The 140,547-nt window shown below is 53.2% G+C and overlaps 3 protein-coding genes across 7 annotated transcripts; 1 reads left to right on the top strand and 2 right to left on the bottom strand.

Annotated features, from left to right (window-relative positions):
- Positions 1–2,232: 2,232 nt before the first annotated feature.
- On the bottom strand, positions 2,233–15,869 carry LOC104055043 (D-threo-3-hydroxyaspartate dehydratase). 2 transcript variants are annotated; one of them, XM_054060605.1, is made up of 8 exons: positions 15,665–15,869; positions 9,760–9,918; positions 6,806–7,086; positions 5,432–5,618; positions 4,228–4,349; positions 3,950–4,139; positions 3,779–3,884; positions 2,233–2,534 (listed from the first exon to the last, which is right to left on the bottom strand). In XM_054060605.1, exons 1-8 carry the CDS (start codon positions 15,682–15,684, stop codon positions 2,445–2,447), a joined length of 1,155 nt encoding a protein of 384 aa, XP_053916580.1. In that variant the 5' UTR covers positions 15,685–15,869; the 3' UTR covers positions 2,233–2,444. The 2 variants fall into 2 exon arrangements, with proteins under 2 accessions (XP_053916580.1, XP_053916582.1); XM_054060607.1 differs by having other exon boundaries at positions 9,760–9,915.
- Positions 15,870–26,359: 10,490 nt separating this feature from the next.
- Positions 26,360–62,007, bottom strand: NBEAL2 (neurobeachin like 2). 3 transcript variants are annotated; one of them, XM_054059296.1, is made up of 55 exons: positions 61,923–62,007; positions 54,307–54,395; positions 53,096–53,260; positions 51,593–51,674; positions 51,389–51,510; positions 51,227–51,309; positions 49,803–49,888; positions 48,369–48,654; positions 48,192–48,298; positions 47,902–47,985; positions 47,720–47,803; positions 47,482–47,580; positions 45,834–46,405; positions 45,622–45,754; positions 45,423–45,542; positions 45,020–45,347; positions 44,835–44,917; positions 44,637–44,729; positions 44,129–44,300; positions 43,502–43,635; positions 43,247–43,406; positions 43,059–43,161; positions 42,203–42,356; positions 41,902–42,060; positions 41,651–41,810; positions 41,419–41,504; positions 39,869–40,528; positions 39,610–39,788; positions 39,376–39,535; positions 35,612–35,749; positions 35,223–35,528; positions 34,857–35,006; positions 33,911–34,068; positions 33,706–33,830; positions 33,377–33,497; positions 33,131–33,288; positions 32,776–32,909; positions 32,590–32,697; positions 31,108–31,203; positions 30,902–31,026; positions 30,685–30,825; positions 30,473–30,603; positions 30,281–30,390; positions 30,053–30,170; positions 29,886–29,983; positions 29,690–29,806; positions 29,513–29,602; positions 29,325–29,434; positions 29,060–29,232; positions 28,722–28,816; positions 28,507–28,623; positions 28,259–28,420; positions 28,033–28,181; positions 27,802–27,937; positions 26,360–26,800 (listed from the first exon to the last, which is right to left on the bottom strand). In XM_054059296.1, exons 1-55 carry the CDS (start codon positions 61,971–61,973, stop codon positions 26,696–26,698), a joined length of 8,265 nt encoding a protein of 2,754 aa, XP_053915271.1. In that variant the 5' UTR covers positions 61,974–62,007; the 3' UTR covers positions 26,360–26,695. The 3 variants fall into 3 exon arrangements, 2 of the variants coding, with proteins under 2 accessions (XP_053915271.1, XP_053915270.1); XM_054059295.1 differs by lacking the exon at positions 61,923–62,007 and adding an exon at positions 60,055–60,111 and having other exon boundaries at positions 54,307–54,398; XR_008448643.1 differs by lacking the exons at positions 26,360–26,800; positions 27,802–27,937; positions 28,033–28,181; ... (2 more) ...; positions 28,722–28,816; positions 61,923–62,007 and adding an exon at positions 60,055–60,111 and having other exon boundaries at positions 29,194–29,232; positions 29,513–29,619; positions 54,307–54,398.
- A 547-nt stretch (positions 62,008–62,554) lies between these two features.
- Positions 62,555–129,090, top strand: CCDC12 (coiled-coil domain containing 12). 2 transcript variants are annotated; one of them, XM_054059885.1, is made up of 7 exons: positions 62,555–62,718; positions 106,216–106,286; positions 125,941–126,020; positions 128,018–128,104; positions 128,204–128,238; positions 128,595–128,671; positions 128,956–129,090. In XM_054059885.1, the coding sequence occupies exons 1-7, from the start codon at positions 62,596–62,598 to the stop codon at positions 128,999–129,001; spliced, it is 519 nt and encodes a 172-aa protein (XP_053915860.1). In that variant the 5' UTR covers positions 62,555–62,595; the 3' UTR covers positions 129,002–129,090. The 2 variants fall into 2 exon arrangements, with proteins under 2 accessions (XP_053915860.1, XP_053915859.1); XM_054059884.1 differs by having other exon boundaries at positions 62,558–62,718; positions 128,043–128,104.
- Positions 129,091–140,547: the final 11,457 nt, after the last annotated feature.

The raw sequence follows: 140,547 nt of genomic DNA, 5'->3' as shown, positions 1-140,547 counted from the left end.
GGTTCGGCTCCGCTCGGGTTCGGCTCCGCTCGGCTCCGTCCGTGTGGGTTCGGCTCCGTCCGCTCGGGTTCGGCTCCGTCCGCTCGGGTTCGGCTCCGCTGGGGTTCGGCTCCTCTCTGCTCCGTCCGTGTGGGTTCGGCTCCGCTCGGTTTCGGCTCCGTCCGTGTGGGTTCGGCTCCACTCGGGTTCGGCTCCGCTCTGCTCCGCCCGTGTGGGTTCGGCTCCTCTCGGGTTCGGCTCCGCTCTGCTCCGCCCGTGTGGGTTCGGCTCCTCTCGGGTTCGGCTCCGCTCGGCTCCGTCCGTGTGGGTTCGGCTCCTCTCGGTTTCGGCTCCTCTCGGTTTCGGCTCCGCTCGGGTTCGGCTCCACCCGGCTCCGTCCGTCTGAGTTCGGCTCCGCTCGGGTTCGGCTCCGCTCAGGTTCGGCTCCACTGGGGTTCGGCTCCGCTCGGCTCCGTCCGTCTGAGTTCGGCTCCGCTCAGGTTCGGCTCCACTGGGGTTCGGCTCCGCTCGGCTCCGTCCGTCTGAGTTCGGCTCCGCTCAGGTTCGGCTCCACTGGGGTTCGGCTCCGCTCGGCTCCGTCCGAGCGGGTTCGGCCCCTCTCGGCTCCCCCCCACCTCGGGCCGGGCAGAGGGCGGGGCGCTCGGCCATTGGCTGCGCTTGGCGAGGCCCCGCCCTCCCCCAGTGGCGCGGGTGGGTTCGCGGCCGGTTCGGGCGGGACTCGGCTCGGAAATCCGCGGGTTCGAGTCCCGCTCGCGGTGGGTTCGATGGGAATGAACTGGTGCAAACTGGGATTGGGCATTGATGGGACTGGGGGGAACGGTGTCCACCTCCCACCGCTTCCCCAGGGGTGTTCAGGGACAAAAGGGTCTGGAAACGGGAGAAGCATCTTTATTGATCCAAGAATCATACAATGACTTGATTGGAAAAGACCTTTGAGATCATCTTGGTTGGAAAATAGACCTTCGAGATCCTCTTGGTTGGGAAAAAGACCTTCAAGATCCTCTTGGTTGGGAAAGACCTTTGAGATCGTCAGGTCCATCAAAGTCCAACCATACGTGTCCACTTCTAAAACCCGAGTTCTCTCAGTCTTACTTCATACGGAAGGTTCCCCAGTCTTTATGAGCATCTTGGTGGCCCTTCTCTGGACCTTCTCCAGCCTGGTCACACCTTTGGTAGAGAAGGGACCAAAACTGGGCTCCACGTGCAGCCTGACAAGCGCAAAGCGGAGTGGGACAATGCCTTCATCTCTGCTGGTGATGACCTTCTTGAGGCACCCCAGCAGTCTGGTGGCCTTCTTTAGTCATATCGAGTCTGTTGTCCACCAAGAACCTCCAGGTCCTTCTCCACAGAGCTGCTCTCCAGCCAGGTGGAACCCAGTCTGAGCTGCACACCAAGGTTAGAGATTCCCAGGTAGAAGACCTTATGCTTGTCCTTCTGGAACTTCATAAGGTTCCTGCTGGGCCACTCTTCCAGCCTGTCCAGGTCCTCCTGGAGGTTAACTCTTCCCTCTGGAGTGTCAACCTCTTTACTCAGCTCGGTGTCATCTTCAGACTTCATGAGGCTGCTCTTGATCCCAACGCTCAGGTCACTTATGAAGACATTCAACAGCGTTGGGCCCAGTTGGAAGATCTGGTGATTGGTTTCCAGTTGGAGAAAGACCTATTTCCCACCACCTCTGGATATGGGTGGGAATTCAAGACCTGGTGGGAATGCAGGACCTCGGTTTGAGTGGTGGACACCGGTACGGGGGAAGGTCCTCAATGTAGGTGCGGGGTTTTGGCATGGGCGCAGCACCCTGGCATGGGTTCAAGACCTCAATGTGGGTGATGGACACCAGTATGGGTGAAGGTCTTCAATGTGGGTGAAGGTCTTTGATGTAGGTGTGAGGTTTTGGCATGGGAGTAGGACCTCATGATGGGAGTAGAACCTCATGATGGGTGCAGAACCTCATGATGGGCGCAGAACCTCATGATGGGAGTAGGACCTCATGATGGGAGTAAGACCTCATGATGGGCGCAGAACCTCATGATGGGAGTAGGACCTCATGATGGGCGCAGAACCTCCTGATGGGAGTAGTACCTCATCATTGGAGTAGAACCTCATGATGGGTGTAGAACCTCATGATGGGAGTAGGACCTCATGATGGGCACAGAACCTCATGATGGGAGAAGGACTTCATGATGGGAGTAGGACCTCATGATGGGCGCAGAACCTCCTGATGGGAGTAGGACCTCATGATGGACACAGAACCTCATGATGGGAGTAGGACCTCTGGCCTTGTTAGGGTGCAGAACCTCGGTGCGGATGTAGAACCTCGTCATGGAAGCACAGTCTTGACGTTGACGTGGGGTCTTGGCATGGGTGCAGGGTCTTGGTCTTGGCCTTGGCATGGGTGCAGCACCCCAAGGTGGGTGCAGAGCTCCAGGAGCTCCATGTTCTCCTCTCTACCAGCCACGGACGGGGTGCCAGAGCTCCACCACCTTCCCCTCGGCGTGGACGTAGTAGACGGGGTGCATGGCGGCCGTGGCGCAGGCCTGTGGTGGGGAGGGGTGCTGAGCTGCGGGGGGTGGGACGCGGTGGGACGTGGTGGGACGTGATGGGACTTGGTGAGATGTGGTGAGACATAGTGGGATGTGGTGGGACGTGATGGGACGTGGTGAGATATAGTGGGATGTGATGGGACGTGGTTGGACTTGGTGGAACATGATGGGACGTGACGGGACTTGGCGAGATGTGGTGGGACATAGTGGGACATGGTGGGATGTGGTGGGAGGATGTGGTGAGACATAGTGGGACGTGGTGGGATGTGATGGGACGTGATGGGACTTGTTGAGATGTGGTGGGACATAGTGAGATGTGGTGGGACATGATGGGACTTGGTGAGATGTGGTGAGGCATAGTGGGATGTGGTGGGACATGACGGGAGGGACTTGGTGAGACGTGGTGAGATATAGTGGAATGTGGTGGGACGTGGTGGGATGTGGTGGGACATAGTGGGACGTGGTGGGACGTGATGGGATGTGATGGGACTTGGTGAGACATAGTGGGATGTGATGGGACGTGGTGGGACATACTGGGATGTGGTGGGACGTGATGGGATGTGATGGGACTTGGTGAGATGTGATGAGACGTGGGATGTGATGGGATGTGGTGAGACATAGTTGGATGTGGTGGGACAGTGGAATGTGGTGGGACGTGATGGGATGTGGTGGGACTTGGTGAGATGTGGTGAGACATAGTGGGATGTGGTGGGACGTGATGGGACGTGATGGGACTTGGTGAGATGTGATGAGACATAGTGGGATGTGGTGGGACGTGGTGGGACTTGATGAGATGTGGTGGGACGTGAAATGTGATGAGACATAGCGGGACATGGTGGGATGTGGTGGGACGTGATGGGACCTGGTGAGATGTGGTGGGAGGTGATGGGATGTGGTGGGACTTGGTGAGATGTGGTGAGACATGGATGTGGTGGGACATGGTGGGACGTGATGGGACTTGGTGAGATGTGATGAGACATAGTGGGATGCGGTGGGACATAGTGGGATGTGGTGGGACGTGATGGGACCTGGTGAGATGTGGTGGGACGTGATGGGATGTGATGGGACCTGGTGAGATGTGATGAGACATAGTGGGATGTGGTGGGATGTGATGGGACCTGGTGAGATGTGATGGGACGTGATGGGATGTGGTGGGACTTGGTGAGATGTGGTGAGACATAGTGGGACATGGTGGCACATAGTGGGACGTGGTGGGACATGGTGGGGTTGGTACTCACATGGTAAGGGATGAGAGCCAGGATGGTGCCCAACGGAAAGCGCCCAAAGTCTATCTGACCATCAACGGCTTCCAGCTGCCCGTGCTCCTGCGTCAGCCCCACCAACCTGTTGGGGACACAGCGTCACATCGCCACCCGTGTCCCCGTCCCCGTGTCCCTCCCGGTCCTCACCTGAGCTGTGGGTACCCTTCGATGGTGGCACAACCCATGGGACCTTGGTTCTGGCCGTGGAGGCTGAGGGCGGCCCACCCGCAGTCCACCAGGAGTTGGTTGCGGTGAGGGTAGTGCCCGATGACCCTGGTGAGGACACGGATGGCCACCTCCTCGGGTTGACAGGAACCCACTTGGGTCTGCTGAAGATCTAGGAGAAGAGGTTGCCCAACCCAGGTTGAGGTGAGGCCCATCCTGGTGGTATCACAGCAGGGTTGGTGGGATCCCAACTTGCTCACCGTAGAAGATGTAGTTGCCCGGGTGGAGCTCGGTGAGTTGGGCCATCTCCGGCACGGGGTGGCTGCAGGACGGTGTGGAGCCGATGGTGGCCTGGGGACACGGGACACCCGCCTGCCGCAGCCTGTCAGCACATGGGACCATCTGAGTATGGCCTGGTGGACATCAGCTCCAGGAAGCACAGGAGTGGGACCACAGGTGGGTCCGTCACACCTGGAGGCCACAGGAGCAGGACTTGAGGTGGGTCCATCACCTCTGGGACCGTGAGGAGCAGGACCTGAGGTGGGTCCATCACCTCTGGAACCATGAGGTGCAGGACCTGAGGCGGGTCCATCACTCCTGGGAACCATGAGGAGCAGGTTTCCCTGCGTGCCTCAGTTTCCCCACCGCAAACTGATGACACCACCAGCTGTGGTGGGACCGGAGACCTCCCAGGAGGGGTTCCTGGAGGACCCCATCTCTTTGTGCAGGGGATGGAGGTCCTGGGGGTCCATCAGATCATGGAGGAAGCAGAGAAGCCCCCCAACTTGTAGTGTGGAGCTGGTGGGACATCAGGTTTCCTTGCGTGCCTCAGTTTCCCCACCACAAACTGATGACACCACCAGCTGTGGTGGGACCGGAGACCCCTCAGGATGGGTTCCTGGAGGACTCCATCCCTTTGTGCAGGGGATGGAGGTCCTGGGGGTCCATCAGGTCATGGAGGAAACAGAGAAGATCCCCATCTTGTAGTGTGGGGCTGGTCAGACACCAGGTTTCGCTGCGTGCCTCAGTTTCCCCACGGCAAACTGATGACACCACCAGCTGTGGTGGGACCCGAGACCCCTCAGGACGGGTTCCTGGAGGACCCCATCCCTGTGCGAAGGGATGTGGAGGACCCAGAAGACCCCCTTGACCTCCACCCCAGCAGGATCCATCCATCCATCCGGCAGCAATTCCCTCCAGGATGTAAAACCTCCGCTGGGACAAAAGGGTGACAAAGTGATGGCGGTGGTGGAACAATGACACCAAAGCCACATCAAAGGCCACTGGAACTTCCAAGGTCCTCATCCACCTCCCCAGGGGGCCTTTGTGGGGCCTCTTTTTATGGAGGACGATTTGCATTTACAACCACTTCCAGGGTTTTATGGGGTGGGTGGAGGACATCTGACTTGGACACCACCTCCCAGATGCCATTAACCCTGTCCATCCCAGGTTGGGGACACTCACGTGGTGACAAAGTCCAGCACGGCAGCAGTGGTGGCCCTGGCGATGGCTTGGATGGTCGGGACATCACGGCAGCTGTAGGTGTTCCCACAATGAGCGTAGACTCCCACCAGTGTCACCTTCTCCGGTGTCTCCTCGGCGATGGCCCGGGCTAAGGCGAAGGTGTTGGGGTCCGTGGGGCGCACGCCGGCTGGGAGGAGAAGACAGCTTGGTTTGGAGTCTGGGGGGAGTGGGACTTGATGGTCCATGTTGGGTGAGATGGTGGGGATTGGAGATTGAGATTGGGGAGATGTGGGACATCAACCCCATGGAGCATCCTGAGGGTGAGTGGGTGGAAATAGGGGTTGGGAGGGCTGAAATGTCCCATCACGGGGGCTTTGGGCCACCTCTGCCCCATGGCACATTGTTCAATAATGAGGTTTTGGAAGGTCCTGAAGGTCCCGTCCTGAAGGTCTCATCCTGGGTGAGATGGTGGGGATTGGAGATTGAGATTGGGGTGATGTGGGACATCACCCCATGGAACAGCCTAAGGGTGAGTGGGTGGAAACAGGGGTTGGGGAGGATGTGGGACATCACCCCATGGAGCATCCTGGGGGTGAAAATAGGGGTAAGGTGGCTTAGATGTCCCATCATGGAGGCTTTGGGCCACCTCTGCCCCATGGCACGTCGTTGAATAATGAGGTTTTGGAGGGTCTTGAAGGTCCCATCCTGGGTGAGATGTTGGGGACTGGAGATTGAGGTTGGGGAGATGTGGGACATCACCCCATGGAACAGCCTAAGGGTGAATGGGTGGAAATCGGGGTTGGGAGAGCTGAAATGTCCCATCACGGGGGCTTTGGGCCACCTCTGCCCCATGGCACATTGTTGAATAATGAGGTTTTGGAGGGTCTTGAAGGTCCCATCGTGGGTGAGATGGTGGGGATTGGAGATTGAGGTCGTGGAGATGTGGGACATCACCCCATGGAACAGCCTAAGGGTGAATGGGTGGAAATAGGGGTTGAGGAGGATGTGGGACATCACCCCATGGAGCATCCTGGGGGTGAAAATAGGGGTAAGGTGGCTTAGATGTCCCATCATGGAGGTTTTGGTTGAGATGGTGGGACTGGGCCATGGAGCATCCTACCCCATGGAGCATCATGGTGATGGTTGAGATGGTGAGACTGGGCCATGGAGCATCCTAACCCATGGAGCATCGTAAGGATGGATGGGTGGATGGATTGATGGATGGATGGATGAGTGGATGGATGGATGAATGGATGGGTGAAGACCTTCATGGAGGAGATGTGTGATGCCCCATCTCTGCATCCCCTCACCCTGCAGCACCCCAGGAGCTGGTGGGATTTATAGGAGATCCTTTCATGGAGAGGTACCACCTACCTCGGCCGTTCCCGCAGTCCAGCTTGAGCCAGACGAGCCACCGCTTGCCACCGGACAACGGGCGCTGGCGCAGGAGGTCCAAGGTCTGGGGGTTGTCCAGGAGGACCTGGAAGGCTTGGAGGCGCTGGGCCAAGGTGGCGCACTCCTCCAGGCGTGACGCCGGCAGCGGGTACGCGTAGAGGATGTCATCGAAGCCACCCGCCGCGAAGAACCGAGCTTCAGCCAAGGTGGACACCACGATTCCACGGCGGGTGCCACCCGTCGCCAGCTCAGCACCTTCTCTGGAGGTGACCGGAAGGGAAGAATGGGGATACTGGGAAAGATACTGGGAGGAGGGGGAGGGATACTGGGAGGGATGATGGGGAGATGCTGGTGGGGAAGGTGGGGATGATGGGCAGATGGTGGGGAGGGAGATGTTGGTGGGAAAGGTGAGGAGATACTGGTGGGATGGTGGGCAGGGAAGTGGGGGCTGATGAAAGGGAGGGTGGGGGATACTGGGAGGTTGCTCCGTGCGGTACTGGGGGGATACTGGAGGGCTGATGGGCAAATGCTGGTGGGGATGATGGGCAGATGCTGGTGGGGAAGGTGGGGAGATGCTGGTGGGGAAGGTGGGGAGATGCTGGTGGGATGGTGGGCAGATGCTGGTGGGCACGATGGGAAGATACTGGTGGGATGGTGGGCAGGAAAGTGGGAGCTGCTGAAGGGGAGGATGGGAGATGCTGGGAGGATACTGGGAGGGTACTGGAGGGGTGATGGGGAGATGCTGGTGGGGAAGGTGGGGATGATGGGGAGATGCTGGGGAGATGTTGGTGAGAAAGGTGGGGAGATGCTGGTGGGATGGTGGGCGGGAAAGTGGGAGCTGCTGAAGGGGAGGATGGAAATGCTGGGAGGATACTGGGAGAGAGGATGGAAGGATGCTGTGTGGGATACTGGGAGGATACTGGAGGGATGATGGGTAGATGCTGGTGGGGATGATGGGAAAATGCTGGGGAGATGGTGGGGAGGTGGGTAGATGCTGGTGGGATGGTGGGCAGAAAAGTGGGGGCTGCTGAAGGGGAGGATGGAAATGCTGGGAGGATACTGGGAGGATACTGGACAGTTGATAGGGAGATGCTGGTGGGGAAGGTGGGGATGCTGGTGGGATGCTGGGGAGATGTTGGTGGGATAGGTGGGGAGATACTGGTGGGATGGTGGACAGGGAAGTGGGAGCTGCTGGAGGGGAGGATGGGGGATGCTGATGGGGATACTGGGAGGGAGGATGGGAGGATGCTGTATGGGATACTGGGAGGATACTGGAGGGATGGTGGGCAGATGCTGGTGGGGAAGGTGAGGATGATGAGGAGATGGTGGGGAGATGTTGGTGGGAAAGGTGGGGAGATGCTGGTGGGATGGTGGCCAGGAAAGTGGGAGCTGCTGAAAGGGAGGATGGAAATGCTGAGAGGATACTGGGAGGATGCTGTGTGGGATACTGGGAGGATACTGGAGGGATGATGGGGAGATGCTGGTGGGGAAGGTGGGGATGATGGGGAGAGACTGGGGAGATGTTTGTGGGAAAGGTGGGGAGATACTGGTGGGATGGTGGCCAGGAAAGTGGGGGCTGCTGAAAGGGAGGATGGGGGATACTGGGAGGATACTAAGCTGGGAGGAAGTGTGGATCTGCTGGAGGGTACGGAGGCTCCAAAGGGATCTGAACAGGCTGAACTGCTGGGCCGAGACCAATGGCATGAGGTTCAACAAGGCCAAATGCTGGGTCCTGCACTTGGGGCACAACAACCCTATGCAGTGCTACAGACTGGGGGAAGAGTGGCTGGAGAGCTGCACGGAAGAGAAGGACCTGGGGGTGCTGGTTGACAACCGACTGACCATGAGCCAGCAGTGTGCCCAGGGGGCCAAGAAGGCCAACGGCGTCTTGGCTTGGATCAGAAATGGGGTCACCAGCAGGTCCAGGGAGGGGATTCTCCCTCTGTACTCGGCACTGGTGAGACCGCACCTCGAATACTGTGTTCAGTTCTGGGCCCCTCACCACAAGAAGGATGTTGAGGCTCTGGAGAGTGTCCAGAGAAGAGCAACGAAGCTGGTGAGGAGCTGGAGAACATCTGATGAGGAGCGGCTGAGAGAGCTGGGGGTGTTCAGCCTGGAGAAGAGGAGGCTGAGGGGAGACCTTATTGCTCTCTACAACTGCCTGAAAGGAGGTTGTGAAGAGGAGGGAGCTGGGCTCTTCTCCCAAGTGACAGAGGACAGGACAAGAGGGAATGGCCTGAAGCTCCGTCAGGGGAGGTTCAGGTTGGATATCAGAAAAAAATTCTTCACAGTAAGAGTCATTGGGCACTGGAACAGCTGCCCAGGGAGGGGGTGGAGTCGCCTTCCCTGGAGGTGTTTAAGGAACGGGTGGATGAAGTGCTGAGGGCCATGGTTTAGGGAGTGTTAGGAATGGTTGGACTCGATGATCCAATGGGTCCTTTCCAACCTTGGGATTCTGTGTGTGTGTGATACTGGGAGGATGCTGTGTGGGATACTGGGAGCATACTGGAGGGATGATGGGGAGGTGCTGGGGGGCTGCTGGGGAGAAGGGGGGTTGCTGGGGAGAAGATGGGAGGATAGTGGGTACGCTGGGAGGATTCTGAGGGAGGAGGATGAGAAGATGCTGGGGTGGTGGTGGGGGATACTGGGAGGATGCTGGTGTAGAAGGTGGAGGAGGTGCTGGCAGGAAAGTTGGGGGGCACTGAGGAGAGGGAGATGGTGGCAAGGATACTGGGAAGTCACTGGAGGGATATTGGGGAGACACTGGTGGAAAGTGGGAGGAACACTGGGGGTGTTGGGGGATGCTGAGGAGGAGAAAGACTTGGTGGAAGGATGGGGAGGCACTGTGGGGTTGCTGGGGAGGAGGGAGAGGATACTGGGAGGAAGATGGGAGGCTGCTGGGGGCACTGGGAGGATTCTGGGGCCACACTCACAAGGTCTTGTGGGTTTTGACGTGGGGACGCAAGCGGACGCCGAGGCTCCGGCATCGCTCCTGCATGCGCTCGGCGTTGCGTCGCATCTTCACCTGGTCCAGGGTCAGCGCTGGGGTGGGCAGCTGCTCCAGGGGGGCTCCCAGCCACAAACTGGTGCTGCTGGGAGAGGGCGGAGGGAGGAGAATCCTGTCCTGCACTCACCTGGCATCCACTCTGGATTCATCCTGCACCCCTCGTGCCCCATGGACCCAGCACCGAGGGGTGGTTTGGGTGGAGGTGGTGATGGGACAATCTGGGACCTCCCCATGGGGTACAAATGTGGGGGTTCCATGGGTCTCAGCTGGACACTGGGACACCTTGGAGTGGGATGCCTGGGACTGGGATGCATGGGAGATGCACACATGGGACTGGGACAGCTGAGACACGGACACACGGGCCTAAGACGCCTGGGACTGGGATGACTGGGAGACCTGGGATGGGGACATATGGGACTGGGACCCCTGGGACAAATATATATGGGGCTGGGACACCTGGGACTGGGCCACCTGGAACTGGACCACGTGGGACATGGACACATTGGATTGAGACACCTGGGACACATGGGATGACTGGGAGACCTGGGATGGGGACATATGGGACTGGGATACCTGGGACACATACATATGGGGCTGGGACACCTGGGACTGAGACATATGGAACTGGGCCACCTGGGACATGGACACACTGGACTGAGACACTTGGGACTGGGATGACTGGGAGACCTGGATGGGAACATATGGGACTGGGACAACTGGGACACCTGGGACTGAGACATATGGAACTGGGACACCTGGGACTGGGACACACTGGACTGAGACACTTGGGACTGGGATGACTGGGACACCTGGGATGGGTATATATGGGACTGGGATGACTGGGACACCTGGGATGGGTACATATGGGACTGGGATGACTGGGAGACATGGGATGGGGACATATGGGACTGGGATGCCTGGGACTGAGGCGTAAGGAACTGGGCCACCTGGGACTGGGACACCTGGAATTGGGACACACTGGACTGAGATACCTGGGACTGGGATGACTGGGACACCTGGGATGGGTACCTATGGGACTGGGATGACTGGGACACCTGGGATGACTGGGACACCTGGGATGGGGACACCTGGGACTGGGATGACTGGGACACCTGGAACTGGGACGCCTGGGACCGACACACCTGGGTCGCCTTGGACTGGGATATATGGGACTGGGAAACTGGGGAGGGGGACACCTGGGTCATCTCAGAGAGGGACATTGGGAACAGGGACACCTGGGACTGGGAAACCTGGAACTGAGACATCTGGGACAAAGACACCCACATCATCTGGGATGGGGACACTGGGAAGAGGGACACCTGGGACTGGAGCATATGGGACAGGGACACATGGACTGGAAAATCTGGAATTGGGACACATGAGGCAGGAACATCAGGAATAAAGACATATGGGACTGGACCACCTGGGCCACGGACAATGGAATCTGGGTCACCTGGACCACCCGGCTCCAGGACACGGAGACAGGGACACCTGGGACCAGGACATGGGAATAGAGAAAACCTGGGATGGGGACACTTGGACTGGGAATCCTGAGTCACCTGGGATGGGGACACTGGGAAGAGGGACACCTGGGGCTGGAGCTTATGGGGCAGGGACACCGGGAACAGGGACCTATGGGACACGAACATCATGAACAAAGACACATGGGACTGGGCCACGTGGGACATGAACATTGGAATCTGGGTCACCTGTGCCACCTGGCTCCAGGAGACGGAGACAGGGACACCTGGGACCAGGACAATGGGACTGGCACACCTGGGACTGGAATATAAGGAGCACAGACACATGGGACTGGGACACCAGGACATGGACACCTGGGACTGGGACACCAGAATCTGTGCCACCTGGACCATCTGGCTCCAGGACATGGAGACAGGGACACCTGGGACCAGGACAATGGGACTGGGACACATGGGACTGGGAAACCTGGAACTGGGTCACCTGAGACTGTGCCACCTGGGTCACCTGGGATGGGAACAATGGGAAGAGGGACACCTGGGGCTGGAGCTTCTGGGACAGGGACACTGGGAACAGGGACACATGGGAACAGGGACACCTGGGACCAGGACACTGAGACTGGGACACCTGGGACGTGAACATTGGAATCTGGGTCACCTGGGCCACCTGGCTCCAGGACATGGAGACAGCGACACCTGGGATGGGACCACCTGGCTCCAGGACATGGTAACAGGGACACCTGGGACTGGGACATTGGAATCTGGGCCACCTGGCTCAGGACATGGAGACAGGGACACCTGGGACCAGGACACTTAGACTGGGACACCTGGGACTGGGACACCTGGGTCTCCTGGGATGGGGACACAGGGAAGAGGGGCACTTGGGGCTGGAGCCTATGGGACAGGGACACTTGGGACTGGAAAACCTGGAACTGGGACATAAGGAACACAGACATATGGGACTGGGATACCTGGGACTGGGACACATGGGACTGGGACACCAGAATCTGTGCCACCTGGACCACCTGGCTCAGGACATGGGGAGAGGGACACGTGGGACAAGGACACTGGGACTGGGACACCTGGGACTGGAAACCTGGGACTGGGACCTAGGGGACTGGGACATCTGGCTCCAGGACATGGGAACAGGGACACCTGAGACTGGGACATCAGGAACACAGACACCTGGGACTGGGACACCTGAGACATGGATATGTGGGACTGGGACACTGGAATCTGGGCCACCTGGGCCACCCGGCTCCAGGACGTGGGAATAGGGACACCTGGGACCAGGACACTGGGGCACATGGGACAGCAATACCAGGGACACAGACACGTGGGACTGGGCCACCTGGGATGGGGACACTGGGAAGGGGGACACCTGGGGCTGGAGCTTATGGGGCAGGGACACCGGGAACAGGGACCTATGGGACACGAACATCATGAACAAAGACACGTGGGACATGAACATTGGAATCTGGGTCACCTGTGCCACCTGGCTCCAGGAGACAGGGACACCTGGGACCAGGACAATGGGACAGGGACACCTGGGACTGGAATATAAGGAGCACAGACACATGGGACTGGGACACCAGGACATGGACACCTGGGACTGGGACACCAGAATCTGTGCCGCCTGGACCATCTGGCTCCAGGACATGGAGACAGGGACACCTGGGACCAGGACAATGGGACTGGGACACCTGGGTCACCTGGGATGGGGACAATGGGAAGAGGGACACCTGGGGCTGGAGCTTCTGGGACAGGGACGCTGGGAACAGGGACACATGGGAACAGGGACACCTGGGACCAGGACACTGAGACTGGGACACCTGGGACTGGGACATTGGAATCTGGGTCACCTGGGCCACCTGGCTCCAGGACATGGAGACAGCGACACCTGGGATGGGACCACCTGGCTCCAGGACATGGTAACAGGGACACCTGGGACTGGGACATTGGAATCTGGGCCACCTGGCTCAGGACATGGAGACAGGGACACCTGGGACCAGGACACTTAGACTGGGACACCTGAGACCGGGACACCTGGGTCTCCTGGGATGGGGACACAGGGAAGAGGGGCACTTGGGGCTGGAGCCTATGGGACAGGGACACTTGGGACTGGAAAACCTGGAACTGGGACATAAGGAACACAGACATACGGGACTGGGATACCTGGGACTGGGACACCTGGGACTGGGACACCAGAATCTGTGCCACCTGGACCATCTGGCTCCAGGACATGGAGACAGGGACACCTGGGACCAGGACAATGGGACTGGGACACCTGGGTCACCTGGGATGGGGACAATGGGAAGAGGGACACCTGGGGCTGGAGCTTCTGGGACAGGGACGCTGGGAACAGGGACACATGGGACTGGGACATCGGAATCTGTGCCACCTGGGCCACTTGGCCTCAGGACATGGGAACAGGGACACCTGGGAGCAGGACACTGGGACTGGGACACATGGGACAGCAAACACCAGGAACACAGACACCTGGGACTGGGACATTGGAATCTGGGTCACCTGGCTCAGGACATGGAGACAGGGACACCTGGGACCAGGACACTTAGACTGGGACACCTGGGACTGGGACACCTGGGTCTCCTGGGATGGGGACACAGGGAAGAGGGGCACTTGGGGCTGGAGCCTATGGGACAGGGACACTTGGGACTGGAAAACCTGGAACTGGGACATAAGGAACACAGACATATGGGACTGGGATACCTGGGACTGGGACACATGGGACTGGGACACCAGAATCTGTGCCACCTGGACCACCTGGCTCAGGACATGGGGAGAGGGACACGTGGGACAAGGACACTGGGACTGGGACACCTGGGACTGGAAACCTGGGACTGGGACCTAGGGGACTGGGACATCTGGCTCCAGGACATGGGAACAGGGACACCTGAGACTGGGACATCAGGAACACAGACGCCTGGGACTGGGACACCTGAGACATGGATATGTAGGACTGGGACACTGGAATCTGGGCCACCTGGGCCACCCGGCTCCAGGACGTGGGAATAGGGACACCTGGGACCAGGACACTGGGACACATGGGACAGCAACACCAGGGGCACAGACACGTGGGACTGGGCCACCTGGGATGGGGACACTGGGAAGGGGGACACCTGGGGCTGGAGCTTATGGGGCAGGGACACCGGGAACAGGGACCTATGGGACACGAACATCATGAACAAAGACACGTGGGACGTGAACATTGGAATCTGAGTCACCTGTGCCACCTGGCTCCAGGAGACGGAGACAGGGACACCTGGGACTGGAATATAAGGAGCACAGACACATGGGACTGGGACACCAGGACATGGACACCTGGGACTGGGACACCAGAATCTGTGCCACCTGGACCATCTGGCTCCAGGACATGGAGACAGGGACAATGGGACCAGGACAATGGGACTGGGACACATGGGACTGGGTCACGTGAGACTGTGCCACCTGTGTCACCTGGGATGGGGAGACTGGGAAGAGGGACACCTGGGGCTGGAGCTTATGGGGCAGGGACACTGGGAACAGGGACACATGGGACTGGAGAACCTGAGACTGGGACATGGGAACAGGGACACCTGAGATTGGGACATCAGGAACACAGACAGACACCTGGGATTGGGACACCTGAGACATGGATATGTGGGACTGGGACACTGGAATCTGGGTCACCTGGGGCCATCCGGCTCTAGGACGTGGGAATAGGGACAACTGGGACCGGGACACATGGGACTGGGTCACCTGGGATGGGGACAATGGGTAGAGGGACACCTGGGGCTGGAGCTTATGGGACAGGGACACTGGGAACAGGGACACATGGGACTGAAACCTGGGACTGGGACATGGGAACAGGGACACCTGAGACTGGGACATCAGGAACACAGACACATGGGACTGGGACACCTGGGACTGGGAGATGTGGGACTGGGACACTGGAATCTGGGTCACCTGGGCCACCCGGCTCCAGGACATGGGAATAGGGACACCTGGGACCAGGACACTGGGACTGGGACACCTGTGTCACCTGGGATGGGGACAATGGGAAGAGGGACACCTGGGGCTGGAGCTTATGGGACAGGGACACGCGGGACTGGGTCACCTGGGACTGGGACACTGGGATTGGGAAACCTGCAACAGGGACACCTGGAACCGGGCCACCGGAATCTGGGTCACCTGCCTCCAGGACACGGGGACAGGGACTCTCAGCCGTGCCCAGGTGCCACCGTGCTGCGGAGATCTTGGTGTCCCACCACCACCACCACCACCACCTGAGGTCCCACCACAAGGGGGAAGGTCCTGGTGTCCCCCTGAGCCCCAGCCCTCCCCAGCGCCCACCTGTCCGTCTGGCTGTCCATGTGTCCGTCCGGCGCGGCGATGGCTCCGGCAGCTCCGGTGGCTTCTGGTGGCTCTGGTGGCTCTGGTGGCAGCTCCACGTGATGCCACCAGCGTGGCTGCCAGCCTTTGGCTGGGGACAGAGGTCACAAGCGGCCGTGGGGCCTCCTTGGGGATGGCCGGGACAGCGGAGGACACGGACGCCGTGGCCGGAAACGTTGGGGACAGCTCGGGGACAACTGCCAACTCCTTGGGGACAATGGCGGGATGGGGTCGTGGTGGGACACGGGCTGAGAACTTGCAGGGTGGTGCCAGGAGGACACTGGGTGGCCGAGGAGCCGTGGGTCGGGACACGTGCGGGAATGACTGAGGAGAAGGGACACGTGGGGACAAGGGGGGGGGGGGACACCACACGTGGTTGTGGAGCGTGTGACCATGGCCGAGCCCCAAAACTGGTGACACGGGGAGCTGAGACCAAAACACTCGTGACACGTGTGAGCTGAGACCCAAAACGCATGACACATGTGAGCTGAGACCCAAAACTTGTGACGTATGTGAGTTGAGACTCAAAACACTCGTGACATGCGTGAGCAGAGACCCAAAAACGTGTGACACTCATGGTCCGAGACCCAAAACTCATGACACACATGAGCTAAAACCCAAAACAAATGACAGGTGTGAGCTGAGACCCTAAAGCTCATGACACTTCTGAGGTGAGACCCAAAACTTGTGACACACATGAGCTGAGACCCTAAAACTCATGACATATGTGAGTTGAAACCCAGAAGTCAGGACATGTGGAGCTGAGACCGAAACACTCATGACATGCGTGAGCTGAAATCCTAAAAACTCATGACACCTTTGAGCTGATACCCAAAACACTCGTGACACGTGTGAGTTGAGACCCAAAACTCATGACAGGTGTGAGCTCAGACTAAAATATTTGTGACATGTCTGAGCTGAGACCCTAAAACTCATGACACGTCTAAGCTGACACCAAAACACTCGTGACACACATGAGCTGAGACGCAAAACTCATGACATGTGGAGCTGAGACTGAAACATTCGTGACACACATGAGCTGAGACCCTAAAACTCGTGACACATGTGAGCTGAGACCCTGAAATTTGTGATACGTGAGCTGAGACCAAAACACTCGTGACACACATGAGCTGAGACCCTAAACTCATGACAGGTGTGAGCTGAGACCCTAAAACTCGTGACACTCGTGAGACCCAAATCTCATGACACCATTGAGCTGAGATCCAAAACTCGTGACACACACGAGCTGAGACCAAAACACTCATGACACATGGAGTTGAGACCCTAAAACTCATGATACATGTGAGCTGAGACCCAAAACTCGTGACATACATGACCTGAGACCCCAAACTCATGACATGTGGAGCTGAGACTGAAACATTCGTGACACGTGTGAGCTGAGACCGAAACACTCATGACGCGCTGAGACCCAAAACTCATGACGTGTGTGCTGAGAACCCAAACTCGTGACACATCTGAGCTGAGACCAAAATACTCATGAAACACATGAGTTGAGACCCAAAACTCGTGACACCTTTAAGCTGAGACCCTAAAACTCATGACACGTGAGCTGAGACCATAAAACTTGTGACATGTGTGAGCTGAGATCGAAAAAACTCATAACACCTTTGAGCTGAGACCCAAAACTCTTGTGACGTGTGTGAGCAGAGACCGAAAAACGTGTGACACGCATGATCCGAGACCCAAAACTCATGACACACATGAGCTGAAACCCAAAACACATGACAGGTGTTGGGCTGAGGCCCTAAAACTCGTGACACTCATGAGACCCAAATCTCAAGACACCATTGAGCTGAGACCCAAAACTCACGACACACAGGAGCTGAGACCATAAATCTTGTGACACGTGTGAGCTGAGACACAAAACTCATGACACATGTGAGCTGAGACCAAAACTCGTGACACGTAAGCTGAGGTCCTAGAACTCATGACACATTTGAACTGAGACCCAAACACTCGTGACACACATGAGCTGAGACCCAAAACTCGTGACACGTGTGAGCTGACACCAAAACACTCGTGACATGAGTGAGCTGAGACCCTAAAACTAATGATAGGTGTCAGCTGAGACCGAAACACTGGTGATACATAGAGTTGAGACCCTAAAACTCGTTACATGTGTGAACAGAAACCCAAAACTCATGACACCCATGAACTGAGACCAAAACACTCATGACATGTGTGTGCTGAGAACCAAAACTCATGACAGGTGTGAGCTGAGACCAAAGCTCATGACACATGGAGATGAGACCAAAACACTCGTCACACGTGTGAGCTGAGACCCTAAAGCTCATGACACGTTTGTGCTGAGACCATAAAAGTTGTGACATGTGTGAGCTGAGATCAAAACACCCATGGCACCATTGAGCTAAGAACCAAAACTCGTGACACGTTTGTGCTGAGACCCAAAACACGCGTGACACGTGTGAGGTGAGACCCAAAAACATGTGACACGCATGGTCCGAGACCCAAAACTCATGACACACATGAGCTGAAACCCAAAACACATGACACATGTTGGGCTGAGGCCCTAAAACTCATGACACTCCTGAGCTGAGACCGAAACACTCGTAACACACATGAGCTCAGACCCAAACTTCATGACACGTGGAGCTGAGACCGTAAAACTTGTGACATGTGTGAGCTGAGACCCAAAATTTTTGACATGTGGAGCTGAGACCCTAAAAATCATGACAGATATGAACTGAGACCAAAATACTCGTGACACACATGATTTGAGACCCCAAACTCATAACAGCTTTGAGCTGAGACCCAAAACTCATGACACGTGTGAGCTGAGACCGAAACACTCGTGACACTTATGAACTGAGACCCAAAACTCATGACACGCATGAGCTGAGAGCCAAAACTCGTGACACGTGTGAGCTGAGAACAAAACTTATGACAGTTGGAGCCAAGACCCTAAAACTCATGACACACATGAGCTGAGACCCTAAAACTCCTGACACATGTGAGCTGAGCCCAAAACACTCGTGACACACATGAGCTGAGACCCATGACACTCATGAGACCCAAATCTCATGACACCATTGAGCTGAGATCCAAAACTTGTGACACACATGAGCTGAGACCAAAACACTCGTGACACATGGAGTTGAGACCCTAAAACTCATGATACATGTGAGCTGAGACCCAAAACTCGTGACATACATGAGCTGAGACCCTAAACTCATGATATGTGGAGCTGAGACTGAAACATTCGTGACACGTGTGAGCTGAGACCGTAAAACTCATGACACGCTGAGACCCAAAACTCATGACATGTGTGAGCTGAGACCCAAAATTTGTGACATGTGGAGCAGAGAACATAAAAGTCGTGACACACCTGAGCTGAGACCAAAACACTGCTGACATGTGTGTGCTGAGAACCAAAACTCATGACACGTGGAGCCGAGACCATAAAACTCGTGTCACGTGTAAGCTGAGACCGAAAAAACTCATAACACCTTTGAGCTGAGACCCAAAACATTTGTGACGTGTGTGAGCAGAGACTCAAAAACGTGTGACACTCATGGTCCGAGACCCAAAGCTCATGACACACATGAACTGAAACCCAAAACACATGACAGGTGTTGGGCTGAGGCCCTAAAACTCATGACACTCATGAGACCCAAATCTCAAGACACCATTGAGCTGAGACCCAAAACTCATGACACACATGAGCTGAGACCATAAAACTCGTGACACATGGAGTTGAGACCCTAAAACTCATGATACATGTGAGCTGAGACCCAGACACTCGTGACACACATGAGCTGAGACCCTAAAACTCATGACATATGTGAGCTGAGACCCAAAACTCGTGACAAGTAAGCTGAGGCCCTAGAACTCATGGCACATTTGAACTGAGACCCAAACACTCGTGACACACATGAGCTGAGACCAAAACACTCGTGACACGTGTGTGCTGAGAACCAAAACTCATGACAGGTGTGAGCTGACACCAAAACTCGTGACACACATGAGCTGAGACAAAACCACTCAGGTCACACATGAGCTGAGACCCTAAAACTCGTGACAGGTGGAGCTGAGACTGAAACATTCGTGACACACATGAGCTCAGACCCAAACTTCATGACACGTGGAGCTGAGACTGTAAAACTTGTGACATGTGTGAGCTGACACCCAAAATTTGTGACATGTGGAGCTGAGACCCTAAAAATCATGACACATATGAACTGAGACCAAAACACTTGTGACACACATGATTTGAGACCCAAAACTCATAACAGCTTTGAGCTGAGACCCCAAAACTCATGACAGATGAGCTGAGACCCAAAACTCATGACATGTGTGAGCTGAGACCCAAACTTCATGACACGTGTGAGCTGAGACCGAAACACTCGTGACACGAGTGAGCTGAGACCCTAAAACTCATGACAGGTGTGAGCTGAGACCCAAACACTCATGACACGTGTGAGGTGAGACCCAAAAACGTGTGACACGCATGGTCCGAGACCCAAAACTCATGACACACATGAGCTGAAACCCAAAACACATGACACATGTTGGGCTGAGGCCCTAAAACTCATGACACTCCTGAGCTGAGACTGAAACACTCGTAACACACATGAGCTCAGACCCAAACTTCATGACACGTGGAGCTGAGACCGTAAAACTTGTGACATGTGTGAGCTGAGACCCAAAATTTTTGACATGTGGAGCTGAGACCCTAAAAATCATGACATGTGTGAGCTGAGATCAAAACACTCGTGACACGTGTGAGCTGAGAACAAAACTTATGACAGGTGGAGCCGAGACCCTAAAACTCATGACACACATGAGCTGAGACCCTAAAACTCCTGACACATGTGAGCTGAGCCCAAAACACTCGTGACACACATGAGCTGAGACCCATGACACTCATGAGACCCAAATCTCACGACACCATTGAGCTGAGATCCAAAACTTGTGACACACACGAGCTGAGACCAAAACACTCGTGACACATGGAGTTGAGACCCTAAAACTCATGATACATGTGAGCTGAGACCCAAAACTTGTGACATGTGGAGCTGAGATTGAAACATTCGTTAACCATGTTAGCTGAGACTGTAAAACTCATGACACTTCTGAGCTGAGACCAAACACTCGTGACACACATGAGCTGAGACCCTAAAACTCATGAGACCCAAATCTCATGACACCATTGAGCTGAGATCCAAAACTTGTGACACACATGACCTGAGACCAAAACACTCGTGACATATGGAGTTGAGACCCTACAACTCATGATACATGTGAGCTGAGACCCAAAACTTGTGACATGTGTGAGCTGAGACCCAAAACTCATGACAGGTGTGAGCTGAAACCCTAAAGCTCACGACACTTGTGAGGTGAGACCAAAGCACTCATGACATGTGGAGCTGAGACTGAAACATTTGTGACACGTGTGAGCTGAGACCCTAAAACTTGTGACATGTGTAAGCTGAGACCCAAAACTCGTGACATGTGTGAGCTGAGACCCAAAATTTGTGAGACGTGAGCTGAGACCCTAAAACTCGTGACACATGTGAGCTGAGACCTAGAAATTTGTGATACATGAGCTGAGACCAAAACACTCGTGACACGTGGAGCTGAGACCATAAAACTTGTGACATGTGTGAGCAGAGACACTAAAACTCGTGACACACATGAGCTGAGACCCTTAAGCTCATGACACATGTGAGCTGAGACCCAAAACTCATGACATATCTGAGCTGAGACCCAGACACTCGTGACACACATGAGCTGAGACCGCTGAGACCCTAAAGCTCATCACTTACGAGAGCTGAGACCAAAACACTCGTGACATGCATGAGCTGAGACCCAAACTCATGACACGTGTGAGCTGAGACCAAAGTACTCATGAAACATGAGTTGAGACCCTAAAACTCATGACACGTGTGAGTTGAGACCCAAAACTCGTGACATCTGCGAGCTAAGACCAAAATATTTTTGACACGTGAGCTGAGACCCTAAAACTCATGACACACATAAGCTGACAGCAAAACACTCGTGATATTCATGAGCTGAGACACAAAACCCATAACGTGTGGAGCTGAGACCGAAACATTCGTGACACGTGTGAGCTGACACTGTAAAACACATGACACACCCGAGCTGAGACCGAAACACTCGTTACACACATGAGCTGAGACCCTAAAACTCATGACACGTGAGCTGAGACCGAAAAACTCATGACATACATGAACTGAGACCCAAAACTCATGACACATGTGAGCTGAGACCCAAAACTCCTGACAAGCGTGAGCTGAGACCGAAACACTTGTGACACGAGGGAGCTGAGACCCTAAAACTCATGACAGGTGTGAGCTGAGACTCAAACACTCGTGACACCTGGAGTTGAGACCCTAAAACTCGTTACATGTGTGAACAGAGACCCAAAACTCATGACACGCGTGAGCTGAGACCAAAACATTCGTGACATGTGTGTGCTGAGAACCAAAACTCATGACAGGTGTGAGCTGAGACCAAAGCTCATGACACATGGAGACGAGACCCAAAACTCGTGGCACACATGAGCTGAGACCCAAAACTTATGACATGTGTGAGCTGAGACCAAAACTTACGACATGTGTGAGCTGAGACCCTAAAACTCGTGACATATGTGAGCTGAGACCAAAACACTTATGAAACACACATGATTTGAGACCCAAAACTCATAACAGCTTTGAGCTGAGACCCAAAACTCATGACCGATGAGCTGAGACCCTAAAATTCATGACACGTGTGAGCTGAGACCCAAAACTTGTGACACGTGCGCTGAGACTGAAACACTCGTGAAACGAGTGAGCTGAGACCCAAAACTCATGGCATGTGTAAACTGAGACCATAAAACTTGTGACATATGTGAGCTGAGACTCTAAATCTCGTGATATGTATGAGCTGAGATCCAAAATTCGTCACACATGTGAGCTGAGACCCAAAACTCATGACATGTGTGAGTTGAGACCCAAAACTCGTGACACGTGAGCTGAGACCCCAAAATCATGACACGTGTGAGCTGAGACCCTAAAACTTACGACAGGTGGAGCTGAGACCGTAAAACTCATGACAGGTGGAGCTGAGACCCTAAAAACTTGTGACACCTTTGAGCTGAGAACCAAAACACTCGTGACGTATGTGAGCAGAGACCCAAAAATGTGTGACACGCATGATCCGAGACCCAAAACTCATGACACACATGAGCTGAAACCCAAAACTCATGACAGGTGTGAGCTGAGACCCTAAAGCCCATGACACTTGTGAGCTGAGACCAAAGCACTCATGACATGTGTGAGCAGAGACCAAAATATTTGTGACATGTGTGAGCTGAGACACTAAAACTCATGACACACCTGAGCTGAGACTCAAAACTCATGACACGTGGAGCTGAGACCATAAAACTTGTGACATGTGTAAGCAGAGACACTAAAACTCGTGACACACATGAGCTGAGACCCTTAAGCTCATGACACATGTGAGCTGAGACCCAAAACTCATGACATATCTGAGCTGAGACCCAGACACTCGTGACACACGAGCTGAGACCCTAAAACTCGTGACACGTGAGCTGAGACAAAACCACTCATGACATGTGTGAGCTGAGACCCTAAAGCTCATGACTTACGAGAGCTGAGACCAAAACACTCGTGACATGCATGAGCTGAGACCCAAACTCATGACACGTGTGAGCTGAGACCAAAGTACTCATGAAACACGAGTTGAGACCCAAAATTCATGACATCTTTGAGCTGAGACCCTAAAACTCATGATATGTGTGAGTTGAGACCCAAAACTCGTGACACGTGTGAGTTGAGACCCAAAACTCATGACATCTGCGAGCTAAGATCAAAATATTTTTGACACGTGAGCTGAGACCCTAAAACTCATGACACACATAAGCTGACAGCAAAACACTTGTGATATCCATGAGCTGAGATCCAAAACTCATAACGTGTGGAGCTGAGACCGAAACATTCGTGACACGTGTGAGCTGACACTGTAAAACACATGACACACCCAAGCTGAGACCGAAACACTCGTTACACACATGAGCTGAGACCCAAAACTCATGACATGTGTGAGCTGAGACCATAAAACTTGTGACATGCATGAACTGAGACCCAAAACTCATGACAAGCGTGAGCTGAGACCGAAACACTTGTGACACGAGGGAGCTGAGACCCTAAAACTCATGACAGGTGTGAGCTGAGACTCAAACACTCATGACACCTGGAGTTGAGACCCTAAAACTCGTTACATGTGTGAACAGAGACCCAAAACTCATGACACGCATGAGCTGAGACCAAAACATTTGTGACATGTGTGTGCTGAGAACCAAAAACTCATGACACATGTGAGCTGAGACCAAAGCTCATGACACATGGAGATGAGACCAAAACACTCGTCACATGTGTGAGCTGAGACCCTAAAACTCATGACATGTGTGAGCTGAGACCCCAAACTTATGACAAGTCTGAGCTGAGACCAAAATACTCGTGATGTGTGTGAGCTGAGACCCTGAAATTCGTGACATATGTGAGCTGAGACCGAAACACTCGTGACAAACATGAGTTGAGACCCAAAACTCATGACACCTTTGAGCTGAGACCCTAAAACTCATGACACACGTGAGCTGAGACCGAAACGCTTGTAACACCTGTGAGCTGAGACCCTAAAACTCATGACATGTGTGAGCTGAGACCAAAACACTCGTGACACGAGTGAGCTGAGACCCTAAAACTCATGACACCTGGAGTTGAGACCCTAAAACTCGTTACATATGTGAACAGAGATCCGAAACTCATGACACTTGTGAGCTGAGACCAAAATATTCATGACATGTGTTTGCTGAGAACCAAAACTTACGGCAGGTGTGAGCTGAGACCAAAGCTCATGACACATGGAGATGAGACCAGAACACTCGTCACATGTGTGAGCTGAGACCCTAAAGCTCATGACTTATGAGAGCTGAGACCAAAACACTCGTGACACGTGTGAGCTGAGACCCCAAACTCATGACACATCTGAGCTGAGACCAAAGTACTCATGATATGTGTGAGCTGAGACCCTGAAATTCGTGACACATGTGAGCAGAGACCAAAACACTCGTGACACACCTGAGCTGAGACCCAAAACTCATGACACCTTTGAGCTGAGACCCGAAAACTCGTGACATGTGTGAGCTGAGACGCAAAACTCCCCGGTACAGTCCCAGTTTGGCCCCAGTACCAGTTACAGCCCCAGTGCAGCGGCTGCTCCTGCTCCAGTGACCAGTATGGTACCAGTATGGCATCAGTACAATACCAGTACAGCACCAGTACAGTACCAGTATGGCACCCACACCCAGTAGAACTCCAGTACAGCACCAGTACAGCACCAGCTCCCAGTATAACTCCAGTACAGCACCAGTACAGCACCAGCTCCCAGTATAACTCCAGTACAACACCGGTACTGCACCTGCACCCAGTATAACTCCAGTACAACACCAGTACAGCCCTGGGATGGCCCCAGTATGGCACCAGTGCTGCACCAGCACAGCTCCCAGTATGGCACCAGTACAGCACCAGCACAGCCCCAGTATAACCCCAGCACAGCACTAGGACAGTACCAGTATGACACCAGTACAGCATTGGCACCAAACAGCTCCAGCACAGCTCCCAGTATAAACCAGTACAGCACCAATGCGGCACCCAGTAAAGCACCAGTTCCCAGTACTGCATTGGCACAACCCCAGCACCCAGTATGGCACCAGTACAGCCCCAGTACAGAACCAGAACAGAACCAGTCTGGTACATCAGCCCCAGTACAGCCCCGTACAGAACCAGTCCGGTACCAGTCAGCCCCAGTACAGACGCAATAAAGCCCCCAGTCCAGAACCAGTCCAGTACCAGTCAGCCCCATTAAAGCCTCCAGTACAGCCCAGTCCAGAACCAGTCCAGTACCAGTCAGCCCCAGTACAGCCCCATTAAAGCCCACAGTACAGCACCTGCACCCAGTATAACTCCAGTACAGCACCAGTACAGAACCTGCACCCAGTGTAACTCCAGTACAGCACCAGTAAAGCACCAGCTCCCAGTACAGCCCCAGTACTGCATTGGCACCACCCCAGCACCCAGTATGGCACCAGTACAGCCCCAGTATAGAACCAGTACAGAACCAGTTTGGTACATCAGCCCCAGTACAGCCCCATTAAAGCTCCCAGTACAGCCCAGTACAGAACCAGTCCGATCGCAGTCAGCCCCAGTACAGATGCATTAAAGCCCCCAGTACAGCCCAGTACAGAACTAGTCCAGTACCAGTCAGCCCCAGTACAGAACCAGTTTGGTACATTAGCCTCAATACAGCCCCATTAAAGCCCCCAGTACAGCCCAGTACAGAACCAGTCCAGTACCAGTCAGCCCCAGTACAGACCCAATAAAGCCCCCAGTACAGCCCCAGTACAGAATCAGTCCACTACCAGTCAGCCCCAGTACAGCCCCATTAAAGCCCCCAGTACAGCTTCAGTACAGGACCAGTCCGATCCCAGTACAGCCCAGTACAGAACCAGTCCGGTCCCACTGGTGGCTTTGTCCCCTTGAAGGACACTCAAGGATCTCCTCGTGGGTTTTTTTTTCACTCATATATTAATTTTAATCAATTTTTTTTCTGTAAAAGACCTAAAAATGGGTAAAAAAAACCACGGTTGGGCCTCGGCACCGGCTCCTGGCCAGCGGGCGGACGGGCACCCCCCTTCCCAGCGAGGGGTCCCCACCTTCTCCTCATCTCCTGTCCCACCACAAGAAGAAGAAGGTGTCCCCCACGTTGAAGGTGGGACATTCCGTGTCCCCACTCCAGCAGGAGTTGGAGAAGCACATGGGTGGAGCTCGGGGAGTCCCTCTCCCCTCCTGGTCCGGCTCTTGGTGGTGGGTGAGGACATCAGACCCCCCCAGTTGGGTGGTGGGTACGTGGGTGGTGGGTTCCAGCCTAGGACTTGCTCTCGGCGGGGTTGTATTCCGTCTCGCCGGACGAGACCTGGGAGATGCGCCTTGTAGAGCGCCAAAGCCGCCGGTGGAACTGGCCTGGTCGCACCTTGGGGAGGAGGTGGTGGTGAGGGGAGCAATCATCTACCATCCCCGTCCCCAGGTCCATCAGCCCATTCCCCATCCCTTTCCAAACCCCCATTCCCTTCCAGAAGCCCATGTTCTCATCCATCTCATCTCCTTCTCCATCCTGTTCTCCATCTCATCCCCTTCTCCACCTCCATCCTCCTTCCAAACTTCCATCTCTTCTCCATCCCCATCCCACTCTTCAACCCCAGCCCATTCCACACCCACTTCCCTGTCCCCATCTCCATCCCCATCTCCACTTCCATTCCCATCTCCACCTCCATCTCCAACTATATCTCCACCTCCATCCCCACCTTCACCTCCACCCCCATCTCCACCTCCATCTCCAACTATATCTCCACCTCCATCTCCAAGTATACCTCCACCTCCATCCCCACCTCCACCTCCATCCCCACCTCCACCTCCATCCCCACCTCCACCCCCATCCCCACCCTCACCTCCACCTCCATCCTCACCTCGACCCCCATCTCCACCTCCATTCTCACCTCCATCCCCATCTCCACCTCCATATCTATCCCCATCTCCATCCCCACCTCCAGCTCCATCCCCACCTCCACCTCCATCCTCACCTCCACCTCCATCCTCACCTCCACCTCCATCCCCAGCTCCATCCCCATCTCCATCTCCACCTCCATCCCCATCTCCACCTCCATCCCCATTTCCATCCCCACCTCCACCTCCATCCCCATTTCCATCCCCACCTCCACCTCCATCCCCATCCCCATCTCCATCCCCACTTCCATCCCCACCTCCACCTCCATCCCCATCCCCATCTCCATCCCCACTTTCATCCTCATTTCCACCTCCATCCCCACCTCCACCCCCTCCCTTTCCCATACCCCCTCCCGCATCCCTTCCCATCTGCTGAGCGAGGAGGACACGCTGATGTCCCCAACCCAGCAGACACCAAACCCCACCACCCGCAGCCCCACCACCACCCGGGCGGCGAATGTCCATGCTCACCTCAGTGGGCTGCCCAGCGCCCACCACGATGAGCTTCCCATCCTCCAAGCCCACCAAGATGTGACTCTTCTCCTTGGTGACGGACACGCTGTGGACGGGGACCCTCATGGGCACTGGGGACACGGTTGCCTGGAGACTGTGAGAAGATGAGTGGTGGGATGGGACCCCTCAACCCTTCTGGGTGCTCCAAAGGGTCGGTTGGAGTGGGACAAGGTGGGTGGTAGCTCTTACCTCTGGAGGTCCCGGATCTCCAGCCCGCACTGCATGGTCCCCAGCACCACGAAGTCCTCCGTCAAGCACATGGCCGTCACCTCCTGGTCCAGGGGGACGGTGGAGAGGTGTTTCCCGTTGACCGAGTAGAGGTGCAACGCAAACCTGTCCTAGAAGACAAGAGCAAAGAGAGTGGAGCACGCGCTGATGGTGCCAAGGAGGAGGACACAAGGACACTTGGCCATACCTTCAAGCATGTTCGTTGACCCACAGCAGTTTGGGCGACCACCTGCCCCTCTGGTCCCACCGCCAGGTGGGAGAGGACAGCGGGTGGCGAGCTCTCACCCGGTGGCCGCAAGGACCGGATGAAGAGACCTCGGCGGATGGTGTGGATGATGATGGTACCGTCCTACGGGAGGAAAGGGGACACAGGGAGGATGATGGTGGCATCATCTACCCCACCAGCTGCCACCACCACCAACCAGCCCAGCTCACCTTGGAGCCCGACACCGCCATGTCCAGCTCGGTGCTGATGGCCACGCACGTCACCTCAGCGTCGTGACCATAAAGGACTTGGACGGGTTTGGGAGCCAAACCACTGGAAAACCCACCCTGGTGGGTTGGGGACACGAGGACCTTAGTGACCTGGTGGCAATGTCCACCATGAGCTCCTCCTGGTTGGAGCACGGGGGGAAGGGTCAACCTCCTACCTGCTGTAGGACCTGCCAGACCATGCAGGTGGTGTCCCGGGATCCAGAGATGAGGTAGATACCACAGAGGTCAAGTGCGAGGCAGGTGACAACATCTGTGACACCCAGAGAGGTCCTGTCTCAGCACCCCAACTCCTTAGGAGGCCACCGAGACGTGTTGTGGGGTGTGGAGATGCTGCTACCTCTAATCCCACCCTGGCTCCCAGATGAAGCCTGGAGTGTCCTCAGAAGATGGGAGACACAAGGAGATGTCCTCTGCCTGCCCACATGTCCCCTGCCACCCCCTTGGCTCTACAAACCCACAGGACCATCATCAGACCTTCCTCATCAGGACGGACCTATGTGCCGGGTGATGTGACCAACCACCTTCCCTTTGGCCAGCAAAGTGACACGGAGGCTGTTGTCCCAATGTCCCCCACTGAAGAGCAGCTTCCCATCGGGGGACACGGCCAAGGTCCGGGAGCAGAGGTCCACTCCGGGGGCGAAGGGGCCCTGCAGGAACCGCTGGGTCCTGGTGGAGAGGGACATGGGATGATGCCAAAGCCATGGGTGGGCTGGTGGCATCTCCAAGGACTATCCCTGAAAGCCACGTGCCCGACTCACTTGGCGTTGGAGATGGTGGGGTCTTTGGTGAAGCTGAAGTAGTTGGAGATGTTCTTGTCGTAGGGTAACCAGTTATGGGTTCCCAACAAGCCGTTAGCACTCACGGTGACCTAGGAAGAGATGGAGGTGACACAGTTCCCACCGCGGGAGCCAGCGTTGGGTTTGGGGTCTGGTGGCCCCACACTCACCAGGACATCAGGGGATCCCTGAGTGATGAAGGAGTGCGCTTGGTTCTTGGGGACCACAGCTTGCACCAGGGCCACCCCATCGCTGATACCCTACGAGGAGACAGCAACTGGTGGGCACCTCCCTGGTCACCTCCATCCCTTGAGTCCTGACCGAGGACCTCCCAGGGTTGTCCTCACCTCCACAAAGAAGGATTTGAGTTGGTCCAGGTTCTCGAAGATGTTGGGGGAGCGTGTGTCGAGGCGAGCCAACCTCCGGGCCGCGCTCTCTGCTGAGAGCCGAGCGGGATGGGGCTCCTGGTGGAGACAAGAGAACCTGTGAGAAGATGGGTTGTCCCCTCAAAAGGGGCTATTTGGGGGTAGAGGGAGGAGCTACCTTGAGGAGCTGGCAAGGTGTCTGCCCAAAGTTGCTGATGATGCCCTCCAGAGCTTTCCTCTGTGTCTCGTCGGCAATGGCGTCCAGGTCCACAGCCCCTGCAGAGGAGGATGGTCATGGCGGGCCACCTGCCAGGTGTCCCCACACCTCCTTGTCCCATGGCTCACCTTCATAGGTGCAGTAGTAGAAGACATTGAGGGCCTCCACGGCAGCTGGACCTCGTTGCTTGTACCCAAAAATGAGGTCGATCCACTCGTGGAGGTGGGCTGAGACGTACTCGGACTCCTGTCCAAGAACGGAGCATCAAGGTGGGCTAAAATGTCCACCAGCCCTCCATAACGGCCCCCCAGGGGTGGGAGTGGAGGAAAGGTTGGGGTGAAGCTCCACCATCTCACCAGGGCTTTACGGTGCTGGTAGATGAAGTCTTCTCGAGAGCGCGCCCACCGCGGCAGCACCACGTCACCCACCTTCTCGTTGGAGAGCTGCAGGCAGCCCAGGTCGAAGCCTGCAGAGATTGAGGGACGCTGAAGCCCACCATCCTCCCAGGGGTGGTTGTCCTCATGGTGAGGACAACGGGTGCTCCTTACCATTCTGGTTCTCCAGGAACTCAGGGAAGTAGAAGAACTCAGGGATGAGCTCCTTGACGTCCACAGGGTTCTCCATGCGGGCTTGCCACGCCGCCGGCACCGAGTGGAATTGCCGGTCCGAGCAGTCAAACCTGGTGGTAGAGGACACCTAGTTGGAGTCTCCTCATCCTCTTCCACGTCCCCTCCTTGAGGTCCTCCCGTTGGGTGCCCACCTGCCGCTCTGCAGTTGGATGTGGAGGGTGGTGAAGGGCTCGGTGCGGATCAGGTAGTGCATGACGCCCGCTGCGTTGGAGTAGTGTGTCCCGTAGTGGAACTTGTCCACTGTGCCCGTGGGGTCCTCAAAGCTCTCATACCTGGAGGTGAGGTGGGATGGGTTCCACCAGGAGCCAACGCGATGTTCTCTACATGCCCCATCTTTGGAGTACTCACTTCTCCTTGACGTCCCGGGCGTGTCGCTCGTTGGCAACTCCGATGGGTTTGGAGAGGTCCCGAAACACGGCTGGGTTGGTGAGGTCAAGGGTCTCGGAGACGTAATCCCGCAGGATCCAGGGGAACTGGGTGGGGACGGGACGTGGGTGAGGCTGGAGAGGGCCTGAGCTCACTGGGAGGACGGCGGAGGTGGACATGGGACTCACCACAGGGTACTGGGAGAGATCGTTGTAGGTGCGTCCTGCGATGGTGTTGAGCTGCATGAGGTACTCGAAGTTGGAGATCTCCCGCAGGACCCATTTCTGGAGAGAAGCGAAGGTGCTGAGATGGGGCAGGAGACGGGCAGACACCTTCACCCCATAGCTGTGACCGCCCCTGGGCCATCCTTGGTCCCAGACCATCTCTGCTCCCTCAGTTGTCCTTGGCCCTACAGCTGTGTGTGGGCCCATTGCTGTCCCCATTCCAGTCCTGGTCCCACAGCCATTGTGTCCCATGGCCATCCCTGGTCCTTTGCCCACACCCTGTCCCATGGCCACCATGTCCCATGACCATCTCCATTTCATGGTCATCTCCGGTTCCACAGCATTCCCATTCCATGGCCATCCCTGGTCCCATGGCCATCTCCTGTCCCACAGCCATCTCCATTCCATGCCCACTCTTGGTCCCATGGCCATCTCCTGTCCTGTCACCATCTCCTGTCCCGTCACAATCTCCTGTCCCATGGCCATTCCTGCTCCCATGGCCATCTCTGGTCCCATCACCATCTCCTGTCCCATGGCCATTCCTGATCCCGTGGCCATCGTGCCCCACAGCCATCTCCATTCCATGGCTATCCCTGGTTCCACACCCACCCCTGATCTCATTGTGTCCCATGGCCTCTCTGGTCCCACGGCCATCCTCATTTCATGGTCATCTCCAGTCCTACGGCATCTCCATTCCATGGCCATCACTAGTCTCATGGTCATCCCTGGTCCCACTGCCATCTCCATTCCATGCCCACCCCTGGTCCCATGGCCATCTCCTGTCCCATGGCCACCCCTGGTCCCATCACCACCCCCTGTCCCATGGCCATCCCATGTTCTGTGGCCATCCCTGTCCCATGGCCATCTCCATTCCATGCCCACTCTTGGTCCCACGGCCATCTCCTGCCCCATAGCCATCTCTGGTCCCATCACCATCTCCTGTCCCATGGCCATTCCTATCTCATGGCCTCCCTTGGTCCCATTGCCATCTCCTCTCCCATGGCCACCTCCATTCTACAGCCACCCGTGGTCCTGAGGCCACCCCCTGTCCCACGGCCATCCCCATTCCATGGCCATCCCTGGTCCCACGACCATCCCTTGTCCCATGGCCACCTCTGGTCCTACAGCCATCCCTGCTGGTCATCTCCTGTCCTACGACCCCTGTGGTCCCACAGCCATCTCCATTCCATGGCCATCAGTGGTCCCATGGCCATCTCTGGTCCCACGACCATCCCTTGTCCCATGGCCACCTCTGGTCCTACAGCCATCCCTGCTGGTCATCTCCTGTCCTATGACCCCTGTGATCCCACAGCCATCTCCATTCCATGGCCATCCCTGGTTCCACGCCCACTTTTGGTCCTACGGCCATTCCTGGTCCCACACTGGTGCCCTCCCCTTTGCCATCCAGGAGATGTGGGGTGGGAGTGGGCAAGGAGAAGTCGGTACCTGGGTGAGCCCCGAGGCTTTCAGCAGTTCCTGAGGTGACCGACTGCCGAAGTAGATCTGGTTGGGTGGTCGCAAGCCAAGGATGCAGGAGTACACCTTGTTCCTCACCTAGGGGGACACGGAGAGGTTGGACACTACGCCATGGCCTTTGGTGAGGTTCTAGGGTGAAGAGAAGGTTGCCACCACCTTCTTCTTGAAGTTGAGGAAGTAGTTGGCCTGGTCGATGAAGAAGAGCTCCAGCGCAGAGCGGCGGAGGTTGTAACGGCGGAGGTGGACCTCACGGAGGTGGGACAAGGGGCGCTTGAAGTCATAGCCGATCCCTGCCGAGAGAAGGGGACACAGAACCCTGTAGGAGTCATTGTCCACCTGAATTCTCCTTCCTGAGATAGGGATGGAGACCACCATCGCCCTGGGGCTGGGAGGAGACCTCCCCAACCCAACCAGCACCTGGTGTGATGGGTTCATGGGGGGAGATGGGTTGGGTGGGGGGTTCCTCACCCCACCTTGCTGCAAGGAACCCCTGAGGAGCACACGCCGTTACCTCCCTCTGTCTCCTCCTTCTCACTGCTGCCATCGTAGAAGTAGACGTGCTGGGTTGTCACCTCCAGGCGACCGGGGACAACAGCCACCGTCGTGATCAGCTCACAGTCCTCCGAGACCACCAGCTTCTCCCGCTGGTTCTGCTCCTTGGGCTCAGCCCTGGGTGATACAGAAGGGTGAGAAGACACCTCGGGGACAACCCCAGCCTGGGTGAACCAATGCCACAGTAGGGGATGGGGACACTCACTGGTTGTCCAGGACAGGGAGGTCCTCCTCAGCCAGTTGGTCATCCTCCAGCTCACTCACCTTGGCCTCCTTGGCCATGGCGAGGGGGAGGGACTCAGCGGGGTTGTGGAGATGCTCAGCTCCTGAAAGGAGGAGAGGATCAACGGTTGGACTCGGATGATCTTAGAAGGTCTTCTCCAACTAAAACCATTCTATGATTCACAGCAGGGAAACAAGTCCTTTGAAGGTTCCCTGTCCCACTCAATCTCCAGGAGATCTCCCAGTTGAACCCCACCATGTACATCCAACTGGTGGTATCCAGTTGGAGATGGGAGACCTCATCAACCTCACCTAGATTGTCCCGCAGGGCGCTGGCCTCCAAGTGTTGGTCAAAATTCAGGTTGGGCACCAGCTTCAGCCTCATCCTGGAGTAGGTCTCGGCGCTTGACAGCTTCCACCGAACCTCTGGTGGGTTCCTGAGGGACAGGTAGAAGTGAGGAACCCTGAGGACCTCCAGCCGTGCCACCAGTTCCCAGGAATCGAGGTGGGGCCTCACCGGTCAGCCCAGGCGGAGCGAGGGGAGGTGAGGAGACGGCACAAGGACCTCCACTGCTTCAGCACGGTGCTGTGGTGGTTGTTGGTCTGCTTGAGGACGTTGGCGTGACGGATGTTCTCCGCTTTGGCGCGTTTCGCCACGGGTTCCAGCACCAGTTCCTGCCAAGGGAGGGGGAAAGTGAAGTGACAGCAGGGTTGGATCTTGGGGACATCCCTGAGGTGAGGAGAGTGTCCATGGGTTGATGTCCACAGGGCAAGGAGAACATCCCCAGGATGTTATTCTTGAGGTGAGGAGCACATTCATGGTAGGAAGCCCCAGGATGATGAATACATCGCTGGGATGATGTTTCTGGGATGAGGAGGACGTCCCCAGAACAACGTCGCCAGGATGAGGAACGCTTCCTGAGGGCAATATCCCCAGGGTAAGGAGAACATCCCTAGGATGATATTCCTGGGATGAAGAACATGTCCCCAGGGCAAGAACCATGTCTCTGGGCTGAGGAACACATCCTTAGGATGAAAGCCCCAGAGCAAGGTGCACACCCTTGGGAAGACTTGCCCTGGGGTGAGGAGCATGTCCCTACGGCAAGGAGGACATCCCCAAAACCACATCCCCTGGTTGATGAGCACATCCCCGGGACCATGTCCGCAGGCTGAGAAGGATGTCACTCCTGGAGGACATCCTGAAGACCATTTCCCTAAGCTGAGAAGGCCATCTCCTGGATGCCATCCTCAGGATGAGGAGGAGCACATCCTGAAGACCATGTCCCTAAGCTGAGAAGGATGTCTCCTGGATACCATCCTCAGGATGAGGAGCCCATCCCTACGATGACATCCCCAGAGCGAGGAGCACATCTGCTAAATGATCTCCTTGGGTGAAGAGCACGTGCCCAGGATGAGGAGAATATCCCCAGGATGACATCCCAGGAGCGAGGAGCAAGCACTACCTGGAACATCTTGCGGCTGGTTGTCTTCTCCTGCTCCCGTCGCTGGGAGCTGCTCATCATGGCATCGTAGCAGGCATTCCAGAAATTGGACATGTGGTCATGGCTCTTGGCGAAGGTGTCCATCTCAAACTGGGCCATGGTGGGCTGCACCTATAAGTGAATCAGGATGAGATGGGAGGTGTTTGCAGGGCTTGGAACCCACCAACCATCATCCAAGCTATGAGCAACCTTTCCCTGAAGGTCAACCCTACAGGTTGTCCCAACCTGGAGGTGACACGAGGACCCAATTGCAGCATGGATCCACCTCTAATCCTGGAAAAGGGTTCCCCCTGTGGTGATGCCACCCCATGCCCACGTGGCACCCACGTGCTTCTCGATGAAGCTTCTCCACTCCGGGGTGGTGCAGAAGAGCTGGAAGTCCTCATAGAAGGTTGGGCTGCCGTTGGTTGGGGGTAGGGAGGGCAGGAAGATCTGCAGCTGCAGGGTCTCATAGCATTGGTCCATGAGTGTCCGGACAACGGGCACCAACCAGGAGAAGGTCTCCGATTTGGCGTCTAACGAGCGGCGCAGTGGAGTCTCCAGCTTGCCCAGAAGGTAGCAAGCCTCATCCTTTTTGGGGGCCGAGGAGGTCTGCAGAAGGCTGTGAAGCTTCACGTATGCCAGCGAGTGCAGCTAGGGAGGGACGTAGGACATCAGATGGGGCCACCAGCCCCACCCCAAGGGCTGGGGTCTCATTTCAGGAAGGGTTGACCCACCTGGGGGTCCTGCAGCATGATGTAGCCTACAAGGATGCGTAGACCCGTTTGGGCCATCTCCTTGAGGTCGGAGGTGCCGTTGGCCAGGTGGTACCAGACGCCCAGCTTGTCCAGCAAACTGCTGACGCCCTCGTAGATCTGGGGGGGACACACAGTGAGACCCCACTTGGCTGTGTACCTTCTAACTGCTCCAGCTGGTGGGGTGGAAAGCCACCAGGTGGTCTGTTCCCACCACCCAGCCACCCCCAGCTTCCTTCAATGGGTTATGGGTAGGGGTTAGAGCTTAGAGATGGAGTGGAGCTCCAACTCAAGCTTAAAGCCAAACTATGAGGGTGGGGAGGTCCTGGCTCAGGTTGCCCAGAGAAGATGTGGCTGCTCCATCCCTAAAGGTGTTCCAGGCCAGGTTGGATGAGGCTTGGAGCAACCTGATCCAGTGGGAGGTGTTCCCCTCGTGGTAGCGGGTGGAACTGGACGGGCTTTGAGGTCCCTTCCAACCCAAACCACTCCATAGTTCCATACTTCTAACTTGCCATCAACCAGAACCTCCAGATGCTATCCCTGGAGGTGTTGAAGACCAGGTTGGATGGGGCTTGGAGCAACCTGGTCCGGTGGGAGGTGTCCATGGGAGGTAGTTGAAACTAGATGGGCTTTGAGGCTCCTTCCAATCCAACCCATTCCATGGTTCTATTGACCCCTGGAGTTGCTGAAGACCAGGTTGGATAGGGTTTGGAGCAACCTGGTCCAGTAGGAGGTGTCCCCACCCATGGAGGGGGTTGGAACTGGATGGGCTTTGAGGTCCCTTCTAACCCAACTCATTCCATGAGCCTATGAAACTAGTTAGGGTTCGACAGGAGGGTTACGGGTTGGGGTTGAGGTCATGGTTTATGGGAAGGGTTAAGGGTTAGGACTGGGTTTAGGGTTGAGGTTTACAGCAAGGATGGAGGGTTAGGGTTTAGGCTTAGGATTTAGGAAGCACAGTTACCAGTTACGGTTGTGGTTTAGGGTTTACGGTAAGGATTTAGGTTAAGGTTAAAGTACAGGTTTAGGGGATTAGGATTAGGGTTAGGATTAGGGTTTACAGGTTAGGATTGGGGTTTATGACAAGAATTTAGGGTTAGGATTTGGATTTAGGAGCTACGCTTAGGTTACAGGTCCCGAGTTAAGACAGAGTTTGGTTTACAGTAAAGGAGTAGGGTTAGGGTTAAGCGTTAAGATTAGGGTTAAGGGTTGGGGTTTACACCAAGGATGGAGGGTTAAAGGTTTAGGATTTGGGTTTAGGTACGGTTACATTAGGGTTATGAGTTAGGGTTATGGGTTAGGGAGAAGGGGTTAGGGAGAAGGGGTTAGGGTTAGGGAGAAGGGTTTAAGGTTAGGGAGAAGGGTTTAGGGTTAGGGAGTTGGGTTAAGGTTAAAGTATAGGATTAGGGGTCAGGGTTTAGGATCAGGACTAGAGTTTACAGCTGAGTTAGGTTTAAAGTATAGGATTAGGGGTCAGGGTTTAGGATCAGGATTAGAGTTTACAGCTGAGTTAGGGTTAAAGTATAGGATTAGGGATTAGGATTTAGGATCAGGATTAGGGATTAGGTTTTAGGATCAGGATTAGAGTTTACAGCTGAGTTAGGGTTAAAGTATAGGATTAGGGATGAGGGTTTAGGATCAGGGTTACGATTTACAGCATGAGTTAGGATTAAGGTATAGGATTAGGGATTAGGGTTTAGGATCAGGGTTAGGATTTACAGCACAGGTCAGGGTCAGATTTACTGGTTATCAGTTAGGCTTTAGGGTTAGTTCTTAGCATATAAGGTTAGAAGACACAGGTTTACAGAAAGGGTGTTGGCTTAGGGCTAAGGTTTACACCAAGGATGGAGGGTTAAAGGTTTAGGATTTGGGTTTAGGAGGTACGGTTAGATTAGGGTTATGAGTTAGGGTTATGGGTTAGGGAGAAGGGTTTAGGGTTAGGGAGAAGGGTTTAGGGTTAGGGAGTTGGGTTTATGGCAAGGACGTAGGGCTAAGGTTAAAGTATAGGATTAGGGGTCAGGGTTTAGGATCAGGATTAGATTTTACAGCATGAGTTACGGTTAAAATATAGGATTAGGGATTAGGGTTTAGGATCAGGGTTGGGATTTACAGCATGAGTTAGGGTTAAAGTATAGGATTTGGGATTAGGGTTTAGGATCAGGGTTAGAGTTTACAGCGTGAGTTAGGGTTAAAGTATAGGATTAGATTTAGGGTTTAGGATCAGGGTTGGGATTTACAGCACAGGTCAGGGTTAGATTTACTGGTTGTGTGTTAGGGTTTAGGGTTAAATCTTAGCATATAGGGTTAGAGGACATGGTTAAGTTTAGGGAAAGGTGGTAGATTTAGAGCTAAGGATTAGAATTAGAGTCAAGGTTTACGACAAGGATTGAGGGTTAAGGTTTAGGATTTGATTTAGGAGGTACAGTTAGATTAGGGTTATGAGTTAGGGTTCAGGTTTAGGGTTCAGGGGCTGGGTTTCTGACAAGGATTTAGAGTCAAGGTTAAAGCATAGGTTTAGGGGTTAGAGTTTAGGATTAAGGACAGGGTTTTCAACACAGATTATACAGGTTATGAGTTAAGGATAGGTTTTAGGATCAGCTCTTAGCTATGCTAACCAGGTTAGAGCACAGGATTATGTTTATGGTAAGAGTTTATGGATAGGATCAAGGGTTAAGATTAGTGGTTAGTGCTAAGGTTAGTTTTAAGGGGTTAGGGGTCGATTTACTGGTTATGAGTTAAGATTAGGGTTAGGGCTAGAGTTTAAGGTTTAGGTTTAAGGGTTAGGATTGGATTTACTGGTTATGGGTTTGGATTAGGGTTAGGGTTTAAGATTAGGTTTAGGTTTAAGGGTTAGGGTTGGATTTACTGGTTATGGTTAGGATTAGGTTTAAGGGTTAGGGTTGGATTTACTGGTTATGGGTTAAGATTAATTTTAAAGGTTAAGGTTGGATTTACTGGTTATGGGTTAGGATTAGGGTTAGGGTTTAGGGTTAGATTTAAGGGTTAGGATTGGATTTACCAGTTATGGGTTAGGATTAGGGTTGGGGCTAGGGCTTAGGGTTAGGTTTAAGGGTAGGGTTGGATTTACTGGTTATGTGTTAGGATTAGGGTTAGGGTTTAGGGTTAGATTTAAGGGTTAGGGTTGGATCTATTGGTTATAGTCAGGATTAGTTTTAAGGGCTAGGGTTTAGTGTTAGGTTTAAATCTTAGGGTTGGATTTAATAGCTATGGGTTGGGATTAGGGTTAGGGTTTAAGATTAGGTTTAGGTCTAAGGGTTAGGGTGGGATTTACTGGTTATGGGTTAGGATTAGGCTTACAGGTTAGGACTGATGGTTAGGTTTAAGGGTAGGATTTACCGGTTATGGGTCAGGATTAGGTTTAAGGGTTAGGGTTGGATTTAATGGTTATGGGTTAGGATTAGGGTTAGGTTTAGGTTTAAGGGTTAGGGTCGGATTTACTGGTTACGGGTTAGGATTAGGGCTTAGGGTTAGGTTTAAGGGTTAGGGTTGGATTCACTGGTTGTGGGTTAGGATTAGGGTTTAGGGTTAGGTTTAAGGGTTAAGGTTGGATTTACTGGTTATGGGTTAGGATTAGGGTTAGGATTAGGTTTAAGGGTTAGGGTTTAGGGTTTGGGCTCAGTTCCGTTTCCCAGGCTGCTGGGGAGGCTCAGGGCTTTGGCTCAGGGCTGGGGGTTGGCCTTGGGCTTCAAAGCTCAGCTTTGGGATTAGGACCTCCTGCCCTTCACCTTCTCGCTCCACAAAGCCTGGTTGTTGTGTCCCTCAGAGAACAAGAAGTCCTGGAGCAGCCGCAGCAGTTTGAGGGTGTTGTGGGTGAGACCAGGGAGGGTGGTGGGTCCCGACTCCTTTAGGTCCGTCAGGGCTGACTCCAGCATCATCTCCAGGAGGCTGTGGGACAGCAGGAAGCTCCATAAGATGGTCCTCCTTTGGGATGGACCCACTTGGATGTGGGCAAGACTCACCTACGCTTGATCTCATCAGGTGGCCGCACCAACTCGCACGCCGTCCCCAGTTTGGTGAGGACGGAGAAGACCTGCCCACGTTCCCTCCACGCTGCGTCGTCCCAGCCTTCCACCCCACGCCAGGTGACTGAGAAGATGATGTTGGTCAAGAGGTTGCACAGTTCCTCCTCAGGTGTTTGCTGTCAACGGAGAAGAAGAGTGAGAGGTTTGATGGCCAACGTAGCTCAAGGGTGGTGGGTACGACGGTTTGGGGGCTCACCTGGGGGTTGCTGGTGTTGGAGATGTTATCGCTGGGCAATGCGTCCTGGTAGCTGCTCTCATCCAGGACGTTGGAGAGGCTGGAGCTCTTCCGGGCTCGCATCCCTGGGAAGGGTTTGAAGCTCTCCAGCGGGGACGGGGTGCCAGGTCCGCTGGTGGGGGTCTGCGCACCACTCTCAGCCGTGGTCATGGAGCTGGTGCTGGCCAGGTCAAGCCCAAGATCGAAGGGAGAGGTGGAGAAGGGGGAGAGAGGGTGGTAGACACCTTCAAAGGGAGGACCATCACCAGGGTTAGAAGATGACCGACTGGCCCGGTCAGAAGAGTCAAAAGATTTGAAGTTGTAGGAGTGGAAGGATTTGGTGCGGCCGCTCGGGGAGATGGAGTGGTCAGAGAAGCCCTCCGAGAGCTCCTGGTCCGAGGTCTCGTAGCCCAGGGGCAAGAAGACATCCAGCTCCTGGAGTTCGGCCGGTGGTGGGCTTGTCCCCTCTTTGCTCGGCGTGTCCGAGAGGTGGAAGAGCTCCAAGCAGCCCCCATTGTCCAGGTTGTGCTGGCGGGACTCATAGGACTCCTTGACGTAGAGCTTGGTGAGTGTGTCCTGCCAGCCGGCCAACCTCGCCAGCTGCCTCACCATGTCCTGCTGCGCGTAGATCAAGTGGAAGAGCTGGAAGAGACACCAGAGAGGAGATTTGGTGACACTGTCCCAACTCCTGGCTGCCTCTCAGGGGTTTGGTTGCATCAAAGGACATGATCTTCAGGTTGGGTGATGATGGTCTTGAGATCTTGGATCTCCCATCAAGGGACATGATCTTTGGGCTGGGTGACGATGGCCTTGAGATCTTGGATGTCCTATCAAAAGACATTATCTTTGGGCTGCGTGATGATGGTCTTGAGATCTTGGATGTCCTTCTATTGAGGGACATGATCTTTGGGCTGGGAGATGATGGCCTTGAGATCTTGGATCTCCTCCTATCAAGGGACATGATCTTTGGGCTGGGAGATGATGGCCTTGAGATCTCGGATCTCCTCTTATCAAGGGACACAATCTTTGGGCTGGGAGATGATGGCCTTCAGATCTTGGATCTCCCATCAAGGGACATGATCTTTGGGCTGGGTGATGATGGCCTTGAGATCTTGGATCTCCTCTTATCAAGGGACATGATCTTTGGGCTGCGTGATGATGGCCTTGAGATCTTGGATCTCCTATCAAGGAACATGATCTTTGGGCTGCGTGATGATGGCCTTGAGATCTTGGATCTCCCATCAAGAGACATGATCTTTGGGCTGCGTGATGATGGCCTTGAGATCTTGGATCTCCTCCCATCAAGAGACATGATCTTTGGGCTGGGTGATGATGGTCTTGAGATCTTGGATCTCCCACAACCATCAGTAGGTGCTGCACCACCTCTATCCTACCATGTTCTTGTGCGTGGGGTGCACCATCCCCATGGACCCCGTGTCCTGGCACAGTTGGGTGACCATTGGTGGCTCCAAGGAGCTCAGTCTCAAGGTGACCACTTGGTCACAGCCCCTTTCACCCCTGGTCCTACTCACCTTGCGGCAGATATCGAGCCGGACGGTCAATTCAGCCCGATGGGACAGGTAAACCAGAGCCACCAGGTCCTTGTAGTTGGGAGGATCTATGGACAAAGAGAGACAATATGGTAGTGGGACATCTCTTTCTGTCCCCAAAAGCCACCAAAGACCCCCAACCCCAAGACCAGCTGAACCTTGCGGGAAGCCACCAGTGATGGGATGTGTTTGGGATGGGTGGTCAGGGCGATACCTGCCCCGAGGACCTGCTCCGAGAGGCAGCGGAAGAGCAGCACGGAGCTGGGGACCTCGTTGAGGAAGGCAATCAGCCCCTGGTAGCCAATGTCCTTCAGCTTCAGGCGGTTCTTGGTACGCTCGGGGACCTTCTCATACTTCAACATCTTGTAGAGGACCTGGCAAGGTGGAAAGTGGTGGCCACCTTCCTGCAGGAAAGCTTTTGGCCACTGGGGATGACAAGAACTTGGTGTTGAGGACCCATCTTACCTTGAAGACCCTCTCCCGCACTTCATCTGAGAACTTCTTCTGTACCAGCAGTGAAAACAGGACCTCCACGTGGCCTGGCTCAAAGAGGAAGGCAAAGAGCTGCTCCTGGGCAGGTGAGGCCTTCAGCAGGCTGTGGATCACCTCCAGCGCTCCACAGACCTGTGGGACACGGAGATAAGTTGTCTACTGGTCTCCATGTGCCTCCTCAGGACCTTAGTGGCTTCTTCCCAGGACCTCAGTGGCTTCTCCCCACCTGCTGCCAAGCGTTGGGCCAACCCATGGTGTTTGGGTGACTCCGTACCTGCTGCTCATCCTGGACTCCGGCCACGTAGCTCAGCAAGCTCTGCATCTCCTCCCCGGAGAAGTTCCTGCAGAAGAACTCCTTCACCAGGCTGAAGAGGGATGTCTGCACCGTCTTGATGTCATCGGTGGCTGTGGTCTTCTCCCTGGAGGTACTGAGGGATAGAGGTGCGTGGGTATTCCTGGTGAGGACAAGCATAGCATGATCCCAAATCCCACCATGGAACCTGAGGAGCTCCAAGGCACCGTGGTGTGGACATCCCTGTTGTGTCCATTGGGACTGTGTCCATTGTGAAATGTCCACCCAATGCACTTGGGTCTCTGCAGGGTTCCAGCACCCTCAAAGTCATGGGAGATGACAAGGAAAGGGCACCAACTCCTTGTAGGAACCACCATGATCTTGGATGCTGCTGGAGATGTTGGGGGTGGACTTTAGGACGGAGTGGTCAGAGTTCTAGGTGGAAGCTTGGGGCTGGGATATGGCCATGGAAGGTCCTACACCCACCACCGTGCTCCTACCCTGGAAGATTATCCCATGAGATGCTCACGGGTGGGACATTTGCTTATGCTTTGGTCATTGACCAAGCTTTGGTCCAGCATTGGAACAAGCTGCTCAGGGCAGAGTGGAGTCTCCATCTCTGGAGGTGTCCAAAAAGTGGCCAGACCACTTGGTGACACGGGTTAGTAGCCATGATGGGGTTGGATGGTTGAACCGGATGAGCTTCGAGGTCTTCTCCAACCTTGAGGAACCTATATTGCCTCAAGCAGAAGGTGTCTACTCCCATTGGTAACTCCAAAGGGTCAAAGCCCACCACCATGTCACTGTTTGGAGGTCCAAGCTCCAAGTGGCAGCTCACCTGTAGAAGGTCCTGATGGAATCCAGGATGTACTGCACTCCATACTTCTTGCGGATGCGCTGCTTGTGGTCCTTGACGACGTTGGCCAGGTACTGGATGTGCCCTGCGGGGAGAAGGTGGAGGAGGTCCTGGATCTCCAGCCCATCTGCTTGAGATGGAGAAAACCTCAACCCACCCAAAGTTCCCACCTAAGCGGACGGCGAAGTCACTGTTGCTCCAGATGCGGAAGTCAAAGAGGAGATGTTGGTAGAGAAGGTGCAGCAGAAGCCCACTGCCCTCAGAGGCCACCTGGTCCATGAGGATCTGGGAGGCCATCAACGTGCTCATGTCCAGCAGTGGCCCAGAGACCTGTTGTGGGCGAGAGGTGAGGCTTGCAGGTCTGGTGGTGCCCTTGGGGGACGGTCCTGTGGACCACGGGATGGAACTTTTGGTTGCCCCCACACCTTCTGCAGCAGCGCCCCGATGATGGCCGGCCCGTGGCACTGCACCAAGCTCTCCTGGTTGACCGAGTGGTTCTGGATGAAGTTCTTCACCAGCAGTAAGAAGGCGGCCACACTGTTCCTCTCCAACCTGCTCTCTGCAAGACACGGGGCAGAGCCCTGCCGGTAGCTGCGAGAACCTTCAAAGGGTTTCTTGGAGACCCCACCATGAACTTCTCTCTCTCTCTCCAAACTTTTCAGTCCATTCCACCCAAATTTAAGCAAGTGGAGACCTCTGGTGCTCCAAGCTTCTTAGATATAAGAAGGTGGGTATCAGGAGAAAGGCTGTTTCACCCCGGCAGGAGAAGGCTCCTGCAGGACCGCAGCCCAACTATAAGCCACCAGAGACTCTACATAAAGGCAAGCCAGGTTGAAGCCACCTCATCATCCCAGAACTGCATGTTCATGACTAATGGGGTCCCAACAACATCAAAAGACATCAACGGTTTCTCCATAACCTCCTAACTCTTGATGCCCCAGGGAAGACTTCTCACACTCATGGTTGCTCCTTCCAAGCAGCACCAGGCAGTGGCGTCACCTCCAGCCACCCAAGCAGGATGGCTCCAACTCCATGTCCCCTCAGGTCCTCACCTGAGGACTTGCCCAACGGGATGAGCATGCCCTGTGCGTTCCTGGAGGACGTCAGCTCCGGTCCTACCAGGTCGTTGGTCTCCTGCTCATCCTCAGGCTCTTCCTTCTTGGACACCACTTGCTCGAGGAGAGGCAGCAGCACTCCCATCCCACCCACGCAGTTGACCACGTCCTGCCAGAAGGAGACAAGAGGCTTTGCCAAGTGTTGGGTGGTGGTGGCAGTGACGAGGAGGTGTACTCTGCCCCAACCCGTGGCAGAAACCTAGAAGAGGTCCCCAGAAAGCACCTGCTCCCCTGCTCCACTCCAGGTGATGAAGACCTATGGGGCACGCAGGTCCTTGGTGGACCCCATACCACGTAGCAGAGTCCCTGTAGGGTCCAGAGGAACCATCGGAGCCATCTAACACCCCTTGGAGGTCCTCTCTCTAGCCCATAACCCAGGAGGGGCCCAGCTGCCTCCACACCACGCAGCAGATGTACCAGGATGGATGACGTGTACCCAACACACCTTGATGTCCCAGTTGACCACCCTGTGCCCCGTCAGCCTCCCGTCCAAGCCGTGGCTGGGAGAGAGGTCCAGGCAGATATTATTCCTGCAGGCCTAGAAGAAAGCACCATGAGAGCATTTTCATGCTCCTGGAGATGTTACCTACAGCAGAAGGTCTACCAGGGTTGTCTCCATCCCCAGAGGTGTGGTCCTCCTCACCTGGGGGTTGTAGTAGAGCAAGAGTTTGCTGCTGAGCTCCACCAGGTCACCTTCCAGTGTAAACGGTGATGTGATGTTCGGCCCTAGGAGAAGAAGACTGGGGTGAGCTGGAGCATGGTGGGAGAGACCTTGGTTGCCACCAGCACTCCTGCAGATGTCCCACCAGGTCCCACAGCCCAACGTACCCGCGCAGAAGAGTGCCTTGACCTGGGCTTGCTGCAGAGCCTCGCAGAAGATGGCAACGGAGCCCAGGTGACCCTCCAGGGAGGTGGGGCTGCCCCACTCGGTGTCCTGGCTGCCCGCCGCGGTGGTGGCCACCACCCCCTCGGTGGGAGGTTGAGTTGGGATCCAGGCGTGAGGACCCAGAGCGGCGGGGACGGATTGGGAGCGGCCGAGTGAGGGGCGTGGAGGGAAAACCAGCTCCACTCCATGGGATGCTGGTGGGTGGCTGGTGGTGATGGTGGTGGTGGTGGTCCGGTGGCCAGCGGAGCCGATGCAGCACGAGGTGAAGGACTGGAAGGGAGAAGGAGTCTTGCTTGGCCCTCAGCTCCAGACCATGGAGAAGGGGCTGGTTGGGTTGTCCCTCACCTCATGGAGGGAGGGGAAGCGGAGCTGCGCCGTCTTCCGCAGGTGCCCATCGGTGTAGATGCTGACCACGTTCTGGCCAAAGGGTCGTCGCCCAGCGACGTGGACAACGTCAACGCAGTGCTGAGGGGACAAGGAGGAGGCGTCAGGCATCCTGGTTGCCCTCGTTGCCTCTTCTGATGGGGCTGGAGATGATGCTCACCCAAGCCGAGTCGTTGAAGGCAACCTCTGGCAACGCCACTGTCATGTAGTCCTTCTTGGTGCAGACGGCCACCACCAGCACCCCACCAGTGGTGAAGAAAGCCTCAAAGCCTGTCCCGCCGGCTGTGAAGAAGCTGGTGGAGAAGAACCACGGTGGTGTCACCTCTCCTCATCCTCCCCTCAGCCCTCCCAGGTCCCTCCATTGAGCATCACCTGTAGAGCTGTCTCCTCTTGGGTCTCGCCGGTGGCTCGAGCTCCTCCTCGCTGAGACACAACCAGGCGTGGAAGGCAAAGGCACCACCAGGCCACTTCTGGATGGTGGGCACCATGATCCCCGCCATCCCAGGTGTTAAGTCGAAGCTCTGCAAAGCTCGAGGAGGTCCTTCAACCCGAGCCATCCCCGAGAGCGCCCGGATGACCAGTGCCGTGTAGGGATGAGGTCCTCGACTTTGGTCCTGCCGAAGCAGCCGCAGCAGCTGCCGCAGTTCACCAGGACGGATGGAGACGCTGCCCAACGCCTGCAGGAGCTCCAGCAAGTTCTCGGAGCAGGAAACCGGCAGCGCTGGCTCGGTGGCCAGGGCACCCAGAAGACAACCCACCATCCCTGCTTTGACGCAGGTGAGGCGGCTGGGCAAGGAGGCTTCGCAGAGTCGCCGTAGCCGGTTGGAGAGGAAGATTTGGAGCTCCCGGCACGTCAATGCCGGCAACCAAGACAGGAGGATGAGCAGAGGTTGCTCGTTGCGGATGGGACGTACCGGGAAGGAGCTGTGGTCGCCCTCCACTGCCTGAAAAAAGACGAGAGTTGAGTGGGGAGGGTTCAACCCTCTGGAGAGGGATGGATCCTTCCTGGGGACACCCTGGGCTGGCAGCAGAGACGTCGGGTATCAACGCCTCTGGAGACTTGTGTGCATCAAGGGACCCTCATCCACCACAGGTCTTGGAGAACCCCATGGATCAAGTATCTTGGAGACTCCCATGGATCAAGGCCCTTGGAGACCCCCATGGACCAAGCATCTTGGAGACCCCCATGGATCAAGGACCTTGGAGACCTCCATTGATCAAGGGCCTTGGAGACCCCATGCATCAAGCATATCAGAGACCCTCATCCATCAAGGGCCATGGAGACCCTCATCCATCAAGGCTCTTGGAGACCCCCATGGATCAAGCACCTTGGAGACCCTCACTGATCAAGGGTCTTGGAGACCCCCGCACATCAAACACTTTGGAGACTCCATGAATCAAGCATATCAAAGACCCTCATCCACTAAAAGTCTTGGAGACCCTTGTGCATCAAGCATATCAGAGACCCTCATCCATCAAGGCTCTTGGAGACCCTCATCCATCAAGGCTCTTGGAGATCACCATTGATCAAGGGTCTTGTAGACCCTTGTGCATCAACCATACCAGAGAGCCTCATCTATCAAGGGTCTTGGAGACCCTCATCCATCAAGGGCCTTGGAGACTCCCATGGATCAAGCATCTTGGAGATTCCCATGGATCAAGCGTCTTGGAGACCCTCACCAGAGAGTCTCATCTATCAAGGGTCTTGGAGACCCTGATCAATCAAGGGCCTTGGAGACCCTCACCCATCAAGGCTCTTGGAGATACCCATGGATCAAGCACCTTGGATGTGCACCTCCAGCAGTACCAGAGCAAGCAGTACCACATCAGAAAGGTCTCAAAGGTGACCGTGACTCCAACCCATAGATGGCTTCAGCCTCCCTTGGGAAGAAGCTGATGGGACCTAGCAGGGTGGAGAGGACTAGGAGGCCAGGAATGAGTCTGCTGGGGACCAAGTTTCACCATGAAAGACCAGCACTGAGGGCTTCACTTGGTGTGGAGGAGAAACGGGTGTGCTCACCATGTTGAGGAGCTCCTGCAGCAGGCGCTGGGTGGGCTGGCCTTGGCTCCTCAAGACCTCGTAGAGGTGGGCATAGCCGATGCGTTCCTTGAAGACCTCCTGAAAGCACCCAGACAATGTAGGACCCTGCACGGAGCCCCACCACGCGCTGCTTCCACCTCAGCGCACCTCACGGTGTGAAAACCCTCCCAACTCAACCACTTTTGAGGTGTCCTCCCCATCCTGGTCCACTGCCCACCTTTGCTGAAGGAGAGTTGCTCATGATGGCGGTGAGCACGCCAACGGCATGGACTGCGATGGCATCGGAGCTGCTGCCCAAGACCTACAGGGACATGAGGGTGGTGGGTCCACCAAGCCAGGCTGGTGGGACACAGCCCACCACACCCAGAGGTCTGGTTATGGGGTGGCCCCACACGATACCTGCTGGAGACCTTCTCCATCTGGTGGTTGTGTGAGAACCTCATCCCGGGCTTTGGGCACCTCCCGCGAGCTGCCGAGGTAGAGCTGTGGGACACGGGATGGACATCAGCCCCGGAGAACGGCACCAAGGATGGGGTGGTTGGAAGAGGAAAGGGGATTACAGAAGGTCTCCAGCCCAGGGATGGTTTTGCACCTTGGCTGCCCCATCATGGCATTGTTCAGAGCCAGGAAAGGGTGAGGATGGACATGAAGGTGTCCAAGAGGGGACACCAAGGTGACCACCACGGTACCTTGCTGTTTTGGAGGAGTCGGATGATGTGCTCGAAGCAGTTGTTGCTGAGAAAGACGGCTTGGAGGACCGGCCGATCCTCACAGTTCAGCATGGCCGGGATGGCATCTACAGGGAGGTGGAGAAGCTCGGTACCCATCCCACGTCCCCAACTCCATCCCCAACCCCACCCACCTACCCAGCATGAGCACACGGAGAGCGATGAGGCCACCAGCTGCCTCCGGTGCCAAGGAAGTGACGGGAAGGTCCGAATTGAGCACCCTGAAGTAACCATCCAGGAGGACACGCAACGGCATGGGGCCAACACCGGGACTGCTGCCGTGCAGCACATGGACCACGGCCACCACGCTGCGTAGCACCAGCTCCAGCAACCCGGGGACTGGTGGAGTCTCTCCACCTCCTCGTCGCAGCAGCTCCAGCAGCACCTCCACTGCCGGCGGCGTGACGGCCCGAAGAGCGTTGGGCTGACGGAGAGAGATGAGATTTGATAGAATCATGGAATCCATTGAGGTTGGAGAAGACATCTAAGATCATCCAGGTTAACCATCAGCTCAACATCACAGTGCCTACCAAACCATGTCCCCAAGCGCCATGTTGTCTACACACTTTTTGAAGTCCTCCAGGGATGGAGATTCCACCACTGCCTTGGGCAGCCTCTGCCAGGGCTTGACAGTTCTTTCCATGAAGAACTTTTTCCTGATGGCACACCTAAATCTGCCCTGGTGCAACCTGAGGCCATCTCCTCTCATCCCATCTCTTGTTCCTTGGGAGAAGAGCCCAACACACACCTCACCACAACCTCCTTCCAGGGGCTGCAGAGAGCCATGAGGTCTCCCCTCAGTGTCCCCTTCTCCAGGATAAACACCCCCAGGACTGCTGCTCCTCACAACCCTTGTTCTCCAGCCTCTTCTCCACCACTGGTCCCTTCTCCAGATGTTCTCCAGCCCCTCAAGGTCTTGCTTGGAGTGAGTGGCCCAAAACTGAACCAGGATTCGAGGTATGGCCTCACCAGCATCGAGTCCAGGTGGACCATCCCTTCCCTGCTCCTGTGGCCACCCCAGGGCTGATCCAAGCCAGGATGGTGGTGGCCTTCTTGGCCACCTGAGCCACCGCTGGCTCATGTTCAGCCGCTGTCAACCAACACCCCCAGGTTCTTCTCCATGCAGCTTTCCAGCCGCTCTTCCCCACGCCTGGAGCTGCACAGGGTTGGTGTGTCCCAAGTGCAGCTCCAGCACTGAACCTGGTGGAACCCCATTCCGTTGGTCACAACCATTGGATCCAACCTGTCCAGATCCCTCTGCAGATCCTTCCTGCCCTCCAGCAGATCAACACTCCCACCCAACACGGTGTCACCTACAAACCGACTGAGGGAACCCTCCATCTCTTCATCTAGAGCAGAACCATCTCACCACGAGCTTCAGCTCAACCCCTTCCTTAATTTCATTCTTTCTTTTAAGGTGAAATCCACCGAATTTAGGGCTGAAATTTTCAATACGCTTTTAATGAAGTTTCATTCCAGCGTTTCTCTCGCTTGGAATAAATAAAGCTTTGAGGTTTCTCTCTTGGATGATGATGATGACCCAAGTCCTCCCCATCCAATTCCCAACTCTACCTTAGATCCGGAGAGGATGGCACCAAAAAGATGGACAAGTCGAAGCTGGAGCCTTTCGGGGAGCTGCTCTCCGGCTTGGAAACTCTCTATGAGGATGAGGAGGGAGAGACATACTTTAGGGAGGAAGCGGTAAAAAAATAGGCTAAAAAATGCCTTTTTCTACCCAAAACTCAGCCCCCATGGACATGGGACCTGTTGATGATGGAAGAGATGAAGATGCTCAATTTTTTTGCCCCTTGTTGCAACAGGGAAGGATTTTCTGTCTAAAAAAAATGGGGGGTTGATCAAAAATAGAATTGGGGATTTACGAGCCGTTGGGTTCGTTGGGAGTTTTAGGTGGTTTCTCGCAACGCTTTCGCCTCAGAGAGGGGATTTTTGGGGCTTCCCCAGAAAAAAAATCCCCTTTGCATTGGTTTTTGTAGGGTCTTCAGGTCATGAAGGACTTCATCCTTGCTTCAGGATCCTCTGTTTGACCTGGAATCACACGGTGATCCTAGGGCAGGGCGAGGATCCAAGGGTTGCCTTCAAACCACATACTTGGCCCCGAGTCCTATAAGTCCCCACGGATCCTACAGGAGCTCCCAGATCCCATCCCCACACCACGGCATCTTCTGCTCGCCTTTGGATGCTCTATGGATCCCATAGAATCATAAAGGCTGGAAAAGACCTCCAGGATCATCCAGTCCAACCATCAGCCCAATATCACCGTGTCTACCAAACCATGTCCCAAAGTGTCACATCTACACATTTATTGAACCCCTCCAGGGATGGAGACTCCACCACCTCTCTGGGAAGCCTCTGCCAGAGCTTCACCACTCTTGCAGTGAAGAAATTCTTCTTAATATCTAATCTAAACCTGCCCTGGTGCAACTTGAGGCCATTTCTTCTCGTCCTTTCCCTCGTTCCTTGGAAGAAGAGCCCAACACCCACCTCACCACAACCTCCTCTCCAGGAGCTGCAGAGAGCCATGAGGTCTCCCCTCAGCCTCCTCTTCTCCAGGATAAACACCCCCAGGGCCCTCAGCTGCTCCCACAACCCTTGTTCTCCAGCCCCTTCCCCACCTCCGGTCCCTTCTCCGGACGTTCTCCAGCTCCTCAAGATCTTTCTTGGAGTGAGGGACCCAAAACTGACCCCAGGATTCGAGGTATGGCCTCACCAGCGCCAAGTCCAGGGGGACGATCCCTTCCCTGCTCCTGTGGCCACCCCAGGGCTGATCCAAGCCAGGATGCTGGTGGCCTTCTTGGCCACCTGGGCCACTTCTGGCTCATATTCAGCCACTGTCAAACAACACCTCCACGTTCTTCTCCTCCAGGCAGCTCTCCAGCTGCTCTTCTCTAACCCTGATGTCCTACCTGACCCCAGATCCTGTTGCCGCAGCCCAAGCCCAGCAACAACGGTGATGGTGGAGCAGGACATCCCTTTACCTTGGAAGAAGGCACCAAACTCCGGTGGCAAAGGCGCTGGAGCAAACTTGTATTTACTCTTCTCCTTGGCGCTGATGACTTCCCTGGATGAAAGAGGAGTGAAGTGAGGAGGACAAGAGGAAGGTGGGAGGTTTCGGGGTGCAAAGTGAGGTCCTCACTCACCCACTCAGCTGCCGCCGCCACGTCTGGTAGGGGTCAAAGAGGCACTCGCAGAGATGCAGGGCATGGAGCATCGTGCTCTCCAGCTGCGCCCTGCTCCGTTCATCCTCCTGGATCCTCTTCAGCTGTTGAAGAAATGGAGTAGATCAACCTCCCACCCAAAGAAAAACCACTCTCATCCTTTGGCTGAGCACCTCCAAAACTCACCTGGCTGGCACAGACCCTCAGTAGCTTCAGAACCTCCAGGATGAAGCCGGGGGTTTTGTCCTCTTGGATGTTCTCCAGGTTCCTGCAAGAAGTTGGAGGTGATGATGCATCAACTGATGCATTTTAGGGGGTGTTGATGCATTGTGGGGTGTCATCACATCACGGGGGTGGTTCTTGTGCCTTGGTGGTTCTTATTGGCAGATGACACCAAGCTGGGTGGGAGCGTTGATATGCTGGAGGGCAGGACAGGAAGGATCTGCAGAGGGATCTGGACAGGGTGGATCCATTGGTTGTGACCAACGGGATGGGGTTCCACCAGGCTCAGTGCTGGAGCTGCACTTGGGACACACCAACCTCGTGCAGCTCCAGGCGTGGGGAAGAGCAGCTGGAAAGCTGCCTGGAGGAGAAGGACCTGGAGGTGTTGGTTGACAGCGGCTGAATATGAGCCAGTGGTGGCCCAGGTGGCCAAGAAGGCCACCAGCATCCTGGCTCGGATCAGCCCTGGGGTGGCCACAGGAGCAGGGAAGCGATCGTCCCCATGGACTTGGCGCTGGTGAGGCCACATCTTGAATCCCGGATTCAGTTTTGGGCCCCCTCACTCCAAGAAAGACCTTGAGGGGCTGGAGAACGTCCGGAGAAGGGACCAGAGCTGGGGAAGGGGCTGGAGAACAAGGGTTGTGAGGAGCAGCTGAGGAACCTGGGGGTGTTTATCCTGGAGAAGAGGAGGCTGAGGGGAGACCTCATGGCTCTCTGCAGCTCCTGGAAAGGAGGTTGTGGTGAGGTGGGTGTTGGGCTCTTCTCCCAAGTGACAGACGATAGGACAAGAGGAGATGGCCTCAAGTTGCACCAGGGGAGGGTTAGATTGGACATTATGGAACATTTGTTCCTGGAAAGGGTTTTCAGGCCGTGGCAGAGGCTGCCCAGGGAGGTGGTGGAGTCCCCATCCCTGGAGGGGTTTCAAAGTCGGGCAGATGAGGTGCTCAGGGAGTTGGTTTAGTAGTGGACAGGGACGGTTGGACTCGATGATCTCAAAGATCTTTTCCAACCCAACAATTCCATGATTCTGGGATGTTATTGCATCATGAGAGGGTTGTGATGGACTGGGGTGACAACCCAGCAGGTGGCACGTGCCAGGCCACGTCCTCAGCTGAACCTCATCAGTGGCTGGGAAGAAGGACGGACACCTCCCACCCCAAGGACGTGGTGGCTTTGAGAAGATGCTGCTGCCAGGGATCACCTCATGATGATGGGATTGAGAGCAGCCTGAGGAGAAGGACTTGGGGTGCTGGGGGAGGAGAAGCTCAACATGAACCGGCAAAGGGCACTCCAAGCTCAGAAACCAAACTTGTAGGGGCACAGGACCTCAGAGATGGGGAGGTCACCTCAGTGCCCAGTGCCACCACCTCAGGGCAGAGCTGGGGCTGATCCTGCAGTGCCAGGAGGACCCAAACCGGTGGAGAAGATGGAAAGATGCTGGGATGGTGGTGATGGGGTGTCACCCACCTGCAGATGATGATGAAGAACTTGAGGAGGAGCAGCGCCTGTCCCAAGCTGCCTCCACCACCTTCTTCCCGCGGGAGTTGGGCCACGCATTGTCCCAGCCGTTGGCTCAACACCTGCAGCACCTCCCGCGGCAGCACCGGGATCTCGGACACCGACTCTTCTGGCCTGTGATGGGGAAAACAGAGGGGACAGGATGTGACGATCCATCGTGTGACACAAGAAGGATGAGATGGCATCCATAGGGACGTGGACAGGCTGGAGAAGTGGGGCTGTGGGAACCTCATGAGGTTCAACAAGGTCAAGGTCCTACCCCTGGGTCGGGGCAATCCGTGGTTTTAATACAGACTGAGGGATGATGGGATTGGGAGAAGCTCTGAGGAGAAGGACTTGGGGTGTTGGAGGTGAGAAGCTCAACGTGAGCCAGGAAGGTGAGCAGCTCCCAGCCCAGAAACCAACCGTGTCCTGGGCTGCATCCAAAGCTGTGGGACCAGCAGGGAGGGAGGGGATTCTGCCCCTCTGCTCCACTCTGGGGAGACCCCACCTGGAGTCCTGAGTTCAGCTCTGGAGTCCTCAACATAAGAAGGAGATGGAACTGTTGGAACAGGACCAGAGGAGGCCATGGAGATGATCTGAGGGCTGAAGCACCTCTGCTATAGGGACAGGCTGAGAGAGTTGGGGTTGTTCAACCTGGAGAAGAGAAGGCTCTGAGGAGACCTTAGAGCAGCTTCCAGGACTGAAAGAGGCTCCAGGAGAGCTGAGGAAGGACTTCTCCCAAGAGCCTGGAGTGATGGGACGAGGGGGAACGGCTTTAAATTGGAAGGGGAGGATTGAGATGAGACATTAGGAAGAAATTCTTCACCGTGAGGGTGGGGAAGCCCTGGAAGAGGTTGCCCAGAGAAGTGGTGGCTGCTCCATCCCTGGAGGTGTTGAAGGCCACGTTGGATGAGGCTTGGATCACCCTGATCTAGTGGGAGGTGTCCCTGCCCATGGCAGGGGGATGGAACTGGATGTTCTTTAAGCTCCTTTCCAACCCAACCCATTCCATGATTCCATGATTTCTCCCACTACCAAAGCCCACCTCAAGCTTAGGACCAGATGGTTTAAAACCATGGAGAATGGATGAGCCACCAGCATGGTGACGCCCAGATTTAACTGTGGGTGTCACCCCACCCCATGGTGTGTCACCCCAAGGGTGCTGGGCTGCTCCTCACCTTCTGGGTTCCAGCGAGGGCAAAGCGATGATCTTCTCAAAGTTCATAACAAAGGCTTCCAGCCACTGCTGCAGGTAGGAGAGGTCCTTCTGCTAGAGTGAGAAGAGGGCTGGAGCTGCTGGCCAATCAGATCCCTCAGCGACCACCACCCCAGAGGGATGAGCCAGTCAGCGTCCAGACTGGTCAAACCTTGTCCATCCCAGGAGCCATTGGTCAATTGGCACCAGAGGTATGAGGACACCTCTGGGAGCCACTGAGAGAAGCACAACCTGTAGAACTTCTTGCCCAAACGGTACAACATGTGGACTTCTTGACCAATCAGTACCAAGAGGAGCACAACCTGTAGACTCCATGACCAATCAGAACCTGGAGAAGAACAAACTATGGAGTCCATAACCAATCAGAACCCAGAGCAGAACAACCTGTAGACTCCATGACCAATCAGAGCCCAGAGAAGAACAACCTGTAGACTCCATGACCAATCAGAACCTGGAGAAGAACAACCTATGGACTCCATGACCAATCAGAACCTGGAGAAGAACAACCTGTGGACTCCATGACCAATCAGAACCCAGAGCAGAACAACCTGTAGACTCCATGATATGGAACAACAGAACCTGTTGACTCCTCCTTGACCATTCAGAACACAGAAAGGTACAACCTATGAACTTCTTGGCCAACCAGAAACCAGAGAAGCAGAACCTGTGGACTCCATCACCAATCAGCACCTCCTGGCATCGTTCCCACCTGGTGGTTGGCCACCCATGGCCCCAAGCACCCAGCGCAGCACCTTGAGGTGACTTGTTGTCCTGAACACCCCATGTGGCACCTTGGGGTGACCCACATCTCTGAGAATCTCATGTAGCACCTTGGGGTGATCTACGTGCCCCAATGTGGCACCTTGGGGTGACCCACATCTCTGAGAACCTCATGTAGCACTTTGGGGTGATCCACGTACCCCAATGTGGCACCTTGGGGTGACCCACATCTCTGAGAACCTCATGTAGCACCTTGGGGTGATCCATGTGCCCCAATGTGGCTCCTTGGGGTGACGCACACCCCTGAGCAGTCCAAAGCTGCACCTTGGGGTGACCAACGTCCCTGAGCACCCAGTACAGCCCCTTGGTGTCACCCCTGACCCTTTGAACCCCAACACTGCACTTTTGGGTCATCTATATTCCCATACACCCAATGCAGCAACTTGGGGTGACCCTTGACCCTGAGCACCCCATGTGGCACCTTGGGGTGACCAACATCCCCGAGAACCTTATGCAGCACCTTGGGGTCACCCATGTCCCTCAGCAGCCCAATGTGGCCCTGTGGTGTCACCCACATCTTCATGTACCCCAAAGCAGCATCTTGAGATGACCCACATCCCTGTGAACCCCAACACAGTACTGTGGGGTCATCATGTTCCTCCACACTTCAATGTGTCACCATGGGGTGACCAATGACCCTGAGAACCTCACGCAGCACCTTGGGGTCACCCATGTCCTTCAGCACCACATGGGGCACCTTGGGGTAACCAACAGCCCTGAGCACCCCAAGATAGAACCTGGGGTGACCCATGTCCCCATGAAGCACCTTGAGGTCACCCATCTCCTCATGTACCCCAGGTGGCACTGTGGTGTCACCTACATCCTCGCATACCTCCATGCAGCATCTGGAGGTGACCCACGTCCCCGTGCACCCCAATACAGCACTGTGGGGTCACCCATGTTCCTTCATACTTCAATGTGTCACCATGGGGTGACCAATGACCCTGAGAACCTCACGCAGCACCTTGGGGTCACCCATGTCTCTCAGCAACAAATGGGGCACCTTGAGGTCACCCACAGCCCTGAGCACCCCAAGGTAGAACCCTGGGGTGACCCATGCACCCCATGAAGCACCTTGGGGGCACCCTCTCCTCATGCACCCCAATGTGGTACCGTGGTGTCACCCACATCTTCATGCACCCCAATAAAGCACCGTGGGGTCACCATGTTCCTCCACACTTCAAGATGTCACCATGGGGTGACCAATGACCCTGAGAACCTCACGCAGCACCTTGGGGTCACCCATGTCCCTCAGCACCAAATGGGGCACCTTGGGGTCACCCACAGCCCTGAGCACCCCAAGGTAGAACCCTGGGGTGACCCATGTACCCCATGAAGCACCTTGGGGTCACCCATCTCCTCATGCACCCCAGGTGGCACTGTGGTGTCACCTACATCTTTAAGCACCTCCATGCAGCATCTTGGGGTGACCCACGTCCCCGTGCACCCCAATACAGCACCGCAGGGTCACCACGTTCCTCCACACTTCAACGTGTCACCATGGGGTGACCAATGACCCTGAGAATCTCACGCAGCACCTTGGGGTCACCCATGTCCCTCAGCACCAAATGGGGCACCTTGAGGTCACCCACAGCCCTGAGCACCCCAAGGTAGAACCCTGGGGTGACCCATGCACCCCATGAAGCACCTTGGGGTCACCCATCTCCTCATGCACCCCAGGTGGCACTGTGGTGTCACCTACATCTTTAAGCACCTCCATGCAGCATCTTGGGGTGACCCACGTCCCCGTGCACCCCAATACAGCACCGCAGGGTCACCATGTTCCTTCATACTTCAATGTGTCACCATGTGGTGACCAATGACCCTGAGAACCTCACGCACCTTGGGGTCACCCATGTCCCTCAGCAACAAATGGGGCACCTTGGGGTCACCCACAGCCCTGAGCACCCCAATGTCGAACCTTGGAGTGACCCATGTCTCCATGAAGCACCTTGGGGTCACCCATCTCCTCATGCACCCCAGGTGGCACTGTGGTGTCACCTACATCCTCGCACACCTCCATGCAGCATCTTGAGGTGACCCATGTCCCTGTGCACCCCAATACAGCACTGTGGGGTCACCCATGTTCCTCCACACTTCAATGTGTCACCATGGGGTGACCAATGACCCTGAGAACCTCACGCAGCACCTTGGGGTCACCGATGTCCCTCAACACCAAATGGGGCACCTTGGGGTCACCCACAGCCCTGAGCACCCCAAGATAGAACCTTGGAGTGACCCATTCACCCCATGAAGCACCTTGGGTGCACCCATCTCCTCATGCACCCCAGGTGGCACTGTGGTGTCACCTACATCTTTAAGCACCTCCAAGCAGCATCTTGAGGTGACCCATGTCCCTGTGCACCCCAATACAGCACTGTGGGGTCACCATGTTCCTTCATACTTCAATGTGTCACCATGTGGTGACCAATGACCCTGAGAACCTCACGCAGCACCTTGGGGTCACCCATGTCCCTCAGCAACAAATGGGGCACCTGTGGGTCACCCACAGCCCTGAGCACCTCAATGTCGAACCTTGGAGTGACCCATGTCCCCATGAAGCACCTTGGGGTCATCCATCTCCTCATGCACCCCAGGTGGCACTGTGGTGTCACCTACATCCTCGCATACCTCCACGCAGCATCTGGAGGTGACCCACGTCCCCGTGCACCCCAATACAGCACTGTGGGGTCACCCATGTTCCTTCATACTTCAATGTGTCACCATGGGGTGACCAATGACCCTGAGAATCTCATGCACCTTGGGGTCACCCATGTCCCTCAGCACCAAACGGGGCACCTTGGGGTCACCCACAGCCCCGAACAACCCAAGGTAGGACCTTGGGGTGACCGCTGTCCCCAAACCCCCCACTGCACCCCCAGGGGGTGTCCCCAGTCCAGGCAGGGTCCATCTTCCCTTGGGGACATCCCGTTCCCCATGGTGATCCCCATCCCCAACTCCTTGGGGACACGAGGAGCCCCACGTCCTCCTCGACACCAGCACAACGGAGGGGACCTCCAAAGGTTCTCTTGGCCCCTCCATCCCCTCCAAACCAACCCCCATCAGGACCTCCAGATCCCACCACCCCAACCCACCACCTCCCCCCCCACCACCCATTCCTCCCCAAAAGCCACCACCACCCCCAACCATGGCATCCGGCAGGGTGCGTCGAGGAGGTGACAACTTGATGTCCCCCCAACAATCCAGTTCCCCTCCCACCCCTCCGATACCTCCTCGGTGGGGTCACCACCTCCATCCATGACCCCGGTGGGCCACGAGCTGGGACAGCTTGGGGACTGTTGGTATTTTCTGTCCCCTCCCCCTGGTCCCCCCTCAACTTCTCACCGCCTCCTCGCTCTGCTCTTGTGCAAAGCCACCAGAGAAACCACCCTGAACATCAGGAAATGCCAAGTCACTCGCGCCCCAACGGCGCTTCCTCCCACCGCGCCCGCTCGTCCGGCACGGTTTTGGGGGTGCTGGGGTGTCCTCAGTTGTCCTCCAGCCCTCTGCGCCCACCCCACCGCTCTAGGACATGCCAAAGCTGTAGGCAAGGTCATGGTGGTGGTGATGGAGCACATGGGGTGATGGGCATCCAACCTACGTGCTTCCAAACACCAGGAGAACCGGATTGTGCCCAACTCCGTTCCTAAGGGGGAACCAGTTTGATGGTTCTCAACGACCTTTCTCCCCACCCAAGGTCCCCCTCACACCCACCCGGAGCCGGTGTCCCATTCGGGTGTGGAGATCTCCAAGCTGCTGCTGGTGGCCGCCTCCACCGGTGCCCATCCCAGCCGGTTGCCGGCTGGCAGAGCCTGTTTGGTGGCTTCTGGGCTGGCGCGGTGCTGCCTGGGAAGGTTGTGAAGGCACCTCCATCCCTTTGCCGGCGTAGTGGAGAACTTCAGATCCTCCATAAAGTGATGGTGGCAAAGCCACCAGGTTGTATTCTCAGGGCCATTGGAGTGACACCAAGAGTTCTGGTGGTGGGACATCACCTGGATTCCTACCACCTTGCCACCTCCCCCATGACAACATGACTGGTGTCCTCCCCATCATGGCATGGTCACCTCATGGGACATCCTTGGGGACCGGCAGAGCGGTGACATGAGCTCTGTCCTATTTGGAAGCCACCAGAGATGATGCATCGCTCCAGCGCTCGTCTGATCCCACCAGGGGTGAAGATGATGGTGGGGACAGTGCCACCAAGGTGTCACTCAAGCAGGTGGCATCACTTGGGTTCAAGGCCCAGAATGAGCCTGGTAGTGGGACCATTAAAGGTTGACGCATCCTAGTAACCGTGTCCTCACCAGGTCCTCGGGGACATCACTGCGGTGAAGGCCATTGTGGTTTTGGCAGTGGGACCTGGCAGAGGAGGTGACACTGAGGTCCTCCCTATGACCACGTCTACCTCACAGCATGGCACACGTCCTCCATATGACCACGTCTCCTCCATGGCAGGATGTCACATATGACCATGTACACGTGGTCCATGTCCCTCATGCCCACCAAACAACATGGAACCTGTCTTGGTGCCACCACGCGCACCCTGATGACCCAGCAGCCATCCCTTGGCCAAGTGAACATCTCAACGGCTTGACACATGTCCACGGAGGACCACACACACCTGATGGCACGGCTCATGTCCACTGTATGACCATGAAGAACCTGATGGCACGGCACATCTCCTCCTACAACCATGGACGTCCCATGGTGCACTACAATATGACCATGCCCACCCCACAGCATGGCCCAAACCCCTTGAGGAAGCCCCCCAAGACCTGTTCCACCAAAACACGGCACGACACGTGTCCCCATATGACCATGTCCACCTCACAGCATGCTCCAAGCCCCTTGAGGAAGCCCCTCAAGACCTGTTCCACCAAAGCCGTTTCTCCCCAGCATCCCGTAGCGGGAATTTAAGGTCATGTCCCACCTGTCTCCATCCGTGGCACCTCATAACTTCAACTCCAACCATCGCCGCCGGCGCTGCCGAGCGCCGCCGGCACAGCCGGTTCCCATCCTCCCATCTCCAGCACCTGCTTCCACTATTTAATGATTGATTGGGGCCGGAACGACCTGGGCTCATTCCAAGGTGGCCACATCCATCACCAAAGAGACCCCAAAGATGCTCCAAGCCCTGTTCCCACCACAGAGCAAACTGAGGGGGTGTGTGTGGGGACTTTGTTTTGGGGGGCAGAAGGGTTGGTGGGTCCCATGGGGACATTACGGCGATGGACAATGGGGGGAGCACAGACTTTGGGGTGCGGTGGGAGGGTCCAAGGGGGATATGGTGTCCTCAAAGGTGGGAATACGGGGGGTGGGTCATGGATTTTGGGGTGCAGTGGGGGAGTTTGGGGGAGAGGTGGTGTCTTCTAAGGTGGGAATATGGGGGGGGTCATGGATTTTGGGGTGCAGCAGGGGGGTCAAAGGGGGGTGTGGTGCCCCCAAGGTAGGAATATAGGGGGGTCATTAACTTTGGGGTGCAGTGGGGAGGATGTAGTGACCCCCAAGTAGGGACCATGTGCGGGTCATGGATTTTGGGGTGCAGTGGGAGCATCCAGGGGGGATGTGGTGTCCTCAAAGGTGGGAATATGGGGGGTCAAGGATTTTGAGGTGCAGTAGAGAGGGTCCAGGTGGATATGGTGACCCCAAAAGCGGGAATATAAGGGGTGGTCACAGATTTTGGGGTGCAGTGGGAGCATCCGGGGGATATGTGGTGTCCTCTAAGGTGGGAATAAGGGGGGGGGTCACAGATTTTGGGGCGCAGTGGGGGGGTCCAGGGGGGATGTGGCGCCCCCAAGGTGGGAATATGAGGAGGGTCAAAGATTTTGAGGTGTAGCAGGGGGTCTGGGGGCATATGATGACCCCTAAAGTGGGAATGTGGGGGGGCACGGATTTTAGGGTGCAGCAGGGTGGTCCGGGGGGGATGTGGTGCACCCAAGGTGGGAATATAGGGGGGGGTGTCACAGATTTTGGGGTGCAGTGGGAGCATCCAGGGAGGATGTGGTGTCCTCTAAAGTGGGAATATAGGGGGGTCAAGGATTTTGAGGTGCAGTGGAGGGCGTCCAGGTGGATATGGTAACCCCAAAAGTGGGAATATGGGGGGGGGGTCAAGGATTTTGAGGTGCAGCAGGGTGGTCTGAGGGCATATGATGACCCCCAAAGTGGGAATGTGGGGGGGGTCACAGATTTTGGGGTGCAGTGGGAGCATCCACGGGGGATGTGTTGTCCTCTAAGGTGGGAATATAGGGGGGTCAAGGATTTTGAGGTGCAGCAGGGGGTCTCGGGCCATATGATGACCCCCAAAGTGGGAATATGGGGGGGGGTCAAGGATTTTGAGGTGCAGCAGGGGATCTGAGGGCATATGATGACCCCCAAAGTGGGAATATGGGAGGGGGGTAACGGATTTTAGGGTGCAGCAGGGTGGTCCGGGGGGGATGTGGCGCTCCTCCAGGTGGGAATATGGGGGGAGGCGATCATGGATTTTGGGGTGCAGTGGGAGCATCCAGGGGGGATGTGGTGTCCTCTAAGGTGGGAATATGGGGGGGGTTAAGGATTTTAGGGTGCAGCAGAGTGGTCCGGGGGGGATGTGGCGCCCCCAAGGTGGGAATATGGGGTGGGGGGGTCACGGATTTTGGGGTGAGGGGTGGGGGGGGGGGTTTGCTTTGCCTCTAAGGGTGGGGACCACCCCAGGCTGGGATGCAGCAGGGGAGGGAGGTTTGGTGGTTCAAGTGATGCTCTCTCCTTCCAGGGGGGGGATGAAAGGGGGGGGAAAGGGGGGGGCTCCGGTGCCAACCTCACCTTAGCAAAGTACAGCATCCAAAGCTCGTAGAGCCGCTCCCGGGAAGCCATGCCGGGCCGGCACGGCTCGGTACGACCGGCAGCTCCGCCCCCCCCCCCCCCCCATCACGGTCCCTCCCCCAGGTACGGGGGGGGGGGGGGGGGGCAGTGTTAGGGCCCCTCCCCCTGTACCTGCTGTGGAGTAGAGGTGCCCTTTCCCACCCCTCTTTTTTCCTTCCCATCCTTTCCTTTCCCATGGAAAGGTAAAAAGAGGAGTGGGAAAGGTAAAATACCCCCCCCCCCAAATTAATGAGACACCCCCCCCCCTAATTTAACAAGCAGAGCCTTGCGCGCCTTGGGAAAGGAAGGGAATAAGCGTAGCTGTGCGAAGGATGAGGATATGGCGTTATTTTGCCTTTTTACTCTTGATTTCCCATGCATTTGGAAGTCTTTCCATGCGCCCCCCCTCCCAGCCTGGCTTTGACCCCCCCTCGCCCCCCCTCCCCCCCCGCGATGCGCTTTGCCGAGCGATGCGCTCGGCGCTGGATGCGTTGCGCCTGCCCGCCCCCCCCCCCCCCCCCCCCCCCCCCCAATAGGTTTGAGTAGGGGTTTGTTGCCGAGCGATGCGCTCGGCGCTCGAAGTGTTGAGCCTGGTCTCGGTAGGGAATGAAGGGAGAGAGGAAGGAAGGCAAAGATGGCGGCGCCCGGGGCTGAGGTGGAGGCGGAGGAGACGGACGGGCCGGACTTGGGGAGGCTGGAGGAGGAGGCGAAGCGGCGGAAGGAGAGGCTGCGGGCTCTGAGGCAGCGCACGCTGCAGGTGGGAAAGGGTTTGGGCGGCTGAGGTGGGAGGGAGAGGGGTTAAAGCGTCGCTGGAGGCGCTGAGGGACCCGCAGAGAGCGCCGAGCGCGACACGGTGAATCAAGCGCCGAGCGTATCGATGGGCAACGAGCGGCATGGAAGGGGTTGGGAGGGGGAAGGGACATCAAAGCCATCCAGGTCCAACCCGTGCATGGGCAGGGACACCTCCCACTGGATCAGGGGGATCCAAGGCCCATCCAGCCTGGCCTTCAACACCTCCAGGGATGGGGCAGCCACAACTTCCGTGCACAATCTGGGCCTCCACACTCTCATGGTGAAGAAATTCCTCCTTATGTCCAGTCTAACTCTGCCCCTCTCCAGTCTGTCCCCATTGTCCCTCGTCCTGTCACCACAAGCCTTTGTCAACAGATCCTCTTCAGCTTTATGAGGGCTTTTCTGTAGGACTGCAAGGTCTTACCCCTGGGTCGGGGCAATCCCTGGGTTCATTACAGGCTGAGGGATGATGGGATGGAGAGCAGCCCTGAGGAGAAGGACTTGGGGTGTTGGGGAGGAGAAGCTCGACAGGAGCCACAATGTGCGCTTCCAGCCCAGAAACCACCCGTGTCCTGGGCTGCATCCAGAGCAGCGTGGCCAGCAGGGACGGAGGGGATTCTGCCCCTCTGCTCCTCTCCGGGGAGACCTCAGCTGGAGGATTGGGGCCAGTTCTGGAATCCTCAACAGAAGAAGGAGATGGAGGTGTTGGAACGGATCCAGAGGAGGCTCCAAGGATGATGTTCGGTGGGCTGGAGAACCTCCTGTATGAGGACAGGCTGAGAGAGTTGGGGTTGTTCAGCCTGGAGAAGAGAAGGCTCCGAGGAGACCTTAGAGCAACTTTCCAGAACCTGAAGGGTCTACAAGAAAGCTGGAGAGGGGCTGTTCCCAAAGGCTTGGAGTGACAGGACGAGGGACAATGGGGATAAACTGGAGAGGGGCAGATTTAGACTGGACATGAGGAAGAATTTCTTCACTACGAGGGTGGGGGTGCCCTGGAAGAGGTTGCTCAAGGAAGGTGTGGCTGCCCCATCCGTGGAGATGTTGAAGGCCAGGTTGGATGGGGCTTGGAGCAACCTGATCCAGTGGGAGGTGTCCCTGCCCATGGCAGGGGGTTGGAATTGGATGATCTTTAAGTTCCCTTCCAACCCGAAGTATTCTATGACTCTGTGAGGTCTCACAAGAGGAGAATAGAGGTGCCCAATCACCTCCGTCTTGGGCAGCCACCTAACCCTGATGAAAAGCCTCTCCCCAGCTTTCCCGGAGACCCTTTCAGTCCTGGAAGCTGCTCTAAATTCTCCTTGGAGCCTTCTCTTCTCCAGGCTGAACAACCCCAACTCTCTCAGACTGTCCGTATGAATCATAGAATGGTTTGGGTCTGAAGGAACCTCAGAGTCCATCTATTTCCAACCCCCTGCCATGAGCAGGGTCACCTCCCACTAGGTCAGGTTGCTCAAAGCTCCATCCAACCTGGCTTTGAACATCTGCAGGGATGTGACATCCAGGACTCTGCTGGGCAATCTGTTCTAGTTGATCCATCTGAAAAGATTTGTGATGAGTTGAATCCTCACCTCCCAAATAAAATAGATTAGTGTTTTTTTTTTAGCGGTGGTGAAAGAAGGATGGAGTGAACTGGAGAAATGTGGCAATTGATACCTTGGCAGAACCTTCTGAGGAAGGTGGCCACGCTCCAGCGTGTCTGGGCACGTCCTGGCATTGCTTAATTCTCCTCTTTTGGGCTGGTGAGGTGGTGCTCGCTCCGCTTCCCTTCTACCACGTCACCCAGAATTTGTTGAGCCATGTTAGTACGGTCCAGTAACGTGGGAAGATGTCCTGTCCCTCCCCTGATGGACCTTCTCTTGGGGTTATTAATGGGCACCAGGACTTTTGATGGGCAGGTCAAGCATGTTCTGCTGTTTCTTTCGTCTTGAGTTGCTTGTTATTATCAGAAAGCTGAGCTTTCTGAAAGGGGAAAGTGGGATACAGCCCCTTTCCTCACCTTCCTGAGAAAAAAGCTGTTGAGAAGAAGAGCTTCCTGCAAAAGAAAAGCTTCTTCCTTTTTTTTTTCCGACCGGCAAATTTAGCCGGAGCGAGACAGAGTGGTTTTGGAGGATGTAGCACGTAGAGTGGTGTTCTTGTCTGCTTTGTTGCTGTGTTCTTTTAAATCTTGAGTACTTGATAAGGCTAAAGCTTTCTTCTCTTCCATAAATAACATCTCGAGCACAGTGCTGGCATATTTGTGGTGAATGGAGTTAATTCCAGTTGGTCACAGGTGGTGTCCCCAGAGCTCATTGCTGGGGGAAATCTTTTTGATCTCTTGATCCATGAGCTGGACAAGGGGATCGAGTGCTGCCTCAGTCTGTTTGGAGACAACACCATGTTGGGTGGGAGTGTTGATGTGCTGGAGGGCAGGAAGGATCTGCAGAGGGATCTGAACAGGTTGGATCCATTGGTTGCGACCAACGGGATGAGGTTCCACCAGGCTCAGTGCTGGAGCTGCACTTGGGACACACCAACCCTGTGCAGCTCCAGGCTTGGGGAAGAGCGACTGGAAAGCTGCGTGATGGAAAAGGCATTGGGCATGCTGGTTGATAGTGGCTGAACGTGAGCCAGAAGTGGCCCAGGTGGCCAAGAAGGCCACCAGCATCCTGGCTTGGATCAGCCCTGGGGTGGCCACAGGAGCAGGGAAGGGATCATCCCCCTGGACTCGGTGCTGGTGAGGCCACACCTCGAATCCTGGGGTCAGTTTTGGGTCCCTCATTCCAAGAGAGACCTTGAGGGGCTGGAGAACCTCAGGAGAAGGGAATGGAGCTGGGTAAGGGTCTGGAGAACGAGGGTTAGAAGAGGTGACTGAGGGCCCTGGGGTTGTTTAACCTGGAGAAGAGGACGCTGAGAGGAGACCTCATGGCCCTCTGCAGCTCGTGGAAGGAGGTTGTGGTGAGGTGGGTGTTGGGCTCTTCTCCCAGATAACAAGTGACAGGACGAGAGGAAACGGCCTCAAAGTTGCACCAGGGAGATTCAGATTGGATATTAGGGAACATTTCTTTACCGGAAGAGCGGTGAAGCTACTGGAAGAGTGGTGGAGTCTCCATCCATGGAGGGGTTCAAAAAGCATGTGGCCATGGCACTTTGGGACATGGTTTAATAGGCACGGTTGGGTTGGGCTGGTGGTTGGACTGGATGAGCTTAGAGATGTTATCCAAACCTCAGTGTTGCAGTGACACTGCACCTCTGAGAGGAACACCTCACAGTCCATGATGGTCCTGGTGAGTTTGTCTGAACCTTCCTCAATCAATTTTACCTCTTGGCTTTCAAGGCATCCTGAGAGTTCCACCGTTTAGGTGGAACAAAGCTACCTCCTTTGGTTTGAAACCCGTTAGATGGATGTTGCCTTGGGTGTTCTCTCACTGAGCCCTTGTGGGAACCACAAAATAATTGTCCTAGGTTTGTGTTTATGATTTCACAGCGCTTGGCCTCTCGTCTTGGTCCCAACTGTGGCTTTGGAAGCCTCTCCTTGTTATAAAACCCTTTCTGAATCATCTCAGTGACTTTCCCTGGAGGTTGGGATGCCCTTTGGCTGAGAGAGGATCTCGGCTGTGTTCCTCACTCGGAACGTGGGATGCTTATGGCCTTACAGATTTCCTATTGGGTTATTTTTGTCTCTAGTTTCACTTTGGTCACACCAGCCTGGCTTCGAACATCAAAGCTTGTCTCCTTTGCCCAGTCAGTGTCCACCAAGACCTCTCCCCAGCAGCCGAGCTCCTCAGGAGCTCTGTCCCTTGGTACGTGTAGTCAGAATGATTTCCACACCCCATGGGCGTTGCTTTACATCTGAATTCCACCTGATGTCTCATTGCTCAGCGAGGTGTGATTGCACGGCCCTTGGGAGTGATCTCACCTGCAAACGCTGTCATCCAACCAGTCAGGTCTTTCTCAAGTCTTTTGTGGTGCTTGCGACAACCCAAACCTGGTAGAGGGGAGGGGGTGGGGGATGAAATCACAACACGGTCAAGGTTGGAAGGGACCTCTGGAGCTCACCCAGTCCAACCCCCCTTCTAAAGCAGGGTCACCTCCAGGAGCACGTCAAGGTGGGTTTGAAAGCGTCCAGAGAAGGAGACTCCACACCCTCCTTGTTCCAGTGCTCCATCACCTTCCCAGTGAAGAAGCTTTACTGGGAACTTCCTAAGCTCCAGTTTCTGCCCATTGCTCCTTGTCCCGTCCCGTCCTTTCTGCCGGTGTATGATGTTTAAACCAAGGTCTCTGTGGAGCTAGTTGTTTCCGTAACCGCCTCTGAGCTCATGTTTTTGATGCCGTGCTCAATGGACAGGAAAACCCCACCAAGCTTTTGCAGGGAGCCTCACGAAAGGTCACGCAGTGACGTGGGGCTTTTCATGTTGAAGGGTTTTGTTTGAGGTAGTGGATGGTGCCAAGTCCCGAGATCCTGCAGAAAGGGAAGCAAAGAGAGCCTTTTCCTTCGTAGTCTGCACCGAGTGTTGCAGAACTCTCCTCAAGGAAGGCGTTTATGGGGTTAAGGGTTGGAAAATGGGACTCTTTGTATGGCTTTTGTTTTCCAAATGACTGGATATAGAGTCATCCAATAGTTCTTTGAAGAAGGGAGCTGCTGTGCACTCGTGCATGTTGTGTGGGGGCAAAAGGTAGCTGAGATCATAGAATCACAGAATAGAAGCATAGAATAGTTCGGGTTGGAAGGGAACTTAAAGGTCATCCAGTTCCAACCCTCTGCCGTTGGTAGGGACACCTCTCACTGGATCAGGCTGCCCAAGGCCCATCCAACGTGGCCTTCAACACCTCCAGGGATGGGACAGCCACCACCTCCCTGGGCAACCTCTTCCAGGGCATCACCACTCTCATGGTGAAGAAATTCTTCCTCATGTCCAGTCTAAATCTGCCCCTCTCCAGTTTATCCCCATTGCCCCTCGTCCTATCACTCCAATCCTTTGTGGACAGCCCCTCTCCAGCTTTCTTGGAGCCCCTTCAGGTACTGGAAGCTGCTCTAAGGTCTCATTGGAGCCTTCTCTTCTCCAGGCTGAACAACCCCAACTCTCTCAGCCTGTCCTCGGATGGGAGGTGCTCCAGTCCTTGGATCGTCCTTGTAGCCTCCTCTGGACCCGTTCCAACAGCTCCTTCTCCTTCTTCTGGTGAGGATTCCAGAACTGGCTCCAATCCTCCAGCTGAGGTCTCCCCGGAGAGGAGCAGAGGGGCAGAATCCCCTCCCTCCCTGCTGGCCACGTTGCTTTGGATGCAGCCCAGGACACGGGTGGTTTCTGGGCTGGGAGCGCACGTTGCCGGCTCATGTCAAGCTGCTCATTAACCAGGACCCCAAGTCCTTCTCAGCACCCACAAGTCCTTGTCGATATGGGCAGGAAAGCTGCTGAGTATTGAGTGTGGTGATGCTAACGTGGCACTGAGGCATCTGGAGATGGGAAACGGAGCTGGAGAACAAGGGTTGTGACAGAGGGTTGTGAGGAGCAGCTGAGGGCGCTGGGGCTGTTTAGCCTGGAGAAAAGGAGGCTGAGGGGAGACCTCATGACTCTCTGCAGCTCCTGGAAAGGAGGTTGTGGTGAGGTGGGTGTTGAGCTCTTCTCTGAAGTGACAGGTGATGGGATGAGAGGAAATGGCTTCAAGTTGCACCTGGGGAGGTTTAGATTGGACATCAGGAAAAAGTTCTTCCCAAAAGGGGTTCTGAGGCTGTGGCAGAGGCTGCCCAGGGAGGTGATGGAGTCCCCATCCCTGGAGGTGTTTCAAAGCCGGGCAGATGAGGTGCTCAGGGATGTGGTTTAGTAGTGGACAGGGATGGTCAGACTCGTTTTCAAAGGTCTTTTCCAACCAAATGATTCTATGATTGTGTGATTCAGCCTTGCAGCACCCTGTGGTAAAGCCCCGATTATCTGCTCTATCTTGTTTTTTTCTTGCCTAATGGCTGAAAATCAGATTAAAATGTTCTGTTTGCCTTTCTCAGGAAGACTTTTTTTTTTAGCTGTACAAAACTTCTGCCCTGTTTAATCTTTAGCTTAGCACAATTCGATTTAGTGCCTTCAGTTTAGATGTTTCTGACTGTCTCGTAGCTACACGTTTTGAAGCAAAATAAGAGAGCAAGATCTCCTGGATCTGTTTAAAGTCACCTGGCTGGGGGTGACCCTGTGTTTGCACACACCGATCCTGCAATCGCTTGCTGGGGCAAGCTGGAGCGGGCTGACCAGCAATGAGATATGCAAAGCGATGGGTGTTTGGCTGGAGAAGTGGAGCTGTGAGAACCTCATGAGGGTCAACAAGGCCAAGGGCAAGGTCCTAGTCCTGGGTTGGGGCAATCCCCGGTTTCAGTACACGATGGGGGATGAGGTGATTCAGAGCAGCCCTGAGGAGAAGGACTTGGGGTGCTGGGGAGGAGAAGCTCGACATGAGCCACAAACAGTGGCCAGCAGGGAGGGAGGGGATTCTGCCCCTCTGCTCCTCTCTTGGGAGACCTCATCTGGAGGATTGGGGCCAGTTCTGGAGTCCTCAGCAGAAGGAGGAGATGGAGCTGTTGGAATGGGTTGAGGAGGCTCCAAGGATGATGCTCAGTGGGCTGGAGCACCTCCCGTATGAGGACAGGCTGAGAGAGTTGGGGTTGTTCAGTCTGGAGAAGAGAAGGCTCTGAGGAGACCTTAGAGCGACCTTCCAGTACCTGAAGGGTCTACAAGAAAGCTGAGGAGGGACTGTTCACAAAGGCTTGGAGTGACAGGACGATTGACAGTGTGGATAAACTGGAGAGGGGCAGATTTAGACTGGACATGAGGAAGAATTTCTTCACCATGAGGGTGGTGATGCCCTGGAAGAGGTTGCCCAGGGAGGTGATGGCTGTCCCATCCCTGGAGGTGTTGAAGGCCAGGTTGGATGGGCCTTGGGCAGCCTGATCCAGTGGGAGGTGTCCCTGCCCATGGCAGGGGGTTGGAACTGGATGATCTTTAAGTTCCCTTCCAACCCAAACTATTCTATGATTTTCAGGATGGAGGCCTCACACGCTGAGTTTCAATACAGCTTTGCAATTCTTCAGATTAAAAGAGGAGCGTGGCAGCCTGGTGCTTGCCATGAAACTCTTAAAGCATTTGTGCCACCTCGGTTATAAAGTTGTGTTACAGATGGGACTGTAGCTTTTGGGAGCTTTGTCTGCTTAGTGGAAGGTTCAGTCTGGAGCATAAAGTGGCTCCTAGATAACTCCTAGCGAGTTCTCCTAGGACAGAAGTCATAGAATCATCAAATCATAAAGTAGTTTGGGTTGGAAGGGACCTTAAAGGTCATCCAGTTCCAACCCCCCTGCCATGGGCAGGGACACTTCCCAGTAGATCAGGCTGCCAAAGGCCCATCCAACGTGGCCTTCAACACCTCCAGGGATGGGGCAGCCACAGCTTCTCTGGGCGTTCTGAGCCAGGTTCTCACCACTGTCATGGTGAAGAAGTTCTTCCTTATATCAAGCCTAAATCTGCTCCTTTCCAGTATATTCCCGTTGTCTCTCATCCTTTCACCACAAGCCTTTGGGAACAGTCCCTCCCCAGCTTTCTTGTAGCCTCTTCAGGTACTGGGAGGTCACTCTAAGGTCTCCTCAGAGTCTTCTCTTCTCCAAGCTGAACAAGTCACAAGATATCTCTCTTGATCGCCGCTGGCCCCTGTAAGGGGTGTCCCTGCCTATCGGAGCACTTGGTTTTTGTTGCAAGTCCTCACTTATATGAGTCATAGAATCATAGTTGAGTTGGAAGGAACCCCAAAACCCATCCAATTCCAACTGCCTGCCATGGGCAGGGACACCTCCAACTGGATCAGGCTGCTCAAAGCTCCATCTAACCTGGCCTTCGACACTTCCAGGGATGGGACAGCCACAGCTTCTTTAGGGAACTTGGGCCAGGGCCTCCCCACCCTCACAGGAGAACATTTTGTCTTAAGGTCTCATCTCAGACTCCCCACTGTCAGCTTAAGAAGGTTCCCCCTTGTCCTATCCGTGCACTCCCTGACAAAGAGGCCCTCTCTGTCTTTCCCTTAGGCCCCCTTGAAGCGCTGCTGGATTCACCTTAGTGCCACAACCCCAGCTTTCTGCTGAGCCAGTTGATAATTAACTCGAGTTACTTGTATTTATGAAATGCTTGTCTTCAGGTTGCCCTTGAAACCGGTTCTCCGATGCATTCACATCTACCTGGTTTGGAGCTGGATGAAGGCTATGCTCCAGAGCAGCGTGTGTTGAAGTTTATCCTGCTTCCAATCCCAATAAAATCCCCCTGTAGTGGCAGTTCTTTCAGCCAGTGCCTCCTGCTTTGTGTCCTCAAGCACTTTGAACATCAAAGCTTGCATCTTAACCATATTGTGGTCTCTGGGAAAGCTCATTTAGAATTGTAGAATAGTTTGGGTTAGGTTTGACCTTAAAGATCATCCAGTTCCAACTCCCTGCCATGGGCAGGGACATCCCACTGGATCAGGCTGCCCAAGGCCCCATCCAACCTGGTCTTCCACACCTCTGGGATGGGACAGCCACAGCTTCCCTGGGCAACCTGTGCCAATGCCTCACCACTCTCATGATGAAGAAATTCTTCCTAATTTCTAGTCTAAATCTGCCCCTCTCCCGTTTATACCCGTTCCCCCTCGTCCTATCACCACAAGTCTTTATGAGTAGTCCCTCCTCAGCTTTCTTGGAGCCCCTTCAGGTACTAGAAGGTGCTCTAAGTTCTCCTAGGAGCCTTCTCTTCTCCAGACTGAACAACCCAAACTCTCTCAGCCTATCCTCCTACGGGACGTGCTCCGATCATCCTTGTAGCCTCCTCTGGACCCATTCCAACAGCTCCATCTCCTTCTTCTGTTGAGGATTCCAGAACTGGACTCAATCCTCCAGATGAGGTCTCCCAAGAGAGGAGCAGAGAGGCAGAATCATCTCCCTCGCCCTGCTGGCCACGCTGCTTTTCTTTCAGCCAATGTATAGATTTAGTAAAGGATTTGATGGACTTTTCCTCTCCAGAGAAGCAAAGTCACAGTGAAATGGAGAAATACGACGTTATCTTTCTTGCGAGGGCCTAAGTACTTTTCCCACAGCTACTTATTTTTAGCAGGAGATATCTGAGTAGAGGAGCTGTTGTCTCGGTTGCTGCTTTGTAACCTGGGTCTCCTCCTTTGATCCAGCTGTTGAAATAATCTCGTGCTACTGAAACGAGAGGAAATACTTCATCGCTGCCGGTGGTGTGACAGGTTTAGACCTTGAGGGTTGGAGTGCATCCAGAGAAAGGAACGTAACTGGGGAAGAGGCTGGAGAACAAGGGTTATGAGGAGCAGCTGAGGGACTTGGGGTTCTTTAGTCTGGAAGAGGTTGAGGGGAGACCTCATCACTCTCTGCTCTCTTTCAGTCAGTTTGTAGATGATACCAAATTGGGTGGGATTGTTGATGTCTTGGTGGGAAGGAAGGTTCTGCAGAGGGATCTGGACAAGCTGGATCCATGGGCTGAGGCCAACGGGATGGGGTTCATCCAGGCTCAGTGCTGGGTCCTGCACTTGGGCCACGACAGCCCCATGCAGCTCCAGGTGTGGGGAAGAGTGGCTGGAAAGCTGCCTGGAGGAAAAGGACCTGGGGGTGCAGGATGACAGCGGCTGAATGAGAACCAGTAGTGGCCTAGGTGGCCAAGAAGGCCACCAGCATCCTGGCTTGGATCAGCCCTGGGTGGCCACAGGAGCAGGGAAGGGATCATCCCCCTGGACTCGGCGCTGGTGAGGCCACACCTCAAATCCTGGGGTCAGTTTTGGGTCCCTCACTCCAAGAAAGAACTTGAGGAGCTGGAGAACATCTGGAGAAGGGAACGGAGGTGGAGAAGGGTCTGGAGAACAAGGGTTGTGGGAGCAGCTGAAGGCCCTGGGGGTGTTTATCGTGGAGAAGAGGAGGCTGAGGGGAGACCTTATCATTCTCTGCAGCTCCTGGAAAGGAGATTCTGGTGAGGTGGGCATCAAGCTCTTCTCCCAAGGAAGAAGGAGTAGGGTGAAAGGAAATAGCTTCAAGCTGTGCCGGGGGAGGGTTAGATTGGATATGAGGAAAAATGTATTCACTGACCGAGTGGTGAAGCCCTGGCGGAGTGTGCCCAGGGCAGTGATGGAGTCTTCATCCCTAGTGGTGTTCAAAAACATGTAGATGTGGCACTTCAGGACATGGTTTAATAGGCAAGGTGGTGTTGGGCTGACGGCTGGACTCGATGATCTTAGAGGTCTTTTCCAACCTTAAAGGTTCCATGAGTCTATTCTGTGATTCTATTAAAGTGTTGAGAGGAGCTTTGGATCCACCTCTGCCCATTCCCTACCAGTTTCTGGGAAAGGTGTCCATGCCCATGACAGGTGGGGTGGGACTGGATGGGCTTTAAGGTCCCTTCCAACTCAAACCATTCTATGATTCTGTGATTCCAGCAGCAAGTTGATGAGATCTGATTGTCCTGATGCTCATTAATCTTGGCAGATTTTTCCATCGCCATGGTAATGGGCGTGAAATAATTTCTCGCTTTTCATCTCTGCACACACAAAACGATTAAGTGCCGCTTTTCAACCTGAACTAGACGGTGCTCAAACCTTGGTTGCTTTAATCTCCTGCTTAGTAGTCCCAGCTGTGCCGTCTGGGTTTCCTTTTTACTGCAGCTTTTGACTATCCTCTGTGGAAATAACAACTGCCACGGAGCTTCTTTTCATCTATTGTGCTTGTGCTGAATGAGTAGGAGCTCCAAAGGGTAGCACAAAGCCAGAGGGGATGAGTCGTGGCGACAACAGGAGAGACGAATGTTGTGTAAGCTCTGCGTTGAGGAAATCTCATTTAACCTTCAAATTGATAAGCTTGTCTCTGTAACTACTTGTTATTTAAATTCATAGAGTCGTAGAATCATAGAATAGTTTGGGTTGGTGGAGGTGGTGGAGTCCCCATCCTTGGAGGGGTTTAAAAGACTGGTAGATGTTGTACTTGAAGACGTAGTCTGGTGGCAGACTTAGCAGGGCTGGATCAACGGTTGGACTCGAATTTAAAGGTCTTTTCCAATCAAAACCATTCTGTGAAGGCAAGTTGTGGTTTTTTCATTCCTGGAGGTGTTCAAGGCAAGGTTGGATGGGCCCTTGGGCAGCCTGATCCGGTGGGAGGTGTCCCTGCCCATGGCAGGGGGTTGGAACGGGATGATCTTTAAGGTCCCTTCTAACCCAAACTATTCGATGATTCCATAATCACCGCAGTCTTGAGCTCTTCGGCTTTGTCAGTTGTGGTTAAACTCAAGCTGAAGTTTGCTGAACAAAAGCAATGTAGTTAAAGGTTGGTTTGAAGCTTTTCCACCCATATACGTGTTTAATTCCCTTTCAGATTCTATTTTTGAGGCTTTCAGTAGCTCTTCCTTTATTCAGATTTGGCTTTTTTTTTAATTAGGGCTCAACATTTCTTTTCCCGATGCTCTAAAGTTCTGTAAAACCAGCAAATGCAAATCATCCCATTCCTCAGATCGTCTAGCGTCGAGCAGGAACATTTCAAGGGCGATGTATTTTTCCTCGGGAAGAAAGGAATTTGCAAAACAAATGCCGACAGGGACAAGCAGCGTCTGTGTGAACTTTGAGACGTGCTCCTTAAGCTGCAGAAAGGGGGATCCAAAGCTGATCTAAGCAGCAAACGCATTCCTGGGTGGATTTAGGACAGCTACAAAGGATGTTGTTAATGAGCAAAAACGGAGTGACCTTTAGCGGCATCATGGGAAGCAGCGAAGGGCAGTAGAGTGCCTTAAATCATAGAATCACCAGGTTGGAAAAGACCTCTTGGATCATTGAATCCAACCATTCCTATCTGCCCCTAAACCATGTCCCTGAGCACCTCGTCTACCCATCTGTTAAACCCCTCCAGGGATGGGGACTCCATCACCTCTCTGCGCAGCCTCTGCTGGTGCCCAATGACCCTTTCTGGGAAAAACTTTTTCTTGATGTCCAATCTAAACCTCCTCTGGTGCAGCTTGAGGCCATTCCCCCTTGTCCTATCACCTGTGTCTTGGGAGAAGAGCCCAGCACCCTCCTCTCTACAAACCTCCTTTCAGGTAGTTGTAGAGAGCAATGAGGTCTCCCCTCAGCCTCCTCTTCTCCAGGCTAAACAGCCCCAGGGCCCTCAGCTGCTCCTCATAGCCCTTGTTCTCCAGACCCTTCCCCAGCTGCGTTGCTCTTTTCTGGACACGTTCCAGCTCCTCGAGGTCTTTCTTGGAGTGAGGGGCCCAAAACTGAACCCAAGATTCGAGGTGTGGTCTCACCAGTGCCGAGTCCAGGGGCAGAATCACCTCCCTGGACCTGCTGGTCACGCCATTTCAGATCCAAGCCAAGATGCTGTTGGCTTTCTTGGCCACCTGGGCCACTGCTGGCTCATGTTCAGTTGCTGTCAATCAACACCACCAGGTCCTTCTCCTCCAGGCAGCTTTCCAGCCACTATTCCCCTAGTCTGGAGCTGCACAGGGTTGTGCCCCAAGTAGAGCACCCGGCATTTGGCCTTGTTAAACCTCATCCCGTTGGTCTCAGCCCATCGGTTCAGCCTGTTCAGATCCCTTTGGAGCCTCCCTACCCTCCAGCAGATCAACACTTCCTCCCAGCTTAGTGTCATGTCCAAACATGCTGAGGGTGCACTCAATGCCTTCATCCAGGTTGTTGATAAAGACATTGAATAGGACTGTATATCTGTGAAGGAACAGTCCAGGTGGGTGGTGAAGATGAATAGAGCTAAATCCAGTTGGCAACTGGTCCCAAGCGGTGTCCCCAGGGTCAGTGTTGGGGCCAGTTCTGGTCAATATCTTTATCCACGATCTGAATGAGGGGATTGTGTGTTCCGTCAGTCACTTTGTAGATGACACCAAATTGGGTGGGATTGTTGATCTGGTGAAGGGCAGGGATCTGCAGAGGGACCTGGACAGGCTGGATCCATGGGCTGAGAGCAACGGGATGGGGTTGATCCAGGCTCAGTGCTGGGTCCTGCACTTGGGCCACGACAGCTCCGTGCAGCTCCAGGCTTGGAGAAGAGTGGCTGGAAAGCTGCCCTACAGAAAAGGCACTGGGGGTGTTGGTTGACAGTGGCTGACCATGAGCCAGCAGTGGCCCAGGTGGCCAAGAAGGCCACCAGCATCCTGGCTTGGATCAGCCCTGAGGTGGCCAGCAGGAGTAAGGAAGGGATTGTCCCCCTGGACTCAGGGCTGGTGAGGCCAAACCTCAAATCCAGGGGTCAGTTTTGGGTCCCTCACTCCAAGAAAGACCTTGAGGGGCTGGAGCGTGTCTGGAGAAGGGACCGGAGCTGGGGAAGGGTCTGGAGAACAAGGGTTAGAAAAGGTGGCTGAGGGCCCTGGGGGTGTTTATCGTGGAGAAGAGGAGGCTGAGGGGAGACCTCATCGCTCTCTGCAGCTCCTGAAAAGGAGATTGTGATAAGGAGGATGCAGGAGACATCACTGGTGAGGCTGCACCTTGAATCATGGGTTCTGCTTTGGGCCCTTCACTCCAAGAAGGACCTTGAGGGGCTGGTCAACGGCAGCTGAACATGGGCCAGCAGTGGCCCGATTGGTTCTTGCAGCTAGTGGAGGTCGTTTGAGCTTCTGCAGCTCAGGTCATACTGCTCTTCTCTTATTTTGCTCTTGTTCCCGTGTCTCTTGGGATGCAGGTGGCTTTGTGCTGAAAATGGGGCAGCTTCAGGTTATTCCCATGGCTTGGTGTGAAACAAAGCACAGATGTAAACAACAGGAATGCCCGTGGGGTCCATGGAGAAAGTGCTCTGCGTTGTATCCTGATGGTGGACATGGGGTCTGGGGTGATGGGACTGGGGCATAGCATCACAGAATGGTTTTGGTTGGGAAAGACCTTTAAGATCATTGAGTCCAACCATCGATCCAGCCCTACTGAGTCCACCAGCAGACCATAGCTCCGAGTATGACATCTACTTGTCTTTTAAACCCCTCCAGGGATGGGGATTAAACTACCTCCCTGGGCAGCCTCTGCCAGGGCCTAAGAACCCTTTGACTGCAGAAATTCCTCCTACTGTCCAACCTAAATCTCCCCTGGTGCATCTTGAGGCCATTTCTCCTTGTCCTGTCAGTGGCTACCAGGGAGAAGAGACAAGCACCCACCTCACTACAATCATCTTTCAGGTGGTTGTAGAGAGCGATGAGGTTTCCCCTTAGTCTCCTTTTCTCCAGACTAAACAACCCCAGGTTCCTCAGCTGCTCCTCATAACCCTTGTTCTCCAGCCCCTTCTCCAGCTCTGTTCCCTTCTCTGGACACACTCCAGCATCTCAACGTCCTTCTTGTAGTGAGGGGCCCACAACTGAACCCAGGATTTCTGGTGCAGTCTCACCAGTGCTGAGTGCAGGGGAAGGATCATTTCCCTGGTCCTGCTGGTGACACTATTCCTGGTGCATCTCAGGGTTGATGAGGGGGATTGAGTGAAAGATTGAGACCCTATCTGGAGTCCTGTGTCCAGTTCTGGAATCCTCAATATGAGAAGGAGATGGAGCTGTTGGAACGGTCCAGAGGAGGCTACAAAGATGATCCCAGGGCTGGAGCACCTCCCGTATGAGGACAGGCTGAGAGAGTTGGGGTTGTTCAGCCTGGAGAAGAGAAGGCTGCAGGGAGACCTTAGAGCAACTTCCAGGACTAAAAGGGGCTCCAAGAAAGCTGGGAGGGGGGGAGGTCTTTTACTGAGGGCTTGGAGTAATGGGACGAGGGGAACAGCTTTAAATTGGAAGAGGGAAGATTTAAATTAGACATTAGAAGGAAATTCTTCACGATGAGGATGGGGAGGCCCTGGCCAAGATGGCCCAGAGAAGTGGTGGCTGCCCCATTCCTGGAGGTGTTGAAGGCCAGGTTGAATGAGGCTTGGAGCAACCTGATCCAGTGGGAGGTGTCCCCTGCCCATGGCAGGGGGTTGGAACTGGATGGGCTTTGAGGTCCCTTCTAACCCAAACCGTTCTATGATTCTATGAAAAAATGAGATCTCTGCTTTGAAATACAACAAAACCAGCACAGCAAAGCATAAAGCAGCTTAATCAGCATCCTTCGGAGTGTTTGAATTCCCAGCAGAGTAGAGCAGATGGTTGTGCTGTTGCCTTCTGTGCAAATGCTTGTTGTAGTCATGTATTTCAGTATTGTCTGTATAATTCAAGTGCACATTTATAGCGATACAAATTCCTGCGTTCAGATTCCACCTTCCTTGCAGCCTTCCCTCCCGTTAGAATCATACAATAGTTTGGGTTGGAAGGGACCTTGAAGATCATCCAGTTCCAACCTGCTGCCATGGGCAGGGACACCTCCCACTGGATCAGGCTGCCCAAGGCCCATCCAATGTGGCCTTCAACACCTCCACGGATGGGACAGCCACACCTTCCCTGAGCAACCTGTTCCAGGGCCTCAACGCTCTCATGGTGAAGAAATTCTTCCTTATGTCCAGTCTAACTCTGCCCCTCTCCAGTTTATCCCCACTGTCCCTCATCCTATCCCCACAAGCCTTTGGGAACAGTCCCTCTCCAGCTTTCTTGTAGCCCCTTCAGGTACTGGAAAGTTGCTCTACGGTCTCCTCAGAGCCTTCTCTTCTCCAGGCTGAACAACCCCAACTCTTTCAGCCTGTTGTCGTATGGGAGGTGCTTCAGCCCTGGCATCATCCTTGGAGCCTCCTCTGGACCTGTTCCAACAGCTCCATCTCCTTCTGTTGAGGATTCCAGAACTGGCCCCAATCCTCCAGATGAGGTGTCCCAAGAGAGGAACAGAGGGGCAGAATCCCTTCCCTCGCCCTGCTGGCCACGCTGCTTTGCTCACTTATAAATTGGATGCTGTAGTATTTTTCTTCTAACACAGGGGCTTATATGGAGAAGAAATCCATGCCGTGAAAGCAATATTTAGCATTTACAGTCATAGGCAGAGCTTAGCATGCCGGTGTTTTCTGGATGTACAGGCTTTCTTTGTCCTTCTGCACTTGGCTTTACTGCTATTAAGTTGAGGGATGGCGTTTGATCGCTGTAGCTAAATAACAGGCTCTGCTAGGTAATTTTCCAGCAGAAGACCTGGGTGGTCCTCTCTTTTTAAACCTGACTATCTTATGAATCAAGGGGATGCCGCTTATTTTCCGTTAGTGTCCGTCAGCAAAACGGCAGTGGAGGTCATAGAAGTGGTTGGTTGGAAAAGGCATTTGAGATCGACTCCAACCATACCCGTCCACTACTAAACCAGATCCTCGAGCACCTCATCTGCCTGTCTTCTAAAGCTCTCCCAGGATGGGGACTCCACCACCTCCCTGGGCAGCTTCTGCCAGGGCCTGAGAACTCTTTTGGTGAAGAACTTTTTTCTGATGTCCAATCTGAACCTGCCCTGGTGCAGCTTGAAGCTCTTGTCCTATCACCTCTCACATTGGAGAAGAGAGAGACACCCACCTCTTGACAACCTCCTTACAGGTAGTTGGAGACAGTGATGAGGTCTCCCCTCAGCCTCCTTTTCTCCAGGCTAAACAGCTCCAGGTCCTTCAGCAGCTCCTCATAGCCCTTGTTCTCCACCCCCTTCCCCAGCTCCGTTCCCCTTTTCTGGACACGCTCCAGGACCTCAATGTCTTTCTTGGAGTGAGGAGCCGAAAACTAAACCCAAGATCTGAGATGCAGCCTCACCTTGAGGTCATCACACGGAGGTGGAGGCGATGAGTGTGTCATGGCATTATTAAGGTTGGAAAAGATATCTTAGGTCATCCATTACCTGAAGGGGGCCTACAAGAAAGCCTGAGAGAGACTTTTTCCAAAGGCCTGGAGTGATAGGACGAGGGCGAATGGCTTTAAATTGGAAAGGGACAAATTTAGGTGAGACATTAGGAAGAAATTCTTCACAATGAGGGTGGTGAGGCCCTGGCCCAGGTTGCCCAGGGAATTTGTGGCTGTCCCATCCCTGGAGGTGTTGAAGGCCAGGTTGGATGGGACTTGGAGCAACCTGATCCAGTGGGAGGTGTCCTTGCCGATGGCAGGGGGTTGGAACTGGATGATATTTTAGGTCCCTTCCATCCTAAACTATTCTATGATCCACTCTAGCCATCAGCCCAACCTCATCATGCCTACTGAGCCATGTCCCCAAGCATCATGTCTACATACTTTTTGAACCCCTCCGAGGATGGAGACTCCACCACTGCCCTGGGCAGCCTCTTCCAGTGCTTCACTGCTCTTTCAGTAAAGAAGTGCTTCCTAAAATCCAATCTAAACCTCCCCTAACGCAGTGCAGCTCTTCCTTCTGCTCTTCTGGCCAAAAACTCAGGAGCCTTTCCTCCAAGACCGTATGACCTTTAGGCTTTGTTTGTGCAGGGAGGAAGAATCTCCCACCTCCTCCTCCGCTTTGCCTCTCTGTGTCGTGCATCACGTTGGAAAGAATTGCTTTGGCTGCTGCCCAACCTTTTGTTTAACGTGGCTTTTGCTTTGCAGCCAGGTCTCCTCCCTGGTCCTCGCGCCCGCCCGTGCTGGCGAGACATGTAGGAGATCATAGAAGCAGAGAATAGTTTGGGTTGGAAGGGAGCTTAAAGGTCATCTAGTTCCAACCCCCGTGCCGTGGGCAGGGACATCGTACTAGATCAGGCTGCCCAAGGCACTTCCAACCTGACCTTCAACACCTCCAGGGATGGGGCAACCACAGCTTCCTTGGGCAACCTGTGCCAGTGTCTCACCACCCTCATCGTGGAGCAGTTCCTCCTTATATCAAGCCTAAATCTGCCCCTCTCCAGTTTGTACCCATTGTCCCTCGTCCTACCACCACAAGCCTTTGTGAACAGCCCCTTCTCAGCTTTTTTGGAGCCCCTTCAGCTACTGGACAGTCACTCTAAGGTCTCCTCGGAGCCTTCTCCAGACTGAATGACCCCAACTCTCTCAGCCTGTCCTCATACGGGATGTGCTTCAGCCCTTGGATCATCCTTGTAGCCTCCTCTGGACCCGTTCCAACAGCTCCATCTCCTTCTGTTGAGGATTCCAGAACTGGACACAATCCTCCAGATGAGGTCTTCCAAGAGAGGAATAGAGGTGTAGAATCCCCTCCCTCGCCCTACTGGTCACGCTGCTTTGCTCACTTATAAATTGGATGCTGTAGTACTTTTCTTCTAACTTAGGGGCTTGTATGGAGAAGAAATGGAGGAAGGTCAGGGTACTTCCCATTTCCTTCACACCGTAGCTCTGTGCTGCCTTTTCCTGCCGTCGCCGCGGATAAGGAGCTTTTTTTTCCTCTGGGGTTCCAAAGAGTTGCTCAATCTACAAATGCTATCGGACTGCGATGAAAGCCACCGAAGCGTTTCTCCGTGCAACGGCCGTTGTGTGGCCAGGCAGCTTGGCTCGCTGCCGTCCTCAGATGGGTTTTTGGTTTAGTGTTTTATTAGAGTGGGGGCAAAGCAGCCTCGCGTTCCTGAAAGCAAAGTACCAAGCGGCTGAGAAAAACAGTTGCTGTGGAAACGGAGCGTAGGAAAGTTATTACAAGGAGAATAAAATGCTCACTTAGGGCTACAAAGGCTTCGTTTCTCTTCGGGCTTTATTAGGGAAGTAATAAAGTGTTACGGCGGCGCTCAAATGGCTCGAGATGGAAGCCTGCAGACAAAATGATTGGGCTTCCACCAGCGACACACAAATACACGCACAGTGGGTGGGCTTCTAACCTTGGGAAATGTCCCTTGAGCTCCTTGTCTGCAGTGCAGCGTCGTGAATGTCGTTGATTTTGAGATAAAAGGGTTCCCCAGAGCTGTGTTGGTGTCTGCAGGGGCTGGGGTGGTGAGGAAGGTTGGTTGAAAGGAGCTTGAGAATTAATTTGGATCAGGAATTGGGTGGGTCCTGCGCTTGAGTCACAGCAACCCCCTGCAATGCTCTGGGGTTGGGGAAGAGTGGCTGGAAACCGGGCCAGTGGGAAAGGACCTGTGAGTTCTGGTCAACTGTGGCTGAAAAGGGGCCAGCAGTGGCTCAGGTGGCCAAGAAGGCCACCAGCATCCTGGCTTGGATCAGCCCTGGGGTGGCCACAGGAGCAGGGAAGGGATCCCCTCCATGGACTCAGCGCTGGTGAGGCCACACCTCGAATCCTGGGGTCAGTTTTGGCCCCTCACTCCAAGAAAGACCTTGAGGGGCTGGAGAATGTCCGGAGAAGGGAACGGAGGTGGGGAAGGGGCTGGAGAACAAGGGTTGTGGGAGCAGCTGAGGGCCCTGGGGGTGTTTATCATGGAGAAGAGGAGGCTGAGGGGAGACCTCATCGCTTTTTGCAGCTCCTGGAAAGGAGGTTGTGATGAGGTGAGTGCAGGTCTCTTCTCCCAAGGAGCAAGGGATAGAAGAGTAATTGGCCTCAAGTTGCAGCGGGGGAGGTTTAGACTGGATATTAGGGAACGTTTTGTTACCAGAAGAGTGGTGAAGCCCTGGCAGATCCTGCCCAGGGCGGTGGTGGAGTCTCCATCTCTGGAGGGGTTCAAACAGTGTGTGGCCATGGCACTTTAGGAGATGGTTTAGTAGGCACGGTGGGGTTGGGCTGATGCTTGGACTGGATGATATAAGAAGTCCTTTCCAACCATAATGATTCTATGAGTCTATGGAGATCTCGGGGCGTTCTTCATGCCTGCAGCGAGGTGCTTGGCTGGGCAGGCTCTCCATCCTGTTGCTTTGGTTGGTACCTGCAGAGAAAATGATCGATGGTAAAACTTGAAAAGCAATACCTTCTTCCACGATTGTTTTGTTTGTGTTGTGGCTGATGTGAAGTGTGGTTGTTTTTTTTTTTTTTTTTTTAGCTCTAGAAGCCTTTTGTGCCTCTGTAGTTCGGAAAGGCTGGGAGAGAAGATCTGAGAGGTGTGCTGATAGATCATAGAATCATAGAATGGTTTGGGTTGGAAGGGACCTCAAAGCCCATCCAGTTCCACCCTCCTGCCATGGGCAGGGACACCTCCCTTTGGATCAGGTTGCTCCAAGCCTCATCCAGCATGGCCTTCAACACCTCCAGGGATGGGGCAGCCACCACTTCTCTGGACAACCTGTTCCAGGGCCTCCCCACCCTCACTGTGAAGAGTCTTCTTCAGAGCCTTCTCAGTCTATAAGGTCTTCTCAGAGCCTTCTCTTCTCCAGGTTGAACAACCGCAACTCTCTCAGCCTGTCCCAATAGCAGAGGTGCTCCAGCCCTCGGATCACCTCCGTGGCCTCCTCTGGAGTCACTCCAACAGTTCTGTCTCCTTCTTATGTTGGGTTTTCCATTTCTTCCAATTTAAAGCCATTCAAAAGCATTACTGTGCAAATCTGTTGATTGTAACCAAGACTCAAATTCTCGTCTGCTCGTTCGCAGCTCCTTGCCATCATCCCTGGAAACAGTGACAGTCGCAGCTGTTTTCTCCGTGTGCTGTTTGACAGGTTTTGTGCATGGAAGCCAAATCAATCCAAGTATTTTCCATTGGCTCTTGTGCCCAAGATGCTGCCAACGCTACCTGGGAAGAAGCAAATCTGCTTGTTCCTAGCTCTCCTGGGGAGCTGAAGTGAAAACAAACCGAGACAGGTCAAAACTGGTCGATGAGAAGCTGGACATGACCCGGCAACGTGCGCTTGCAGCTCAAAAGGCCAACTTTGTCCTGGGGTGCATCAAAAGAAGCGTGTTCTGCAGGTCAAGGGAGGGGATTCTGCCCCTCTATTCCTCTCTTGGGAGACCTCATCTGGAGGATTGGGTCCAGTTCTGGAATCCTCAACAGAAGAAGGAGATGGAGCTGTTGGAACGGGTCCAGAGGAGGCTACAAGGACGATCCAAGGGCTGGAGCACCTCCCATATGAGGACAGGCTGAGAGAGCTGGGGTCGTTCAGCTTGGAGAAGGCTCTGAGGAGACCTTAGAGCAACCTTCCAGTAGCTGAAGGGGCTCTGAGAAAGCTGGGGAGGGGCTGTTCACAAAGGCTTGGAGTGGTAGGACGAGGAGAAATGGGTGTAAACTAGAAAGGAGCAGGTTTAGGCTTGATATAAGGAAGAATTTCTTCACGATGAGGATGGTGATACACTGGAACAGGTTGCCTCGGGGACTTGTGGCTGCCCCATCCCTGGAAGTGTTGAAGGCCACGTTGGATGGGCCTTGGGCAGCCTGATCCAGTGGGAGATGTCCCTGCCCATGGCAGGGGGGTTGGAACTGGATGATCTTTAAGATCCCTTCCAACCCAAACTGGTCTATGATTCTATGATTCTATGATTCTATGTAAACTAACCCAGCAGGAAAAAGGAAACACTTGGTCTCTGTCCTCTTTGACTTTTGGATCTGGTTAACCAGGAGCCTTTGTGGACAGGAGGGTGGGGAGGACGGCGATCAGAGCTTTGTTTAAGCTACTGTGGTTGTAGGTTGGAGTTTAACAACCTTCTACACCCATCTGAGTTGATCCTTTTGAGGCTGCGTCCTTTCTGTGGTGGAACGTGTTTGACCCCAACATGAACCCGTGCAGGAAGCTACCGGGCTTTTATTTGGGTTTTATTATTCTTTTCCTTCTGTTTGGTTTAATTTCTGTGGGAGGGTGAGACCTTCAAGTGGTTTCTAATGGGGTAAAGCAAGTGCCAGAGGTGGGAAGGTGGGAATGGATGGATGGATGGATGGATGGATGGATGGATGGATGGAGGATAGGGAGGCCGGGGGGCTCTGGGATGACCACCTTGGATGCAGTACGGCAGAGCCAGTGAGGCCAAGAAAGGAGGCTTCTTTCAGCCAAAAAGAAGTCTTCTCACCCAGCCAGGGCTGGGGCTGATGGATCAGGAAGCTACGTGAGATATATTCTTTGCAACAGCCAGTGCCTGGGTATAAATAATGGAGTGTGATGGGATTATTTTGGCTAACAACACGCAGAGCTGGCACAGAGGCAACAATTGAGTTGATGAATTTGAAAGGCGCTTGGGATGGAGGTTTTCCAGCAGCGCTTTCTGCGATGCCGTGTTCCCGTTCATCCTTGGGAGATTCTGGACTCTCCCAAAGTTGCTTTTCTTCTGTGCACCTACCTGCATTGCTCTGGGTGGCAGAGAAGGACCTGGGGTTGTTGGTTGACAGTGGCTGAACATGAGCCAGCAGTGGCCCAAGTGGCCAAGAAGGCCACCAGCATCCTGGCTTGGATCAGCCCTACGGTGGCTACAGGAGCAGGGAAGGGATTGTCCCCCTGGACTTGGCGCTGGTGAGGCCACACCTCGAATCCTGGAGTCAGTTTTGGGCCCCTCACTCCAAGAAAGACCTTGAGGGGCTGGAGCGAATCCGGAGAAGGGAATGGAGCTGGGGAAGGGTCTGGAGAACAAGGGTTATGAAAGCAGCTGAGGGCCCTGGGGGTGTTTATCGTGGAGAAGAGGAGGCTGAGGGGAGACCTCATGGCTCTCTGCAGCTCCTGGAGAGGAGGTTGTGGTGAGGTGGGTGTTGGGCTCTTCTCCCAAGTGACAGCCAACAGGGCGAGAGGAAGTGGCCTCAAGTTGCACCAGGGCAGCTTCAGATTAGACATCAGGAAACATTTTTTCATGGAATGGGTTGTAAGGGACTGACAGAGGCTGCCCAGGGAGGTGATGGAGTCCCCATCCCTGGAGGTGTTTAGAAGCCGAACAGATGGGGTGCTCAGGGATGTGGTTTAGTAGTGGATAGGTATGGTTGGACTTGATGATCTCAAAGGTCTTCTCCAACCAAGTGATTCTGTGATTCCATGACACAGCTCTGGACCCTCAGCTCTTCAGGGGTCTTGCCATGAGATGCAGGTGGCAAAAGTGCAACACGGAGACCGATGACCTGCTCCGAGTCGGGCAGGGATCTGCAGAGCTACTGGGACCTGGGGAAGCTGGAGAAATCCCTCCCTCCCTGAACCCAGCAGCAATTAGTAACAGTGGCACAAAAGCTTTTCAATCTCTACCTCTGTCTTCTCCAAACGATGGTGGTGAGAGAATGACATAATTGGCCTCATTGGCAAAGTGCATCAGATGTTGTGTGGTCGGGTTACTCATCACTGTGGTGGAGCAGATGGGTGGGTAAAACTTTTTGTTCCACACGATTTGAGCGTTAATCGGGTCATGCTTGGTCTCGGGAATCCCTGCGTGTTCGTTCCCTCCTTTGGTCTCACAGAGAATCATTAAGGTTGGCAAAGACTTCTAAGCTCATCCACTCCAACCATCAGCCCAACACCCCCGTGCCTACTAAACCATGTACCAAAGTGCCACGTCTCCATGATTTTTGAACCATTCCAGGGATGGAGACTCCACCACCTCCCTGGGCAGCATCTGCCAGGGCTTCACCACTTTCAGTAAAGGTTTTTTTCCTAATACCCAATCTAAACCTGTCCTGACACTTCACAGAATCATAGAATCGTTAGATTGGAGAAGACCTTTGAGATCATCAAGCCCAACCATACCTGTCCACTACTAAATCATATCCCTAAGCACTTCATCTACCCATCTTTTAAACACCTCCAGGGATGGTGACTCCACCACCTCCCTGGGCAGCTCTGCCCGGGCCTGATGGGCTCTTCGGTGAAGAAATTTTTCCTAGTGTCAGATATGAACCTCCTCTGATGCAGCTTGAGGCCATTTCCTCTTGTCCTATCACCTGTCACTTGTGAGAAGAGACCAACACCCACCTCTCTACAACCTCCTTTCAGAGACTTGAAGACAGTGATGAGGTCTCCTCTCAGCCTCGTCTTCTAAACAACCCCAGGTCCCTCAGCCACTCGTCATAACTCTTGTTCTCCAGGCTCTTCACCAGCTTCCTTGGCCTTCTCCGGATGCACTCCAGGATCTCAATTTCTTTCTTGTAATGAGGGGCCCAAAATTGAATGGGATGGAAGAGAAACCCTTCTCCCTTCCCATATAATTTCTGGTTGGTTGTGGCCATGTGGTGAATTTGGAGACAGGGCCACCAAGAGGTGTGTTTTGCCACCTGCCTTTTTCCCTGAGGAACATGCAGGGCTTCTTTTCCCAACACAAAACAATGTCCTTCCTGCATTTGAGCTGTCAGGCTGTGAGAGTTGGGGTTCTTCACCCTGGAGAAGAGAAGGCTGGAGGGAGACCTTAGAGCAGCTTCCAGGACTGAAAGGGGCTCCAGGAAATCTGAGAAGGGTCTTTTGATCAGGGAGTGCAAGGGTAGGAAGAGGGGAATGGTTTGAAGCTGAAAGAGGGGAGATTGAGGTGAGATCATAGGAAGAAACGTTCTATGGTGAGGGTGGAGAGGCCCTGGTCCTGGTTGCCCAGAGAAGTGGTGGCTGCCCCATCCCTGGAGGTGTTGAAGACCAGGTTGGATGGGGCTTGAGGCAACCTGATCCAGTGGGAGGTGTCCCCACCCATGGCAGGAGGTTGGAACTGGAAGGGCTTTGAGGTCCCTTCTAACCATTCTATGATTCTATGGAATGAGCCCCAGCTGTGGGCAAACAGGCTCGTTGGAGCTGCAGGGTGCGTCCTCGTGGGTACATCCAACCTCATCCCACTCCATATGGTGAGGCACCACTGCTTCTCTTCCCAATGAGGACATCACCACGTGAGCATTCATAGAATCATAGAATAGTTTGGGTTGGAATGGATCTTAAAGATCATCCAGTTCCAACCCCCTCCATGGGCAGGGATACCTCTCACTGGATCAGGCTTCCTAAGGCCCATCCAAGGTGGCCTTCAACACCTCCAGGGATGGGGAAACCACAACTTCCCTGGGCAACCTGTGCCAGGGCCTCACCACCCTCATGGTGAAGAAATTTCTCTTTATGTCATCACACCACCATGTTCTTCCATGGAGGTCTCTGCAGCTGTTTCTTCTGCAGTGTTGGGGTGTTCAGCCTTTCTCCAGGCAACTTCCCAAGGAGAGATGTAGCCAAGGTTCTTGCTGACCTCTTATTGAAGAGCCCTGAATGATCTCTTGCATCAGTTGTTTATTTGTTTTGCCCATCTTCCATCTTGGATTTTCTGCTAAATTTCCTTATTCAAGATCATAATCACCACTGGAATAAAAGATACTGCGAAGCTCGGCTTTTAAGCACTTTGTCTTCTTCTCTGTGTTTTGGACTCTTTGCAAAAGAGAATATTGTGCTGTTCTGCTGTAAATCAAATCTGAAGCAGGACAGGAGTTGGAGTTGCAGCATGGGGCAGAAATGTTGGTCATTGTCCACTTCAATGAGTTCAAGTTTGAGTGAAAAGATGTGTTTCTTATCCAAAAAACTGAATTTTCAACCCAATCCTGCAACGTTACCAAGGCCAGGATGATACCTTGTGTTGGGTGTAGGTGGCTCGGCACTGTCCTTCTCCTCCCATCCACTGCACCCTAGCGTGTGGAGAAGGAAAGGTTCAAAGGAGGCTTTCATAGAGTCATAGAATGGTTTGGAAGGGATCTTAATGATCATAGAGTTCCAACCCTCCCTGCGGTGGGCAGGAACACCTCCCACTGGAACAGGTTGCTCAAAGCCCCATCCTACCTGGTCTTCAACACCTCCTGGGAAGGGGTATCTGTAAGGAGCTCCTCCTCAGCTTTCCACCTGGGACGTTGCTCTCAGGTGTTCTTGGAGCCTTCTCTTCTCCAGGCTGAACGACTCCAACTCTCTCAGGCTGTCCTTGTAGCAGAGGTGCTCAAACCCTTGGATCATCTCCGTGGCCTCCTCTGGACCCATTCCAACAGCTCCATGCCCTTCCTGTGCTGAGAACTCCAGAACTGGACACAGGACTCCAGGTGGGGGTCTCACCAGAGTGGAACAGAGAGGGAGAATCCCCTCCATTCCCCTGCTGGTCCCACTGCTTTGGATGCAGTCCTGGATGCAGTTGGCTTTGTTGGCTCATGTTGAGCTTCTCCTCCTCCAGCACCCCAAGTCCTTTTCCTCAGGGCTGCTCTCACTCCATTTTTGGGTCTGTATTTCTGCGAGGAGCTGTTTTCGTTTTCAATTAAGTGTTTTATTCTTGGCTGGTTTGAATCACAGAGTCGTTTAGGTTGGAAAAGACCCTTAAGATCATCAAGTCCAACTGTTTGGTGCAATGAGTCTCCCATGACTTTGATGTGAATCACAGAAGAGAGCAGTTATTAACTCCGTGTCTCCCTGCGGCGTGCAATTACTTTGGAGCTGGACTGTTAACTACTTGGCTTTCACCACCTCTGAAGTTGTTGAGTTCTTTGCCAAACTGTGTGTTCATTTAGCCCCGTAGTGTCTCTCTCCTGTGGCTTCAAACCATCCTGATTTCATGGATGGGGGACTTCCAATCTTCTTGCTAAAGTAACGGGTGTCGTAAAAAGCCTGAGTTGTCCTTTCCCTACACGAGCATAAGGTTGCTGTTAGTTATAGAGGGAATTTCTCTTCGAGTTTAGTTCAGCCTTCAAGTGAATAATTTATATGACTCATGAAGATGTAGTCCTGGTGATGTCCATCGGTGTTTCATAGAATCTTAGAATGGACCTTTAAGATCTTAGAATTATTTGGTTGGGAAAGACCTTTGGGATCATCAAGCCCAACCGTCCCTGTCCACTACTAAACCAGATCCCTGAGCACCTCGTCTCCCCATCTTTAAAACATCTCCATTGATAGGACTCCACCACCTCCCTGGGCAGCCCCTGCCAGGGCCTGAGAACCCTTTCAGTGAAGATGTTTTTCCTGATGTCCAGACTGAACCTGCTCTGGCTCAGCTTGAGGCCTTTTCTTCTCTTCCTGTCACCTGTCACTTGGAGAGAGGAGCCCAGCAACCATCTCACCACAACCTCCTTTCAGGCAGTTGTAGACAGGGATAAGGTTTCTCCTCAGCCTCCTCTTCTCCAGGCTAAACAGCCTCAGGTCCTTCAGCTGCTCCTCATAACCCTTGTTCTCCAGCCCCTTCCCCAGCTCCGTTGTCTTTCTCTGGATGCACTCCACTTCCAACCGGACCTTGAACACTTCTAGGATCCATAGATTCTCTGGGCAACTTATGCCATGGTCTCTTCACCCTCAGAGTGAAGCAATTCTTCATAAGATCTCATCTCAAATTCCCCTCTTTCACCTTCAAACTGTTCCCGATTGTCCTGTCTCTGCACTCCCCAAGAAAGAGCCCCTCCCCAGCGTTCCTGGAGCCCAATTCTGGGCTGAAAGGTTACTATAATGTCTCCCTTCAGCCTTCTTCAGGCTGAACAACCCGAACTCTCTCAGGATGTCCTCATGAATCATAGAATGGTTTGGTTTGGAAGGGGCCTTAAAGCCCATCCAGTTCCAACCCCCTGCCATGGGCAGGGGCACCTCCCACTGGATCAGGCTGCCCAAGGCCCTTCCAACCTGGCCTTCAACACCTCCAGGGATGGGTCAACCACAGCTTCCCTCTTGAGGGATGACCCACCACTCATGCTGAAGAAATTCTTCTTTATGTCACGCCTAACTCTGCCCCTCTCCAGTTTATCCCCATTGCCCCTCGTCCCATCCCCACAAGCCTTTGGGAACAGTCCCTCTCCAGCTTTCTTGGAGCCCCTTCAGCTACTGGAAGGTCACTCTAAGGTCTCCTGGGAGCCTTCTCTTCTCTAGGCTGAACAACCCCAACTCTCTCAGCCTGTTGTCGTACAGGAGGTGCTCCAGCCCTTGGATCATCCTTGGAGCCTTCTCTGGACCCGTTCCAACAGCTCCATCTCCTTCTTCTGTTGAGAATTCCAGAACTGGCCCCAATCCTCCAGATGAGGTGTCCCAAGAGAGGAGTAGAGGGGCAGAATCCCCTCCGTCTTGGGCAGCCACCTATCTCTGCACTCCCTGATGGTTTAGTGGCAGATAGGAATGATTGGATTCGATGATCTAAGAGGTCTTTTCCAACCTAGTGATTCTAGGATTCTAAGAGCCCCTCCCCAGTTCTCCTGGAGCCTCTTTCAGTCTTGGAAGGCTTCATCTTTCTGCCTGGGAGAACAAAGTCAAAGCTAAGAGAAACAAAAGCAAGTCCACGGTGGGGTGGCTGTGGTCCTGCACGGCTGGACGACGTTGCTTTTCAATGGGCTTTTTTGTTTGATTTATGAAGAGGAAAACGAGACCTTTAGAAAATAGGTTAATCATCAGCTCCAAAAATGCCGGGTTAGGTTTGACTTGTGCCCAAGACACCACGATTGTGTAACTCTAGATACTTTTTCTAACTCTTGTTTTTATAAATACAAGTTTGGGAAAATTCATGCGTGGAGCTTCTTGGCTATATCAAACCTTTAACGTCTCAGCAAGGTCTTGATGTGGAAACACAGACTTGGTTGTAGGTTCTTCTCATTTTTTTTCGTGGAGAAATGAAACCGGTCATGTGTAGCATTTGGGTTTGTTTCAGCTTTTATCCAAGAGCAACAGAAGTGACACATTAACTCACTGAAACACTCAGCAAATCCAACTAATCCAGCACTGGCAGAGTCTGACCAGGGAGGTGGTGGAGTCCCCATCCCTGGAGGTGTTCAAAAGATGGGCAGATGAGGTGCTCAGGTATCTGGTTTAGTAGTGCACAGGTATGGTTGGACTCAATGAACTCACAGGTCTTTTCCAACCGAACAGTTCTGTGATTCTGTCATCTTTAAGGTTTCTTCCAACCCTTCCCTCCCACCCTGGAAGAGGACAATAAGATAATTGGAACATTGACCTCGTCCTCCATGTTCAGTGGTGGCTTTTTGGCTTGAATATGACCAATAGGTAGCTTTTACATTTCTTATTTTTTCTGAATAGAATCACAGAATCATTAAGGTTGGAACAGACCTCTAAGATCATCCTGTCCAACCGCCAGCCCAATCCCACCATGCCTACTAAACCGTGTCCTGAAGTGCCACGTCTCCACAGTTTTTGAACCCCTCCAGAGATGGAGACTCCACCACTGCCCTGGGCAGCCTCTGCCAGGGCTTCACCACTCTTCCAGTAAAGAATTTTTTCCTCCTATCTTATCTAAACCTCCCCTGGCAAACTTGAGGCCGTTTCCTCTCATCGCATCCTTTGTCACTTGGGAGAAGAACCTAGCACCCACCTCACCACAAACTCCTTTCTGAGAGCAGCAGAGAGTGATGAGGTCTCCCCTCAGCCTCCTCTTCTCCAGGATAAACAGCCCCAGGGCCCTCAGCTGCTCCCACAACCCTTGTTCTCCAGCCCCTTCCTCAGCTCTGTTCCCTTCTCCGGATGTTCTCCAGCCCCTCAAGGTCTTTCTTGGAGTGAGGGACCCAAAACTGACCCCAGGATTCGAGGTGTGGCCTCACCAGCGCTGAGTCCATGGGGACAATCCCTTCCCTGCTCCTGCTGGCCATCCCAGGGCTGATCCAAGCCAGGATGCTGGTGGCCTTCTTGGCCACCTGGGCCACTACTGGCTCATGTTCAGCTGCTGTTGACCACCACCCCCAGGTCCTTCTCCTCCAGGTGGCTTCCCAGCTGCTCTTCCCCAGCCTTCGAGCTGCACGGGGTTGGTGTGACCAAAGTGCAAGAACGAAGTTATGTGAGTTAGTGAAGATGTTGTGATGGGGGTTAAAACAGTCCCACTGTTTCTCTGGCACAGACAGAATTAATTCTTGAGTTATCCTTCCCTTATTTGGAGAGATTCAGCTTCCTGAGTGTCGTGTCCTCTAAATCAACAGCTTTTATTGAAGGGTGAGATGACTTATGCAAGGCCATTAACCTGTCAGATTCCGATAAGTAAGGTTTTTGGTGGTAGAACGAGCTGTAACTCTCTGTTCTGCCTGTGCCAATCCTGCTGTTTTGGAAAGGCTGACTGTATCTTCTCAGAGGTGTCAGTGCCCTGAATGCAGCCTCCAAACCCATAAAAACTTCCGTCACTGATACCAATATTTGTATCAAATGCATTTCCTAGAATAGAATCATAGAATGGGTTGGGTTGGAAGGGACCTCAAAGCCCATCCAGTTCCAACCCCCTACCATGGTCAGGGGCACCGCCCACTGGACCAGGTTGCTCCAAGCCCCATCCAACGTGGCCTTCAACACCTCCAGGGACGGGGCAGCCACGACTTCTCTGGGCAGCCTGGGCCAGGGCCCCCCCCACCCTTATTGTGAAGAATTTCTTCCTAATGTCTCACCTAAATCTTCCTCCTTCCAATTTAAAGCCATTTCCCCTCATCCTATCACTCCATGTCCTTGTAAAAAGTCCATCCACAGTTTTCTTGTAGACGTCCTTCACGTACTAGAAGGCTGCTATATGGTCTCCCTGCAGCCTTCTCTTCTCAGGCTGAACAACCCCAACTCAACTAGTCTCCCATTTCAACGTTGGATGGTCCTCCTACATTGCTGCCGGCTGGGAGTTCTCCTGGCAGAGAAGGACTTAGGGTGCTGGTCGATGAGAAGCTCGACATGAGCCGGCAACGTTTGCACCCAACCCAACGTTTGCACTGGGCTGCATCCAGAGCAGTGTGGCCAGCAGGGATGGAGGAGATTCTGCCCCTCTGCTCCTCTCTTGGGAGACCTCATCTGGAGGTTTGGGTCCAGTTCTGGAGTGCTCAACAGAAGGAGGACATGGAGATGTTGGAACGGGTCCAGACGAGGCTACAAGGATGGTTGGAGGGCTGGAGCACCTCCCATCCAAGGACAGACTGAGAGAGTTGGGCTTATTCAGCCTGAGAAGAGAAGGCTGCGAGGAGATCTTAGAGTGACCTTCCAGTACCTGAAAGGACGTACAAGAAAGCTGGAGAGGGAGTGTTCACAAAGTGTGTTCACAAACTCTTGTGGGGATGGGACGAGGGGCAATGGAGATAAACTGGAGAGGGGCAGATTTGGACTGGACATTAGGAAGAATTTCTTCACGATGAGGGTGGTTAGGCCTGGAAGAGGTTGCCCAGGGAAGTTGTGGCTGCGCCATCCCTGGAGGTGTTGAAGGCTACGTTGGATGGGCCTTGGGCAGCCTGATCCAGTGGGAGGTGTCCCTGCCCATGGCATGGTGGTTGGAACTGGATGATCTTTAAGGTCCCTTCCAACCCAAAATATTCTATGATTCTATGACCTTTGTTCGATTTGAGGAGGCAGCTCTGGTTGTGCCCATTTCCTTTGGAGAAGTGTTTTTTGACTCCGACGGCAGAAAAGCATCACTTCACCTCTTGAATATTAATCAGTTGATGCTTTTGCAAACCTCTCTCGATGTGTGAGCTGTTCCCTGCTGGTGCCTCCCACCGAAGGGCTGAAGGAGTATTGTGCAGCGGTATGTGTTGTCCTCCCAGCCAAGGCCATGGCATTGCTGCGGAGGCTGAGTTCAGGTGAAGGAAAGCCCTACGTGAGTACTTCCATAGAATCCCAGAATCATCGAGGTTGGAAAAGACCTTTAAGATCACTGAGTCCTGCAAACCCAACACTTCCAAGCCCACCATGAAACCATGTTCCTTAACACCACATCTCCACATCTATAAATCCCTCAGGGATGCTGACACCGCCACTTCCCTGGGCATCCTCTTCCAGTGCTTGGCAATGCTTTGGGTGAAGGGATCTTTCCTAATATCCAGCCTGAACCTCCCCTGGTGCAACTTGAGGCCATTTTGTCTCATCCTATCACTATGGAGAAGAAACCAACACCCACCTCACCACAACCTCCTTTCTGGGAGCTGCAGAGAGCGATGATGTCCCCCTCAGCCACCTCTTTTCCAGGCTAAACAGCTCCGGGTTCCTCAGCCGCTCCTCGTAACCCTTGTTCTCTGACCCTATGAGGTCTTGATAGGCAGTTCCTTCAGGAAAAAAAGCTTGTGGGTTTGATCTTGAGGGAATATTTGTGTCACGAATTTCATGGAGAGGACAGGAACTTGTTGTGAGAAACGTTCTCCAGTCCTTGCTGTTTGCAACACAAACACACGTGTTCCGAAGCTGTGATAACGGCGATATCTGAACCAGCAAACCACAAACCACGTCGGAGTCGTCGTGGGTTGTATGAAAGGAAGAAATATTTGTGCTTGTTTACTGCATACGCAACACAATTATTAAAGATAGGATTAAAAATACCTTCTGGGAACGTGAGGTTATTGTTTGAAGGCCTGGATATAGACTAAAGTGTTTAATTTTCAAAGGTGGTTTTGTTCTTTGTGTTTGTTTCTTAAGGGAAATCATGCTGGTCGGGCTCTGATTTAAGCATTTCCATAGTAACCAGCAAGAGAGTTGGGGTTGTTCCGCCTGGAGAGGAGAAGGCTCCGAGGAGACCTTATAGTGACCTTTCAGTACCTGAAGGGGCTATAAGAAAGCTGGAGAAGGACTGTTAACAAAGGCTTGTGGTGATAGGATGAGGGGCAATGGGGATAAAGTGATGAGGGGCAGATTTAGGCTTGATATAAGGAAGAATTTCTTCACCATGAGAGTGGTGAGGCCCTGGAGCAGGTTGCCCAGAGAAGATGTGGCTGCCCCATCCCTGGAGGTGTTGAAGGCCACGTTGGATGGACCTTGAGCAACCTGCTCCAGTGGGAGGTGTCCCTGCCTGTGACAGAGGGGTTGGAACTGGATGATCTTTAGGTCCCTTCCAACCCAAACTATTCTGTGACTCTATGACTAAACAGGGATTTAGTGCTTTGATAAGGAAGAAGCAGCAGAGACACACAAGCTGTGGCTCTTAAAAAGCCTGTGTGGCTACAAAGCTGCCTGGCGGCAAAGGACCTGGGGGTGTTGGTTGACACCAGGTGAACATGAGCCAGCAGTGGCTCAGGTGGCTGAGAAGGCCACCAGCATCCTGGCTTGGATCAGCCCTGGGGTGGCCACAGGAGCAGAGAAGGGCTCGGTGCTGGTGAGGCCACACCTCGACTCCTGGGTTCAGTTTTGGGTCCCTCACTCCAAGAAAGACCTTGAGGGGCTGGAGCGCATCCGGAGAAGGGAACGGAGCTGGAGAATTGGCTGGAAAACAAGGATGAGGAGAGGTGGCTGAGGGGCCTGGGACCATTTATCCTGGAGAAGAGGAGGTTGAGGAGAGACCTCCTCACTGTCTGGCATCTTGAGAAGAGAAACCATCTCATCCAAATATTAAGCATAAATTGGTGCCTTTGAGGGTGTAATCCCAGACATCTGCATGTTCTCACACTGGGACTTGGGGAAGAGGACGGGAGACCTTATCGGTGTCTACAACTGCCTGAAAGGAGGTAGTGGGGAGGTGGGTGCTGGTCTCTTCTCCCATGTAACGAGGGATGGGGTGAGAGGAAATGGCCTCAAGTTGCACCAGGGGTTTAGTTTGGATATTGGGAAACATTTCTTCACCAAAAGGGTTCTCAGGCCCTGGCAGAGACTTCACAGGGAGGTGGTGGAGTCCCCACCCTTGAACGGATTTTAAAGATGGGTAGATGAAATGCTCAGGGATCTGGTTGAGTACTGGATAGGTGTGGCTGAACTTGGTGGTCTCAAAGGTCTTTTCCAACCAAACAATTCTATCATTCTGTGAGTCGGTATTTTAATGTAATTACCACAAGGCTTTCTATGACCAAATGGCTTCCAAACCTCTTTAGAAGAACATCCATGCGTCTCGGGTACTGAGAATGCTTTGATGATGTTTTATGTTCAGACCATTTTACTGTTTGCGTTTTATGATGAGATCTTTTTGTTGGCTACTTAGAGAATTGTAATTTAGAGAATTGGGTTTCAGACATGCTTTATCGCTCGTAGAAACCTGGAGCTACTTGGTGACATTCCATGATTTAGCTGTTTGCATTCTGGCAACGTCTCAAAAGAGCAGCGAGGTGGGAACAGGGCTGCACGGTGGTGCCTTGCCAGACTTCAAGGACATCTGAGCTTAAACCTTGGCCAAGCGTGAAGGACAAAGTCCTGGTACGTGCCATGCTCAAACCAAGGAACCCTCACTCCGTCCTCGCTTCATAGCTGACTTGACTGCCACGTGTGCTTCGGTACAAACAAAGACCAAGGAAAATGATGAAAGTAACCACCAAACCAGGTGAATGCTCATCTCCTGGATGAAAGTGTCCACTTGCAGTGCAGAAAACCAGACCACATGACCCAGGAACTTCTCACTTATCAGAGAGATGAGGACAGGGCTGTTGGAGGGGCTGTTTTTCTTCCTGATTTGAACGTGGCCAGCAGGTCGAGGGAGGTGATTCTGCCCCTTTATTCCTCTCTTGGGAGACCTCATCTGGAGGATTGTGTCCATTTCTGAAATCCTCAACAGAAGAAGGAGATGGAGCTGTTGGAAGGGGTCCAGAGGAGGCTCCAAGGATCATCTGAGGGCTGGAGCACCACAGCCACCCTGCCATGGATTTGCCTTTGTTTCTTAGCTTTTACTTTGTTCTCCCAGGCAGAAAGATGAAGCCTTTCAGGACTGAAAGAGGCTCCAGGAAAGGTGGGGAGGAGCTCTTGATCAGGGAGTACAGGAATAGGTGATTCTGCCCCTCTGTTCCTCTTTTGGGAGACCTCATCTTGAGTATTGTGTCCAGTTCTGGAATCCGTAACATAAGAAGAAGATGGAGCTGTTGGAGCGGGTCCAGTGGAGGCTACAAGGACGATCTGAGGGCTGGAGCACCTCCCATCCGAGGACAGGCTGAGAGAGTTGGGCTTGTTCAGCCTGGAGAAGAGAAGGCTCCGAGGAGATCTTATAGGGACCTTCCAGTACCTGAAGGGGCTCCAAGAAAGCTGTGGAGGGACTCTTCCCAAAGGCGTGTGGTGATAGGATGAGGGGCAATGGGGATAAACTGGAGAGGTGCAGATTTAGACTAGACATAAGGAGGAATTTCTTCACCATGAGAGTGGTGATGCCCTGGAAGAGGTTGCCCAGGGAAGTTGTGGCTTCCCCATCCCTGGAGGTATTGAAGGCCACGTTGGATGGGCCCTGGGCAGCCTGATCCAGTGGGAGGTGTCCCTGCCCATGGCAGGGGGTTGAAACTGGATGATCTTTAAAGTCCCTTCCAGCCCAAACTATTCTATGATTCTTTGATTCTACAGCTTTGCCTTGCATGGACTTTCAGCAGCCAGTGAGCAGGAAGAGGAGCAGCTACAGGTTGGTTGGCAGAGAACAGCTTGAAAGATCAAACTTGCTTTGTTCCTGACCTCTTTTTAACTCCGTAAAAAGAGACAGTTATTTGTGCCAATGAAGCACTTGACTGGTAACGTGACCATCCTTTAAGCTTTAAGGGAAAGATAAGGAGAGCTTTAGTATTCTGGTCAATCCCAGAGGAAAAGAAGTCGTTGTTAGTTCCTGGGAAGAGGAGAAGCTGTCGGGTCATTTTGTTGACTTGTAGGGGTTGCCAGGAGATGTGGAGCTATGGCTGGGTAGCAGTTAATACAGGCACTCAGGGCCAGCTAAAGCCTGAGGGACTCGAAAACGCTGCCAAAGACCGGGAGAGATGGAAATGAGAGTCGGATTCATAGAATCACGTGATTGGAAAAGACCTCTTAGACCATCGAGTCCAACTATTCCTATGTGCCACTAAACCATGTCCCTGAGCACCTCATCTACCCATCTTTTAGATACCTCCAGGGATGGTGACTCAACCATGTCCCTGGGTAGTGTGTTCCAAAGATTTAGGCAGGTTTGAAACATGACAGTTTGGTTCTTGTGACTTTGGGTAAAGGCCAGGCCTGATTAGAGGTGAAAACAATTCTTCTTTAGAAGATTGTGGAGAGAAGGAATCATAGACTCATAGAATCAGTTGGGTTGGAAAGGACCATCAAGGTCATCCAGTCAAACCTCACCTCCTGCAGTGAGTAGGGACATCTTCAACCAGATTAGGTTGCTCAGAGCCCCATCTAACCTGGCCTTGAACACCTCCAGCGTAGGGGCATCCACGACTTCTCTGGTCAACCTGGGCCAGGGCCTCACCACGCTTATTGTGAAGAAATTCATCCTAATGTCGAATCTCAATCTTCTCTCTTCCAATTTAAAACCATTCCCTCTCATCCTATCACCACATGTCCCTGTAAAAAGTCCCTCCCCAGCTTTTCCAGAGCCCCTTAAGGTACAGGAAGGCCTCTATAATCTCCCCCCTCTTCTCCAGGCTGAAAAACCACTTCACTCACTCAAATTTCCATAACAACCACACCATTCCCTTCTTCTCCTTCCTAGTTAAAAGAATTGCAAATCAGGCTTTTCATCATCTCCCTCAACACCAAGAGCCACCGAACTGGCTTCACCCAACTTATCATAGAATCATGGAATGATTTGGGTTGGAAGGGACCTTAAAGATCATCCAGTTCCAACCCCCGTATGATGGGCAGGGACACCTCCCACTGGATCAGGCTGCCCAAGGCCCATCCAACGTGGCCTTCAACACCTCCAGGGATGGGGCAGCAAGGACTTCCCTGGGCAACCTGTGCCAGGGGCTCATCACCCTCATGGGGAAGAAATTCTTCTGTATGTCCGGTCTAAATCTGCCCCTCTTCAGTTTATCCCCATTGTCCCTCGTCCTATCACCGCAAGCCTTTGTGAATAGTCCCTCTCCAGCTTTCTTGTAGGCGTGGTGGATCCCTCTTGCCCTTTAAATAGTGGTGTTTTAGTAGCGCTCTTCCGGTCCTTTGGATTTTATCCAGTATTCAGAAAACACTTAAATCAAAACGCAGCAGGTTAACCGTCTCTCTGGCTGATTAATTTAGGATTCCCAGGTGCTAATTGCCTGCAATTGCTGATTTTAAGTGTTTTTCCTAGATATCTAACATCTTCTCATCACCGTTGGTCTGGAAAGCAGCTCATCCTTCATGTATGATACAAGCGTGTCATAAAATTATAGAATCATAGAATGGTTTGGGGAGGAAGGGTCCTCCAAGATCATCCAATTCCAACTCCCTGCCATGGGCAGGGACACGTCCCATTGGATCAGGGATCCGTCCTGGGACCGGTGCTATTTAATTTCTTCATCAGTGATATTGATGGAGAGATCGAGGGCAACCTCAGCAAGTTTGCAGATGACACCAGGCTGGGTGGTGAGGTTGTCTCACCAGAAGGGTGGGATGGCATCCAGAAGGACATGGACAGGCTGGAGAAGTGGGGCTGCGAGAACCTCATGAGGTTCAACAAGGCCAAGGGCAAGGTCCTACCCCTGGGTCGGGGCAATCCCTGGTTTCAGTACCCAATGAGGGGTGATGGGATTGAGAGCAGCACTGAGGAGAAGGACTTGGGGTGCTGGGGAGGAGAAGCTTGACATGAGCCGGCAATGTGCGCTCCCAGCCCAGAAATCAACCGTGTCCTGGGCTGCATCCAAAGCAGTGTGGCCAGCAGGGAGGGAGGGGAGCCTCCAAGGTCTTCTTGGAGCCTTCTCTTCTCCAGGCTGAACAACCCCAACTCTTTGGGAGTTTTACTTTTGGAGTGTCTCCTTCCAGAGATAGAAGAATGGGAATGACTTTCATAGAATCATAGAATCACTAGGTTGCAAAAGACCTTTGAGATCATCAGTTCCAAGTGTACCTGTCCACTACTAAACCAGATCGCTGAGCACCTCATCTACCTGGCTTTTAAACACCTCCAGAGATGGAGACTCCACCACTTCCCTGGGCAGCCTCTGCCAGTTCTTGAGAACCCTTTCTGTGAAGTAATTTTTCCTGATGTCCAATCTAAACTTCCCATGATGCAGCTTAAGGCCCTTCCCTCTTGTCCTGTCACCTGGGAGAGGAGACCAACACCCACTTTTCTATAACCTCCTTCTAGGTAGTTGTAGAGAGCGATGAGGTTTCCCCTCAGCCTCTTCTCTAGGCTAAATAACCCCAGGTTCCTCAGGTGCTCCTCATAACCGTTGTTCTCCAGCCCCTTCCCCAGCTCTGATCCCTTCTCTGGACACACTCCAGGACCATAATGTCTTTCTTATAGTGAGGGGTCCAAAAGTGAACCCAGAATTCGAGGTGTGGCCTCACCAGTGCTGAGTACAAGAGCAGGACTTTGTTTGGAGGTCCTTGGTGAACGGTTGTCACCTTGTGTTTGTGTCTCCAATCAAGACTTACAGCTAATAATAAACACGGGCTGCCTTGAAAAGAGGAATCGCCAGAGCGAGAGTAGAACGGAAAAAGGGTTATTTTCGTCTCCCTTTGTGAAATTAAGGTTTGAAATGTGAGAAAATGAACCGAAAAGTAGTGAGAGTTGAATTGTTGCTGCGCACCTGTGGGAAGTGGCCACCAGCGAGCAAGGAGAAATGCCTTAAAATGCTGAATTTAGGGCAAATGCTGTTTTGGGGAGGAAGACTTCCTTTCCTGAGTTAAGAAACGAAAGTTGTGACACAACCGTGAGCAGAAATACTTGAAGAGGATGATGAAGGGGCAGATCTTAAGGCGAAAATTGAGATCAAAGTGGAGAACCCCACGACACCATTTCTGCCCCTCTGTTCCTCTCTTGGGAGACTTCATCTGGAGGATTGGGGCCAATCCTCAACAGAAGAAGGAGATGGAGCTGTTGGAACAGGTCCAGAGGAGGCTACAAAGATGGTCATAAGGCTGGAGCACCTTCCATCCAAGGACAGGCTGAGAGAGTTGGGGTTGTTCAGTCTGGAGAAGAGAAGGCTCCGAGGAGATCTTACAGCGACCTTCCAGTAGCTGAAGGGGCTCCAAGAAAGCTGGAGAGGGACTGTTCCCAAAGGCTTGTGGTGATAGGATGAGGGGGAATGGGTCTAAACTGGAGAGGGGCAGATTTAGACTGGACATAAGGAGATATTTCTTCACCATGAAGGTGGTGAGGCCCTGGAACAGGTTGCCCAGGGAAGTTGTGGCTTCCCCATCCCTGGAGGTGTTGAAGGCCACGTTGGATGGGCCCTGGGCAGCCTGATCCAGTGGGAGGTTTCCCTGCCCATGACAGGGGTTGGAACTGGATGATCTTTAAGCTCCCTTCCAACCCAAACTATTCTATGATTCTATGAAACACATCAAGAAGTCCTTTGAAGCAGCTGCAGTTCATATGTATATTTAGAAACCCGTGACGACTCCCATCCCAAGCAAGTGGCTTTCTTCTTCTGACTTAGCCTTTTTTCAGCTCGCGTGAGTTCAAGCGCTTAAAGACAGCACAGGAAGCTCTTGTGGTAAGCTGTGGGTTGGGAACGTGTGCCGGGGGAGAGAAGGCAACGCAGCTTGCCTGGAAAAACAAGCACGAAGCTCATCAATCAAAGTGGCTCAGTGCTCCTCTTCTGCTGCATCCATCAAATATCGCTTTAGAACCTTCTTGTTTGGCGAGTTGGTGAGGAGCTCTCTCTTTGCAGAGCTGTGAATGTTCCCGATGCTGCCGGAGGTTGATGGCCTTTTCGCTACGCATCACCTCTGCCTTGTGGCTGGAGGTTTTCGTCACTGCTAATGAAACCGAAATCTTCTTTACGGAGTGTTTTGCAAGCAGGGAACCAGCATTAATTTCTCTTGCTGGGGGTGGGGTGGGGGAAGTGTGACTTCAGACGTGTTTCAGACCTCATTTGTGTTCTGCTCACACGCTGGTGTGTCTGGTGGATCCTGATGATGGCAAGGAATGGAATTTAGAGGGCGAGAACAGGTTGGAAATGGTTACCTACAGTCACCGTCTCCTCGAAGTGTTTTTCAGTCCTCATTATCCCATAGTCCCTTCCACTGAAACACATGAGGAACAGTATCTTGTTCCTCTCAGCTCAGGACATCCCTAGGGAGACTCTTGTACCCACTGTGATGTTGACCAAGGGCAGCACACCTGCTCTGCAACATCCAAGAAGGCTCTGTGAGGAGAGAAAAAGTCCTTGGTTGAAGGCACTGTGGGACTTGTTGGAGGGAGTTGCATTTGCTGGTGCTGTGCTTGATTTTTCAGGGAATATCATAGAATCATAGAATGAGTTGGGTTGGAAGGGACCTCAAAGCCCATCCAGTTCCACCCCCTGCCATGGGCAGGGACACCTCCCACTGGATCAGGTTGCTCCAAGGCCCATCCAACCTGGCCTTCAACACCTCCAGGGACGGGGCAGCCACCACGTCTCTGGGCAACCTGGGCCAGGGCCTCCTTACCCTCATGGTGAAGAGTTTCTTCCCAATGTCTCATCTAAATCTTCTCCCTTCCAGTTTAAAACTATTCAACCTTGTCCTATCAGTCCAGGCCTTTGTAAAAAGTCCCTCCCCAGCTTTTCTGGAGCCCCTTTCAGTCCTCGAAGCTGCTCAAGTCCTTCTCCTCGGGGCTGTATGTGATATGCATGTGATAAGCAGAGATGCATGTGATAAGGAAGCTGTTCATCAGGGAAACCATCCCGGTCTTTTCGTAAGTTAGGAATAAGGCTTAGATGGTACATAATTTTGGTATCCTGACTTTGACCATTAGATATTTGGACTCTCCAGTGAAGCAAGTGACCAATCCAAGTGATTTCTGATCTGAAAGTGGTTCTGGTCTTGTTATAACCAATTTTTGTTTGCACTGTTCTGAGGAAACATGAGAACCAATTTCAGGGTTGAAAAAATGACTTTGAGCAGACCGACGGGAGGGCTTTGTCTCTTTGAACTGGGTGAAAAGGTCTGGTTGCCTCTGTAGTGTGGTGCAAAGATGCTTCTTAAAGATAGCTTCTCTGGTCTCTGAGCTGTTCATGTGGAAAGATAGGTGAGTGTTGGCTCAGCAGCTCCCGTTTGTGGGTTTGTGGCAAAGGGGATCATAGAATTAGAGAATGGTTTGAGTTGAAAGAAAACTCAAACCCATCCAGTTCCAACCTCCTGCCATGGGCAGGGACACCTCCCATTGGATCAGGTAGCTCCAAGCCCCATCCAACCTGGCCTTCAACACCTCCAGGGATGGGGCAGCAAGGACTTCCCTGGGCAAGCTGTCCCAGGGCCTCACCACTCTCATGGTGAAGAAATTCCTCCTTATGTCTAGTCTAAATCTGCCCCTCTCCAGTTTATACCCCTTCCTCCTCGTCTTATCCCTCCATGCCTTTGTAAAAAGTCCCTCGCCAGTTTTCTTGGAGCCCTTTCAGGTACTGGAAGGTCACTATAAGGTCTCCTCGTAGCCTTCTTCAGGCTGAACAACCCCAACTCTCTCAACCTATCAGAGCTGTCAGAACCAGATATTACAAATGCTGTGTATTTATTACTGGGAAACTTAGAATCATAGAATCATTTGGATGGAAAAGACCTTTGAGATTATCAAGTCCAGCCATACTTGTCCACTTTTAAACTGCATCCCTGAGCATCTCATCTGTCTAGTCTCATCTACCTCCTGGGATGGGGACTCCTGGGCAGCTTCTGCCAGGGCCTGAGGACCCTTTCCAGGAAGAAATTTTTCCTGATGTCCAATCTGAACCTGCCCTGGTGCAGCTTGAGACCATTCCCTCTCATCCCATCACCTGTAACTGGGGAGAAGAGACCAACACCCACCTCACCACAACCTCCTTTCAGGCAGTTGTATGGAGTGATGAGGTCTCCCCTCAGCCTCCTTTTCTCCAGGCTAAACAACCCAATGTCCCTCAACCACCTCTTATAACCCTTGTTCTCCAACCCTTTCCCCACCTCCGTTCCCTTCTCCAGATGCGCTGCAGCCCCTCAATGTCCTTCTTGGAGTGAGGGACCCAAAACTGCACCCAGATTCGAGGGGCCTCTTGGCTAATGCTCCTCCTGGAACCGGCAACTCTGAAGGAATAAAAACTTGATCTGATGTCTGCTCATGATGCCACATTTTCCTTCTCATTTGGAGGATGGTGGGGGAGTAAAAGCAGAAAAGCAACAGCTTCCATGGAAGTTGTTTGTCCCTAGAACAATAAACTTGGCGGAATGAGGGCAGATGTGGGTGCTGCGAAGCATTGAGCGATTGAATGACACAAGTTAATCGGTGTGAGAAGCAAACAAACGCCTTTCCCACCCATTATTGTAAACATTCACTATTTCTGCCTGGGTAATAAATACAATTGGTAGTTTGACTAATAAACGGTTTGTGTCAGCGTCTGGGTGATGAGGAGCCGAGGCTCTTTATATCCTGCTACAGAGAAATGTGATTTAGGATGCTGCGTGTTGTTTCTGGAGCTGGAGTCCTCTGTGCAGTTCTGGAATCTTCACCATAAGAAGGAGATGGAGATGTTGGAACGGGTCCAGAGGAGGCTCCAAGGATGATCCGAGGGCTGGAGAACCTCCCATCTGAGGACAGGCTGAGAGAGTTGGGGTTGTTCAGCCTGGAGAAGAGAAGGCTTCGAGGAGATCTTATAGGGACCTTCCAGTACCTGAAGGGGCTCCAAGAAAGCTGTGGAGGGACTGATCCCAAAGGCGTGTGGTGATAGGATGAGGGGCAATGGGTCTAAACTGGAGAGGGACAGATTTAGACTGGACATAATGAGGAATTTCTTCACCATGAGAGTGGTGATGCCCTGGAAGAGGTTGCCCAGGGAAGTTGTGGCTGCCCCATCCCTGGAGGTGTTGAAGGCCACGTTGGATGGGCCTTGGGCAGCCTGATCCAGTGGGAGGTGTCCCTGCCCATGGCAGGGGATTGAAACTGGATGATCTTTAAAGTCCCTTCCAACCGAAACTATTCTATGATTCTATCATTCTAAGATTCTACGATTCTGTGCTTCTACCCTTGGTTGTGCTGATCGTGGCTTGGTTTCTCTCTGCTTGGTTCCTATCCTCTTAAAACATCCGACATGATTAATTAGGAGAAAGGAGTGCAGCCAAAGAAGTGTGACTATTGGGTGAGGGAGGGGATTCTGCCCCTCTACACTGCTCTGGTGAGACATCCCCCTTGGAGTCCTGTGTCCAGTTTTGGAGTCCTCAGCACAGGAAGGACATGGATCTGTTGGAACGAGTCCAGAGGATACCACTGAGATATGGTCCAAGGGCTGGACCGTCCTAATGTCTTGTCTAAATATTCCACCTTCACATTGAAAGTCGTTCCCCCTCGTTCTCGCTCCAGGCCCTTGTAAAAAGTCCCTCCCCAGCTTTCCTGGAGCCCCTTTCAGTACTGGAAGCTGCTCTAAGGTCTCCCTGCAGCCTTCTCTTCTCCAGATGAACAACCCCAACTCTCTCAGCCAGACGTCATACCGGAGCAGGAGGTGCTCCAGCCCTCACATCATCTCCATGGCCTCCTCCGGACCTGTTCCAACACATCCATGTTTTTACTGAGGACTCCAGAACTGGATCCAGGACTCCAGTTGGGTTCTCACCAGAGCAGAGGGTCAGAATCCACTCCCTCCCTGCTGGTCCCACTGCTTTGCATGCAGCCCAGGACATGGTTGGTTTCTGGGCTGGGAGCACCCATTGCCGGTTCATGTTGAGCTTCTCAACCTCCAGCACTCCAAGTTTTTCTCCTCAGGGCTGTTCTCAATCATGTTGTTCCCCATCCTGTATTGAATCTGCAGGTTGCCCTGACCCAGGTGTAGAACCATGCACCTGACCTTGTTGAACCTCATGAGGTTCTCCCAGCCCCACCTCTCCAGCCTGTCCAGGTCCCTCTGGATGCCATCCCTTCCTTCTGATGGGACAACTGCACCACTCAGCTTGGTGTCATCTGTAATCTTGCTGAGGGTGCTCTCAATCGCTCTGTCTACATCATTGACGAAGATATTAAACAGCACTGGTCCCAGTATGGATTTACCTCGCCCTTATTTTTCTGTCCAAGCTGAATCCTAAAGGGAGAAACCAATCTTAATTTAAAGGTGTTTTAATATAAAAGTAATCTTAGACTGTGCATTTCTGTGCCCTCTGGAAGGGTTATTGGGGCCAAGAATTGACAGATCCACTTCTTCTTTCAGAATAAGGACCTCGGCGAACCTGAGAACAAGCAGTTCAGAGAAGATGACGAAGAGGAGACCGTCAAGCACAAGTAATTATTTATTTATTCCCACTTGTCTCTCTTGTGCTTCTTGCTCACGTGCTGCTCATTAGGATCTTTCCTTGGCTTCTAACGTGCAATCTGGTTTTATTTTTAGAGTCAATTTGATCTCGTGGTGGAAATGATCCGAGATGGGGGAAGAGAGGAGAAGGCTGGGGAGGACTTGAGGTGTTTTAGGTGGTAGAGAGGAGAAGGTGGTGCCGTGAGGCGCATTTAGGCTCAGAGAAGTGGTGGCTGCCCCGTCCCTGGAGGTATTGAAGGCCAGGTTGGATGGGGCTCGGAGCCCCTGATCCAGTGGGAGGTGTCCTGTGGTAGGGGGATTGGAACTGGTTGGGCTTTCAGTAGAGGATGCCCCATTCCTGGAGATGCTCAAAACCAGGCTAGATGAAGCTTTGAGCAACCTGATCCAGTGGGAAGTGTCCCGTGGCAGGTGTTTGGAACTGGATGATCTTCAAGGTCCGTTCCAACCCAAACCGTTCTATGATTCTATGAATTTAGCAGCCAGTGCCACATCGCTGTCCCCTGCAGATGTGTTATTTAAAGTATGGATTAGGGAGGCTCTGTAGAGGGATCTGGACAGGTTGGATCCATGGACTGAGGCCAACAGGATGATGTTCAACAAAGCGAAGTGCTGGGCTACTTGGGCCACAAGAGCCCCATGCAGCACTCTAGGCTTGTGGAAGAATGGTTGGAAAGCTGTCTGGTGGGGAAGAACCTCGGGATTCTTGTTGACGGCAGCTCAATATGAGTCAGTCGTGTGCCCAGGTGGCCAAGAAGGCAAATGATATCTTGGCCCGTATCAGAAGCAGCATGGCCAGCAGGAGCAGGGAAGGGATTGTGCCCCTGGACATGGTGTTGGTGAGGCCACACCTCAAATCCTGGGGTCAGTTTTGGGCCCCTCACTCCAAGAAGGACCTTGAGGGGCTGGAGCGCGTCTGAAGAAGGGGGTGGAGCTGGGGAAGGGGCTGGAGAACAAGGGTTATGAGGAGCAGCTGAGGGACCTGGGGCTGTTTATCCTGGAGAAGAGGAGGTTGACGGGAGACCTCATCACTGTCTACAACTGCCTGAAAGGAGGCTGTGGTGAGGTGGGTGTTGGTCTCTTCTCCCAAGGAACAAGGGGTGGCACAAGAGGGATGATCTGTGCCAGGAGAGGTTTGGACTGGGTATTAGGGAAAATTTCTTCCTGGAAAGGGTTCTCAGACCGTGGCAGAAGCTGCCCAGGGAGGTGGTGGTGTCCCCATCCCTGGAGGGGTTTAAAAGCCGTGCAGATGAGGTGCTCAGTGATCTGGTTGAGTAGTGGACAGGTATGGTTGAACTTGATAAAGGTCTTTTTCAACCCAGTGATTTTAAGATTCTATGATTCATTTTTCCATGCCTGGAGGTCTGCAGGGAACACGTGATTCTTTAAGTGCAGCCACCGCTGTTCTCTCTTGTCACCGGAAAATGTGAGCACAAAACTCTCCAAGGCAGGGTGTCACACCTGGCAGGACCAGATGACTGTGTAGTTGGTTTCCTGCTGGTAAAAACACCATCAGGTCTCCTTTGGAGACAACAGGGGGTGAAGTTGGGTTTGAAGATACACGATATGACCTTTTTGTTGTTGCTTTACTGGCTTGAAAGCTCCTCTGTGGGGGGTGAGCATGAGAGATGCTGCTGCTGAGGACGTGTGTTCTACTGAGACAATAGAATTAAATCCTCACTGCTTCTTGGGACTAAGATGGAGAAAACACATCTCTCCCTTTAAGGACAGGATGTCATCCAGAGGGACCTGGAAACACAGGAGAAGTGGGGCTGTGAGAACCTCATGAGGTTCAAACAACGCCAAGTGCAAGGTCCTGTACCTGGGTTGGGGCAATCCCTGGTTTCAGTACACAGTGGGGGATGATGGGATTGAGAGCAGCGCTGAGGAGAAGGACTTGGGGTGCTGGGGAGGAGAAGCTTCACAGGAGTCGGCAACGTGTGCTCCCAGCCCAGAGACCAACCGTGTCCTGGGCTGCATCCAGAGCAGTGTGGCCAGCAGGGAGGGAGGGGATTCTGACCCTCTATTCCTCTCTTGGGAGACCTCATCTGGAGGATTGGGTCCAGTTCTGGAGTGCTTAACAGAAGGAGGAGATGGAGATGTTGGAACAGGTCCGAGGAGGCTACAAAGGTGATCAGAGGGCCGAAGACAGGCTGAGAGAGTTGGGGTTGTTCAGCCTGGAAAAGAGAAGGCTCCGAGGAGGTCTTATAGGGACCTTCCAGTACCTGAAGGGGCTCCAAGAAAGCTGCGGAGGGGCTGTTCCCAAAGGCTTGTGGTGATAGGACGAGGGGCAACGAGGATAAACTGGAAAGGGGCAGATTTAGACTGGACGTTAGGAAGAATTTCTTCATGATGAGGGTGGTGAGGCCCTGGAAGAGGTTGCCCAGGGAAGTTGTGGCGACCCCATCCCTGGAGGTGTTGAAGGCCACATTGGATGGGCCTTGGATCCCCCTGATCCAGTGGGAGGTGTCCCTGCCCATGGAGGGGGTTGGAACTGGATGATCTTTAAGATCCCTTCCAACCCAAACTATTCCATGATTCTATGTTTCTGTGATTCTATGATTCTTGAGAAGAGCCTGCCTGGATTTAGGTATGGCAATGGTTCTTGAGAACCATCACTGAAGCTGAACTATCTTTGTAGGCGCCGTGGTTGGATTTCGTGCTGGAAGAGGCCTGAGCTCTGGGCTGAGGCTGAAACAGGAGCTTGAGATCTTGGATGTGATGGTGAATAATGCATAAACAGCTCTCACTTTCCAGCCCTGCCACTCGATACGCTGTGTGGGGAGGTGCTGCTGCGTGTGGTGGCCCACTGATAAGGAGCATCAAGCCTGGGCTGTCTTGAGCTGGCATCGTTGGGCTGGCAGTGCTGCGCTCAATTGCTCCACTAAATCTCTGAAAACCATCTTTTTTTCCTACTCCAACTCACTTTCAGGCTGGGATTTGCTTCTTTTTAACCCCTGCTGAGCAGCCTAGAGCGTGTCCGAGGGGATATGATTTCTTACCCACTCTTTGGCGTCGCTGCTGTCAAGTTGGCAACTCACTTTTTCCACGCATGCTTGTTTGTGAGCTCTCGTCTTGGGGGAGGTTCAGCAAAAGTCATGGAATCATAGATTAGTTTGGGTTCAAAGGGACCTTAAAGATGATCTAGTTCCAACCCTGCTGCCATGGACAGGGACATCTCCCACTGGATCATGCTGCCCAAAGCCCCATCCAACGTGGCCTTCAACACCTCCAGGGATGGGGCAGCCATAGCTTCCCTGGGGGAGGCTGTTCCAGGGCCTCAGCACCCTCCTGGTGAAGAAATTCCTCCTTATATCAAGCCTAAATCTGCCCCTCTCCAGTTTATGCTCATTGCCCCTTGTTCACAAGCTTTTGTGAACAGTCCTTCCCCAGCTTTCTTGTAGCCCATCACCCAGGTACCTGCCTGTGGGTGATGCTCTTGAAGCTCTGCTGAGCTAATTTACATGTAGAGAACAAAGGTGTTGAGTGGGAGCTCCTGCCTCCAGCCACCTCTCTGTTGATCTGTGAAACCCAGAATCCTAGAACCATAGAAATGTTCGGGTTGGAAGGAACCTCAAAACCCATCCGTTTCCACCCCCCTGCCATGGACAGGGACATCTCCCACTGGATCCTGTTGCTCCAAGCCCCATCCAACCTGGCCTTCAACACCTCCAGGGATGGGGCAGCCACCACTTCTCTGGGCAACCGGTTCCAGGGCCTCCCCACCCTCATTCTGAAGTAGTTCTTCCTAATGTCTAATCTATACCTTCTCCTTCCAATTTAAAGCCATTCCCCCTTGTCATATCACTCCAGGCCCTTGGAAAAAGTCCTTCCCCAGCTTTCCTGGAGCCCCTTTCAGAACTGGAAGCTGCTCTAAGATCTCCCTGCAGCCTTCTCTTCCCCAGGCTGAAGAAGCTCAACTCTCTCTGCCTGTCCTCATAGCAGAGGTGCTCCAGCCCTCACATCATCTCCATGGCCTCCATTGGGCTCGTTCCAACAGTTCTAGCTCCATCTTCTGTTGGGGATTCCAGACCTGGACACGGGACTCCAGATGAGGTCTCCCCAGAGCAGAGGGGCAGAATACCCTCCCTCACCCTGCTGGGCACGCTGCTGTAGGTGCAAGTCAGGACACGGTTGGTTTCTGGGCTGGGAGTACACCTTGCCAGCTTATTTGGAGCTTCTCCTCCCCAGCACCCCAAGTGCTTCTCCTCAGGGCTGCTCTGAATCTCATCATCCTCCAGCCTGGATTGAACCCGGGGATTGCCCCAATCCAGGTGTAGGACCTTGCCCTTGGCCTTGTTGAACCTCATGAGGTTCTCGCAGCCCCACTTCTCCAGCCTGTCCATGTCCTTCTGGATGCCATCCCACCCTTCTGGTGAGACAACCTCACCACCCAGCCTGGTGTCATCTGCAAACTTGCAGAGAGTGCTCTCGGTCTCACTGTCTGTGTCATCAATGAAAATATTAAACTGCCCCAACCCAGGTGTCGGACCTTGCACTTGGCCTTGTTGAACCTCATGAGGTCTTCTCATGAAGGCTGACATGGTTGACAGCCGACTGAACATGAGCCAGCAGTGTGCCCAGGTGGCCAAGAAGGCCAATGGCATCTTAGTTTGGATCAGAAACGGTGTGACCAGCAGGTCCAGGGAGGTTATTCCCCCTCTGTACTCGGCACTGGTGAGACCGCACCTTGAGTACTGTGTTCAGTTCTGGGCCCCTCACCACAAGAAGGATGTTGAGGCTCTGGAGTGTGTCCAGAGAAGAGCAACGAAGCTGGTGGGGAGCTGGAGAACATCTGATGAGGAGCGGCTGAGAGAGCTGGGGGTGTTTAGGCTGGAGAAGAGGAGGCTGAGGGGAGACCTTATTACTCTCTACAACTGCCTGAAAGGAGGTTGTGGAGAGGAGGGTGTTGGGCTCTTCTCCCAAGTGAGAGAGGACAGGACAAGGAGGAATGGCCTGAAGCTCCGCCGGGGAGGTTCAGGTTGGATATCAGAAATTAATTCTTCTCGGAAAGAGTCATCGGGCACTGGAACAGCTGTCCAGGGAGGTGGTCGAGTCGCCTTCCCTGGAGGTGTTTAAGGAACATGTGGATGAAGTGCTTAGGGACATGTTTAAGGGAGTGTTAGGAATGGTTGGACACGATGACCCAGTGGGTCCTTTCCAACCTGGTGACTCTATGAATATTCTATGATTCTCCTGAAAGACATGAGAGCGATGCCTATGGGAAGGCAGCTTTTGGGGCAAAGAGTTTGCTTTCCAGATCGATTTTCCTGCAGCTCTTTGTCTGCCCATCCGACTACAGCAGGTTTTGTCAGGATCCAAACATCACTTTGCAAGGCAAATGAGAGCAAGTTCTGCTCTGCAGGAAATGTTTGGATCGCAAATTAGGCTGAGATGATTCTTAGCTTTTGCTTTCTGTCTTGAATATCCTTTTACTTTCGGTGTGGATGTGTGTTTTTAATGTGGAGCTGAGCCAAATCACTTGATGTCGCCTTAGATTTTTAATTCCCAGTTGTGTGGCTGAGGTTTCTGAGCCCTCCGAAGTAGGGAGCTGCTGTGCACTCGTGCACCCTTGTGGAGGGCCAAAGATAACCTGAGATCATAGAATCATACAATAGAATCGTAGAATACTTTGGGTTGGAAGGGACCTTAAGGATCATCCAGTTCCAACCCTCCTGCCATGGGCAGGGACACTTCCCACTGGATCAGGTTGCTCCAAGCCCCATCTAACCTGGCCTTGAACACCTCCAGGGATGGGGCAGCCACCACTCTCATGGTGAAGAAATTCTTCCTCATGTCTGGTCTAAATCTGCCCTTCTCCAGTTTATACCCATTCCCCCTTGTCCTTTATGAACAGCCCCTCTCCAGCTTTCTTGGAGCCCCTTTCAGGTACTGGAAGGTCACTCTAATATCTCCTTGGAGCCTTCTCTTCTCCAGGCTGAAGAACCCAAACTCTCTCAGCCTGTCCTCGTAGGGAAGATACTGGAGCCCTCTGATCATCTTTGTAGCCTCCTCTGGACCCCTTCCAACAGTTCCATCTCCTTCTTATGGTGAGGATTCCAACACAAGAAGGACAGAAACACCGGGTGCTGGCTTTCCTCCTGTTTTCTCGCTGCCTAGGTGACGACACACTTTTTGGCAGCTTCCTGTTGTTTTTTTAATTGACTCGAATCTCCCCACCCCCTCTTTTATTTGTTCTTTTTGTTTTCCTGTTCCTGGGTTTTATCTCACACGCTGCAAACTCCCACCGCAGAAACAAGTGCTGACGAAGCTCTCGGCCAAAACCCTGATAGACTTGGTGCATTTTCAGCTCGGGCTATCTCTCATCTGAGCCCTTGGAGGGGTTTAGGTGTCATTGCAAAGAGCTCAGGGTTTGTTTTATTTGATTTTACCAGTTATGCTTCACCCACTGACCAGGAAACACCTCCCGCCTGAGATCCGCCTTTGCGAGGAACAGGGTGTGGGTAGACTTTGGCCCTTCCGCCCCGTTCCCATGGGGAAAAACAGTCGTTTTAGGGCTTGAGGAGCTGCAAGGCGAGTGCTACGTAGAGGCGTAGCTGGTTGGAGAATTTGGCTTTGCCACCTCAGAGGAAGAAGCGAGGTGTTGAGCTTTGAGATTGGCTGCAATTCTGCAAGCGGGGATCGTCAGGGGTGTTAAAAGTGGAAATAAAAAACCAAGGTAGGGCTTGGAGAGAGTGGGGAATAAAATTGAGTTATAGAATGGTATGGGTTGGAAGGGACCTCAAAGCCCATCCAGCTCCAACCCCCTGCCATGGGCAGGGACACCTGCCACTGGATCAAGTTGCTCCAAGCCCCATCCGATGTGGCCTTGGACACCTCTGGGAATGGGGCAGCCATAACTTCTCTGGGCAACCTGGGCCAGGGATACCCCACCCTCACAGGAGAACATTTCTTCTAAATATCTCATCTGTTTCAGCTTCAAACCATTTCCCCTCATCCTATCTCTGCCTTCGCTGATCAAGAGCAACTCCCCAGGTTTCCTGAAGCCCCTTTGAGTCCTGGAAGCTGCTCTAAGGTCTCCACGGAGCCTTCTCTTCTCCTGAACAACCCCAACTCTCTCAGCCTGTCCTCACGCAGGAGGTTCTCCAGCCCTCGGATCATCTTCATGGCCTCCTCTGGACTCAATCCAACGATAAATAGAATCATAGAACCATAGAATAGTTTGGGTTGGAAGGGACCTTAAAGGTCATCCAGTTCCAACCCCCGTGTGATGGGCAGGGACACCTCCCACTGGATCAGGCTGCCCAGGGCCCATCCAACGTGGCCTTAAACACCTCCAGGGATGGGGCAGCCACAACTTCCCTGGGCAACCTGTACCAGGGGCTCACCACCCTCATGGTAAAGAAATTCCTCCTTATGTCCAGTCTAACTCTCCCCCTATCCAGTTTATCCCCATTGTCGCTCGTCCCATCACCACAAGCCTTTGGGAACAGTCCCTCCCCAGCTTTCTTGGAGCCCCTTCAGTTACTGGAAGGTCACTCTTAAGATCTCCTCGCAGCCTTCTCTTCTCCAGGCTAGAAATAAAGCTTCAGCGAGCTGCTGTTAATCACCTGCTGGTGCTTTGATACTGAGTCATCCTTTAAAATTACAGCTCAATGCTGTTCTCGCTTCCAAGAGATGAATTTCTGGGTGGAGCCAGGGGAGGCAGGGGTTGGGAAATGCCTTCTCTCCGCTTGCCGTGGGAAGAATGTCATGAGGCAGGTCAAAACTGCCTTTTTTACTGCTCTAGTCTACTCCTGTGAGGCCCCACCTGGAATCTGTTTCCAGGTCTGGAATCCTCAACATAAGAAGGAGATGGAACTGTTGGAATGGGTCCAGAGGAGGCCATGGAGATGATCAGAGGGCTGGAGGACTTCTGCTATAGGGACAGGTTGAGAGAGTTGGGGTTGTTCAGCCTGGGGAAGAGAAGGCTCTGGGGAGACCTTAGAGGAGCTTCTAGGACCCGTAGGGGCTCCATGAAAGCTGGAGAGGGACTTTTTCCAAGGGCCTGGAGTGACCGGACGAGGGGGAATGGCTTTAAATTGGAAGGGGAAGATTTAGATGAGACATTAGGAAGAAATTCTTCATAATGACGGTGGTGAGGCACTGGCGCAGGTTGCCTAGAGAAGTGGTGGCTGCTCCATCCCTGGAGGTGTTGAAGGCCACATTGGATGGGGCTTTGAGCAACCTGCTCCGGTGGAAGGTGTCCCTGCCGTTGGCATGGTGGTTGGAACTGGATGATCTTTCCTGTCCGCTCCAATCCAAACCATTCTCTTATTCTGTCATGTGTTACCACTGGTGGCTTTTCCTGATAGACACCGTGCAATGAGTCGGGCTCCATCACCACCTCACATCTCCAGGGACTGAAAGCGTGTCCCCTCCATTGGGGAAGTACTTGGCCCATGGCAGAAGAACATGGGCAGGGGCAAGGTTGTAGCTTTTGCCAGGTGCTGGAGAAAAGCAAGCAGGAGTTCAGATGGTCGAATCCACCTGACTGGAAACTAGGAGGGTACTGGGTGGGGAGATTTAGGAGATTTCTGGATCTTGGTTCCCTTCTTGTCCCCATTTTGATGCACTGCAGAGGTATTCTTCCCACCAGGGCTGTGAGGATGCTGTGGATCATCCCTTCAGTTCATAGAATTGTAGAATCCCTAAGTTGGAAAAGAACTTGGAGATCATGAAGTCCAACCGTACCTGTCCACTACTAAATCATATCCCTGAGCACCTCATCTCCCTGTCTTTTGAACACCTCCAGGGATGGCAACTCAATCACCTTCCTGGGCAGCAGTTAAAGCTATGTCCATCTCATTTTGGAGGAGGTATCTGGGAGGTGATCTACCTCTGCAGGGAAGGCCCCATGGAGCTCCAGCTGGTCCGAAGCCTGGCTGCAGCCTCCCAACAACAGAAGTTGTTGATGTCTTCACTGGGTGATGGCATTCCTTGCTCTGCCTTGGGCAGGCAGGTTGCCCCTCTGCCCATCCTCCAGGTGAGACCTTGATCTCTTCTACCCAACCCTTGGCTATGAGTTCTCAGCATCTTCCTGGCTGTCCTCCCTTTGTCAGTAGCCATTTCTGGGAACACATCCCTCTGTAACCAAACCACAGCATTCTGGCTGTGGAATTTTGAGTGCTTTGAACTCCGTCTGACCTGCCTGTAGGAGACCTCTTGGTGTGGTGTTGGGACAAGTCTGTGTATAACCCTGAATTTATCTGGAGCACCTTTTTCCTCACAGACCTTGTGCTGGCTCTGTGCTGAGACACTGGATCAGAACAGGGTGGTTGAAGTGCAGAACTGCGGTCAAGTCATGCTTGGGACTGTTTTGAGGCCATCTAGGGGGATGTCAAGGTCCTGTGGTCATGCAGGTGCTACCAAGGTGCCTTCAGGGCCTCAAGCTTTAGGGGTGGCAGATGATTTCTGACCTACCACCAGCTCAAGAAGCTGGGGAAGCTCCATAAGAGCGTGGGCAAAGTGTGCCAGCGTGTGGGTGCTGTGGAGAGGGTCTGGGTTTGAATATCAACCAGCTCCTGGTGCTACATCTCCTGCCTGGGTCCCGGGCTGCAGATTGAGTGTAGGTTTTGTCCTGGTTGTATTTGGTGAAGTTGCTCGTGTCCACCTGGAATTATAGAATCATAAAATAGTTTGGGTTGGAAGGGAACTTAAAGATCATCCAGTTCCAACCCCTGCCATGAGCAGGGACATGTCCTACTAGATCAGGCTGCCCAAGGCCCATCCAATGTGGCCTTCAACACCTCCAGGGATGGGACAGCTACAACTTCCCTGAGCAACCTCTTCCAGGGCCTCACCACTCTCATGGTGAAGAAATTCCTCCTTATGTCCAGTCTAAATCTGCCCCTCTCCAGTTTATACCTGTTCTCCCTTGTCCTATCCCCACACGCCTTTGTGAACAGTCCTTCTCTAGCTTTCCTGTAAGCCTTTCAGTTACCGGAAGGTCGCTCTAAGGTCTCCTCGGAGCCTTCTCTTCTCCAGGCTGAACAACCCCAACTCTCTCAGCCTGTTGTGGTATGTGAGGTGCTCCAGCCCTCTGATCATCCTTGTAGCCTCCTCTGGACCCATTCCAACATCTCCATCTCCTTCTTCTGGTGAGGATTCCAGAACTGGACGCAATCCTCCAGATGAGGTGTCCCAAGAGAGGAGCAGAGGATCAGAATCCCCTCCGTCCCTGCTGGCCACGCTGCTTTGGATGCAGCCCAGGACACGGGTGGTTTCTGGGCTGGGAGCGCACGTTGTGGCTCCTGTTGAGCTTCTCCTCCCCAGCGCCCCAAGTCCTTCTCCTCAGCGCTGCTCTCAATCCCATCATCCCCCATCATGTACTGAAATTGGGGATTGCCCTGACCCAGGGGTAGGACCTTGCCTTTGGCCTTGTTGAACCTCATGAGGTTCTCCCAGCCCCACTTCTCCAGCCCACCCAGGTTCCTCTGGATGACATCCCATCCTTCTGGAACGCACTCAACTGCCTCGTAAAACAGCATGCGAGGCCAGGTGGCCTCATGGAACCTGCCTGCATTTGGAGAGCTTCTCTTGCAGTCCTCCTCCTGCAACACCTGGAGATGCGTCTCTCTCCATTCACGCTCCCCCAAGAAACTTGTCCTAGAGGAACCAGCTGCCTCGACAAGTTTTGGGGGCTTGCAGGGTAATAGAGGCGTTTGTTTTTCTGGCATTCCTTGAGTGCCTTCTGGCAGCCTCTCAGGGAGGAGGATCTGCTCCAACACGCTCAACTATTTGAGCAGGAGCAGCCTTCTCCATGTGAAGACAGATTTCTCCTTGAAGGGTGGGTGATAATGGGGCTCTGCCTCTACTTGTTCCTTTTCTGCCTTGGGCAAGGAATCTGGGATTGACAACAACTTTGTCCTCTTGATCAAAGTGCAGCTCTGGACCTGTGCGCTAGAGATGTCTGGGTGGTGGAGTCCCCATCCCTGGAGAGCTTTAAGAGATGGGCAGTTGAGGTGCTCAGGCATCTGGTTTAGTGGTGGACAGGTACGGTTGGTCTTGATGATCTCAAAGGTCTTTTCCAACCGAACAATTCTATGAGTCTATAATTTTATGATTCCGTGAGTTGTGTGGAACGTGACCTGAAAATTCTTTCTTGGTTTCTACATCAGAGCAAATTCTTGGTGTTTATCCTGGTTGTTGGGAAAGTCGCTGCATGGAATGAGGGAACTTGGAGACACTTTCAAGCTGCCCCAACTGAAGGGAAGCCTGTGGGAAGGCTGCAGCAGGAGGTGGAGCACCCAGATGTCAAAGAGCAGATGTCAAAACTGCCTGCAAGGAGTGAAGCTGGGTAGGAAAGCGAAGTGAAAAAAAAGGGGGTTGTGAAATTGAGGAGGTTGTTTAAACAGAAAGAGGGGACATTGAGATGAGATCTTAGGAAGAAATGTTCTCCTGTGAGGGTGGTGAGGCCATGGCCCAGGTTGCCCAGAGAAGTGGTGGCTGCCCCATCCCTGGAGGTGTTGAAGACCAGGTTGGATGAGGCTTTGAGCAACCTGGTCCAGTGGGAGGTGTCCCTGCCGTGGGACCTTGGTTGGAAATGGATGAGCTTTGAGGTCACTTCCAACTCAAACCATTCTATGAACTCTCACAGTGCCCCCAGAAGGTGATGGTAATGTTGAGTTCCCTCAGCACCCATGGGTGATCTTGCAGCACCCTGCAGTGCTAGGTGGTTTTGCAGAGAAGTGCAACAGGGCGGTGGGGGTGTGACCAAGGGGAGCAGAGAGGGTACAAGAATCCAAGCCTGAAATCTTTGCCCTGATGCTCTTCATCTGGTTCTTTCCATGGGGTCTGCAGATGACAAGAAAGAGTCAGCTTGCCGGTCAGTTAAAGTCACCAAACAGTGAATTTTCCCTGGCACAAAGCTAGAGGAGCTGTTGAAAAAAACTCGAAAATTACTTCTGCTCTGTGGTTTGCAATTGGAAACAGAAACAGGAAGAGGCACTTTACGGAGAAGTGTTTGCTGCCACTGAAGAGCATCTGAGTGCTGCCCCAGGGGATACCTTCACCGCATGGCCCTGCAAGTACCCACTTCTTTCAGGTTCTTCAGTATCTTGGCTAGAACCCAGATGGGTTCCTTCCGACTTGAGCCTCAAACCTCCTGGATTGAATCCTAGAATGGTTTGGGTTGAGAGGCACCTCAAAGATCACCCAGTTCCACCCCCCCGCCATAGGCAGGGACACCTTCTATTGGATCAGGATACTCATCCAACCTGACCTTGAACACCTCCAGGGATGGGGCAGCCACAGATTTTCTGGTCAACCTGTGCCAGGGTTCAGATTGCTGCAGAAGTCTCCTGCTTTGCTGTCCTTGGCTGTCTGGCTGCCTTGTCCCTGCTCCTTCAAAGATTCTTGCCCTCATGGAGCACATGATAGAGCGGAGAAGGTTCCACCAAACCACCACTCCTTCAACGATTTGAGATCTCCTTTGTATTTTCTGTGGCAGTAATTTCTTGATATGTTTGAGCATGGTTTCCCAGGCCACCCAGGAGGAGGTGGACTTTAGAGGTGCGGAGAAATGAAGTTCTTGCACTGGTTCCTCTTTAAAGAGCGATGTGGAAATGGTTGCTCAGGACACTTGGTTTCAAGCAAGTCAGTGTGGGGACTCTGGAACAGCTTGGAGAGGTCCCGGGGCAGCAAATTCTCAAACCCTTTGGTATTTCTCAGGGGATTTGGAAAAGAAGTTGCCTGAAAAGGCTGAGGTAGGGTTGAGAACACCCAGGACTTCCCTAAACTGCTTCTGAAGAATGGAGAGGCTCTACCGTGGCACTTTTAAAATCGTTTTCTAAGATCTGGGTGTTTGAAACCACTTTGTTTTCATGAGGCAGTGGAGGAAGCATCTTTCTTTTCTAGCTTCAACAGGTGCCAAGAGCAGATGTTGAGGAGCACGAGAGATATTTAAGCAGAACTGTGTGAAGGAGACCAAGAGGTGAGGAGCTGTGGAGGTCACCCACCTCTGATCCTGGGCAGAGCAAGCAGGGTCTGCCGGGCACAGAATCCTAGAATCATGTAATGGTTTGGAATGGAAGGTACCTTAAAGATCATCCAGTTCCAACCCCTGCCATAGGCAGGGACACCTCCTGCTAGATCAAGCTGCCCAAGGCCCATCCAACGTGGCCTTCAACACCTCCGGGGTTGGGGCAGCCACAACTTCCCTGGGCAACCTGTTCCAGGGCCTCACCACTCTCATGGGGAAGAAATTCCTGCTTATGTCTAGCCTAAATCTGCCCCCTCTCCAGTTTGTCCCCATCACCCCTCGTCCTGTCACCGCCGGCCTTTATGAACAGTCCCTCACAGCTTTCTTGTAGACCCTTCAGGTACTGGAAGGTCGCTCTAAGGTCTCCTCGGAGCCTTCTCTTCTCCAGGCTGAACAACCCCAACTCTCTCAGCCTGTCCTTGGATGAGAGGTGCTCCAGCCCTCGGATCATCGTTGTAGCCTCCTCTGGACCCCTTCCAACACCTCCATCTTCTTCTTATGTTGAGGATTCCAGAACTGGACACAGGACTCCAGATGAGGTGTCACAAGATTTTGGGTTCTCCAACATCTTAAGCAACTGCTGTAAAGGGTTTCTTGGCAAACCCATTCCCCGTGTTCTTGACGCAAAGACGTCAGAATGTGGACACTTCACCAGAAAGCTTAGAGAGACCTCTTCATCAACTGAAGAAAGAGTGTTTGCTCCGTAAAGCCCTTGGGGCTGGAGAAGTAGAGCAAAAAAAGGTTCTTGTAGACAGCTTTGAGTATCCTCTGTTTTGCATCAAGATAAGCTCTTTACATTCTGCACATACCCCGCATGCCGGGCCATTTCCAACCCGCCTGCTTCAAAGAGAAGCAGACATCTCCTCTTCTTCCCCAAGGAGGAGCTTGGGGCCCGAGGGGAGAGCAGATTTGAGGCATTCCTGACCCTGATTCCTGGCCCAGACAGGCTTCTAGCAGCTACTGGGAAGCTATGTCCATCACTTCCCTCTGTAATGGCTTCAGCTGCCCAAATCCTCGTGAGGTCCTAGGAGCTTCCAGCACAGGTCCACACCCACTGCCAACTGGGAGATCACCTCCATCCTTAGCAGCCCTGGTTCGTTTAGGCTGGGAAACCCTGCAGAAGGTGCTCCAAGGGGCAGCTCCTGGGTTTGCCTCATCCATCAATTAGAGGGCCTACAGGAAAGCTGGGGAGGGGCTCTGGATCAGAGAGTGCAGGGATAGGACGAGGAGGAATGGTTTGAAGCTGGAAGAGGGGAGATTGGGATGAGATCTTAAGAAGGAATGTTTTCCTGTGAGGGTGAGAAAGCCCTGGAACAGGTTGCCCAGAGCAGTGGTGGCTGCCCCATTCCCGGAGGTGTTGAAGGCCACGTTGGATGGGGCTTGGATCACCCTGATCCAGTGGGAGGTGTCCCTGCCCATGGCAGGGGGGTGGAACTGGATGGGCTTTGAGATCTCTTTAAGATCTCTTCCAACCCAAACTATTCCATGATTCTACAAATCCATGAATCTAAGAAGATGCTTATAAAAGTCCAGCATGAGCTAGGTGCCACCCTAAGGCCAAGTGGTGTTGTCTGGATGCTCTGTCCTTCCCAATGAGTGTTAAGCACTCCTCTCTGTGCTGGTGCATCTCCTTGATGTCCCCTCTGCCCGATGGTCCCTATTCTGGCTCTTCTGTGGAGCGTGTTGTGAGCTCCGGGTTGGTTTTGGTTTTGTGGGACCTCAGATAATTCATCACTTGTAAAGCATGCTGGGCGGTTTTTTTGGAATGCGGTGGTAGAGGAACTGTTGGCACATGAACTTTATTTAACCCATTTCTGTGAAAGACCAGTAACCTCTTCTAAACACAGATATTCTTGACCCTTGTCTTGCCTTCTAGTTATTTGGGGTCGCAACGCTCTGCTGCTTTTCTCTCTGCATTTATAGATCTGCTCGTGTACAGAAAAAGACTCAGAGAAGCATGGAATGGTTTGGGATCTCAAAGCCCATCCAGTTCCAACCGCCTGCCATGGGCACGGACACCTCCCATAGGATCAGGTTGCTCCAAGTCCCATCCAACGTGGCCTTCAACACCTCCAGGGATGGGGCAGCCACCACTTCTCTGGGCAACCTGGGCCAGGGCCTCCCCACCCTCACAGGAAAACATTTCTTCCTAAGATCTCATCTAAATCTCCCCTCTTGCAGCTTCAAACCGTTCCTCCTTGTTCTGTCTCTTCACTGAAAGAGAAAACAAACAGCTTTCCTGGAGCCCCTTTCAGTACTGGAAACTGCTCTAAGGTCTCCTCGGAGCCTTCTCTTCTCCGGGCTGAACAACCCCAACTCTCACAGCCTGTTCTCACAGCAGAGGTGCTCCAGCCCTTGGATCATCTCTGTGGCCTTCTCCGGACTTACTCCAACAGTTCCATCTCCTTCTTACTCTGGGAATTCCAGAACTGGACCCAGGACTCCAGGTGCGGTCTCACCAGAGCGGAGCAGGGGGCAGAATCCCCTCCCTCGCCCTGCTGGTCCCACTGCTTTGGATGCAGCCCAGGAGGAGACAAGTCTTCTTCTGGTGAGCGTGGCACTGCTGAGGCTGTTGCTTGGTGAAATCCCAGAAGCTGATTCCTCGGGAGCATCGAGAATTACCGGAGGCAGCTGCAAGAGCTGCTCTTGCCTTGCACAGTTAATTAAAGGAATCCATTCTTGTTTGTTTTCTCCCGGCGCTTGTGGTCATGCCTATGTTTAATAAGGATCTGAAAGCCCTGGTGTAGAGGAGGATCTTCTGGGTACACCCTCACATCCTGTCTCCTCTTCACCCCCACGTATCGACTGCTTCTCCTTCTGCCAGATCCGTGCCACCCAAACTATTGTATGATTCTGTGGGCAGTGGGATTGGGGGCACCCTCAGCAAGTTTGCTGATGCCACCGAGCTGTGTGGTGTGGTCGACACACTAGAGGGAAGGGATGCCATCTAGAGGGACTTGGACAGTCTGGAGAGGTGGGGCTGTGGGAACCTTATGAGGTTCAACAAAGCCATGTGCAAGATCCTACGCCTGAGTCAAAGCAATCTGCGGATTCAGTATAGGATGGGGAACAACATGATTGAGAGCAGCCCTGATGAGAAGGACTTGGGGTGCTGGGGGGTGAGAAGCTCAACATGAGCTGTCGATGGGTGCTCCCAGCCCAGAAACCAACCATGTCCTGGGCTGCATCCAAATCAGTGTGGCCAGCAGGGAGGGAGGGGATTCTGCCCCTCTGCTCCACTCTGGTGAGACCCCATCTGGAGTTCTGGGTCCAATTGTGGTGTCCCAACATAAGAAGGAAATGGAACTGTAGGAACAGATCCAGAGGAGGCCACGAAGGTGATCTGAGGCCTTGAGCAGCTCTGCTCTGAGGACAGGCTGAGAAAGTTGGGGTTGTTCAAGCTGGAGAAGAGAAGGCTCCAGGGACACCTTAGAGCAACTTCCAGGACTGAAAGCCTTCCTGCACTTGGGACACACCAACCCATGCAGCTCCAGGCTTGGGGAGAGCGGCTGGAAAGCTGCCTGGAGGAGAAGGACCTGGGGTCGTTTGTTGACAGTGGCTGAACGTGAGCCAGCAGTGGCCCGGGTGGCCAAGAAGGCCACCAGCATCCTGGCTTGGATCAGCCCTGAGGTGTCCAGCAGGAGCAGGGAAGATATTGTGGCTGTGGACTTGGCGCCGGTGAGGCCACACCTCGAAATCTGGGTTCAGTTTTGGCAAAGACCTTGACAGGCTGGAACACATCTGGGGAAGGGGCCAGAGCCGGGGAAGGGGCTGGAAAACAAGGGTTGTGGGATTGGCTGAGGGACCTGGGGTGGTTCAGCCTGGAGAAGAGGAGGCTGAAGAGAGACCTGATCACTCTCTGCAGCTCCCAGCAAGGAGGTTGTGGTTGCACCATTGCAGGTTCAGACTGGACATCAGGAAAAATTTCTTCCCTGAAAGGGTTCTCAGACCCTGGCAGAGGCTGCCCAGGGAGGTGGTGGAACCACCATCCCTGGAGGGGCTTAAAAAATGGGCAGATGAGGTGCTCAGGGATCTGGTTTAGTAGTGGACAGCGATGGTTGGCCTCGATGAGCTCAAAGGTCTTTTCCAACCAAACGATTTTGTGGTTCCAGTGGGGATTGATGGCCGTCAGTGCAGGTTAATGAATAAATCCCCTTTCCCAGAGCATGTGTGCATCAAAATATGTGTAAAACTGTGCATGTGCATTGCCCCTTGTCCTCATGGGCTGAAGGTTCTCTTGGCTTGGGGAAGGTTTCGCAGCTACCTGCTAGCGTCTCCTGTGGTTCTTTTAAGCATCCTTTTTCCCAGTTGTTCCGGTTTCACAGTGTTGCAGTGTTGAAAGGGCTCAGGGGACATGGGCTTGATTGCATGAGAAAGGTCTGCAAGTCTCCTCATCTACCTGAGCCCTGGTTGCTGATCTGATGGTTGTGTTTATCTCCATTAGGTCTTGATGAGCTCCAGCCACGTGTTCCCAGCACCAACCGTAGTGTGGGCTGAACTCTGTGCAGGTAGATCTAGCCGGAGAGGAGCTGGGATGGTGTTAGAAGGGTAGAACTTTTTTGCTGTTCTCCAGGGGCCTCCAAAGTTGGGGTTTTATGAGCTTCTAAGGTGATTGTGGCCACCTGACCACCCACCTTCCTCTTTTCACCTCTCTTAGACTCGAGTTTCTTCGCCCTTTCTTTTGCCTCTCTTTGTGTTGGGCTGTTCTTGCTTCTCCATTAGTAAAGTCTAGCAGGGAGGTGGCCCCAGGTGTCACCCTCATCGCTGCCGAAGGCTTTGCTGACAGCTGGGACAGGACCATCACCAGACAGTGAGTTCCTCAGCTTCTATTTAAAGAGATTAAACCCATCAGTGGCGTTAAATGAGTTTAATCAACTTAATTTGCCCTGTGGGCTTGTCTGCTATTACGTGGATCCATCAGCCTGCAGAACCTGTTGTCTACAAGCCTAAGCAACGAAAGGTGGGGTGGGATCCCACCATGTTGATTTTCAGGGCTGTTTTTGGAGATGCCTCTACTTAAAGCTTGCAGGGTTCAACCTCAGGGAGAAACCAGCCTGGGGGTGCATGTAGAATGGTTTGGGTTGGAAGGGACCTCCAAGCCCATCCAGTTCCAAACCCGTGCCGTGGGCAGGGATATCTCCCACTGGATTGGGTTGCTCAAAGCCCCATCCGAACTGGCCTTGGATACCTCCAGGGATGGGGCAGCCACAACTTCTCTGGGCAACCTGTTCCAGGGCCTCCCCACCCTCACAGGAGAATATACCTTCCTAAGATCTCATCTTGATCTCCCCTCTTTCAGTTTCAAACTGTCCCCCCTTGTCCCTCTTCAGCTTTCCTGGAGCCTCTTTCAGTCCTGGAAGCTGCTCTAAGGTCTCCCCAGAGCCTTCTCTTCTCCAGGCTGAGCAACTCCCAACTCTCAGCGAGTCTGAGGTTATCACATGGTTGTCCATTTGGAGCCCAAATTATTTGGGAGAGGTGTAAAAAAGCATTTAGATACGAGGGAGATGTGCACTGGGGACAGGGCTGGCGGCTGACTCTGGAGCTCTCCTGGAAGGAGGTGACAGGATGGGTGAACTTCTGGGTGTTGTTTGGGTGTCATCATCCTTGTCACTACCAGCTCCACAACACATTTGCTCAGGAACCTGAATTTGCTCTCGTTATTTACGTGCTCCCGAGTTTGTAGCACTTCCAGAAACATCTCTGGTGACTGGATGACTACCTTGAACCCTTAATTCCTTGTCCTTCCTGTGTACCTTTCTAGGACCATGGTTTTTACCCGATTGTGGGTTTCTTCTGGTGTTTCCAACCTGAGTCCATCACTAAGTTGAGACCTAAAAGAGAGCTGGGGTGATGTTTAGAGCTTTGTGAGGCAGTTTGGGTCCATGACTGTCTGCTTGGCTTGCCAAGATGTTGCCTTTATCCTACAATCACAGAATCGTAAAATCGTTAAGGTTGAAAAAGACCTCTAAGATGATCAAGTCCAACCATCAGCACAACCTCACTGTGCTTACCAAACCGTGTCTCAAAGTGCCATGGCCACGTGTTGTTTGAACTCCTCCAGGGATGGAGACTCCACCACTGCCCTGAGCACCCTCTGGCAGGGCTTCACCACTCTTTGGACAAAGAAGTGTTTCCTGATGTCCAATCTAAAACTCCCCTGGTGCAACTTGAGGCCATTTCCTCTCGTCCCATCTGTTGTTCCTTGGGAGAAGAGCCCAGCACCCTCTTCACCACAACCTCATTTCCAGGAGCTGCAGAGAGCCATGAGGTCTCCCTCAGCCTCTTCTCCAGGCTAAACAGCCCCAGGTCCCTCATCTGCTCCCAGAACTCCTGTTCTCCAGATGCTTCCCCAGCTCCGTTCCTTTCTCTGGATGCAGTCCAGCCCCTCAAGGTCTTTCTTGGAGTGAGGGACCCAAAACTGAACCCAGGATTCGAGGTGTGGCCTCACCAGCGCTGAGTCCAGGGGGACAATCCCTTCTCTGCTCCTGCTGGCCACCCCATGACTGGTCCAAGCCAAGATGCTGTTGGCCACTGGGACGACTGCTGGCTTACGTTCAGCCGCTGTTGACCAGCTAACGAGAGCCCATGGTCCAGGGTGGCATGGATGTGTCTCACTGCTCTGTGTTCTTCCTTTTTCTCCCCAGGGAGCTCAAACTGCGGAACTATGAGCCTGAAGATGAGGAGCTGAAGAAGAGGAAGGTGCCCCAGGCCAAGCCGGCCTCAGGTGAGTGGGGGTGGGAGCGTGGGAGGTGAAACAAGGGAGCATGGAAGCAGAACCTTGCCAAGGTGGTGCTGGTGCCTGGGGTGAGGGAATGAGGCAGCCCTTGGGGCTGAGAGGACAAATAAAGCAGCACAGGACGCTGCATCCAACCAGCGAGTTGCAAAATGGATTGGTTAGACCTTTCCTTCTCCAAAACCAGGTGTCTTGGAAAACTCTGTGTTCCTGCTCACTCCATCCCTAGGTGGAAAGCCCACTGGACATATTTTGATTGCAACTCGCTGGTGTGAGGGTGGTGGAGAGTATCTGCAGCCCTGGAGGGCGCTGGCATGTCTGAGCAGCTCTGGTGGGACCATCAGAGCTCTCCTAGTGCTTCTAGGAGACTGTGATGCTGGTGGCCCAGCATTGCTTCATCATCCCTCCTTGCCTGTAGGGACTGCACACCTCGTGTTGCACAAGTAGGTTCTGTGTCTGAGCGTGGAGTCCAGCTCCAGACCAAAGGGTTGGTCCTCAGAGGAGCTGAGCTCCCGCTGGAGGATTCTCAAGGAGATTCAGGGAGACTTTTTTTTGTTTGCATTCCCTTTAAATAAATATTAGTCCTGAGTCCAAGACGTTCAGTCTGTAGTTTCTTACTCCTGATCCTCCACTCAGCTCTTAAGAGGGAGGTGGAGGATAGAATTCCCTTGTTCTTAAGATGTTGAGTTCTTCTGGGACAGAGCTCTTCAAAAAAAAGCCCTAAAGAAAAGGGAGCATGGTGGAGAAACTTGGAATCATAGAATGGTTTGGGTTGGAAGGGACATCAAAGCCCATCGAGTTCCAACCCCCTGCCATGGGCAGGGACACCTTCCACTGGATCAAGTGGCTCAAAGTCTCATCCAGGCTGACCATGAACACCTCCAGGGATGGGACAGCCACCACTTCTGTGGACAACCTGACCCAGGGCCTCCCCACCCTCACGGGAAAGTGTTTCTTCCTAAGATCTCATCTAAACTATTCTATGATTCTGTGTTTCTGTGAGTTGGGACTTGGTGTGGGCTCATATGAAATGTGCCTTGGGTAGGTACGGTTGGAGCTGATGGTCTCAAAGGTCTTTTCCAACCTTATGATTCTATGATTCTATAGCATCTGGAGAGACTTAGAGCAGCTTCCAGGACTGAAAAGGGCTCCAGGAAAGCTAGGGAGGGACTTTTGATCAGGGAGGGCAGGGATAGGACGAGGGGGAATGATTTGAAGCTTGAAAGAAGGGAGATTGAGGTGAGATCTTAGGAAGAAATGTTCTCCTATGAGGGTGGGGTGGCCCTGGCCCAGGTTGCCCAGAGAAGCTGTGGCTGCCCCATCACTGGAGGTGTTGAAGGCCACGTTGGGTGGGGCTTGGAGCAACCTGATCCAGTGGGAGGTGTCCCTGCCCATAGCAGGGAGGTCGGAACTGGATGATCTTTAAGCTCTCTTCCAGCCCAAATCGTTCTGTGATTCCATGATATCTGTTTGCTGGAGCAGGATTCACTCCTCAGGGATGTCCTCCCTGGTGCCCACACCCCTCCTTACATAGACACTTGAGCTGAAGGATGGAGGGCTCTTTTCCATGGATTCTTTGCCATTATCCCCAGTATCTGCATGACTTTACATAAGATCTGGGCTGGAGTTTGATTCCTTCAAGGTGTCTCAAGCGGTGGCCAGGTAAATTCCAGGTGTGAGTCAAATTCCAGTTTAAACACCCTGCCAAGTCTCAGAAAAAGAAGACTTGGACCCAGCAGACTTCTTGCTGCTGTTGCTGTTTGTAGTGTTAAATGGTTGTTGGGTTTGCATAATGTTCAGATGGTTTTTAGGAGTCTCCAGAAGATTTTGTGGTGGGTGGAGGTTGGTGGGTACTCATGTGTACTCGTACCACGCTCTTAAGGCTAAGATGTTCAAAAAAGCTTTTATGGAAGCTTTTGTGAACCAAGCCCAGAGCTCTGCTGGGTTTCCCTGTGTCCCTTTGGTGTCCTGTGCTGCGCCCTGTGCAGACGCTGGTCCTGTTCCCCCATCTAGTGGAAGAGAAGGTGAAGGAGCAGCTGGAGGCCGCCAAGCTGGAGCCCATCATCGACGAGGTGGTACGTATATTCCAAACAGCTCTGTGCCAGGTGCATCTCACTGCATCCAGGCTTGGACCTTGCCTGCAGCTCTCGCTGTTGTCTCCTCTTCCTCCCTAGGATCTGACAAACTTGGCCCCCAGGAAGCCAGACTGGTGAGTGTCCTGCTCCTGGGAAAGGGGTGTTGGCATCAGGGATGGGTTACCTTCACCTCAAAGTTGTCCATTTTGGGGTTAAAAGTGTCAGAAATGGGGAAACTCGGCACTGCTGTTACGGGATACAAAAGGGATGGGGCTGTCCTCCTTCTTCCTGCTTACATCAAGACTCCATTGATCCCTTTGGAGTGCTTGTCACCATGGTGGCCTCAGTGACATGAGCTGCTCTGGTGGGAGACACACCCTCTGGTGCTCATAGGAGAGAGGAGGAGTTTCTCTTCCACCGGGAAAGGTGAATGTGGCTCCTGTGTTCACATCTGCCTGATTTGTTCTGATGTTCTCCCTTTCCTTCCCAGGGATTTAAAGCGAGATGTAGCCAAGAAACTGGAGAAGCTGGAGAAGAGGACGCAGAGAGCCATTGCCGAGTTGATACGTGCGTGATGGTGCTGCAGGGATGGCCTATGAGGTCACCAGTTGTCCCAGAGGGATTCCAGTCCTTGCTGGAAGCTTGATGCCTTGCTTTTGGGCCAGGAAAGGATTGGTAGAGCTTGGTCCCCTTCCCAAAATGGTCTGTGAAGCTGTTGGACCTGAGTAGCTTCTCCGGGGTGGCACAAATGCTTGGCTGGTGCAGCAGGGAAGGACGGGTTGTGGGCTTGGGACTTCAGTTGTGGTGTGGGTTCCTGGTATCTCTAAGCCACTGCTGTTTCTTGCTTGCAGGAGAGCGGTTGAGAGGGCAGGAGGAAGAGCTGGCATCTGCTGTTAGGTCAGCAAAGCAGGAGGGAAGTGACTCCGACTGAGGAGGTCCATCTGGCAGCCTTGGATGAGCTCTGCAGATCTGCCTCTTGCCAACCCCACACCAGGACAGGCTGCTCACCAACACATTCCCAGAACCTCATGAACCCTACCATGCCTGAGGGAGAGGGGCAGATCCATGGAGCCCTGCTGTCCTCACTCGGACTGGTTGTTGAGGAGCACTTCACGAATAGCTTTTGAGGACCATGAAGGGCTGATGGGAGCAGGACGGACACCCACGTTGGCTTGAACTTGGACTCGGAGCAAGGAAGATGTGGCAGAAGAGCTTATGCCAGAGAAGGTAAACTCAGGCTGAGTCTCCTCTCTGGCTGGATGAACAAGAAGATGCCCACCACTTAGAGAAGTACAACCACTTCCAAGGGACCAATGCTTGGAAATGCCGTTTTCAAAGTGCTTCTGTTGGAACTGCCACATGATGAGCAATAAGGTCCCTTGCTCTGGAGAGCTGTAAGTAGAGAACGTCCATGGTCAGACCCAGCATGTGCAGAATAACTGTTGGGTGGCTCAGGTCTGCGTCCACCTGTGGTCAACGTGGGCTTTGTTCTGTTCCCTGAAGTTTCCTGACCCTCCAGGCTGTGCAGCGCTACAACTCCTCTCTGTTTTATAATTGACACAGTTTGTTCTTGACAGATCTTTTCATAATAAAACAGTCCCACAACAGAAGAAGTTGTCCCTTGTTGTGCAGAGGGATGAATGGAGGAAGCTCAATTCGTCTTCTTGATGTGTCTGTGGACTTCAGGCTCCTGTTTGCTGGTCCCTTTCTCCTTTGCTTCCTTGGAATAGGGAGCAGCAGGCCTCCGTTCCTGTCAGTTTGAAGGTCAGGAGCTGTGCCGTGCACGGGACAGCCTGGGGTTGATGGCAGTGGAAGAAGTGCATCTCGAATCCTGGGTTCAGATTTGGGCCCTTCACTCCAAAAGGGACATTGAGGAGCCGGAGCACGTCTGGAGAAAGGGGAACGAAGCTCAGGAAGGAACTGGAGAACATGGATTATGAGAGACAGCTGAGGGACCTGGGGCTGTTTAGCCTGGAGAAGCGGAGGCTGAGGGGAGACCTTATCACCTTCTATAATTAGCAGAAAGGAGGTTGTAGGAAGATGGATGGTGGTGTCTTCTCCCAAGTAACAAGCGATAGGACAACAGGAAATGGGCTCAAGTTGCACCAGGGCAGGTTCAGACTTGATATTAGAAAACATTTCTTCCTGGAAAGGGTTCTGAGACCCCAGCAGAGGCTGCCCAGGGGGGTGGTGGAGTCCCCATCCCTGGAGGTGTTTAAAAAAGCCGGGCAGATGAGGTGCTCAGGGATCTGGTTTGGTAGTGGACAGGGATGGTTGGACTTGATGATCTCAAAGATCTTTTCCAACCAATGATTCTAAGTGAGCAGGAGAGGTGCTGCAGAGCTGACCCTGGATCTTGCCTGGGAACATTTGCTCTTGGAGATCTTGCAGGATAGGTGCCTTAACCAGGCTTCATTCCACGGGCTCCTGAATCCTCTGTCTTCGATTTGAAAGTGGGTTTGTCCCAAGGTAAAACATCTGGCATGTATGGCTTTGACTCTGGTATTTCCAGCAGAGTTCACCTGTGAGAAAAATATCTTTTCCTGTTAATGGATGCCTCCTGCTGCTTTTAAAAGCCTGTTGAAAACCTCCTCTGCTCTGAGGACAGGCTGAGAGAGTTGGGGTTCTTCAGCCTGGAGAAGAGAAGGCTCTGAAGAGACCTTAGAGCAGCTTCCAGTGCTGAAAGGGGCTCCAGGAAAGCTGGAAGGGACTTTTTCCAAGGACCTGCAGTGATAGGATGATGGGGAATGACTTTAAATTGGAAAGGGGAAGATTTAGATGAGATATTAGGAAGGAATTCTTCATGATGAGGGTGGGGAGGCCCAGGTTGCCCACAGAAGTTGTGGCTGCCCCATCCCTGGAGGTGTTGAAGGCCAGGTTGGATGGGATTTGGAGCGGCCTGGTCCAGTGGCAGGTGTCCCTGCCCATGGCAGGGGGTGAAACTGGATGGGCTTTGAGGTCCCTTCCAACCCAAACCATTCTGTCATTCTATGATTAACGACCTTGGCCACCACGTACTTTAAAGCACATTCCTTCCTTGGAGAGGGAATTGGAGGAGCGTGAAAAACGCCCTGTAGATGTCAGCAAATCTCCATGCATAAAGCCACGCCGTGTCCGGCTGATCCCAGCAGCTGCACCCTGCACAAAGCCAAACTTTGCATTCCCAGCAGTTGCTCCACCTGGAATGCTGTCATGCTCCTCCATCTCCCTGGCCATGTGGTGCCCACACTGACCTTCCCACCCCAGCCAGAGCTGGACCGATAACCTCTGCTCTGTGACACGTGTCAACACGACCACTGCACACAGGGGATAGTCCTCTGCTTTTCAGTACCAGGAATCATAAAATCGTAGAATTGCTTCGTTGGAAAAGACCTTTAAGATCGAGCCCAACCATCCCTATCCACTACTAAACCATCCCTGAGCTCCTGGTGCAAGGAACCGTTCTCAGAAGAATTGTTTTCTCTCTCAGCTCTGTGAAAATGTCATTTGGAAGTGAAAAACCAAACCATTTTCTTTTAGGACAAGGCAAAATGAAACATTTTCCCTTTCCCACGTGCTTTTTGCTTCCATTAAAGCCTGAGAATAAGCTGGGATCAGACACCTTGGCTTGGAGAAACAGCTGGGAAGCAGAAGAGGTCCGTCAGAGGGCTGGGGTGCCTCTGTTGGGAGGACAGGCTGAGAGAGTTGGGATTGTTCAGCCTGGAGAAGAGAAAGGCTGTGGGGAGACCTTAGAGCAGCTTCCAGTACCTGAAAGGGCTCCAGGAAAGCTGGAGAGGGACTTTTTTGAAGGGCCTGGAGGGATAGGACGAGGGGGAATGGCTTTAAATTGGAAGGGGGAAGATGTAGATGAGGTCTTAGGAAGAAATTCTTCATAATGAGGGTGGGGAGGCCCTGGAACAGGTTGTCCAAAGGAGTTGTGGCTGTCCCATCCCTGGAGGTTTCCAAGGCCAGATTGGATGGGGCTTGGAGCAACCTGATCCAGTGGGAGGAGTCCATGCTGATGGGAGGGGGTTGGAACTGGGTAATCTTTAAGGTCCCTTCCCCCCTGAACTATTTTGTGATTCTATGAACGTGTGCCAAGGTCTCACCACCCTCATGGTGAAGAAATTCTTCATTGTGTCCAGTCTAACTCTGCCCCTCTCCAGTTTATCCCCATTGCCCCTTGTCCTATCACCACAAGCCCTTGTGAACAGTCCCTCCTCAGCTTTCTTGTAGCCCCTTCAGGTACTGGAAGGTCGCTATATGATCTCCTTGGAGTCTTCTCCAGGCTGAACAAGGCCAATTCTCAGCCTGTCCTTGTATGGGACATCAGTGTAGATTCAGTCCATCACCCCAAGGCCAAAGAAAAGGTCCCTTCATGGGTGTCCATCTTGGCAGGGTCTTAATTCTCCTTAGGTTTTACCTCTCCTTGGAACTGGGTTTTGTTTCCTGACATGGATTTGTCCAACCAAGTTCACTACCCTGGACATTCCGTGATGTTTAGTTTTCAGTTGTTCTTCTAATCCTCCCAGGGCAGTGGTGAAGTTTCCATCCCTGGAGGGGTTCAGTAAGCATGTAGACATTGCACTTTGGGACATGGTTTAGTAGGCACGGTGAGGTTGGGCTGATGGTTGGCCTGGATGATCTTTGAGGTCTTTTCCGACCTTAATGATTCTATGATTCTATATCTTTTTGTGTGCATCCTCGCAAAGATTGCAGGCACAGGTCTCAGGACAAAACCTTGCTGCTGAGTCCAGAGAAGCTTCCATTTGTCTTAGTTTTGCTCATCTCTTCTTGACAACCTGCTGATTTGTCCCACGGGAAATCCAGCTCTTCACTCTCCAATCCCACTCCTTGTCTCTGCTATGACTTTGGGTTATATCTATCCTTATTTCTCTTCTCCTGGTGTCTTTTTGTGATCTTGGTTGACCCTTGAGTGTCAAACGCTTGCCAAACTCAATGGTTGCTGCCTGGCACCGTTGGTAGTGCCCGATGGAATGTGTGGAGACAGAGGGATCCCATTCTGCACAGCTCAGCAAAGCCATTGCTGGGGAAGCTTTTTGGTACCTCATTTCCATTGCTCTTCCCCGCTGGTGAGACACTTGGATGTGAATTCTGGCTAGAGGTTGAACAAGTGGAGGTGGGATGGAAGAGGAGAGCACATGGGGAGAGATCAGTGTTATAAGGCTGCTCCGTCTTCAGGCTCTTGGGCTTACATGACATTAAATGCCATGAAAGCTATCTGGGCAACCATTAACTGAGGTGATGTCCCATACCAGGAGGAGCATGCGGCCTCATCTCTCATAGCTTCCCATCCTGGTGGCTTCTAGTTCCAACCTTGCTCCATGATGTGGCAAATGCAAGGTCTTCGTGATTAAATTCTAACACAGGAAAGGCCTGATTTTGAGGGAAATGTGCATCTTCCTGAGCGGTGGGACTGAGTTTCCAAGCTGCTCAGGGACCTGTCTTCTTGTGTAGCCCAGGAGAAGGACTTGGGCATATCAGTTGATGAAAAGCTGGACATGAGCCAGCAATGCATGCTCATAGCCCAGAAAGCCAACTGTGTCCTGGGCTGCATCCAAAGCAGTGGGACCAGCAGGGAGGGAGGGGATTCTGACCTTCTGCTCTGCTCTGGTGAGACCCCACTTGGAATCCTGGGTCCAATTCTGGAGTCCTCAGCACAGGAAGGACATGGATCTGTTGGAGCGTGTCCAGAGGAGACCACGGAGGTGATCTGAGGGCACCTCTGCTCTGAGGACAGGCTGAGAGAGTTGGGATTATTCAGCCTGGAGAAGAAAAGGCTCTGGGGGGACCTTACTCTGTCCTTTCAGTATCTAAAGGGCCTTGAAAGAAAGATGAGGTCAAAGTTTAAGCAGGACTTGTAAGCAACAGGGTGGGAGATAACGGATTTAAACGAAAAGAGGGGAGATCTGGACTAGACATAAGGAAGAATTATTTCATGTTGATGTTGGTGAGGTCCTGGCCCAGGTTGCCCAGAGAAGTCTTGGTTGCCCCATCCCTGGAAGTGTTGAAGGCCAGGTTGGATGGGGCTTTGATCAACCTGATCCAGTGGGAGGTGGCCCTGCCCAGGGTAGGGGGTTGGAATTGGATGAGCTTTACGTCTCCTCCAACCCAAACCATGCTTTGATTCTATTCTATGAGTCCATAAATTGATGTGTTGCCCATGGAAAGCAGACTGGTGGCCTGGGTCTGGAGACTAGCACATCTTCTGAGACCAAACACTCTTTATCTCCTTTCTCAGGACACACCAAACAGTGCAAAACTCTTTAATATTGACGCGATATGTTCATGATGTTGCCTCGTTGTGGTTTGCGCAGCCTTTGCAACGTGCCCTGCTTTGAAAAATGCCCTTGTCTACAGAAGGTGACCTTCTGGAAGACTTTGGCCATGGGATGGCGTTTGGCATCCCATGCACCCACATTGAAGAACTGTGGGTGTGGTGTGAAGTGCTTGCAGCTTGTGGGCCACTTTGGATGTCCCATTTCTGCCCTGTTCTTTCAGCAAGAGCCTGTTTTCACATTAGATGTGAAGATTGTATGGGCAACTGTTCAAGTGAGCCTGAGATCCCTCAAAAATAGCTTTTTCATGTCTAAATAATAGAAGTGAGCCCGAAACTGATCCATTTTTTTCCTGTTTTGTGGGAAATTCCATGCTTTCAAATTCTTTTCTCTAAACCAAACCGAATTCAAATCTCTCTGCAAGATGAATTAGATTAAAAAGCCATGCGAGGCCAATCGAAATGCCATTTTGAAGCTGAGATGTTGCTGTAGTTTGATCCCAGATGGCAATGAAGTGTCACACAGTCATTCATTCACCATTTGCCCTCCCCCCAGTTGGATGGGGAGAAGAACGATAAAAAAATAAGCCAAGCTCGTGGGTTGAGATAACGACAGTTTAATAGGACAGCAAAAGGAGAGAGAATAATAATAAAATAATATACAAAATGAGTGATGCACAATACGATTTCTCATCACTCGCTGACTGATTCCTAACCCATCTTCAAGCAGCTGTCCCACTACTCTGGCCAACTGCACCCCGTTTATGAACTAAGGAGGACATCATACTGGTCCCCAGCGTTGTCCCCACACCTCAGTTCTGGGATTGGTTCTGCTTAATGTCTTTATCTATGATCTGGATGAGGGGATTGAGTGCTCCTTCAGTCAGTTTGCAGATGACACTAAGCTGGGCTGGAGTGTTGACCTGGTGGGAGGCTCTGCAGAGGGGTCTGGATAAGGTGGATCCATGGGCTGAGACCAACAGGATGGGGTTCAACCAGGCTCAGTGCTGGGTCACTTGGGACACACCAACACCGTGCAGCTCCAGGCTTGGGGAAGGCTGGAAAGCTGCCCAATGGAAGAAGACCTGAAGGTGTTGGTTGACAGGAGCTGAACATGAGCCAGCAGTGGCCCAGGTGACCAAGAAGGCCACCAGCATCCTGGCTTGGATCAGCCCTGGGGTGGCCACAGGAGCAGGGAAGGGATTGTCCCCCTGGACTCGACAGTGGTGAGGCCACATCTCAAATCCTGGGTTTTGTTTTAGGCCCCTCACTCCAAGGAAGACCTTGAGGGGCTGGAGCGCGTCTGGAGAAGGGAACGGAGCTGGGGAATGGTCTGGAGAACAATGATTAGGAGAGGTGACTGAGGGCCCTGGGACCGTTTATCCTGGAGAAGAGGAGGCTGAGGGGAGACCTCATCGCTCTCTGCAGCTCCCAGAAAGGAGGCTGTGGTGAGGTGGGTGCTGATCTCTTCAACCATCTAACAGGCTATAGGACAAGAGGAAATGACCTCAAGTTGCACCAGAGCAGGGGTAAATTGGATATTAGGAAAAAGTTAATTACTGAAAGAGTGGTGAAGCCCTGGCAGAGGCTGCCCAGGGCAGTGCTGGAGTCTCCATCTCTGGAGGTGTTCAAAAAGCACATGATGTGGCACTTTGGGACATGGTTTAGTAGGCACAGTGGGGTTGGGCTGGTGGTTGGACTTCATAATCTTGTAGTCTTTTCCAGCCTTAATGATTCTATGATTCTATTCCTGCTGTTTCCATGTTCTCCATCCTTTTTCTGCCTTGTGTTGAGCAAGTCTGGCTCTGTCTTTGCAAATACCATCTGCTGTTGTTGCTGCTCTTCCAACCCTTTTCTTTAATAACTTGTATCTGCTCAAGAGTCCTCTTTCCTTTTGGCGATTTGGAATCTGATCACTTCACTACCTTCTACTGGCAAGTGTAGGAAGCACCGATATGCTACAAAATTGATAATGATATCAAACACATCTTTGTAGGACTCTCCTGGTCACTTGAAAGACGTTGAGGTCCTGGAGCATGTCCAGAGAAGAGCAACAAAGCTATTGAAGGGGCTGGAGAACAAGTCTTATGAGGAGTGGCTGAGGGACCTGGGGTTGTTTAATCTGGAGAAAAGGAGGTTGAGATCTCATCACTGTCTATAACTACCTGAAAGGAGGTTGTGGTGAGGTGGGTGTTGGTCTCTTCGCCCAAGTGACAGGCCATAGGACAAGAAGGAATGGCCTCAAGCTGTACCAGGGGAGGTTCAGATTGGACATCAGGAAAAATTTCTTCACCGAAGGGGTTCTCGGGCCCTGGCAGAGGCTGCCCAGGGAGGTGGTGGAGGCCCCATCCCTGGAGGGGTTTAAAACCCAGGCAGGTGAGATGCTCAGGGATGTCGTCTAGTAGTGGACAGGGATGGTTGGGCTTGATCATCTCAAAGGTCTTCTCCAACCAAACCATTCTATGTTTCTATGGGTTTCTATCAGGGTTTTGCTCAGCCAGTGCAATGGCCTTTTAAAAATCAAGACATTTCTTTCTCCTTCTGCTAGAAAGGCCACCTCCTGCATCTTTTAATTGGATACCCTTCAGTGCTCTTTGTGCTCCAGAGCTGCAGACCGCTTTAGGAGACATTTTTCTTGCCACTCCTCTGTTTGTCCTATGAGAAACTGGGCATAACATGCTCTTGGTCAGAAGAATAGACAGCAGGGTGGACCAGAGTTTGAAGAAGCCTTTGATGGCTTTGTGACACGAAGCAGGAGTGACCCTGATGTGCTGGAGCAATTACCATTGCATGGGATCACCAAGACAGCAGATCCTAGGGTCCTACCTGCTGGGCTGATGGAGGAGAGGCTTCATCCAAAGCCATCAGCCCTGTGGGCCACATTCCTGCTGTGGTCCACACCCATGGGCAAGGTCCGGCTTTCAAGTGTCCAACTGCTGCAGAAACATGAAAAGAAACACCGATTTTCTGACAACTGCTGAAAAATCCTTTTGTGATGTCCCTGACCAGACTTTTCCCAAGCTGAGAGCTTCTGCTGCCTGTCCCACCGTTGGGAATTAGGACTATTGTTGCTTCTGGTAAAGAAAAGACAATCCCCCCATCTTCTGGGCTGCCATCGTGACTCAATGGATCTCCAAGCCTCCCAAGCAGGTTTCTGCAAAATATTCTTCTACTAAGTCTTACAAAACTGAGACTGTAGGGCAGAATTTTGTTGCTTAAACATTTGAGCTGCTCAGGAAATGCTTGGTTGTTTTCTAAGGGCCATCTGAGATGCTTTGGACACAGCTTATGGATGGGACTTGAGACCTCTGGGAGACCTGTGGCACTGACAGGTGAACATCTGCAATGGGAGGTGAAGGTGTGGAGGGTTCCCACAAGGTGGTGTTTCTTCTCTACTGCACTCCAGTGAGACCCCATGTGGAGTCCTGCATCCAGTGCTGGAGCACTCAGCACAGAAAAGACATGGACCTGGTGGAGCGAGTCCAGAGGAGGCCACAAAAATGATCAGAGGGATGGAACATTTCTCCTGTGAGGATAGGCTTGAGAGGGTTGGGGTTCTTCAGCCTAGAGAAGGCTCTGGGGAGACCTTATTGTGGCCTTTCAGTACCTAAAGAGAGAGGAGGACAGACTTTTTAGCAAGGTCGGTTGTGATACGACAAGGGGTGATGGTTTGAAGTGAAAAGAGTGGAGATTCAGACTAGATCTTAGGAAGAAACTTTCCACTGTGAGGATGGTGACGCTCTGGCAGAGGTTGCCCAGAGAGGTGGTGGATGCCCCATGCTTGGAGATGTTCGAGGTTGGCTTAGATGGGGCTGTGAGCAATGTGATCTGGTTGGAGAAGTCCCTACTCATGGCAGGGGGTTGGACTAGGTGATCTTTAGAGGACCCTTCCAACCCAAAGCATGCTTTGATTCTATTCTATGGTTTCTATGATTTAAGCACACTCAGTTATTAACTCATTAATTACAGACATGAGTAGGGGTTAGGAAGAGAGGAGGAAGAAGAACACCTGCCCTCACTGCCTCAGCTCTAACTAATGGCTTTCTCTGAGAATTTAATAGGATGAAAAGCATCTCCCACATGAGGACGGGCTGAGAGAGTTGGGCTTGTTCAGCCTGGAGAAGAGAAGGCTCCGAAGAGACCTTAAAGTGACCTTCCAGTACCTGAAGGGGCTACAAGAAAGCTCGGGAGGGACTGTTCACAAAGACATGGAATGATAAGATGAGAGGAAATGGCTTTAAATTGGAGAGAGGCAAATTTAGACTAGACATAAAGAGGAATTTATTCACCATGAGAATGGTGAGACACTGGAAGAGGTTACCCCGGGAAGTTGTGGCTGCCCCATCCCTGGAGGTGTTGAAGTCCACGTTGGATGGGGCTTGGAGCAACCTGATCCAGTGGGAGGTGTCCCTGCCCATGGCAGGGGTTGGAACTGGATGATCTTTACGGTCCCTTCCAACCTAAACCATTCTATGATTCTATGATTGATTCTATGATTCTATGAAAAGAGGCAGAAAATCATCCGGGAGATGGGGAGAGGGAAACATCTCTGCATCCAACCTTTTGGTGCAGCAGCCTCTGATCTCAGCAGGGCTCTGTCTTCGCCTGCCTGGGACTTGTTGCCGTGTCTGGGAATTTGGAGCAGGTGCCGGGGTAAATCCCATGGGCTGCGCACAGCTAAGACCTCAATGCAGAGCCCTGCTGCGATGATTTTCCATTTCCGACTGGCGCAGGCATGCAAAAACTTCCCAAGGCAATTCCTGCAATGTTGGCTGGAAGGGGCATCAATAAAAGAACGGGGCAGGAGTGAAAAAGGACAGCAAAGTCTCAGTATAACCTTCGTGTCTGGAGGTTCATCAGTGTCTGCTAGCTGGTTGCAGCTGCTGGATTTAATTCCATCACACCTCACTGAGATGCCAATCATGCCTTGAAGATGTTTTGAATCGTAGAATCACTAGGTTGGAAAAGACCTTTGAGATTATCGAGTCCAACCGTGCCTGTCCACTACTAAACCAGATCCCTGAGCACCTCATGTGCCCGACTTTGAAACCCCTCCAGGGATGGGGACTCCACCACCTCCCTCTGCAGCCTCTGCCAGGGCCTGAGAACCCTTTCAGGGAAGGAATGTTTCCTAATCTCCAATCTAAACCTCCCCTGGTGCAACTTGAGGCCATTCCTTCTTGTCCTATCACCTCTCACCTGGGAGAAGAGGCCAACACTCACCTCACCACAACCTCCTTTCAGGCAGTTGTAGACAGTGATGAGGTCTCCCCGCAGCCTCCTCTTCTCCAGGCTAAATAGCTCCTGGTCCCTCAGCTGCTCCTCACAACCCTCGTTCTCCAGCCCTTTCTCCAGCTCTGTTCCTTTCTCTGGATGTGCTCCAGCCCCTCAAGGTCTTTCTTGGAGTGAGGGACCCAAAACTGACCCCAGGATTCGAGGTGTGGCCTCACCAGCGCTGAGTCCAGGCGGACAATCCCTTCCCTTCTCCTGTGGCCACCCCAGGGCTGATCCAAGCCAGGATGCTGGTGGCTTTCTTGGCCACCTGGGCCACTGCTCGCTCATGTTCAGCTGCTGTCAAACAACGTCACCAGGTCTTTCTCTGCCAGGCAGCTTTCCAGCCCCTCTTCCTCAAGTCTGGAGTGCTGTATGGGGTTTTTGGGGGGCACAACAAGACCATGATCAGGGCCAGGGGCTTTGCAGGAGAACTTTGGGTGGGAGTCACTGTGAGTAAAAGGCAGGGGTTGGATGGATCTTGTCTTCCTTGGGGAAGGACTTGTTTTCAGAGGTCTTAGGGATGAGAGGTACTTTGCTTCAAGGTGCACCATTCTGCAGTCGCACAAAATCCAACGGATCCATGTCTTTCCTGTGCCGCGGCCCCCAGAACTGGATGCAGCACTCCAGGTGGGCTCTCATCACACTGGAACTGAGAGGAAGAATCATCTCCTTTGATATCCCTCCTCAGCAGAAGATCGCAACTTTACTACAGGAAACTAAACACATTCACTTGGCCCAGCAAGACCATTCCTAAACAGTGCTTGTCATCATGTTTTGGAACGGCTCTCCCTCTCAAACTGCATTCAAACAAGACAGCCAGGAATTGCTTCAAGCTTGGTATGACTTTTTTTTTCCTTAGTATTATGATATCTGAAAGAAAAACACCCCAAGA

The sequence above is a fragment of the Cuculus canorus genome, chromosome 2, assembly GCF_017976375.1.
Source record: "Cuculus canorus isolate bCucCan1 chromosome 2, bCucCan1.pri, whole genome shotgun sequence".
In the NCBI taxonomy this organism is placed as follows: Eukaryota; Metazoa; Chordata; class Aves; order Cuculiformes; family Cuculidae; genus Cuculus; species Cuculus canorus.
Note: the sequence above shows the minus strand (reverse complement) of the source record. Positions and strands in the feature narration are given on the sequence as shown.

What these genes read in the sequence shown, in the direction of transcription:
- LOC104055043 (XM_054060605.1), bottom strand. Translation starts at nt 15,684, where the DNA reads ATGGACAGCCAGACGGACAG. An exon ending in GTGCTGGACTTTGTCACCAC is followed by an intron (nt 4,350 to 5,431) that starts GTGAGTGTCCCC and finishes ATGTGCTGACAG; the next exon opens with GCTGCGGCAGGCGGGTGTCC. An exon ending in TGGCTCTCATCCCTTACCAT is followed by an intron (nt 2,535 to 3,778) that starts GTGAGTACCAAC and finishes TCCCCACCACAG; the next exon opens with GCCTGCGCCACGGCCGCCAT.
- NBEAL2 (XM_054059296.1), bottom strand. Translation starts at nt 61,973, where the DNA reads ATGGCTTCCCGGGAGCGGCTCTACGAGCTTTGGATGCTGTACTTTGCT. An exon ending in TGCAGGAGCTCCTCAACATG is followed by an intron (nt 46,406 to 47,481) that starts GTGAGCACACCC and finishes GTCTTTTTTCAG; the next exon opens with GCAGTGGAGGGCGACCACAG. An exon ending in CTACTACTGCACCTATGAAG is followed by an intron (nt 29,984 to 30,052) that starts GTGAGCCATGGG and finishes CCTCCTCTGCAG; the next exon opens with GGGCTGTGGACCTGGACGCC.
- CCDC12 (XM_054059884.1), top strand. Translation starts at nt 62,596, where the DNA reads ATGGCGGCGCCCGGGGCTGAGGTGGAGGCGGAGGAGACGGACGGGCCG. An exon ending in GAGGAGACCGTCAAGCACAA is followed by an intron (nt 106,287 to 125,940) that starts GTAATTATTTAT and finishes TTTTCTCCCCAG; the next exon opens with GGAGCTCAAACTGCGGAACT. An exon ending in AGCCCATCATCGACGAGGTG is followed by an intron (nt 128,105 to 128,203) that starts GTACGTATATTC and finishes CTTCCTCCCTAG; the next exon opens with GATCTGACAAACTTGGCCCC.